The sequence below is a fragment of the Puma concolor genome, chromosome B1 (assembly GCF_028749965.1).
Source record: "Puma concolor isolate L17-30 chromosome B1, mPumCon1.1.hap2, whole genome shotgun sequence".
NCBI classification, from domain to species: Eukaryota; Metazoa; Chordata; class Mammalia; order Carnivora; family Felidae; genus Puma; species Puma concolor.
In genome coordinates, this window is record NC_141670.1 from 139,415,299 (window position 1) to 139,533,898 (window position 118,600).

The window sequence follows — 118,600 nt, forward strand, 5'->3', positions numbered from 1 at the left end:
TTGTTTCCATTATACACTGCTGTGTAACAAACTATCTCAAAACATAGGGGCTTAAACAAGAACCATTTCTTAGGTCAAGATTAGGCTGGGACACTTTGCCTTTGCTCCATGTAGCATCTTCTAGGACAGCGTGGCTGACTGAGGATCTATTTTCAAGCTGGCCCACTCCCAGAGCTGGCAGGTTGGGGCTGGCTGTCAGCTGAGAACTCAGCTGGGCCTAGAAGCCAGGGGCCTTGATTCTTTTCCACATGAACCTGTGGCTCCAAGTGGCTGTTTAGGAACCCTCACAGCATGGAGGCTGGGATCCAAGAGGGACAAATGAAGCTGACAGTCTTGGGGCACTTGGCTGGCTCAGTCAGTGGAGTGTGTGACTCCTGATCTTGGGGTTGTGAGTTCGAACCCCACATTGGGTGTGGAGATTACTTAAAAAAACAAAAAGAAGTTAACAGTCTTATTAAAGGCAAGTGTCTGAATGGGACAGCATCACTTTTGTTGTATTCTGTTGATCAAAGCAGTCACAGGCCCAGCCCATATGCAGAGGGGTGAAGAAATAGGTCCCGCCTCTCAGTGATGAAAGTGACAAAGACCTTGCCGCCATCTTTAATACACTTTATGAGCCCTGGAAAAGGTCAGCCCTAACATGTCAGAACAAATGGCTATCAAAGGAGAACTTGCAGGTTGTCAGTGAGAAAGTGTCTGGTCCTACAAGGAGGAAGGAAAAAGAAACTTGGAAAGTTTAATATTTTTGGTGATTTGCTGAGGAGGAAGAAGAGACAAAGGCGATTTTTATTATCATTGCTATTGTAATTCACACTCCTGGTCTTGTTCCTAAATTTGTGCAGCCAGGGAAAGAATGCATACATATCTATACCCCAAAGCTTCAGAATTTAAGGTTAACATATGACTTAAACTATTTAATTCAAAAATCTTAAGTTAATATTTACTAACTTGAATGCTTACTTAAAATATTTACTATGTCCAAGAGAGTGTAATGCATGTTATATTAACTATCAAGTTTTACAAAACAAGATTTCTGTTCTCAAGGAGCTTTCAGTTGACTTAGCAAGCTTTGGTCAAGTATGTGCCAGATACCGTGGGAGGCGCTACCAGCTTGCAGATACAAAAATAGAAAACACCACTGCGGGGCGCCTGGGTGGCTCAGTGGGTTAAGCGTCCGACTTCGGCTCAGGTCACCATCTCATGGTCTGTGAGTTCAATCCCCGCGTCGGGCTCTGTGCTGACAGCTCAGGGCCTGGAGCCTGCTTCGGATTCTGTGTCTCCCTCTCTCTCTCTGCTCCTCCCGCGTTCATGCTCTGTCTCTCTCTGTCTCAAAAATAAAAATAAACATTAAAAAAAAAAAAGAAAACACCACTGCATCTGCCTTCACACAGTTCAGAGTACAGTAGGGGAAAGAGATATGAACGTAATATTATCATGTCACATAATAAACCTGGCTTACGCTCTGTAAAAGATAAATAATATATGTGTATAATATAAAAAATGAAAATATACAATCCAAAGTGTTAATTATAGGATTATGAGGGGACCTTTCTTCTTTATACTTTGTTTTAAAAATTAACATTACTTAAACAATTTTTTTAATTTATTATTTATTTTGAGAGAGAAAGAGAGCACTTGAGCAGGGGAGGGCAGAGAGAGAGAGAGAGAGAGAGAGAAAGAGAGAGAGAGAATCCCAAGCAGGCTCCATGCTGTCAAGGCAGAGCCCAATGTGGGGCTCAATCTCACGAACTGTGAGATTATGACCTGAGCTGAAATCAAGAGTTGGACCCTTAATTGACTGAGCCACCCAGGCGCCTCAGCATTATTTTTAAGACAGAAAAATGATTTTTTTTATCAGTTCTCAGAACTGAGATGAAGTCTCTAGTTCCTCTTGGAAAGAGTAAAGAGAAGTTCACATCAACCTCTTGGAGGAGGTGACATCAAAGTCATGGCTTGAAGGGTGAATAGAAGTTGTGGCTATTATTTGTATTTTGGGGAGTGTAAACTTGCCTAACCTTCTTACCTGGGGGAAGTTCTTTATTGTGTGTGGTCCTGTTGGGTCCATAGAACTGTGTCCCCTCAAGGGAAGTCAGAGAGGTAAGAGGCTCCATTTATGCTTCTTTTCTTCTGGAAGTCAGAGCATGAGTGCAAAACCTGGGTTTAGTCAGACTCCTTCCCAGGATATTGAATTTAGAGCTGGAGGAGTGAAGACAGGATGGGAAGAATTCATTTGTAGGAGATTTGGAATGGTGCAATGGTGGTGACAGTGGTGGCTAATGGCAGCAATGGCAACCGTGGTGGCAGAATCCTGTTAGATAAACAGCTGTATTTCTTGCTCTTGGTCCTCCTCGGTTCCTTCTTTCTGTCTGTATTCTAGTCTTGGTTCCCTAGCCTCCCATTATTTTGTGAGTCCCAAAAACCCTTCCAGAAAATCCCTAAAAAAGAGCCAAACTTGGGTTGTGTTGTTTGAAGTGACTGAAGGACACAGGAGTTAGCTAGGCAGGGGAGGAGGGTAGTGAGAGAATCACAGTGTATGCAAGACAGAGAAGGCTGAAAGAGTACGGGTAGCACCTTCTAGAAGGAGCAGCCAGACGCACGCAAATATATATATGGTAGGAAAAAAGTACATGCTAATAAATACTTTGGGGGTGCAGAGGAAGGCATAATCACCTCCTGCTGGGTGTATTAGCAAAGATGTGGTGAAAGTTAGCTCGATCATGGGAGAAGAGGAGAGAAAAGAGTGGTTATTCCAGGCAGAAGAAAAGCATATACTCATTGAAAATATCCATACATGGGGCACCTGGGTGGCTCTGTCGGTTGGGCATCCGACTTCAGCTCAGGTCATGATCTCAAGGCTCATGAGTTCAAGCCCTGTGTCAGGCTCTGTGCTGACAGCTTAGAGCCTGGAGCTTGCTTCAGATTCTGTGTCTCCCACTCTCTGCACCTCCCCTGTTCATGCTCTCTCTCTCTCTCTCTCAAAAATAAATAAACATTAAAAAAAGTTAAAGAAATATCCATGCATATTTAGGAATCCAGTAGTAACGTAGTTAAATTTAGCGGCAGCATGGAGGAGAAGCAAAGCAGCCCATAAAGTTGGTGTGTACTAAACTCTACTAACATTTCGTGCTGGGACATAGACTTTGGACTTTACTCAGTAGGTAACAGAGAGACAAGGAAGGTTTGTGAGCAGGGAGTGCCGTCATGCAAGTGGCACTTTAAGATGCTAAATCTGGCGGCCGTGGATGGAATGGACAGTTAGGAAGCTGCCGCAATAACTTGGGATAAGTTGCGAATGTCCTGAATCAGGCTGAAGGCAACGGGAATGGAAAGGACAATGTACAAAACATAAATAAGGATTTGTAAGCTGACGGCTTCTCTGCTTAAAAAAATTCTAAAAAGCTAGCTTTAAACACGCATATGCACACAATCACTGTGTTTATAAATGGGCTATATTTACATATATAGAGTATAACACACCACATATGCTGGCTGTAATTCTCTCTAACTAATAGAGCAGTGAATTTGTTCCATACATTATGCAAAACAAATAAAATAAATATAGCCAGGCAAAAATGCTCTGTATCATTCCATGGAAATGGGTGCATGGGGTGCATATATGTGTGTGCATGTGTGTGTGCATAAGTGTGTGTGTGCGTGTGTGTGTGCGTGGACTCAGAATGCAGTATGCAGCAAAAAGCTTAGACTATACATGGAATTCTCAAATTCTTCTGGGGAATCACAGTTTTCTGTAACTCTGTTCTTATTGCAGTCTGGGTTAGTGATAAACACAAAGGACCATAGCCAGAGTAGGTGAGACTTCATTGGGTCTGAATATAGAAGAAACCCCTGATAGTTCCAAGGACAGTGAAGTCCAAAAGGTTTCTTAACAAATACAGTGAGCTAAGGCAATTATATGATAGGCTGAGATTCAATTTGCAACCCTCCTCCTGCTATCCAATCAAGTTTATTGATTCTACCGCCTAATTATATTTGAAATCTGCACCCTACCTCACTGTCACCCCCAAGGTCAACTCAAAAGCACCTTCCTGACTGTGGAGTCCTAGTCAGAGTTAGGTCTTCCGCTTTCTCACAAAGGAGAGATGTCGGCCAACTTGTCTGCTTTCATGATATCCCCTTGCCAGGAAGTCTGTCCCCAGGGCCCTTTCTGAGTAAGTGGACAATAGGCCTCATGACTCTGCCCTCAGCTACATTCTGACCTGACTCAGGACTCACCTAATATATTCTCTTTCTCAGGGATTTGAAATTAGGACCCAGTGACTCAAATTAACTGTAAGTGTTGGATCTGAAGGTCACATAGAGTCTGGAACTTCTGGAGCTTGGTATCATCTGAGGGAAGCCATGGTGAACCATGTGAAAACAGAGCAATGGGATTAGTCTATTGGGAGAGGGAGAGAGAGAGGAATAGATGTGCCAAGGGAAGTGGAGATGACAGTCCCCATTAGCCTAGAAAGGATAAGAAACGTATATATGAGAGAGAGACAGAGAGAGGGAGGGAGATGGTGAGACTATTAGCTACTGTAGTTCCTGAGGTGTTTTTTTTAAAGATTTTATTTTTAAGCAATCTCAATGTGGAGCTCGAACTCACAACCCTGAGATCAAGAGTGTGGCATGCTCCACTAACTGAGCCAGCCAGGCACCCCTAGTTCCAAAGGAATTTTATGTCTAGGAATTGCAGTTCTTACATCTTGAGGGGCCAAGATGTGCTTCCTCCTTGGGTTCTATGATATTTCCCCGTATCCTTATAATGAGCCCTTCTTGATCTCAGCCAGTTTGAAGTCATTCCTATTCTGTGCCCCCAAACATGCCCTAATTAACCATCCTACAGCATTTATTCTGTGCTCCATCTTGGCATTTACCATATTATACTGTAGCTGGTTATTTGCTGTTTCCCTTCCCTGTTGGGCTTTGAATTCTTTTGAAGGCAAGAACAGTGTCCTGTTCATCTTTTGGATCCCCAGCACTTGGGAGAGTGACTAACATATAGCAGATATTCAGTAAACGTTTAAAAAGTATTTTTTAGAGTTAGGGGTCAACTCTTTCACAACTTGTGTTGACTCCACCTTATTGTAACTATTTTTCCACTGGGTTCTGACCACATCGACATTACACACAGGCAATTGCTTTTGAGCTGTTCTGCGAGTCTCAGAGTGTGGTCCTAGGAGCTGGGAAATACCAGACTCCAGGCCACAAGGGACCTTGAGAGGCTGTCATTCTATGAAAACCTGAGATACTTCCACAGTGGAAGATCGGCCACACTTTTTTATTAAAAAACAGCTTAACTTCACAGGCCTACACACAATATTGTAGAAATATTAATAAAAAGCCAAAATTTTAAAAATTTACCCATAAGAGCATCACTGCAGTAAAGTAACCTGTTTTCATATGTTCACACCCCCTTCTAGCCCTTGTTGGCATGTCTTTATATAACTTTTACAGGGTCATGGTGATTATCTAGATAAAATTATTTTTCTTTTTCACTTAATTCCTCATAACTATTTTCCATGGCCCTCAAAGAATTGTCTTTCTGGTGATGGAGAGAGCCCTATTCAACAGAAAAAATGGGCATGTACCATGGTGAAATAATATATCATAGAGAAGAACGAACTGCTATGGAAGCCCTGACTGACTTTGTCTAGGGGTGTTTTACTCGCCGTATCTCTTTCTAAAGAATGCATATGCTCCCTGCCTCCAGCAGTGCGCGTGAGTATGCCTTGCAACCTCCCAGCCTCAGGTCATTACGAAAGATATTCAAAGAAGAAGATTTGCAGCTCCACTAATAGGAATAAGTATCATTCACTGAATTCCTATCATGTTCCAGTGGTTTATGTATCTAATAAAATGTATGGCTCTAATAACATTCCCTTCACAACAGTATGAGGTCGTTGTTACTTCCCATTAGCCAGAATATGAACTGCCCCAGATTAGGTACGGAACCAAACTCTCCTGTGGATAGGATAGCACTACAGCTAGGAGAATCCTTGTCAAACTGAAATCCTCTTGTCTCTGGGGATGCAACACAGGTAGTCTCTATTCCCTGTAAATGCCATGGCTGCTTTCCAGCAAGGGGCTTACAGGAAAGTCTTATATTGTTCTTGAAGCCTTTAGAACCCAGTTTTAAGCTTTTTCAAAGTATTCTTCCTCTCTTCTTCAACCCACACTATCAGACTCTCTTCCCAACACTCATGGCCACCTTTATGGGTTTAAAGCACTGTTGTTTCAGCAGGTGGTATTTGGATCATCATCTAGAAGCCCACTCTACTACAGCTCTGCCCGCCCCTGGAGTATTTGCATGGACACTGTGGTAGATGAGACCACATTCCTTGGCTTCTTATCACAGGTCAGGGTGATCTTTATAGATGGTAATCCTGGTCCTTTCTTCTTTGACATCTGTATTTCCAGTGACTGCAGTAATTGAACTCACATTTCAGTACGTAAGACTTTATCCGTGTACAAACACACAAACATTCTCATAAATGCTTCCTAGGTAAGGAATTATTAGCAATGAAACTGCATCTAAATAGGAAAAAGAAGCTGTCTTTGACTAGGCTCCCAAGAAGCAGTCCCTGAGACAGGGGTTCATGAGCAAGGGACTTATGAAGCCAATACTCTCATGAGAAGCCAGTGAAGGAAGCAGGACAGGGAAGTGAAAAACGCTGAGCGAGAGTGTGATCTCAGGTGCCTGTTCTGCTTCTGCCTGATATCCAGGGGGGCTCTGGAGGGTTAACTACACCTCAGAGTTTGTCTCCATCCAAACAAAGGACTTTGACTTTGGTACTCCTGAGCAGTGAATCACTGACTTTGTGCCACTTATGGAGATGTAAAACTATGTGCACTTTCGGCTCTGTGGGCTGGGGCAAAGCTGACCCACTAGCCCTGAGGAGTCCTCTGAAGAAGGTCACAGGTGCCAGATACTAGGAGAGAAGCAGGCAGAAGTAGGGGGATAGGTGCATGGAACCTGTAAAAGGCATTCCGCTTAGTAGAGAGTCCGCTCCAGAAGTCCATTGGGTAAGAGGCAATCTCTGGAAATAGATCTGGATTTGCATTCCAACTGCACTAATGGTAGATGTGCAGCCTGTCTCTCCTTGGTTATCTCCTTTGTAAAATGAGAATAACATCTTCTGGAGGAGGTGTAAAGATTCAAGATGTTTTATTTGGAAGATTATTTTGTTGACTGTCGTAAGCAGGTCAATAAATGGTAGCTATTAGTTCTGATTTGATATAAAGATAACTTTTAAAATGTAGTCAGCTCTGGGGAACCATATACCCAAAAAAATCTTTTCTCCTATTGTGAAATGTGCATAAATTGTATAGAGACATCGTATATATTTTTTCCATCACTTCACCTGTGTAGATAATTCCTTCTTTTTGGGAGGGCCATCAGTCTGGAAATCAGAAATAAGCGTCTTTTAAGCATGCAAATGGAAGAAACTTCATTCTTGCTCACCAGTGCTTTTTATTTTTAACTTTTTATGACAAAAATCTTTGAACATTTACAGAAAGAGATAAGAAAGCATAACGAAAGCTTGGAGAGTTATAATGAATCCAGTTTCAACAATTATAAGCTCATGGTCAATCTTGTTTCATCTATGCCCCACCATTTCCCTCCTTCCCATATTATTTTGGAGCAAACACTAGATTTTGTATCATTTCACCCATGAATATTTCAACATGTATCTCTAAAAGGCAAGGACTCTTTTTTAACTTTAATCTTTAAATTTACATACAGTAAAACTTCCCTTTTGTAGAATGGATAGTTCTAAAAATGTTAACACATGGATAGATTCATGTAACCGTCATTATAAGATACAGAATAGTCCCGTCACCCCTAGAGGATTCTTTTTTTTTTATCTGTAACCACAATACCACTATCACAGTGGCATCTGGCTGGCTCACTTGGTAGAGCATGTGACTCTTGATTTTGGGATCATGAGTTCAAGCCCCGCAGTAGGCATAGAGCTTCTTAAAAAAACTTGACAATAATATATACACTTTTAAGGATAAATATTGTCCTATTTCTCTACAATCTTGAGATAACACACACTGATTCACAGCATCCCTTTTGCAAAAGAAATGTATAGGCATTCATATGTATCATACATAGAACATGTTCTAAGCATCCTTCACCCTTGTCGCTGACAAGAGGTTCAAACAAACATGACCCTTTGTAACAATTCATTCATTGTCTTTTGCAACAACAACCTTCCTGCCTAGTACAGATCACTTTCTTTGATAACATTGCATAATATCTTCAGTTCTCCCATTTACTAGAATTATCTACCTTAACATGACTGTTTAGATGTATAGAAGAGTGGAATTGTCTTCACCGGTTTAGGTGAATGAAACAGAGTCTTTTTTTTCCTGAAATAACTCAAATACCACCTTTATTTTTTTAAGAAAATAGTTTAGAATCTGAGATCTCGAAGGGAGCTCAAAAGCCATTCACTTGGATTTTCCCATTTCATGATCGAGAAAAATCAGCTCAGAGAAGCTTAAAAATGTATTGAAGGTACACAGCTGATTAGGAAAAGAGCTGGCACCAGAACATGGTCTCCTGGTCTTGAGGGCTCTTTCCCTTATGCCATATTGTTGGCCATCCTGTTTCCTTCATTATACTGTCACCTGAGTGTGGGCTCCATCACCAGCTGCATAGCCATATGCTCTGAATGGCAATGAGGAATATTTTCAGCTAAAACAAACAAACAAATAGGTGTTTATGAAATGCCCAGAAAAGGCAAATATATAGAGACAGAAAGCAAATTAGTGGCTGCTACAGTTGTAAGAATGGGGATCACCTGCACACCAGTGCAAGGAATCTTTGTGGGGTGATGGAAATGTTCTAACACTGGTTTGTAGTGGTGATGGCACAACTCTGCAAATCTACTAAAACTGTATACGTGGGTGTACTTTATGGTGCCTAAATTAAATTGTACCGCAACAAACCTGTTTTAAAAAACATTTACATACAGATACTTAATTATCTCTTATAATAAGAGGTCAGAAAGAAGGTGATTCCCAGCTTGGTTCAGCAGCAACACAATGTCATCAGACTCATGTTTTTATTGCGTTTTTAGTTTACCATCCTGAGCATGTCGGCATTTTGTCCTCATGTTCATCCTCTCATGGTCCCAACATGGCCTTTGTAACTCCACGTACACAACAAGAAGAAAAATGGCGTCAGTGAGTTCTTAGCTGCTGCCAGTCTCATTTTAAGAGGGGATCCCTCAGGGCACCTGGGTGGCTCAGTCGGTTAAGCGTCCGACTTTGGCTCAGGTCATGATCTCACGGTTTGTGAGTTCGAGCCCCGCATCGGGCTCTGTGCTGACAGCTCGGAGCCTGAACCCTGCTTCAGATTCTGTGTCTCCCTCTCTCCCCGTCCCTCCCCGACTCGTGCTCTGTCTCCCTCTCTCTCTCTCAAAAATAAACATTAAAAAAAAAATTGGGGGGTTTCTGAGTGGCTCAGTCGGTTGAGTGACCGACTTCAGCTCAGGTCATGGTCTCACAGTTTGTGAGTTCGAGCCCCGCGTCGGGCTCTGTGCTGACATCTCAGAGCCTGGAGCCTGCTTCAGATTCAGTGTCTCCCTCTCTCTCTGCCCCTCCCCCACTCATGCTCTGTCTCTCTCTGTCTCAGAAATAAATAAACATTAAAAAATTAAAAAAAAAATTTTTAAGAGGAGATCCCCCCAATTGACTTCTTCTGGTCTCTCATTGGGCAGAAGCAGGTCACATGCTCCCTATATGCAAAAAAGGTTGAGGATGTGTAAATACTAAATGGACATGAAGTTATCAAGATTGGCTTAGTGCTAGGGTTGGCCATGTTGCCTTTCTGAACCATAAAGAAGTTGGCCAGAAAAAGGCGGGGAGGGTTGAGATAGATATCGAGTGAGGTGCCAAGAGTGTCTGCCACGCCAGGAGACTCCAAATGTGCTAAATACGGTATTATTTGTTCAGAGTTTTTATAGCATAATGGTTAAGAGCACAGACTCTGGAGAGACTGCTGGGATTCAGTTCCAGCCCCACCCAGCTCACTGTGTGACCTTAGGTGAGTTAATTATCCACTCTGTGCCCCTGTTGACTTCACTGTAAACTGGGGATACTAACACCTACTTGGGGCACCTGGGTGGCTCAGTAGATTAAGCGTCCAACTTCTACTCAGGTCATGATCTCACCGTTCAGGGGCTCGAGTCCCGCATCAGGCTCTGTGCTAACAGCTCAGAGCCTGAAGCCTGCTTTGGATTCTGTGTCTCCCTTTCTCTCTGCTCCTCCCCTGCTCACGCTCTGTCTCTCTCTCTCTTTAAAAAAATAAATAAACATTTAAAAATAATAATAATAACACCTACGTCATACAGTTATATGAGATCTAAATGAGTTGATCCATGTAAAGTGCTTAGCACAATGCCTGACATGTAGTAAGCACTGATGAGTGATTTTTTTATGTATGTGTGTGGTTACATGAAAATGTGTTATCGTGGCATGCTTCTTATTCCACAAATATTTATTGAATATTTAATATGTACCGGGTAGCAAGCTAGACACTTAGATAAAACTATGAACAAGATAGACTGCTTCATGACCTTGCTGAGAGTAGATTCTTATGGGAGAAACCAATAATAAATAAGTTAATAAATAAACAAGATCATTATAGATTATAATAAGTGTTGTGAAGGAAATAAACAAGGTGGTGAGACAGAGCAGAGAAAGAGCAACTGTCTTAAATGGGGCAAATAAGGAAGAATTCCATAAGATAAAGGGGAGATTGCATTAATTAACATTTTCTTTCAAGTATTACGCAGACACATGCCTGTGTATACAACAGAAATATGAGTAGAGCTGCTCTTACAGAATAAGAAATTGGTTCCATTGCTCTAGTCTGCAAACTTTGGGAATGAGGAGGGGGCAGGAGTCTTCTTAAACTCCCATGAGGCTGGTTTAGGGGTAGCTCCATGGGATGGCAATAGCAATGGTTGGGGAGAAGGCCACCGTGGCCCCACCAATTGCAGCTAAACCAAGGCCAGAACCCTCCCCCACCACTGCCACCAAGGACAGTTGATGGTTGTTTGGTGACAGTGATTCCCTCCCCTTTTAGTGTTAGAAGATTTAATTAACCGTCCAAGACTGCTCTTGATTTTTAATCAGGTTTGTCTGTGTAAATCTATTAATAGAAAAGGACAGGGGATATCACAGTGACTTGCATCAGCTCCAGACTGCATGTGTGATGCGTGACCCTATATCTAAAATCACAGTCTGTGAGAGTCAGATCATCTAAGGTCCAAAACTTTAATTTACAGCGGAGACCCGGAGAATTTGGCTAGCCCAAGGTGACACAACCAGCTGATGGCATAAGAACCGACTTGTACTGTTCCCTGAGTTGTATGTTCCCTGACAGGAGGTTGCTGGGTGGAGTTTAATTGAATTGACTCCACTCCCGCAGGGGCCTCCTTCTCACCCAGCACTTGGGGGCCTGTCATGCCTATTTATGATGCAAGATGGCCTCTTGCCAAGTTGTGCTTGTGAATCCTGAACTTAAACCTAGTCTCACGAACCCACAAGTAGGGGGAGAGCAGACTGAGCCAGCAAAACGTTGAAGACAGCTTTAAAACAAGGATTGTTTTGTTACTTTCAAATACTGATCTAGAGTGACAGAGACTGTTAGCAAAGGGCAGCCGAGGAGAGGCCCAGCCAGCACCCCCAGGGGAAAGATCTGGTCAGCCTGCCTCTTGGAAGCTCAGAACTCTGTGGGTTTGGAAGCACTGTATGAAGGGAGACTGGGCAGCTGGCATTGTGGAGATGGGATCTGCAGAGACCAGGGACTGAGATTGTCAGGCGGTAGTGTTGGACGCCTACCTTTCAATAAGTGCATTTGAAGGAGCAAAAGGTGAGGAAGCTAATAAAGTGTGTATATCAATGCTGGGCAGCAGGTAAAGATTGGGCAGACTCACGCATTGGGGGCTGTGGTCTGAGACTGCAAGGCCTGGTTCTCAGGAAACTGTTCAGAAATGAACAGTCTGAGATTTGTTACTAATTTTGTCCTAGGAGACAGGCAGGCCCCAGGAGAGTTTGGAATTCCAGGGTGGATCAGATCTTGTACTGACAGGCCCCGCTCACCTTCTTTCACAGGTCACTGTGGTTTGAACGAAGGTGGACGCAGCCTTTAAAGAGGAAAGGTTGGAAAGAGATGTGGGAGAAGGTAACAAAGAGCCTGGAGATAAGAGAGGACTTTGTTAGCAAGGGGCCAGTCCCAGCTTTTTAAGGGGGCCGGGGGGGTGGGGGAGATGGGAGTGTTTTACAATTCAGTGAGCAGTAATTGAGCACTTGCTCTGTGTGTCAAGATGTGTGCAAGGATACTGGGGTATCTAAAGTTTGTTTATTATTTATTTTGAGAGAGAGAGAGAGAGAGTAAGCAGGGTAGGGGCAGAGAAAGAAGAGAGAGAGAGAATCCCAAGCAGTTTCTGCACTGTCAGCGCCGAGCCCTAAGTGGGGCTCGAACTTACAAAATCAAGAGTCAGACGCTTAATGGACTGAGCCACCCAGGCGCCCCTCTACTGGGGTATCTAAGGTGACTGAGGTACTAAGGTGAACAAAGCAGAAGCCCTCTTTTCACTGGCCCCAGCTCTAGTCTGAGTGTATGTGTCTGGAACTCACTTCTTTCTTCGGATCAATTGGTTCTATTCATCTCACTTCATCTTCAGAAGCACGGGGCCTGCCACAGCCCCAAGGTGTGTGTGTGTGTGTGTGTGTGTGTGTGTGTGTGTGTGTGTGTGTATAGAAAGGGGGGGTTGTACTGGCAATTCATGGAATGTTATAAAGTTGTTTAAAAAATAACTTAGCTCAACTCACCTTTTCTGAGGCCAGTATTACCCTGATGCCAAAACCAGACAAAGACTTCACAAGAGTTATAGATGACTATACTTTGTTAAAAGTTCTTATTCATTTCATGTGTTTACTTTATTTTTCTGCACGATAGTTTTGTTCCTTCAAATGCACTAATGTATCTTTGTGGATATGCTTGTGTTAACACGGCCTTAAATCCAATTCTGTTTCACAAATGCTGATTCACCATTACATATACAAGACATTGTGTAGCTGACTATGAGAGCATTCACCACACCACGTTGAAGCCCTCTGGTTATGAGTCTGATTGCCCCACCACACAGTAAGTCCTTGAAGGCAGCATTTTTCTGTAACTCATGCTGTGTCCCCAGCACTTTGCATAGGCCATTTCCATAGGAGTAAGCATTCGCTACACGTTTGGAGAATTGTATGTCAAAATCTATACACAACTTTATTTTTTTTAACTTTTTAATGTTTATTTATTTTGAAGGAGAGAGAGACAGAAACAGGGCATGAGCCGGGGAGGGGCAGAGAGAGAGAAAGAGAGAGAGAGAGAGACAGAATCTGGGCTCCAGGCTCCAGAATCCTGGAGCAGGCTCCAGGCTCCGAGCTGTCAGCACGGAGCCCTATGCGGGCTCGAACTTACCAGCCACGAGATCGTGACCTGAGCGGAGGTAGGATGCTTAACCGACTCAGCCACCCAGGCACCCCACAACTTTATTTTTTTATGTTTATTTATTTTTGAGAGCGAGAGAGAGTGGGGGAGGAGCAGAGAAAGAAAGGGGCACAGAGGGTCTGAAGTGGGCTCTGTACTGACAGCAGTGAGCCCCATGTGGGGCTTGAACTCACCAACCTGAAGACAGACACTTAACCAACTGAGTCACCCAGGTGCCCCCGTACACAACTTTAATAGAAGGCTGAACATGCGAGAATGCCTGTAGGGGAACGGGGATGGGGAGATGCATTTGAGGTGGATTTAGGTGATCGGTTGGGGGGAGGGACAATGTAATGGGAAATTAGGCTGGGAAGTGGATAGAATCAGACTGCAGCAAACCCTAAAAGCCATGCTAGAGGGCTATAATCTAGTTTTGTACCCAGTGGAAAGATGGAAGTGGGACAGTGGAAGATCATTTTCATGTTAGATTTTAGAAAGAAAAATTTTTGAAAAGCCCATATGTGTATCAGTTAGGGGGTTTTCCATTGGGAGTAACAGAAAACCTGATTCCAATGAACTTACAAAAGGGACTTTGGTGGTTGTGTTGGCATCATGTTCAGACTGGCCTGTCTCATGGTTGCAAGATTGTTGCCACCAGAGCTATTTGCTATTTCTCTCAGCCTTTAATGAAAAATGCAAAGTTTCATTCTGATTAGACTAATTTAGGTCTCACTCTCCCATGCACACATTCTTGAGCCAGAGCCAGAGAAATAGGATTAAACTGATCGGCTTAGGCCAATCGAGGCCACCTCTATGGCTAAGAGTGGATCCATCCACCCAATTATGGCTACTACCCAGTAGGAAAGGGTATTTGGAAAGCTGAGAAGGCAACCAATAACGTTCACTGTACTATAACAAAATAAATGTCTAAGAGTAGGGAAGAAATTTGTGAAAAGGAATGACATGGGACAATTTGCCTGACTTTATTAAAATTATCAAAGTGCAACAGTATTGGCACAAAGAACCCAGAAATAAATCCAAGTTAACATTAAAATTAGTCCATGACAGGGGTGCCTGGGTAGCTCAGTTGGTTAAGCCTCTGACTTCAGCTCAGGTCGTGATCTCACGGTTCATGGGTTCAAGCCCCAAGTCAGGCTCTGTGCGAACAGCTTGGAGCCTGGACCCTGCTTTGGATTCTGTGTCTCCCTCTCTCTCTGCCCCTCTCCTGCTCACGCTCTGTCTCTCTCTCTCTTTCTCTCAAAAATAAATAAAAATTAAAAAACATTTTTTAAATAAAAAAAAATTAGTCCATGACAAAGGTGGTAATTTGATGATGGTTTATTTGATTAAAAGTACTGTCATAATTATCAATTAAACTGGAAGGAGACCAAATTCAACCCTTACCTTGCAACATAAATAAAAAATTTCAAATGTATCAGAGATTTAAAAGCAAAAAAATAAAACAATACAAACATTAACAGAAAGTTGGGAAAATGTGTAAACTTGGATTGGAAGAGACCTTCCCAAGTGAAACTGGAAACTTATAAACTATAAAAACCTATAAGAAAAAGAGGGGTGCCTGGGTAGTTCAGTTGGTTAAACGTTCAGACTTTGGCTCAGGTCATGATCTCACAGTTAGTGAGTTTGAGCCCTGCGTCAGGCTCTGTGCTAACAGCTCAGAGCCTGGAGCCTGCTTCAGATTTTTTTTTTATTTTTTTATTTTTTAAATTTACATCCAAATTAGTTAGCGTATAGTGCAACAATGATTTCAGGAGTAGACTCCTTAAAGCCCCTTACCTATTTAGCCCATTCCCCCCTCCTACACCCCCTCCAGTAACCCTCTGTTTGTTCTCCATATTTATGAGTCTCTTATGCTTTGTCCCCCTCCCTGTTTTTATATTATTTTTGTTTCCCTTCTCTTATGTTCATCTGTTTTGTCTCTTAAAGTCCACATATGAGTGAAGTCATATGATATTTGTCTTTCTCTGACTAATTTCATTTAGCATAATACCCTCCAGTTCCACCCATGTAGTTGCAAATGGCAAGATTTCATTCTTTTTGATTGCTGTGTAATACTCCATTGTATATCTATACCACGTCTTCTTTATCCATTCATCCATCGATGAACATTTGGGCTCTTTCCATACTTTGGCTATTGTTGATAGTGCTGATATAAACATTGGGGTGCATATGTCCCTTCAAAACAGCACACCTGTATCCCTTGGATAAATACCTAGTAGGACAAGTGCTGGGTCGTAGGGTAGTTCTATTTTTAGTTTTTTGAGGAACCTCCATACTATTTTCCAGAGTGGCTGCACCAGCTTGTATTCCTACCAACAATGCAAAGGAGACCCTCTTTCTCCGCATCCTTGCCAACATCTGTTGTTGCCTGAGTTGTTAATGTTAAGGTGGTATCTCATGGTGGTTTTGATTTGTATTTCCCTGATGATGAGTGATGTTGAACATTTTTTCATGTGTCAGTTGGCCATCTGGATGTTTTCTCTGGAGAAGTGTCTATTCATGTCTTTGGCCCATTTCTCCACTGGATTATTTGCTTTTTGGGTGTTGAGTTTGATAAGTTCTTTATAGATTTTGGATACTGACCCATGATCGGATGTGTCATTTGCAAATATCTTCTCCCATTCTGTCGGTTGCCTTTTAGTTTTGCTGATTGTTTCCTTTGCTGTGCAGAAGCTTTTTATTTTGATGAGGTCCCAGTAGTTCATTTTTGCTTTTGTTTCCCTTGCCTCTGGAGACGTGTTGAGTAAGAAGTTGCTGTGGCCAAGATCAAAGAGGTTTTTTTCCTTTCTCCTTGAGAATTTTGATGGCTTCCTGCCTTATATTTAGGTCTTTCATCCATTTTGAGTTTATTTTTGTGTATGGTGCAAGAAAGTGGTCCAGGATCATTCTTCTGCATGTCGCTGTCCAGTTTTACCAGAACCATTTGCTGAAGAGACTGTCTTTACTCCATTGGATATTCTTTCCTGCCTTGTCAAAGATTAGTTGGCCATACATTTGTGGGTCCGTTTCTGGGTTCTCTATTCTGTTCCATTGATCTGAGTGTCTGTTCTTGTGCCAGTACCATACTGTCTTGAAGATTACAGCTTTGTAATACATCTTAAAGTCCAGGATTGTGATGCCTCCTGCTTTGCTTTTATTTTTCAAGACTGCTTTGGCTATTCAGGGTCTTATCTGGTTCCATACAAATTTTAGGATTATTTGTTCTAGCTCTGTGAAGAATGCTGGTGTTATTTTGATAGGGATTGCATTGAATATGTAGATTGCTTTGGGCAGTATCAACATTTTAACAATACTTGTTCTTTCTACCCAGGAGCATGGAATCTTTTTCCATTTTTTTGTGTGTCTTCTTCAATTTATTTCATAAGCTTTCTATAGTTTTCAGTGTATAGATTTTTCACCTCTTTGGTTAGATTTATTCCTAGGTATTTTATGGTTTTGGGTAGCCTGCTTCAGATTCTGTGTCTTCCTTCTCTCTCTGCCCTTCCCCTGCTCATGCTCTGTCTTTCTCTCTCAAAAATAAATATAAAAAAATTTTTAAAGAAAAAGAAAGAAGGAAGGAAGGAATTTTTTTAAGGTCAACTATTTCTCTTTGACCTTAGGAAGAAAGAAGAGGAATATTTGAACTTAAAAAAATTAAAAATATTTTAATGTTAAAAACATCAAAACCAAAGTCAAAAGAAAAGTGATAAACAGGAGGAAAATGTTAGATATGTAAGAGAAAAGGCATTATTATCCCTAATGTATGAAGACTTCTTAAAAATTACATAACAGAAAAATATCAATGAGGAAAATGAAAAGAAAGCATAAAATTGGCAACTTTAAAATATTTTGAAACAGTGATAACATTCAGTATTTGGTGGAATGTAGAGAAGCTGATATTTTCATACATTGATGGCGGGTCCATATCATTACAACCTTTTTGGAAATATATCTGGAAATATCTATAAATTAATGTATATATATATATATATATATATATATATATATATATTTAAGTTTATTTGTTTTGAGAGAGAGAGAGAGTGGTGGAGGGGCAGAGAGAGAGAGGGAGAGAGAGAATGCCAAGCAGACTCCTCACTGTCAGCACGAAGCTCAGTGAGGGCCTTAAACTCATGAAGTGTGAAATCATGACCTGAGCCAAAGTTGTACACTTAACCAACAGAGCCACCCAGGCGCCCTATTTAGGGTAAGTGTACATACATTTTGAATCAGAAATTTCACATTTAGGATTTTCTTTCAGGAATGAAAGCATAAGTACATAAGCATATATATCCAACACATTATTTTCTACGTTTATTTATTTAAGTAATCTCTATGCCAACATGTGGCTTGAATTTACAACCCCAAGATCAAGAGTCACATGCTCTTCTGACTGAGCCAGCCAGGTTCCCCAAAACATTGTTAATGGAGGCAAAAATAAAATTGAAACAAACTAAATATTTATAAATAAGGCTTTGGTTAAGTAAATTGTGATACACCCAAATCATGAAATACTTACAAATATTTTATAAACTGTTAGAAAAAATAACTTAGCTCCACTCAGTTTTTGAGGCCAATATTGGTCCTTGATACCAAAACCAGACAAAGACATCACAAGAAAAGATAACTGCTGACCAGGATCTCTTCTTATGAATATATGCAAAAATCTTCAACAATATTCTAGCAAAATGAATCCAGCAATATATTCAAAGAACTGTCTACCATGACCAAGTGAGATTTGTGCCAGCAAGCAAGGTACCCCCAAACTCAATTAATATAATATGTCATATTAATAGAATAAAGGACAAAAATTATATGAGTATCTCAATAGACAGAGAAGAAAGATTGAACAAAATCCAACATCCCTTCAAGACAAAAGCACTTAACAAACTAGGAATAGAAGGCAACATTCTCAACCTGATAGCGGCCAGCTACAAAACTCACAGCAACGTCATGTTCAATGGTGGAGTACTAAATGCTTTCCCCTTAAGATTAGGAGCAAGATAAGGATGTCTGCCCTTGCCACTTCTATTCAACTTTGTACTAGCAGTCCAATCAGAGCAATTAGACTGACTGCATGGCTATAATTTTAAAAACAATTTTTAAAATAAACACAATAACAAGCACTGGTGGGAATGTAAAGAAATGGGGACCCTCACACACCACTGGTGGTCATGTGAAATGGTATAGCCACTTTGAAAAGTGGTCTGGCAGTTCCTCAAAAGGTTAAATATAGTTACCATGACCCAAAATTTCACTCGTAGGTGTGCACCCAAGAGAAATTTAAAAATATATCTACATTTTAAAAACTTATACATGAAGGGCACTTGGCTGGTTCAGTCCACAGAGCGCTCAACTCTTGATCTTGGGGCTGTGGGTTTGATCCCCATGTTGGGTGTAGAGATTACTTAAAAACAAAATCTCTAAAAAAACTTATACATGAATGTTCATAGCAGAATTATTCATAATAGCCAAAAGGTAGAAATAATCCAAATGTCTATCAACAGATGAATGGTTAAATAAAATAAAATGTAGTACATCCATTCATTGGAATATTATTTGACTAAAAAAAATGAATTAAGTACTGATAGATGCTACGTGGGTGAACCCTGAAAACGTGCTAAGTGAAGGAATCTAGACACCAGAGACCACATATTATATGATTCCATTTGTATAAAATATCCAGAATGGACAAATCCATGGAGACAGAAAGTAGGTTAGTAATGGTAAGGGGCTGGAAGAGGTGTTGGGGAAAAGTAGGGAATGACTGATAATGGGTATGAGATTTCTTTTTGAAGTGATGAAAATGTTGTATAATTAATTATGGTAATAGGTGCATAACTCTGTGTATATACTAAAAATCATTGAATTGTTCACTTCAAACGGATGAATTATATGGTATGTGAATGACATCTCAATAAAGCTGTGATTTCTTTTTTAAGTGAGTTAGCTTTATATCTACTGACTTGGAGAGATGACCTTGATACACTTTTAAATAAGAAGAGAGTTCTAAAGTAATATATATACTATGACTCCATTTTTAGGTTAAAAATGTGAAAATATGTTTGCATGAGCATGAAAAATTTTCCAAAAGCTATATACTGAGCTGTTAACATTGGGGAGTAGGAAGAAAGAGGTTGGAGACAATGGGAGGTGATAAACTTTTTATTTATACAAATGTGGATTCTTTTCACTTTTTAATTGGGTATATAGGATCATGTATCAAAAAGAAGTGAAATAAAAGAATAAAATTAAACTATTTTAAAAGATCTTGGGAGGCAGGGAGAAAGGGAATTGGAGTAGGAGAGAGAGTGGAAGCAGAAGGAGGAAATAAGATAATTGGGCTTGCTGGAGGTGATGAGGTCTTGCCCAAAAGCAGTAGAAATGAAAAGGAAACAGATTCCTAAGATTTTGTAAAATCTTGTAGATTTCTCGTAGAGCAAGAAATAGAACTTAGTTACTAGGTGAAGATGAGATCACTCAAAGAGAAAACGAGTTGTTGCTAATTGAAGATTCCAGGCTGGTCTACAAATAAGGAGATGTTTGTTCCTAGACTGGCTTTGAGTTGGAAATATTGACTGGCTCATCAGATAGAGACCCATGATAGATGAGTGCTTTGGGGGAGTCATCTGGAAAGAGGTAAAATTACACAGTGCAAGAAGAGAGAAGACCAAGGGCAGGATATTGAAGACCACATTTCCATATGGGCATTTCTGTGGAAGAATGAATATGTGAGGAAGTAGTCAGAGAGGAAGAAGGAAATCCAGGGGATTGTGAGGACATGCCAGGAAGGGAAGGACCAGCTAGTTTCAAAAAGGACAGGGAGATGAAGCAGGGGTTTGTACAGCAGTCAGTGGCTCTTGGTGCCTGGAAGGTCATTCTTTGTGCATCTACAAGGGAGCATTTTCAACAGAGGGTGTGGATTCCAGATTTCTGGGGGCTAAGAGTTCATCAAAGACCAGACTAACGTGGAAATAGCAAGTGAACACAATGTTTTTGAGAAATTTCTCATTAAAGGGAAAGGAAGTAATGAAATAGGAATTTGACTGAGAAAACAGGATCTATGGAAGGTGTTGTTGCTGTTGTTGTTGTTGTCTTGAGATAGAGAGAGAGGGAGGGGGGAGGAGCGAGAGAGAGAGAGAGAGAGAGAGAGAGAGAGAGAGAGAGAGAGAGAAAGAGAGAGAATCCCAAGCAGGCTCCATGCTGTCAGCACAGAGCCCAACGCAGGGCTTGATCCCACAACCCTGGGATCACGATCAGAGCTGAAATCAAGAGTCCAACACTCAACTGACTGAGCCACCCAGGCGCCCCTATGGAAGGCGTTTTTAGGATGGAGGAAATATGCCCATGTTTAATAGGCACTTGAGAAGGGAGGATTAGATACCTTTAAGAGAGAGTCTTGGGAAAGGACAGAAATAAGAATAACAACTGGTAGAGTTAAGCTTGGAAACAGAATGCAAACTTTCATATTCTAAGAGTGGGGAGAGAGCAAGAAAGAATTATAGAAGATAAAAAGATACATTTTTTTTTTTTTTTTTTTTTTGGTGAAGGGAAATTGAGCCTGTATCCAGGGGTGATATTTAAAATAGTTCACAAGCACTGAAGCAGCATCCAGCAGGCCACCTACTCTGTGCCATGTTAACTCTAGTTACTGATCATGACAAGGTCTGAGGGTAGAGGGTGGGGCAGCTAAGGGGCAGGCAGCAGAGTGGAGCAAGACAACTCTAGAGCTGAAGCCACGTTTCTTGGGTAGAACTTAGAAGACTGACTAAGAATCATCTAAATTCCTCAAAACAGTCATTTGCAACAAAAGAATATCATGCTATAAAATGATTAATCTGTAGCCCTCTGATTTAGAAAGTATTTTTTTATCATATAAATAATGAATAGCTTCTATACACTTAATGCATGTTGGCAAAAGGTCTAAAAGAGAAGGGATTGAGCGAAATCAAAACCGTTCACACTGTCTGGCTTATTCTCTTGCTACAAAGCACAGTGTCTTAGTTCACAGAGGGAAAACGGGGTCGCAGTGAATTTCAGAACACAGAATCTGGTGTTTATTGGAGGCTTTCCCTCTGAGCACCAGTCACAGACCTCTTGGCAACTCTGCTCTCCCACTGGAGGACGGGAATGAGATGATGCTGCCTAGCACTCAAGAGAATACAGAGAAGTGCTTGGGGATTCCCACGGTTGCCAAGTACATCATATGGAAACCGTCACCAAGGTGATCATATCAAGCAGCCACATGTCAGCCCCCAAAGGAAGGCACCCCTGTATGTGTTAGTCTATGTGTTGGAAATCTTTCTCCTTTATCACTCCAGGGCACTACAGATACGCTGGTTTGAGGCCGCTGGCCTGGTGGAGCAAACTCTGAAAAATTAATATGTCCTTGATCTAGGACGTGCTGCACGTGGCTGTAGCCTTTCAAAACATCGACTTTTCTGACTGAGAGATGCCTTTTATCTAATTCTAGCCATTTAGATAGAGGTGAGGGATGTGTGGCAGACAACTATTTAATAGAAAGTCAAAGCAACATTTAGATCCATTTGGATGGGGGGGTTATTAAAAATGTTTAAAATTTATTTATTTATTTTCAGAGAGACAGAGACAGTGTGAGTGGGGGAGGGGGGGCAGAGAGAGAAGGAGACAGAGAATCCTAAGCAGGCTCTGCACTGTCAGCACAGAGCCAGATGTGGGGCTTGAACTCACGAAACCATGAGATCATGACCCAAGCCGAAACCAAGTGTCTTAACTGACTGAGCCACCCAGGCGGCCCCCATTTGGATGTTTTAATTTAGTATCTTCACTTCTAACTTTCTTGTTGGAAAGCTTAAGTTATAATGTATATACATGTGAAGGAATTTCTTGACACATGTCACTTGTTTGTAGTTTAGGTAAGATGCCAACATAAGACATCCTCAGAAGTTTTTTTTTTTTAATTTTTTTAATGTTTATTTATTAATTTTTTTTTGAGAGAGACAGAGACAGAATGCGAGTGGGTTAGGCGCAGAGAGAGAGGGAGACACAGAAGCAGAAGCAGGCTCCAGGCTCTGAGCTGTCAGCACAGAGCCCGATGCGGGGCTCCAACTCACAAATCATGAGATCATGACCTGAGCCGAAGTCGGACGCTCAACCGACTGAACCACCCAGGCGCCCCGGAAGCTTTAAGGTATAAGGTGTGAGGTGGAATGCAATATATCTGAATGTACCACTGATATGTTGACCCAGCAGGACTCATGGTATAATCAGAAAACAGCCTTAGTCTCCTCCATCATGCTGTTCAAACCTGCTCTGTGGGGCTGCATGTTTCTCCTGCCCTTGGATGAATTAATGTGTAAGCCTTATGACTTTTGGGGTCACGCTCAAATAATAAAAAGCGTTTCTGATTTATTTTAGTCAAAAATACAGTCTTATATCAGTAATTAACATGTCTGGTACAGTGTCATAATAAAAAAACTCCACACTTCAGTGGCAAAGCGGAGTAATAGTAGGTTTCTTCTGTGTTTCTCCCATCCTGGTCTTCTCCCTTCCTTTTCTCTCATGAAGCTGCCTAATCCTCCAGGGTTAAAGCAGGGAAGAGAGAGCTAAGGAGGCAGAAAGGCCTTGGGGGGGGCTTTAACTGGCATAGCTTCTCCAGCAATGGCAGATGTTTCCAACTGATACTTTCTTTCGTGGGCAGTTTTATAGGTTTGTCAGAACCACTCTCACCATCACCATCCTGCAGAGGCATCTCTCAACACCCATTTCCTTGACACAAGCAAGTTCATTTTGCCTGTGACTGGTTGCCTCAGATTCTTCCTCTGGGCCCTGGCCATCTGGAGACAAACCTCTGGGTTCTTTCAGATCTCTGCCTTTCTAGGCAATCCTCATGGGTAGGATCAAAGTCCCGCCCACACTGTCTGCCTCACTCTCTTAGACTTGTCTTCCTTGGGAGTAATGACTTCCCCTACCGTGGCCTCTACCCCGTGTTCAGATCCCTCTTGCCAACTCTGGCCCTTTAAGATTTCTCAAGCATTAGGCAGACACCAGCCCATGGCAGTTCCCCAAACTGCAGGGAACGCGTCCTAAGCTCTCCAAGAGGTCTGCCTGAAGTACCTCTCACCAGACTTAAGGTGAGAGAAGAGCTCCCTCCAACATGCCCCTGGGGGTACATAGGAGGGATCTCTTAGAATAACTTCAATTCCTCTACGGAAACCCTTCCCTGATCCAAGCACTCTCACCAGCATCCACCTCAACCTTTTCACATTTTCCAGGTAAGTGAGACATTAAGGAAATACCCCTTTGCAAGCCTACATAGCGGTCCTGCACCTGCTTGGAATGTGAGAGGGGTTGACAGATATTATCTGGGTCCTCTGTCAAAATGGAAATTAAATAATAGCTCCAATGTTAAATACATCCTGTTACCAAATGTATTCTCATTCTCTTTCTAATTACCCCTATAAAGTTTCTTTACTAGGTAGACGTTGGAAAAGATCAAATGCCGTTTCAACAAACTTTGCATGATTCTATTGTTTATCAGAGATTACTTGAATTATCGCTGGTTGGAGAAGAGTTGGCAATAACTTTGTTATACAGAGATTTTTATTATAACACGATATATTGCAATTCAACCAGCAGCAAGGATCCCACCACCCTGGCAGCGTTATTTATAAATTGTGCTTCCAGTCCCTTTTTCCAACTGAATGAGGGAAGTGATTTGAATCATAAACAACAACAAATTGGCTTCCTAAGAGAGAGGAAATGAGCACAATATAGAATTTCTTCATAATCCTAAATGTTTTGTTGTGGTTTCAGCCAGATAACAAGTTCTCTTCTATCAGAAAAACCATCACCCCTACTCAGATAGATGGACACCTGTGCTGTTCACCTGTTTGGTCAGCAGATTTGCTGGAGCAGCATGGTGTCAAAATCATGGTGCTGTGGAGCGATTATGTCTCTGTGTATTGATCTTCATCCTACCCCCATGGAGTTTATAGTTGGCGTCTATCACCAGACCTTAAGCCCTGTTTGTTCTGTACTTAAGCCCTTTCCTCAAAGCCTGAAGCATTTTGGAACACTGTCAACAAATCATTTAAGAATACAGGATGAATCTTTCTATACATTTTTTAAAAAGACAACCAGTTCTAGGAAAGTATTTCGATCTTACACCCATACATGATTTAAAACATCGAAGGTCATATTGAGTACACAGAGAACAAATTTTAATGGGTAGGATTCCAAAAGCAATAAAAGAAAAATAAAAGCATAGGTAAACTTATGTTTTGTTTGTCATCCGTTCCCTCGAAGCTTCACTAAAACTCTCATGACGTTAACAGATCTTCTTATAGCACCCAGCTCTCCTTCACGGCCAGTATTTTAACATAATATTTCAGCTGTCAATATCACTGTCAGGAATACAATTTATTTCATGCTTTGGGTTTATCTGGATGGACATTGTGGAGATGAAGGTGGCAGTGATTTAGTGCTGTTGACAAATGGCACTGAGCCTGCTATCCTCACAAATTCCAGTTAGTTTCTTAAGCAAAAGTGGGCCTGGCTCGAAGTGAAAATGAAAATGTTCAAATAAATTAAACATAGTGCAAGATTTCTCAATCTTTCCATGGAGGAAAGGAAAAGTGAGGATATTTTATAAATTGGGGACCCTTTTTCCAGGAAAGGCAGTGACTTTAGTCATGGGCAGGTCAGAATCACCCATGGCTCTTTGTAAAAATACCCATGCCTCTCCCCCCCCCAGCCCTCCCTGCCTCCCCAGGTTCTGACGTGTGTATCTGAGGTGGAATCAAGCACTTGTCTTTTTTATTTATTTATTTTTTTTTTAATTTTTTTTTTCAACGTTTATTTATTTTTGGGACAGAGAGAGACAGAGCATGAACGGGGGAGGGGCAGAGAGAGAGGGAGCCACAGAATCGGAAACAGGCTCCAGGCTCCGAGCCATCAGCCCAGAGCCTGACGCGGGGCTCGAACTCACGGACCGCGAGATTGTGACCTGGCTGAAGTCGGACGCTTAACCGACTGCGCCACCCAGGCGCCCCGCACTTGTCTTTTTTAAAGCCCTCACTGGTGATTCTGATGTGCAGACACTGTTGAGAGGGACCACCAATTGTTTGGATGGATCCAGAAGTTTTTTAAAAATGGACTGGAAGAAGGTCTGGCTAGAGGGTTCTTCCAGGTACTGTAGACAGAAATGTGTGGCATAGAGGGGATGGAGTGGGGAGGTTCTCACATCAGAGCTGGGGTTCATTCATGGATGGGACTCAGGCAATTCTTTTTTTAAATAATTATTTATTTGGGAGGGGGAGAGTGCAAGTGAGGGAGGGGTAGAGAGAGGGGGGCAGAGGATCCAAAGCGGGCTCTGCGCTAAGAGGCTGACAGCAGTGAGCCCGATGTGGGGCTGGAACTCACCAACCGGGAGATCATGACTTGAGCTGAAGCCTGCCACTCAACCAACCGAGCCACCCAGGTGCCCCAGGACTCAGGCAACTCTTAACTATGAGGACTCACAGATCACTTTGAGAGTCTGATGAAAGATATAGTTACTCTCCTCAGAAAAATACACACAGGCTAACCCCAGAAAAAATGTAGCACATACTCTCAAGGGCTTCTAGATGAGACTTCAGGTTTTGTTTTTGCTGTTTTAACAAGATGGAGAGATAACACTCTCATTAGTTAAGGTAAGGTCCCTGACCTCAAGAAGCTCACAGTCCAACAGCCAAGAGAAAACAGTAACAATAAATCAATGTACACATAGGTAAGCAAGGATTGCAAGAGTTGCAAGGAATGTTGGAGAATTTGAACCGTGTGCTTTGAGAGGCAACAACAGATGAAAAGACGGGCGTGGTAAGGGGGGGTGTCCCCCCAAAAGAATGGCAGTCATCCTAAGGCAGGTTGATAAAGGAGGTCCTATTGTGGGAGCTCCGCAAAGCTGCGTTTGGAATAGAAATTAACGGTGAGCGTGCGATAACAATGGCATTGATCCACGCTTCTTCAGGAGGTCACTGACAGGGTACCACTGGTAGGTTGAAGTCTGAGGTGGGGAAACTATTAAAATGCCGATGAATACAGTTTTATAACAGACGCAGACGAGACACCGGGAAGAAGAGAGCAAGCTGGCGCTGGGAGGGAGGCCTTGGAGTCCACTGTTCCTTGCAAGGGTCAGAAGTTGGCCCGGTGTTTGTTCTTTACGCTGAAAGAAAACCGCGGGAGAGCGCAGAGTGGCGGAGAACTACATTCAGCCAGTGGATATGAAAATGAATTTCAGCTGCTTTGTGCAAAAACCCTAGGTGTGTAGACAGAAGGGAGCCAGCCAGAAGGTTACAAGAGGTCAAGAATAAATAACCACCAGGCGGAGGATCCCAGATTCTACCCTTCCTTTTGTTGGGTGAGGAGCGCCAGGCAAACGCGTCCACAAAGGCTTTGGAAAGAAGCGGTCCGGCCGTCCACACGCAGCTCCAGTCCCGGGTAACTATTAGGGGAGCCGAAGGGCGGCGGCAGCCAGAGGCGCGGGGGCGGGGGTGTGGGGGACTCCGCTCTCAGTGGGAAGCCTCGCGGCGGGGACCCCAGAATAAGTCGGGGGCGGGCCGCGGCGCAGCGGGCGGGCGGGGGCGGGCGGCCGAGCAGATCCCACCCCTTCCTGAAGGAAGCGCCCTCCTCGCCGCCGCTGCCGCCGCCGCCGCTGCCTCCGCCGCAGGTCACGGCCCCGCGAGGCGACCGCGGCCCCGCCGCACCGGAGCAGGTAGGCGCGGCGCCCGCGGCGCCCCCTCCTCCGCCCGGGCCGCCGGGCAGCCAGTGGGGGCGTCGGGCCCGGCTCCGCGCTCAGCCCGGAGGCGGAGCCCGGGAGCGGCGGGCGCTGCAGCGGGGCTCGGGCGGCGGGGTCCTCCCGGCCGCGGGGGCCCTGCTCGGCTCGGGCCCCCTCCGGGAGCGCCCCGGGCGCGGAGCCGCCCGCCCGAGCCCCCGCGGGCGAGACGCGAGTGTCCGGCGGCGCCGCGTGGTCCCCGCCGGCTCTCCCCCGCGCGCGAGCGCGGAGCCGACGCGCCTCGGTCCCTGCCGCCGCCGCCGCCGCCGCCGCCGCAGTGCTGTCCGCCGAGCCCCTGCGCCGCCCGCCGGCTGCGGTTCCGTCCCGTCCTTTGACAGGTGTCCCCACCCGCCGCCCCCTTCGGAACCCCAGGCCTTTTGTTGTCGGGAGGACTCTGGTCAGAAGCGACCCCAAATTTGGCCCCCGGGTCTCTCTGCCATTCGCTGTTCACTTTACCGTTAGCCAAGTCAGGCTGGCTCGGGGAGCGAGGTAGCCGGGAAGAAGGCACTAACTTGCTTTGCCCTGTGCACCGCCCTCCACTCTAAATGCACAGTCTGGCTTTCCTCTCCGGGGTGCACACTTGGAAAGAAATGGGGTTTTCGGTTTCTTCGCGGAGGCAGCGGTGGGGCGGGGGGTGGTTACCGAGGCCGTTTGGTCATCCATTGCAATAAAAAAAGCTTTGGATTATGTAGAAAGACCTTATTTAGTGGTTTCCTCCTCCATAAATGAATCGAATCGAGAAGAAGAGTGTTTTTCCCATTTTAAATTACATATTCCCTTTTTCTCTACCCATCCCAGTTCTCTGTCCACTCTTCCCTCCAGAACACTTTATTATATCACAAACGCTCCACTGATCTTTTTGTCAGGTTTATTCCGGCCAGACCGTCTTTCATGGCTGAGCCAGGATTTTGACTGCAAATGGGAGAACATAGCCCAGTTGGGATGGAAGCCTCTCCTCGAGTGATCCCATTCCCTCTTACTACATGCGAGGTCTTGTCTGAGAACCAAATATAATGATATGTTAAAAAAAAAAAAAAAAAAGTATTGGATCCATTACAACATAACAAAGCCAAATGGTAATATTAGTTTCTGCTTCTTCATTTCTCTGCTCGAATCAAAGGCAAGTTTTTTATAGTGCAGGGCTGTAACTCCATTCTGGGCTGCAGTTCATCATAAAGATAGGCGAATGTGAATATATAAACTCCATGGTAGCAGTTAATAAGTTGACCTACTTAAAGTTTTCAAGGAAAAATTGTTAGGCTCATATATGTGATATTTGCAGATCAAAGAATTTTTGTCTTAGCGCTCATGCATTAAATCCGAAACTTTTTTTTCTATGTGTCCTAGAGACACCATGTTTCTAAGATTAGCCATAGCTGTCATCTCTTAACTAGAAATGTGAGTTTAATCTTCAAGGCATAAGCACAGGAATTTTAATGGTGTATCCTTTATTTATACGTTATTTAATAAATGTTTTGCAAGCTCTCCAACTTGGAAGCTCAAAAACTGGACATGGTAAATAAAAGGATAAAGAAAATTTGCTACCATTAATAACTGGTTGGTAGATGTTATGACATTGAACAAACATATTAAAGGATTTGGAAAGTGCATGTTTATTAAATCTGCCTTTAGCCATAGGCAATTTGTTTGGATTATTTAAACTGATGTTGGTGTCTTTATAGCAATTGTTTAACTCACGTATTTCTCATCAAATGCCTTTCACAGATTGCTTTGTGGAGGAGATAGTTTGCTCTGTGGAATAATTTTTTGTATGAACATAATAATGCCTAATGTTTAGTCTTTGTCATAGAACGACCACAATCATGCTTACAATGACCTTGCAGGGTTGTTGTTGTTTTTTATACTATTTTACCTGCTTTGTGATCACCAACAGGGACAGCACTTTGCTTTACACTCTTGTCTGCACCCCCGCTTTGTTTCCCCTGTGACCCAAGCACACCTCTGCAGTACAATGGCCAGATTAATAGGGCAGCCCGCAGTCATGAAAGAGGAAAAGCTAGCTGGCCCCTGCAATTTTAGCCATTTGCTTTCACTATAATCTGGCCACTAGGGATCATTTCAGTAACCAATTAAGCAAGACAGACACTGACAAGATAATGTATTACCTCTCAGTCTTCCCCTTCACCAGAAGGATCTATAGCACTCAGAATCCACACTCCAGTGGTAATTAGGTTCTGTGAGGCTCAAATAAGATATGTACTAAAGTTCTCAAAATGAGATACAAAGACCATTACCAAATCTGGGTCTAAATTCATGAGAAGTCTAGGAACAGACTCAGGTATGTAATACATATTTTCCTTATCCTAAGGGTAACAACAGAAGTGCATCCCTACTTATTGTAACTGCAGACTTTTCTTCCTGGATTGGACGGTGCTGTGTGTCTTTATGGTTTTTCATAAACTGCTCTAAGTACTTTCAAACTCGCTTATGAGTTAGTAGCACTTTAACAAGTCGTTGCTGTCACCAAACAGCATTTCCTGTCACGTTTGGATTTTAAATTTTTTTTTTTCAACGTTTTTTATTTGTTTTTGGGACAGAGAGAGGCAGAGCATGAACGGGGGAGGGGCAGAGAGAGAGGGAGACACAGAATCGGAAACAGGCTCCAGGCTCCGAGCCATCAGCCCAGAGCCTGACGCGGGGCTCGAACTCACGGACCGCGAGATCGTGACCTGGCTGAAGTCGGCCGCTTAACCGACTGCGCCACCCAGGTGCCCCCACGTTTGGATTTTAAAAGATAACTTGCAGCAATGGAAAGTCTTAATGCAAAGAGATTTTAGGCCCGTTGGAATGGTATTTTGAGATAATAACAGAATCTTTGGGCAGTAGCCTTCAAATTTAATCCCACAGTGGTTTAAGTCAAGCCACCTCTGCTGAGTAGGGCTTAGAACTCTTTTCCCAAATAAGAAATGAATAGTTTTCTTTAAGCATCTGTAAATGGTCTTTCTCTATATCAGTACTGTCCCCTAAAACTTTCTGTAGTGATGGAAATGTTCCATAATTTGTCCAAAGTGCTAGCCACGAGCTACATGTGGCTATTGAGCACTTGAAATGTGTCTAGTGCTATTGAGGAACTCAATTTTAATTTTTATTTAACTTTATTTGAATAGCCACACGGGGCTAGTGGCTATCATACTGGATAGTCCAGCTCTGAATTGTCTTTATCTGTTTCCTGTAGAGATAACATTTGATGGTGATTATTCTTTAGAAGAAAGTGGAAATAAGCAGTGATAGAACCAGGAAATAAGATTTCACTCTGTCATCCTGTTATTACAAAAAACACTAGCATCTACTCTAAAGGATGTGTTTGCTGAAGTTCCATTCCACTCTAAAAAAAAAAAAAAAGTTTCCCTTTTTAATTTATAGATATTTGGTAGCCACAAAAAAAAGCATCACCCAGAGTTGTTTAGATGCTTGGCCCCATGTGTCTGTGTTCTTGAACTTGCTTAAATTTGCTCTCTTGCACATTATAGAATCACTTATTCTTAAAGTCAGTTTCTAGGGGTGCCTGGGTGGCTCAGTCTGTTGACTTTTGATTTCTGCTCAGGTCATGATCCAGGGTCATGAAGTCCAGCCCCACATCGGGCTCTGCACTGAGTGTGGAGCCATCTCTCTCTTTCTTCCCCTCCCCCTCTCTCCCCCCTCCCCCCCCCCCCCTTCCTCCCACTCCCCTCTCCCTTTCCCTCTCCCTCTGCCTCCTCTGCTGTGCATGCACTCTGGCTCTGGCTCTCTGGCTCTCTCTAAAATAAAAAAAAAAAAGTCAGTTTCTGCACTTTTAAATTTTTCCAGGGGAGGGACATTTGGAGAGAGGTAGGAGGTAGACAGTGACGCACAACCATTCCCCCTTAAAATTCCCATAAATCTGATAAATGAGTACCCCTGCCTCAAGGAATGCCTAGAGCATCACTTAAGGATGCTTGAATACACTTAGGAAATGTTCCATATAATCCTTTGTTTTTTTGAGATTTACAATTCACAATAACATGGTGAAGCCTGTAAGTTGAGATACATATACTCATTTAACTTTTTTATTAGTGTTTCCAAAAATGTTTCATATAACACTTACAGTATTTTTCAAATCATGTGTCCTAAGTCATGAAATTGATTTAAAAGGTTAGAATCAGCATTTTTATTTTTTTATTAAAAAAAAGTTTTTTTAAATTTTTTTTTTTTCAACGTTTTTATTTATTTTTGGGACAGAGAGAGACAGAGCATGAACAGGGGAGGGGCAGAGAGAGAGGGAGACACAGAATCAGAAACAGGCTCCAGGCTCTGAGCCATCAGCCCAGAGCCCGACGCGGGGCTCGAACTCACAGACGGTGAGATCGTGACCTGGCTGAAGTCGGACGCTTAACCGACTGCGCCACCCAGGCGCCCCCAAAAAAAGTTTTTTTAATGTTTGTTTATTTTTGAGACAGAGACAGAGCATGAACGGGAGAGGGTCAGAGAGAGAGGGAGACACAGAATCCGAAGCAGGCTCCAGGCTCTGAGCTGTCAGCACAGAGCCCGACGCGGGGCTTGAACTCACGGACCGCGAGATCATAACCTGAGCCGAAGTCGGGCGCTCAACCGACTGAGCCACCCAGGCGCCCCTAGAATCAGCATTTTTAAAAAATGAAATGGAATATGTAGTAGTAGAATAGGAATTCTCACTATGCGTCCCTCTGAGTAGGAGCTGCTAGTGATTAACGAAATTTTTGGTTCTCCCACATGTGGCAAATACAAGGCCACAAGGAGCATAGTGGTTAAAAGCACTACATTAACAGGACCCTTGGGTTCAAATCCTGACTCTGCACTGCCCAATCCATATATAGTAAGGACTATATAAGCAGGCCCAGTGTTTGTAGTATTAATATATAAGTGTGTGTATCCTAGATCATGATGTAAAATACTGCCTCTGAAACTAGGCTTGGGACCCACTTTTGGAAAACACTGATCTGAGACAAATGTGATCATCAATTTTAACAAGCAACATCACTGAGTACTTACAGGGCCCCATGCTGAATGCTTTACATGTATTATTTTGTTTCTCACAACAGTCCTTTGATATTTATAAGCACTGCCACAATCCCACAGTACCTATATTCCAGGATGTCATAGAAGCAGAATCTGGACCCCGGGCAGTCTGGTAACAGAACCCATTTAGTTCAACCCCCTCATCTCCCGTATTGCAGTGTAACAGTGATACATAGACAGACATCTGCAGACCTTTGAGGTTCAAGCATTATACAGCATTGCACAAGTACAGAAATAAGTAGACCACAGGTGTTTTCTGTGGAAGACAAGTCCTAAATGGTGAGAGGTGGTCATTGCATTATGTGTAAACTAGGGGAGACCTCTCTGCTGCCAGTCCATGGCCTCTGAAAGCTAATGCCCTTGGTCAGGCAGCCTGGTGACCAAAGAAACACGAATGACCCTGAGACTGCCTACAAATTGTGCAGGCTTCCTTCCCTCCTAACCACTTGCTAACTTCTGCGTACTGGTTGTAGCAAATAGTCACAAATGGTCTAAATAGATATGTCCATCCCATAAATCCCCCACTTTTTGCTGCATTCTAAACTTTTCAGAATCACTTCTTGCCTGTAGGTGCTTCATGGTGTGTATATATATTTTATATATAATTGGCATATAACATTATATCGGTTGTGATGTGCAACATATTGATGAGATATTGGCATATATTGCACAATGACTAAGGAAGTCTAGTTAAAGTCCATCGCCACATATAGTTACAAATTTTCCTGTGGTGAGAACTTTTAAGATCCACCCTCTTGGCAACCTTCAAATACATACAAACAGTTTTATTAACTATAGTCACCATGCTATATGTTATATCCTAAGGATTTATATTTACTTATAACTAGAAGTTTGTACCTTTTGATTTAAATTTTAATATAATAAATGGAAAACAATGTTGTTTTAGGAATTTTATATAAAAGGAGATGTCTTAAAATTGGGTCTGGAAATCTTTTTTTTCTCCCCTAGTGTAATCTAGAAAGTAAAACTAATTTCATTTTGGAAGTAGATTCCGGTTTTCCCTAAAGGTCAGACCAAATATAAGCGATCACATGCCCGTAGACTTTGTCAGGTAGAATAGGAGAGGCAACGGCTTGTCATTGTGGTTACTTTTCTTCTTTAAAAAGTACCGAATGTCCTTGAGACATTCAAATTTGTTCAAGGCTGCAGAGTCGTCCATCTCTGAAGACAGTGATACAGACTCTACCTGTGGAATACAAAGGAGTTCAGTCTTTGAAAAACCACTGAAGGTCATGTAACACTTTTAGGCAAGTGTAGACAAAGCTTAAGAAGTAGTTGTGGGGGCGCCGGGGTGGCTCAGTTGGTTAAGCATCCAGCTTTGGCTCAGGTCATGATCTCACGGATCGTGGGTTAGAGTCCCATGTCGGGCTCTGTGCTGACAGCTCAGAGCCTGGAGCCTGCTTCAGATTCTGTGTCTCCCTCTCTCTCTCCCCTTTCCCTGCTTGTGCTATCTCTCTCTCTTTCCCTCAAAAATAAGTAAACATTAAAAAAATTTTTTTCAATAAAAAAAAAGAAGTAATTGTGATTAACTGTGGCAGTAGAGGAAATTAGCCTGTAGTTTAAATGGTGTTATTTAATTCTGCAATAATTATAATGAATTATAATGGTTTTCAACTGAATGTAAACATAAATGTCTCCAGAAATAACATAGCCTTACATCAAACATTTCATTTATTAACAAAGTAGACTTCTTCCTGGGATTTTTTTTTTTTACACGTATAATGGCTTAGCTGCCAAAGAAATATTTTAAGTGGTAATAATTGGAAGTTTTAAAGAATAAATTAAAACTATACATAGCCGAGGTCACCTGGCTGGTTCAGTCATTAGAGCATGCAATGCTTGATCTCGGGGTTGTGACTTCAAGCCCTATGTTGGGGGTACAGAGTACTTTAACAAAAAGACAAAAACAAAACTGTACATAGTCAAAATGGACATTATATTATTTAAACGGGGCTGGTTACTAAGACAGTCTTTCAAATTAGTTTTCATTCTATTGATTCATGAGTGGAAGGTGTTAATTAAGAAATATTGATGTCATTGTGCATCATTTCAAATAGAAATATTATTTTTTACTGAAGTGTTTTGTAAATGAGAATTCTGTAATGAAATTGTCCTGGAATTTCTAGGGGAAATATATCTCCTGGAATTTCTAAATTCTACTTTTCACTAAAACTTAAATTATATTTACATAGAAACACTAGTAACTAAAATATACCTACATGCAGTAGCAGGAACATTCACTTATGGATGACAGTTTTTCTTTCTTGTGGTATTATGTTCCCACATATCTTAGACTTATGTCATTTTGAAAATTTTACCAGTCCTGTCAATGACAGCAGTGTTCACAAGAACAATATTTATCGCCCTGTAATTTTAGCAGCTAATAGAATTGTTCCTGAATGAGCAGATTATTTTTTCTATGACATTTTGATTGGTGTTTTTCCATTTTCATTTGAGCTTATATGTGGCATAAGAATTGACTTCTATGAAAAGGGGAGGGTTGCCATTTGCATACCGAAATTTTGATGGTCTCTGTATGCGTGTGAAAATAAAGACAACAGTTTTCCATTAACTGATTTGGGGGAAGGGATACTGTTGTGATCAAATGGTGGCCACACGATCATCTTTTAAGATCAGACCACTGAACCAAGTGAGCGTACAGTTACAGGGCCATAAATTTGGCAATTCGGAAATGGTGTTCTTTATTAGCTGTTGGTCACCATTTGTGAAATCCTTAGTGTGGCCCCTGGCCCAGAGTAACTTTTTTATTTTCACTGTTACGGCCTGTGCATATTTTACACTAGTTCTTGGCATACTGTCTCTGTTAAGGCTGACTTAACAGGACTCTGATGTTGAACCTAGGCTGACTTCAGTTTCGCGTATCTCCTGGTTTCCTTGCTTGTGGCATGTGTACCTTGACTTTCCAGTTTAATCATTGTTTCTTTTGTGTAGGAATTATGTCACATAATCTTTTTGTATCCCACCCAATTGAGGATGGAGGTTGGCAAACTATTTTGTAAATAAAGTTTTATTGGAACACAGCCGTGCCTGCTGGTTGCATATTACCTGAGACTCTTTCTGTACTACCGCTACAGAGTCAAGTAGTTGAAACAGCCCATCTGGCCCATAAAGATGAAAATCTGTACTATCTGGCCCTTTATAGGAAAAACTTATCAACCCCTGTTCATATGATACTCTTCTTATGGGATCCGTGAAGAAAATGTGGAAAAAATGGCCTATCATATATAGTTAATTATACACAGTTAATTGCTTCCTGTAGGAGCAGATTTCACATGTGAATGACTAAATGAGTGACAAATACTTCTCTTTTCCTATTGCACTGCCCATTGCCTATGCAAGAAGGTGTTATCACCATAGGCTTAGGTATCATATAGACCTGGGTCGCTAGCTGTGTAACTTTGAATAAATTACCTAATCCTTTTTAAGCTATTATAGGTACTATGGCACCACTGTTGGAAGATAGTCCTCTGAGCGTCCTGTGCATTTTGATAGGTCTTTACAAAGAGAGGCACCGACTGTGCTTTTGTCCTGGGTTGTCTTTTCAAGGATGTTTGTGTAATGAACAGTCTTGGATATAGAGGTAGTGTTGCCCTCAGAAGCAAGGGGCAGGCATGCTTACATCTAGTATAATAGATTTGAGTTTCCCCAGGTCAGAGTTCCTCTCCAGGAATGCTGCTCACTGTGTGTGCAGGTATCACATGACCCTCTTTGTGGCACCTTGCAGGAATTGAGCTGGAGAACGGTACAAGAAAATGCAGGTACTCCAGCTACTGCTATTGCTGAGAGTAATAAAGTCCTTTGTCCCTGACCTGAGAGTCTTGGGTCTTATGCCAGCATCCATGAAACTGTGGCAGATAACTTGTGCAAATAGCATAAAATCCCAGACCTTTCCAATTCTCAGACACCTATTCTGTGGGGTTATTATGAGACTTGAATAAGGTAGTGAATATTAGACATTTAACACAGTGCCTGGCAGATAGTAAGTGCCCAATAAATGTTAGCTATTATTCTCTAGCTGGTTATTAACTCTGAGGTATGAAGTTGAGTCCCAGTTTTGTGTGGACAACTTATATCGTAAGATAGTGGTTTTTCAAAATGTAGGTCGACAGAGCTGTGAAAACAGTGAAGTAGATTAATTTTTGTAATGAAACAGAAAATACAATACAATGGAATATATTAAAATATGCAAGTGCAAAATATGTAGTAAGGATAAATATTGATTTGTAAAACCTTTAGTTTCAGTTATATACGTGTGTGTGTGTGTGTGTGTGTGTGTGTGTGTGTGTGTGTATTTTGGGCTGTGATATAAAATATTTTTGTTTACTGTCAGTCGTGGTCAAAGAAGTTGGAAAGCCACTGCTGCCCTAATACATATATGGAACTATACAGAAAACTTTTGTTCATGAGAGCATAGAATTCCTGTCTTAGTTCTCATTCTGGAAAAGGGGCATAAAAGGCTACTCTCCCTCATCTAGGTGTGACTGCTGAGAAGGAATGACCTGAAATTCAGTTTGTTTACCGTCTGCAAACCATGTGGTTCATTTTGCCCATGATAGCAGAAAATGAATATAGCCACAGGTTATTTTCAGAAGGAAGGGTGTTTTTGTGGTTATGTTAGCATTATCCAATAGAACTTTCTATGTTAATGAAAATGTTCTGTTTCTGCACTGTGCAGTACAGTAGCCACTATCTGTTGAGCACTGAAATGTGCAACTAAGGAACTGAATTTTTAACTAAAAATTTAAAAAAATTTTTTAAGTGTAAAAAAATTTTATTTTTGAGAGAGTGAGAACAAGACCATGAATGGGGGAGGGGCAGAGAGAGAAGGAGGCAGAGAGAACCCCAAGCAGGCCCCATGCTGTCAGCACAGAGCCTGATGCGGGGCTCGAACTCATGAACCGTGAGATCATGACCTGAGCTGAAATCAAGAGTCAGATGCTTAACCAACTGAGCCACCCAGGCACCCCAACTAAAAATTTTAATTAGGATTAATTTAACTTTAAATAGCCATGTGAGGCTGTTGGACAACACAGTTTTATTTAGACAACACAAGGTTGTCGTTTCCTCCAGTACAATTAACAATGTGGTTTGGCTTCTGATACTGTCCTAGGGTACAGCACCCTTCCACTGGGTTGTTCAAACAACCATTGACCCTTGCCCATGGCTGGCTTGGGCAATCATTTGGGTGAAGAAGTGCTTGAGGAGTTGCTACCTTGGACAGCGCCACACACCAGGAGAAAATGTCAAGGAGCTGTAGGTAGAGATTCTCAACCCTGGCTGTGCAGTAGAATCATCTGAAGAGCTGTAAAAATTCAGGCTGCATTTCAGACCAAATCAGACATTTTTTAAAAGTTCCCTGGGTGCTCTTTCATTCCGTCTGCTGGGCAGCCTGTGCACTTCAGTGCTCCATCACGCTATCACAGGCTTGCCTGTGGTCATATGGGCAGGGAAATGGGCACATGAAAGACAGTGGACCCCTCCCTTATCTTAAACAGAAAGACTCCAACTTATCTTTGGTGTTGATTGCTGAGCTATTTCCCACCCGGTTGCCCTTGCAACAGAGGTCCCCTTGCTCAGTGGGGCCAAAGTGCAGATTTGTGCATAACAGAATTGAGCTTCAAAGAAAGAAAAATATAGGCTCTTATTGACCAATTCACATGTGCAATTCTTTCCATTTATATATCCAGCAAACATTTATAGAGGCCCTACTGTATGTTTGAGGTAAAGTGTGCTTGCTCAGTCTCATGGGGGACACCGACATGTAAACAGTTATCCTACAGCAGGGTAAGCATAATATGGAGAGAAGAATCACTATGTGCCTTGAGAGCACCCAGGAGCACCCAGGGTGACAGAGATAGTGACACCCAAACTGAGTCTTACAGATAAAACAAAGTAGTCACATGAAGAAGGGGGAAAATGAACAATAGAGCAGATACAGCCTGGGAGGAAGCCCTGGCTTAAATTTTCTGTTCCTCTAAAGGATGCCTGTTGGTTAAGTGTCCAACTTCAGCTCAGGTCATGATCTCACAGTCAGTGGGTTCAAGCCCCGTGTCAGGCTCTGTACTGACAGCATGGAGCCTGGAGCCTGCTTCAGATTCTGTGTCTCCCTCTCTCTGCCCCTCCCCCACTCATGCTCTGTCTCTCTCTCAAAAATAAATAAATGTTTTTTTAAGTAAAAAAAAAAAATCTAAGACTGAACCCCATAAGACACCCTCCTCATAGAGAAGACCCTCCCTGCAGTTTTGCAAACCTCACGGGATATCCTTATCCTAACTGGGCCTTATCATTTATTCATTCACTCACTCATTTATTCATTCATTCAACAAGTATGGCGTATTGAGGTGTTACTGTGTGCAGACATCATCTAGGTGCTGGTGATAGAACAGTGAACAAAACAGCATCTCTGCCCTCAGGGAGCTTTATTGTCTATTGGAGAAGACCAACCAGAAATAGATAAATAAGGAAATAGTATAGTGTGTGACAAATGTGTTATGGAGAAAAAGAGTTTGGAAATACCCAAGAAAGTGCTCTGAGAACTAGAAGTCTTGTAGCATGCTCTCTCTCTACAAACTTACTAGCATTTCTTACCTCTTTTTTGAAACTAGACCTGGATCCTGCAATCGTTTTCTTTTATTCAAGCCTGGCCATCCACCTGTGTCCATAACCCCCTGACCTCCTACCTCTTCCACCACCTAACTGTGTCAACAAGACCTTTCACACCCACCTCCCCTACATATCACATCTTGTGTTTTCACTCCCTTTTAATGTTTTCTCGTCCTCTGTTGGTTCCTCCCATTCTTTTCCTCTGCCCCAAGAGAATCCATGTCTAATAATGACCTTGACCTTTTGGCTGACTGCTCTCTCACTCTTCCATATGGGCCACTGCATGAAAAGGTGTGTCATGCAAACATGGTAGAGCACCTTCCACCCCTTCTCAGCACTCCTATCCATCCAGTTCCTAGTCACTTCATTCATTCCTTGAGGAACTGAGGACCAGGTTCCACGTCTCCTCTGCCTCCCTGGCTCCCCAACTCTTGTCATAACCCTTGACAATGATACCATCTTGGAATATCTGACCATAAATCTGGCTTCAAAATCCCCAGGACCATTTTAATAAGTTCATCTCCAGCTAAACCATAGCTGCTCACTCCCAACCCTCCACACAAATTCTTGTTCAAAGTACTTTTCACATCAGAAATCTTTTTTTTTAATGTTTATTTAATTACAGAGAGAGCACGAGTGGAGGAGGGGTAGAGAGAGAGGAAGGAGAAAATCTCAAGCAGGCTCCATGCTGTCAGTGCAGAGCCTGACGTGGGGCTTGAACCCATGAACGCTGAGATCATGACCTGAGCCGAAATCAAGAGTTGGAGGCTTAACTGATTGAGCCACCCAGGCGCCCCCTCAGAAATCTCAACCTCAGTGTCCCATTCTCTCTGAACATCACTATACATCCTTCTAGCTGTTCCATACCCTACTCCCTCCACCTCTTTAACATCACTGAGGCATCCAGTCTCTTGACTTCCTTCAGCTGCCCTAATTCTTCCTTATAAATGCAAATAGAGTCATATCTGTCTTCATGTCCTTTCCTCAGAGGATGTGCTATCCTGTTTTCTGCATGTTTAAGGCCACCACATTACCTGAATCCTGAGTACCATCTCCTCATGCTTCCTTCAAGACCTTTGCTCTGTATTCCTCTTTTCTGTGGTCTTTTATCTCTTCCCTTTACCGTCTCCTCCTGTTAGCGAAGCGTTCGCAGGTTACTTCCATAAAAATAATTCTCTTATGTTTAGTACATTAAGATCTCTACAAGAACGTCTCTACAAGAACACTATACAGTCTTGTGAAATATTGTTGGAGGTATATAAATGTATTTCTCACACGGAAAAATGATCACAAAAATAAGTTTAAAAAGTATTAAGACGGGGCGCCTGGGTGGCTCAGTCGGTTGAGCGTCTGACTTCGGCTTGGGTCATGATCTCACCGTTCGTGAGTTTGAGCCCTGCGTCGGGCTCTGTGCGGACAGCTCAGAGCCTGGAGCCTGCTTCGGATTCTGTGTCGCCCTCTCTGTGCCCCTCCCCAGCTTGCGCTCTGTCTCTCTCTCTCTCTCTCTCTCTTGAAAATAAATAAAACATTTTTAAAAAAGTATTAAGACAGATTTATTGATTTTGTTTTCATTTTTTTTTATTTTTGTAGTAAAATACTCAATATAAAATTACAGGGGCATCTGGGTGGCTCAGTTGGTTGAGCACCCAACTATTGATTTCAGCTTAGGTCATTATCTCACGGTTTGAGACTGAGCCCTGTGTCGCATTCTGTGCTGACAGCCCGGAACCTGCTTGAGATTCTCTCTCTCCCTCTCCTCTACTGTCTCTCTTTCTCTCTCAAAATATAATATAGTATAATATAATATAATATAATATAATATAATATAATATAATATGTATAATATAACATATAAATAAAATTACTATTTTAACCAATTTTAAGTATACAGTCAGTGGTGTTAACTGTATTCACATTGTTTCACACTCAATCTCCGAAGTTCTTTTTTTTTTTTTTTTTTTTTTTAGACCAGGAAGGTGGTATATATTTAAATCATGAACAAGATGCATTAGCTATGGATTCTAAAAACAACCTAATGAAGTGGGAACTCTTAATCCCATTTAACAGATGACTACACAGAGTTTTAGCAAATGTAAGAAATTTTCCAAAATTTGCAGAGCTAGTAAACGATAGTGCCAAGATTCAACCCTATTTTCTTTTTTGTTTGTTTTGTTTTTTGTTTTTTTTAATATATGAAATTTATTGTCAAATTGGTTTCCATACAACACCCAGTGCTCATCCCAAAAGATGCCCTCTTCAATACCCATCATCTCCCCTCCCCTCCCCTCCCTCCCACTCCCCATCAACCCTCAGTTTGTTCTCAGTTTTTAAGAGTCTCTTATGCTTTGGCTCTCTTCCACTCTAACCTCTTTTTTTTTTTTTTCTTCCCCTCCCCCATGGGTTTCTGTTAAGTTTCTCAGGATCCACATAAGAGTGAAAACATATGGTATCTGTCTTTCTCTGTATGGCTTATTTCACTTATTAGCATCACACTCTCCAGTTCCATCCACGTTGCTACAAAGGGCCATATTTCATTCTTTCTCATTGCCACATAGTACTCCATTGTGTATATAAACCACAATTTCTTTATCCATTCATCAGTTGATGGACATTTAGGCTCTTTCCACAATTTGGCTATTGTTGAGAGTGCTGCTATAAACATTGGGGTACAAGTGCCCCTATGCATCAGTACTCCTGTATCTCGGGTAAATTCCTAGCAGTGCTACTGCTGGGTCATAGGGTAGGTCTATTTTTAATTTTCTGAGGAACCTCCACACTGTTTTCCAGAGTGGCTGCACCAATTTGCATTCCCACTAACAGTGCAAGAGGGTTCCCGTTTCTCCACATCCTCTCCAGCATCTATAGTCTCCTGATTTGTTCATTTTGGCCACTCTGACTGGCGTGCGGTGATATCTGAGTGTGGTTTTGATTTGTATTTCCCTGATGAGGAGCGACGTTGAGCATCTTTTCATGTGCCTGTTAGCCATCTGGATGTCTTCTTTAGAGAAGCGTCTATTCATGTTTTCTGCCCATTTCTTCACTGGATTATTTGTTTTTCAGGTGTGGAGTTTGGTGAGCTCTTTATAGATTTTGGATACTAGCCCTCCAAAGTTCTTTTTATCTTGCAAAATTGAAATTCTGTACCCATCAAACAACTTCCTCCTTCCTCTTCCTTCCTCACTCCCTGGCATCCACCATTATGCTTTCTCTGCGAATTTGTCTAGTCTAGGTACCTCATATAAGTAGAATCATGCAGTATTTATCTTTTTATGAGTGACTTATTTCATGTAGCATGATGTCCTGAAGGTTTCTCCATGTTGGGTGTATTAGAATTCCCTTTTTAAGGTTCAATAGTATTACATTGTATGTATATGCCACACTTTTAAATGATTCCATTTTTGAAATTAGTAGTAGTATAAACACACATATATAAAACATTATATATCATATATATATATATATATATATATAGCGCCTGGGTGGCTCAGTCAGTTGAGTGTCTGACTTCGGCTCAGGTCATGATCTCGCGGTCTGTGGGTTTGGGCCCCGCGTCGGGCTCTGTGCTGACAACTCAGAGCCTAAAGCCTGCTCCAGATTCTGTGTCTCCCTCTCTCTCTGCTTCTCCCCTGCTCACGCTCTGTCTCTCTCTCAAAATAATAAACATTAAATATCAATATAATAAATCAATATTATATCAATAAATATTTATAATATCAATAAATATCAATATAATAAACATTATATATCAAAGTTTTTTGGTGCAGAAAGATGACTTTATTAAAGAATGGGGACAGGACCCAAGGGCAGAAAGAGCTGCACTGGGGTTGGGAAGAGTGACTGTATCAAAATGTTAATAGTGGTTAACTCTAAATCCTGGAAGTTTGAAAACTTTTCATCTTTTTCTTGATCTGTACCTTCTAAAGTATTTATAGTGAGCCAAGGAGACAGACCTTCATCGTCTACAGTGGAGTCACCCCCATGATGGGTACCTGCCCTGCTCCCCTGCCCCAGCTCATCTTCCACCACTCCAATCTGAGCACCACAAACCCCTGCTTCCTGCATACACAGTGGTCGGATGCCTGGGAGCCCCTGCCCATGCCACTCACTGCAGCTGCATAGGAGACTTCCACATCTCTGAAGACTCAGCCCAGGATCATTTCCTCCTTGCTTGCCTACCCCCTGCCCTCAGTGCTGGGTCACTTTCCCCCTTTGGAGCTCCCTAATTCCCCATACCAATCTCTGGTGCTGTGGTTCTTTCCTGATTAACTATGAGCTGCTTAGGGGCCGGGACTCTGCATTTATCTGTGTATGCTCAGCAGTGAGCCTGGCAAACAAGCTGAGCAGCTTAGGGGGCTACTGGTCATTCAGAGGGGCTGGATCACGGGATGCTCAGAAATGAGGTTGGAAAAGTAGATGGCCCTTTCTCCAGTACATACTGCTGCCCCTTGGATAAACAATGTAAAGATTTAAAAATACTTTACATTTTCCTAAAAATAAATTTGATTTTAATATCATTGTAAAAGACTACATTTTTATCTTAATGATACTGGTGAACTCTGGCCCCTGTCCTTGGTCACATCTACCATGCCCGATCTCCTATAGTGTTGGGCTTATAAACGTGTGTTTGGTAAATACCTGTTAACCTCCTTGATAACCCTCCTAGCTCCCTATGATCAAACCTCTGTTCCTTAAATTCAGCTACTTTGACGGGCTGGAACAGGAGTTATTTGGGGGCATGGGAGGCCTTTATCCTCATCCCCCACATTATATAATAGTGACTCGCTGCCTACACTACATGTGTGACTGATCCCGATCAGGACCCTTAGGAGACATGAAGAAGTAAAAAGATGTACACCTGGCATGGCTTTGAGCACCCTGGTGAGTAGAGACAGCGAATGAATGCTTGCTACCCTTGATCTTGCCAGCTACACTGGACTGGCAGCTAACATCGTATTGTAAGCAGCAGCTGTTCACACTAAGAAACCTTAATGGGCCACACAAATTTGGTAAAACACATTTCACAGGCTGGTAAAGTTAAGTAGTTTTGGATAGCTCTCTTACATATAAAAGGGGGATTGTAGGCCTCTGTTAGGGGGCATGAAAGGGGCAGAAGGAAAGTGAACAATAGTTATAATTACTGGGGAACTTAATCAGTTGGGGCCACCTTCAGCTTCTCAACCCACAAGGATTTATATTGGGTTTTCTTAAGGAAAATGGCCCAATGTGAGTGATTCACCCAAAGCATCTGAAATAATTTTAGCAAAAATTATTAATGATAGGACATTTAGTGTTTGAAACGATACATGTTTCTGCTGTTGAACCAATATGTGGTTCACTGGCCTGTGCTGTTTGCATCAGAATCACAATAGGGTCCTTTCGTGTTTCCATCTCATCCAAATCAGGCTCTTTTAGAGAAGCTTGGCCAGACTAGATAGCCCTGGTTATGATATTGTTGTATTGTTTTCTTTTCTTTTTGCCCAGTAGACAACTAAAGGAAGTAACATGACTCAGATGAAGCATTAGACTTGGAGATGTTAATGGCAGCCTTTAAGTCCAAGCCTAACTGCCCTCTATACCAGCTGCATGCTTGAATAGGTTATTTAATGTATGGAAACTTAGAGTTTCTGTTGTTCATCAGTAAAATGTGGATTTATTTGTCTGCCTTGCCGAATAGACTGTAAGCTTCTTCACAGTAGGGGTTGTGGCTCATACATCCTTAGCAAATCAGTACAGGTACTTACCTGCTAAGGTAAGAATTCTGCAAATATTTGTCGAGCAAGTCAGATTCATCTTACTTACTTCATAGGTTGTTTTGAAGAGCAGGTGGGATGAACAGCAATTTAGTGTAGTGTTGACAGCACAGGCTCTGGAGCTAGTCCCCTGTGTCCCCATCCTGGCTCCAGCATTCCCAGGAACATGACGTTGGGCAGGTTACTGTCCTCTGTACATCTGTGATGGTACCTGCCTCCTAGAGTTGTGGCTGGTAAGCACTGAGCAAATGCTCCATACATACCAGCTATTGATATGACATGTGAAAGGCTTTTCAAATTGCTGTTCATATAAAGGTGATATTTGTTAAATGAGGTCTTGCCACGTATTGGACGCTCTGAAATACTTTCAGTAGTGTGTCTTTCCCTATCTTATCTAGTGGTGATTCCATTACGTTCACACTTTCTTTTTTTTTTTTTTTTAACATTTATTTATTTTTGAGAGAGAGAGAGAGAGAAAGCACGCGAGAAGGGTAGGGGCAGAGAGAGAGGGAGACACAGAATCCGAAGCAGTCTCCAGGCTCTGAGCTATCAGCACAGAGCCCAACGTGGAGCTTGAACTCACGAACCACGAGATCATGACCTGAGCCGAAATAGGACGCTCAACCGACTGAGCCACCCAGACACCCCTATTTCACATTTTCTATATCCCAAGTAGGGTGTCTTTCAATGTGGACCCTTCTTTTTAAAATTCATTTATTTATTTGGAGAGAAAGAGTGTGCACGAGTGGGGGAGAGGGGCAGTGGGAGAGAGAATCTTAGGCCGGCTCCATGCTCAGTGCAAAGCCCGACATGGGAGCTCAAACGTAGGAACCATGAGATCATGACCTGAGTCAAAACCATGAGTCGGAAGCTTAACCGACTGAGCCACCCAGGCAACCCTCACGTGGACCCTTTTAATGACACCCATGATCACCCTGATATAAAATATAAGGTTCAAAGAAAGGCTGCCTTGACCTAGAACTGCTGTTTGCTCTCTTTTTCCATTGTCTGTTATACAGAAATAACTGTGGCCAAATCCCAGGCACTACACATTTTTAAAATTATGTTAAATAACAATGATTTCATATGTGAAAACACTGCAGTACTTTCCACACTGGTTTCCCTGCTTCCTTGAGTCTCTTGTGCACAGTGCTGTCTGCTCATCTTCCCAGCATTTCATTTTCATAATGGTCTCACCCACCCAGGAACCTTCCTGAGAAAGTATCTTATTTATATGACCAAACCCAAGTACTCGTGTTGACATTCAAGGCCATGCATAATCAGAACTCATGCTATCTATCCATTGTTTTATCTGTTGTTTTTCTTCCCATTCCTCTCTACTATAGATTTTTTCTGCCCACTTTCCTGAACACAGTCTTGACTTCTTACTTTCATTTTCCTGGTTCTCACTGCAAAATGCCCTACCTGACCCGTTCTGTTAAGGCCTACCTGCTTTTTCAATCCTACCTCTTGCTTTTTATTTATTTATTTATTTTTATTTTGAGAAAGAGTTAGCATAAGCAGGGGAGGGGTAGAGAGAGGGAGAGAGAGAATCCCAAGCAGGCTCCATGCTGTCAGTGCAGAACCCAACACGGAGCCTGGATCTCAAGAACCATGAAATCATGACCTGAGCCGAAGTCAAGAGTCAGGCACTTAACTGACTGAGCCACCCAGGTGCCCCAATCCTACCTCTTCTTGAACATTGATCGGCTTCTTCCTATATTTTTGCATTTGCTTATATTTAATTTAGAGCTTTATTAGGTGCTGTTTAAAAATTCTCATTGATGACTCAGATTATTAACTTAATAATATTATAAGGTTACCAGTTAAGCATTGAGGAAAATTGTACTTGTTTTATATGCATAAGTAAAAAAAAATAATAATAAATTAACATTTTCCTTTTGGCAGCTATAACTCCACCCCATTGCACATAAATAAAGCCCTGGAGCCCAGACCATATGCAGTAAAACAAAATAATATTGTAGAGCAAGCAGGGCTACTATTGCTATTATGGGACTCATAAGTCACTACTTCCTGACTTTTATAATACATGAGACTATGGCTGCTTCAGTATATCAACATTTCTTCTCTATTAAGCCATGGATAGAGTATAGAATTAAGAGCCAGAACCCTGAAATCATTTAAGTACATAGTGGGAATCCAGTAAATGTTGTGAACATGTTAGTCTGTGGTTTATTTTTGGGTCCTCACTGATGGAGTCTGATTTATATGTGTCCATTCACTTCTCTGTACTAATATAGTACATCTTCCACAATACCGATATTTTATTAAACTTAAGATACAATGAAATAAAATTGTATTGCTAGAGGAGCGCCTGGGTGACTCAGCCAGTTAAGCATCTCACTCTTGATTTCGGCTCAAGTCATGATCTCACGGTTTGTGACTTTGAGCCGCTAAGTAGGGCTCTGCCATGACAGTGCAGAGGCTGCTTGGAATTCTCTCTCTGCCCCCCACTGCGCGTGCACATGCTCTCTCTCTCCCCCTCTCAAAATAAATAAACATCAAAAAAATTGTATTGCTAGAGTACATACATATTCCGTGAATCATGAAAAATCAACATCTTCTTCCTCTCCTTTCTACCCCCTCCCCCCCACCACACACACACACACACACACACACACACACACACACACACACACCGCGGTCTATTCTTTTTCTTCCTCTCTTTCTCATCAATGGGCATCTGAAATGCAGAGTTGTGGGCTAGGAGCTGTGTGGATGTGTGGAGGAGTAAAATAGTGCCTTCTCGCTCTAAGAAATCACAGCCTAGCACAGGAGACACACATGTGAACAACTGTGTTCTAACCGGAATATGAGGTTGAATTAAATAAAGTAAATAGTTACATACACAAACCAGGGAAAACAGAGAGAAAGGGAAGCCTGGAAAGTATATAATTTACAACAAATCATACTTACTAAGTTTCTGGTATGTGCCAACCTCTGTGCTAGTTAATAATTTGTGGCTGTATCCTCACAGCAAATATTGGAGGTAAGTATATTAATCTACTTTTCAAAAATAAGCTGGAACGGACTGCAAAAGAGGCACAGCTGGGATTGAATTCTAGTAAATTGAAAGCTTTCAAGGGGTACTTTTAAGTAGCCACAAAGCCTTGCAGGGGCTTACATTGCCCTAGGGGAAATTAGGATTAAAAAGGAATAAAATGCAAAGAAATAACAGGCAGAAAAAAACAACTTTTTAAAGAAAATATCCTTCAGTTTTGAAGCCTCCAAAGTAATGAATGCTAATCTCTTCTTTATTAATTTAATAGCTGAAAGAGCAGGCAGAGACACTGAATGACTTGTTTTGTAAATCTCCAAATAAAACGAGTTTCTTCAGGATTATTAAGTAGATTTTAAAGAGGGCCATAGACACAAATTTCTATTTCAACAATAGCTGTGTTCTATTCACAACAATAGCTGTGTTTCAACAGCTATTCCAGATGAACTTTAGAAACACTGTCAAATTCCAAATTAATCCCCTTGAGTTTTCTTTTTTAATTGAATTCTGGATATCTCTAAATTAATGTGGCGAGAATGACTTTCTTCACAGTTTTCTAATTAACCCTCCAGGAACATTTATTTAAGTTTTTGTGTGTCTCAGAGTTTTGTGGGGTTTTCCATGTACATCTCTTATTATAGTCTTAGATATTTTATGGTTTTTTAATGCTATTATAAATCTTTTGTTTCCATTTTCCTGTATAATTAAAAGCTGTTTGAATTTTCATCTTTTATCCAACCCTTTATATGAACACTCATTAATTCCAATAATATTTTAATTAATTCTCTGATCCTGTACTAATTTTATTACAGAAAATAACTCTATTTCTATATTTCTTATAACTAGACCCCTTATTTCTTTCTTCTCTTACTGAATTGGTAAGAACTGCCAAAATATTGTTAATAATCATGGTAACTATTCATTCATGCTAGTTTTGCTTAATAGGAAGGCTTTCTTTTAACACCCAAGAACGATATTGGCTGATGGTTTGTAAGAGATACTCATTATAGAATCCTTCTATTCCTAATTTTCCTAGATATTTTGTAAGGGATGGGCACCAGATTTTATCAGGCGTCTTTTCAGGATCCTCTTAGGATTTTTCTTAGTTGATTTATTAACATTTGTATTACATCAATAATACCAATATATCCTGGGATAGACTCTCCTAAGTTATGGTTTATTTTTCTTTTAGTACATTGTGGGTTTTATGTGGTGTTTTCCATTTGGGACTTTTTGCTCACATTATCCATCAGGATTATTCATACACCTAAGAATGCATATTATAACACATGTGTATTTGGGGGTCACATTGTATATATATTTTTGTATTCTGAATTGTCTGTTTATGTACTGTAACCATTTTCCTGTCACGTTAGAAATTTTTCAAAATGGGTGCCTGGGTGGCTCCACCGGTTGAGTGTCTGACTCTTGATTTTGGCTCAACTCATGGGGTCATGGGACCAAGTCTCGTGTCAGGCTCTAGGCTGAGCATGGAGCCTCCTTGGAATTCTCTCTTTCCCTCTGCCCCTCTCGCCTGCTCATGTGTGCTTGCTTGCTCTCTCTCTCTCTCAAAAATAAAATAAAATGCTGTAGTCTTAAAAAAAATCAATTCTTCAAAACATTTTAATGCCTGGACAATATATTATAGATATAGCTTATTTAACCCTTTCTTTGTTTTTTATTGCTTTAAGTTTTTCCTAATTTTTGCTATTGTAAATACTGCAGAGATGAAGATCTTTATATATAAGCCTTCATTCATATTAATGATTGTTTCCATCGTATATTTGTTTCCAAGTGCCACCACAATCTTAGTGGCTTAGGAGAGCAGAAATGTACTCTCACATAGTCCCGGAGGCCAAAAATCCAAAACCAAGGTGTCAGCAAGGTCATGCTCCCTTTGAAGCCCCAAGCGAGAGAATCTCTCCTTGCCTCTTGCAGCTTCTGGTGGCTCCTGGCATTCCTTGGTCTGTGGTAGCATCACTCCATTCTCTGCCTTTGTCTTCATGTGGACTTCTTTCCTGTGTGTGTCTCCCTGTGTTCCCTCCTTTTCTTATAAGGACACCAGTCATTGGACTTAGGACCCACCCTAAATCCATGATGATTTCTTCTTAAGGTACTTGATTACATCTGCAAAGTCCCTATTTCCAGATAAGGCGACGGGTTAGGACTTGGACATGTCTTTTTTGAGGAAGACACATTTCAACTCCATATACAATCTGTGAGTAGAAATACAAAGTGAAAGGATAGGAACCTTCTGAAGCCTCTTAATACTTACGACCAAATTGTTTTCCAGAATGTGTAAGAGGGCTTTGTTCATTTATCATCAGTGGTGTAGGGAGTACCCATTTATCTACATCTACGTCTGCATTAAGTATTAACATTTTTTAAAATAAAATTGCCTCTTGGATAGAGTAAAAATGGAAACTCACTGTTTTTAAGTTTTATTACATTAATTGTTGGGGAAGTTGACAAAATTTTTATGTACTTAATATGGATATTTGTAATTATTCTCCTATAAAATCTTTCTTCAAGCCTTTTGCCCATTTTCCTTCTGACACATTGGTTGCTTTCTTATTGATACTGTCATCATATATGAAGAGTATTAGCCCTTTGTCATATTGCTTGTAAATATTTTCCCAGTTTGTCACTTACCTTTTAATTTTACAAAAGTTTAGCCTTATGTAGGGTCATGGATATCAGTATTTCTCTTGTGATTTCTTCTTTTGTTTCTAAACTTCAGAAAATGCTGGGGCACCTGGGTAGCTCAGTCAGTTGAGCGACTGACTTCAGCTCAGGTCATGATCTCACCACTTGGGTTTGTGCCCTGCGTCAGGCTCTGTGCTGACAGCTCAGAGCCTGGAGCCTGGAGCCTGCTTCAGATTCTGTGTCTCCTTCTCTCTGTGCTTTCCCCCCCCCCCCCCCCCCCCACGATCTGTCTCCCTCAAAAATGAATACACATTAAAAAAAACTAAAAAAAAAAGAGAAAAGAAAATGCTTCCCTATCCAGGCATTGGCTAAATATTAACCTAAATTTCCTAACTATGCTGTAGTTTCAAGTTTTATATTTTACTCTTTATTTCACCTGGAATTGATTTATTCCACCTGGATCTAGATAAATTTTATCTTTTATCTAGATAGATTTTATCTTTAATTTTTTTTTAATGTTTGTTTTTGAGAGAGATTGAGAGCATGAGCGGGGGAGGTCCAGAGAGAGAGGGAGACAGAGGATCTGAAGCAGGCTCTGAACTCATGAAGTGTGAGAGCATGACCTGAGCCAAAGTTGGATGCTTAACTGATTGAGCCACCCAGGTGCCCCTCTTTGCCCCATTTTAAAATTGATTTTTCCCAGCACATTTATTAAATAATTCCCGTATTCCTCACTAATTCCTTTAAAGCAGTGCTTCTCAAGCAGAAGTGATCTTTGCCTCTCAGGGACATTTGACAATGTGAAGAGACCTTTCTGGTTGTCATAACAGGGATAGGAATGCTCTGAGCATCTAATAGCTAGAGGCAGGGATGATGCTGAACATCTTACAGATGCATCCATCTGCCCCCCACGGCAAAGAATTATCCAGCTCAAAATGTCAATATGCTTATTTTTATTTATTTTTGAGAGAAAGAGAGGGGGGGGGAGGGGCGGAGACAGTGGAGACACAGCATGTGAAGTAGGCTCTGAACTGTCAGCCCAGAGCCTGCAAGCAGGGTTCCAACTCACAAACTGCAAGATCGTGACCTGAGCCCAAATCCTACGCTTAACCGACTGAGCCACCCAGGTGCCCCAAGAAACCCCTATTTTAAAGCTTATCTTAGACAAGCAGGCTGTCACCATATTAGATATTAGATGTTGGGGTGCCTGGGTAGCTCAGTCGATTGAGCATCTGACTTTTGATTTCAGCTCAGGTCATCTCACTGTTCATGGGGCTCTGGGATGACAGTGTGGAGCCTGCTTAGGATTCTCTTTCTCCCTCTCGCTCTGCCCATCCCCTGCTGGAGCTGTCTCTCTCTCTCTCTCTCTCTCTCTCTCTCTCTCTCTCTCAAATAAACAAAAATAATAAACAACTCAGTCCCCGATCAGTGCTTACATTTCCTCCCGCCTTTCTTTCTTTTTTCCAAATTGGATCCCCTTTTTGATGTTTCATTACATCTTTTTACATATACAACTCATCTCCTGCCTGGAAATTTCATGGCCTGTCTCTGCATTCTGGTTTTAATGTGTACCATATTGTGAATGTTTTCATCTTCCTATTTTCCTGGTGCCCAGCATTCCCACAGACAGGCAGTAGGAACCCTGCTGAGGCGACTGGCTTAGTGGCTTAGTGCTGTGGGCTGAGTCCCTGCCACACGTTCTTTTCTCAGGACCTCCCCTGACTGTGACCTAGCGCAACCAGACGCTCAGCGAAGTTCCCTCCCGCCTTTTGCTTGTGCCCTTCCGTCTAACCCTTAATAGCGGCACCAGCCCGCAGGTCCTCGCTCCCTCTGCACCCCTGGGGTGGTGGAGCCGCTCCCTGGGCTCCCTTCCCACGCGGACACCCGCAGGTCCTGCCGCCTCCCTCTTCTAGGATTTGCGCATGTTATCAATCTCTTTCACTTTCATACGCCTCTTCGTGGTGTTATTCCACGTCCGCACCAGGCTGATTGTCCCCCGACCCGGGGCGGGGGGGGGGGGGGGGTTGGGAAGATTTCAGTAACAATAATAATTCCTTACAACACAGTTGGCGAGGAGGATGGGCCGTTCTGAGTAAGGACGGAAAACCCCACGGAGATGCCCTTGGATGCTCGCGGCTGAAGACGTGGCTGTGGCGTCTGGGCCCCACCTTTTTGGAAGACTGTGGGTGTTTTTGAGCTCCCGTGCGCTGCCTGGTGTCGCCCGGGGCAGTGCTGCCCGCTGCCCCCGTCCTCCTAAGGTGCGGATTCTGCCCCAGCCCCAGAGGAACGTCCCAGGATCCCGCTTTCCAGCCTGAGCCCCGGCAAGGCGAGGGAAGGGAGGCGGGGGAGGGGGGGGGTGGAGTCATCTTGCGGCTCCGGGACTCAAAGCCACAGAACAGATCGCTTGCAGTTCCCGAGCTTGGACTTGTTAGCGAAAAGCCCCTGCACGTGTCTTGGTTAGGCCCCTGAGGAGTGGCGGGAGTGCGGAGTGTTGGTGTGTCTAGAGTGCGAGCTGGTGACCGCGTCCACGCCGTCTAGTGTGTCTTTGAGTGACACTCCTGAAGGGAGAGTGCTGCTCCCTTTCCTTTGGGTGTCAGACGACCCCCCCTGGGAGAGTCCACGCCTCTGGGCTTGGCAACCCCTTCTCGGCTGCGTCCCACGCAGCTGTCCTTTCCGGCCTCAGCCACGGGGTATCAGGGATCCCATCCAGGCAAGCTGGTGGTTCAATGTAAAAAAAGAAAGGAGGTGGAGGAGGGGAAGGAGCACTTTGATCCTGTGCCCCAAAAACACCGGAGGAGGAGGTGTCTCAGCCCACGTGAAATTACAAATCTCAGTGCCTGGGCACTTTCAAGTGCTGCTACCTGTTGACCTGCTGAAAGTGTCCTTAGAATGATCACAACACAAAGCATTTAAAAGACCAAGTTGAGGCCATGACTACTCTACTTGTGGATCCTAGCCCCTCCGAAGTTGATTGGGACCCCCTGCGGGAGATCCTGACAGCAGGGTTCACTGGGGACCACCTGGAACTTGTCAGGTAAACGACCAAAAATAGCATAAAAAGTTTGAGCTACCTAGAGATAGGGAGATTTTGTTTAACAAAACAGAAGGGGGTGGCATGCAAAGGTTGATTATCCTGTGGTTGGAGTGCGCTGTCCTAGAGAGAGGGTACTGCCTGGAGACACCACTTCCCTCTCTCTGTCTTTCCTCTTATTCTTATCAACCAGAGATAGAAACTAAAGACCTAGGCTTTCAGGTGACTAAAAGCCTAAAATGGGGGAGGGGGAGAAGGGGGCAAGCAGAGGTGGGGGGAGAGGGGAAGAAACTGCACCCTTAAGGTAGCTACAAGCCCAAGGGAGAAAAAGAAAAGAAAAACAGGAACTTTAAACCTTTTGTACTGAGCAAATGCCAGATCTAGCAAACAGTGCTAGTCCTGGATTACTTATTTAAAAAACAAACGAGAACAAAAAAACCCTAAATACAGGGAAAAAAATAAATTTAAAGTATTATAATAAATAATGTGTGTCTGTGTGTATAACTAACTTAAAACAAGTTTCTATAATTTGATGCAATTGGAAATCCAAAATTTGTATATAGTTTCTATATACAGAAAATTCTCTGTAACAGAAAGATAAAAAGGGTGCTGATTGGCTTTCATGTATCTATAACCTACGTTTTTCATTAACTTTAACATTTACTAAAATGCACCAGTTGACAAACTTCTTGGGCTTAATACTGGGGCTCAAGTTAGAGTTATACCTGGGCATCCTGCTGAATTTAAATATATTCCCTGATAATTTTTAAAAGGTAATAAATAAAATAGGTAACTAAAGATAAAAGAGGAAAAAATAAGGATGCAACACTTTAACTGTAGCCTTGACTAAATTTCCCATACTCATAGTACTCAATGCCCTAAAATATTCCATGTTAGACACAGATGCTCTAATATAATGAATAATAAAATTAACATAAGTTTTTGTCCCTTTACAAATTGGCTTGATATGGGAATGCAAGCTGATGCAGCCACTCTGGAAAACAGTATGGAGCTTCCTCAAAAAACTAAAAATAGAACTACCCTACAACCCAGCAATTGCACTACTAGGCATTTATCCACAGGATACATGTGTGCTGTTTCAAAGGGATACATGCACCCCCATGTTTATAGCAGCACTATCAACAATAGCCAAAGTATGGAAAGAGCCCAATGTCCATCAATGGATGAATGGATAAAGAAGATGCGGTATATATATACAATGGAGTATTACTCGGCAATCAAAAAGAATGAAATCTTGCCATTCGCAACTATGTGGATGGAACTGGAGGGTATTATGTTAAGTGAATTAGTCAGAGAAAAACAAAAATCATACGACTTCAGTCATATGAGGACTTTAAGAGACAAAACAGATGAACATAAGGGAAGGAAAACAAAAATAATATAAAAACAGGGAGGGGGACAAAACAGAAGAGACTCATAAATATGAAGAACAAACTGAGGGTTACTGGAGGGGTTGTGGAAGGGGGGATGGGCTAAATGGGTAAGGGGCACTAAGGAATCTACTCTTGAAATCATTGCACTGTATGCTAACTAATTTGGATGTAAATTTTAAAAAATAAAATTTAAAAAAATTGGCTTGATAAATGGAACTCCATGGATCACCGTTAGGAGAGTTAATATAGCCCAAAATAAATTAAAATAGGACCTTCAAAGATGAAAACTTATTATATAAATCTTAATAAATAAAGAAGTGATTATCCCCACTGCTTCTCCATTTGACAATCTAATTTTGCCTGTTCTTAAATCTGAAAAATAACTAATGGTGCCTTCTGATGGATTACTGTAACCTTAGTGCTGTGGTCCCATCCACCAAAGCCAATATTACCCAATATTATTGAAATTACTGATTCTAGAGACACTTGGGTGGCTCAGTGGGTTGAGCATCCAACTCTTGATTTCAGCTCAGGTCATGATCCCAGGGTCATGGGATTGAGCTCTGTGTGGAGCCTGCTTGAGATTCTCTCTCTCTCTCTCTCTCTCTCTCTCTCTCTCTCTCTCTCTCTCTCTCAAATAAAAGAAAAACATTACTGATTCTATTTAATCAACAATTAGTAAATATTTTGCTCTTACAGATGGGCTAACGTGTTTTATTCAGTGCCTATTCAACAGTCTCCCAGTGGCAGTTTGTGTCCACCTCAGAAGGGACACAATATACCTTTTCTGGGTTGCCTGTGGGGTAATTTAACAGCTTTGCTATCACACAGTCTTTGCAGACCTTAACTACATCCACCTTTCTCCAGGACATTAAATCAATAACATCCTTTTTCTTTTTTTCTTTTATTTATTTATTTTTTAAAACGTTTATTTATTTTTGAGACAGAGAGAGACAGAGCATGAGTGGGGGAGGGGCAGAGAGAGGGGGAGACACAGAATCCGAAGCAGGCTCCAGTCTCTGAGCTGTCAGCACAGAGCTCTACTCAGGGCTCGAAGTCACAGACCATGAGATCATGACCTGAGCCAAAGTCAGTCGTTTAACCAGCTGAGCCACCCAGGTGCTCCAGATAACATCCTTTTTCAAGAAGATTCATTCATTTGATACAAATATTAACGACACTTAGGTCTAATATCATTTAGTACTTTTGGGGTTCTGGTAACAACGTATTCCCTTAATTAAAATCAACAGGGGGATGCCCGCCTGGCTCAGTTGGAAAAGCATGTGACTCTTGTTCTGGGGGACATGAGTGTGAGCCCCATGTTGGGTGTAGAGATTATTTAAATAAATAAACTTTAAAAGCTTAAAAAAAAAAATCAGCAGGCACTTCTGTTAGTGCCTTCAAAAACTCCTTCACTGTAGAGGCTCCAGGAGGCTCTTTTCACACCTCCTGGAGTTTCCAGACCATTTATGATGGCCGCTGCTTGACCCAGGGTTTCTGATGAAAGAAACTGCTCCTCTCAGTCTCGTGTTGTACACAAATGACTGGCTACCTACTGGGCTGTCCTGGAAATAGAGACTGCCACAGACCCTGAGCCTGTGCCCCACCATACTCAGCGGCATCTTATGCTTTGGATTAAAACAACACTCCACAAGCTTGCCTTGTCTACTGAGGCCTCCTTAAGACAAGATGGAGCCAAACCTGGACCCTCTAGCATATTCCACCTGCGGGAGGGGGTGGCCCCTGACCTCAGTTTCTTGCCAGATGCCAGGGTGCTAGAGGAGGGCACCATTCCCCAAACCCCTTGGCTACCTGGAGAGCCTCTTGGGATTAACTGAGTGAACAGCAGTGAGAGTTCCTGTCCTATGCAAATGGAACTGCCAGCCATCACACATGCTGGATGTCAGTGGAATGTTGATGCTTTCTATCCCTTAGTCAGAATGTCCCTGATGAAGAATGGGACCCAAGGAACAACATACTAAGCCAAACTTCAGGCAGTCATCTTAGCGCCGAATGCCCTGACCAATTATGGCCCCATTTCCACATTTATTATGAGCTGTTGGACCTTTGCCTAAAAATTATCTCCTTCAAGGAAAATATTTTAGAAATCTCTTGCCTCACAGATAGCCAAAATATAAACCTAAAAACTCGTGTCTCTGCATGTATTAAGGCCACAGTACACAGCTTTGCCAGGACACTCCTTGTTCCCTTCAGAGTTACAGATGTTACTGGTAGTAACTAAGACACATATTTTCACTTTTCAAAATACATAATGCTGAACTCTTGAAAGAGGGCAGTCAATAGAATTTTCATGATAGGTGCCAGATAATTGGTTTAATTGAGAGGCATATGGTCTTCTCAACTCCTTCTCAAATACAAGTACAACAAACTCTAAAGTTCTCTATCTTGCCCCAGACCTTAATTTAATTTTATGAATGTTCAATCTCACCTCCATCTTATAGGGTTGGAGGCCAGATACTCTCCTGGGACTCATTAACCATAGATTGTCCCACTGGCCAGACAGCTGGCTCCTCTGATGGGGGACCATTTCAATCTGAACTTCGACCAAAAACTAAAACAAAATCCCTGCCAGGTGCAGCTGTACCCCCATTCTGTTGACTCTTGGTCTGATTACTGCTGGTCTGGGTGCTTTCAGTGGTTTACAGACTGGAGACTCACAGTGATTCCAGTGGATACTCCCTTGGAAAAGAGAGCCCAATCCCACATGCCAGACATCATTGCCCTGGCCCAGAATCTCACAGCTAGAGACGACATGGCCCCAGGTGACATTGCTCCAATCCAAGACCTCACCATTGGAAGTGATTTCACTTCTCACACTAAAATCTCCACCCCGGGAACACCTACGGCCCACCTCTCCTATGGCACAACGTGGACACAGGATATTTTTTGCTTTTCTTCCTGAGTTTGCTGTCTCCGTTGGCCCATGATTCTAGTTTACCCCTTGCTCTCTCCTAAAATGTACACCCTGCATTTCCATGCCTAAAGGAAAATTTGGCAGAGGTTACTAAAATTGATGGAGATCCTGCTTCCCTCAGAGGCACCTGCCAGATATCAGTCACTCCCCCCTTGACTCCCTGGGGAGAGGACCACCCACTCCCTGATGCCTTTTCCTTTTCTATCCACCCCTGCCCTAGCTTTCCACCACAATCTCTTGCCTTGTGTCTCCAGCCGTGACCACCATAAGCACTCTTTCCCCTGGGTTAAGCACAACACCTCTTGTCCACAGGTACATTATGCTCTAAATAATGACACCTTTCGGTACTATTGAGGTCCAGACTCATAGGCATAGCACCTTATGTATTTTTCCTTGTTGACTCCCCTGCTTGTTTTCTCTAATTAAACCGTACCCCAGGGTGCAGTGGTTTCACTGGGTATTCCCATAGTTCTTTAACTACCAGGTACTTCCCCATTTCCATCAACCCAAGAATGCCAGGCAAAACAGATGATGTTTATTCCCATCGTATTAGGACTTGTCATAACCACAGGAGCAGCCAACATTAGCACCAGTATAGCAGCCTTTCTCAAACAAAATCAGATTATAACTGCCAACCAACACCTTTCACCAGTCTTTTCAAATCCTTTAAAGGCTACACAACACTTTGTCCCTTATGCAACAATTCCATGAGTCTCTAACCCAAATGGTAATAGACTGGCCCTAGACTATTTACTAGCTAGGGAAGGAAGAGTTTGTCCATTCGGGGTACCTCTTGCTATAGGACATTATTAACTCTGGGCAGTACAGGCCAAATTACGAGAAATGGGCCAAGAGGTTAAGATCCCTCATAATGTAACCAACATCTTCCAAGAGATTCTCTTAAAATCAGAGATGACTGTTCTCTTGGCTATTGCCCATAGAGTGGGGTGGCACATATTCTCATCATATGCCTCATAGGACTTTTCCTAGCTGTCACCTTTATCAAAGTGTGTCTTCCAGTGGCTAAGTCAAGCTGTCCCACTCACTTAACATCTCCACAACCCAGATGCAAGTGTTATCCATCCCAGCTACTATTGTTAATGATGTTAAGGCATCATAAGATCAATTGCATTATAACTTTTAAAAACTTCATATTTTCCTGATGCCTCAACATCCCTACCAACAGGCTATGAGTACCGTGCCCAGGCAGCCAGGTACACATGTGTGATAAAGCTAGTCCCTTCTCACACTGTGACCTAGTGACATTCAAATGCACCAGTGAAATTCCCTCACTCCTTTTGCTTTTGATCACCCCTCTGACTCCCAGTTAAGGCACTTGCCTATGGGTTCTCCCTCTCCCCGCTTCTTCTCCCTGCTCCCCACCTGCTTGGTTGAGCCAACTCCCTGGGCATCCTCCCATGTGGCCTCCTGTTGGAGTGCCATACCTCGGTTTTCTGGGACCTGTGAGTATAATCAGTTTCTTTCATTTCCATTCTTCTCTCCATGGTATTATTCTGGGTCCGCACTTGACTGATTAAACAAAACAAAACAAAAACCATTTAAGTGATATATTTACTCCTTACACACATGTACCTGTGGTCTCCCCAGCCAAGTTGTTTTTATTTCACGTAGCATCAGATTATTCCAAACATATCCTCCATATTGTATTTAAAAAGACGCAGCCATGGGGCGGCTGGGTGGCGCAGTCGGTTAAGCGTCCGACTTCAGCCAGGTCACGATCTCGCGGTCCGTGAGTTCGAGCCCTGCGTCGGGCTCTGGGCTGGTGGCTCGGAGCCTGGAGCCTGTTTCTGATTCTGTGTCTCCCTCTCTCTCTGCCCCTCCCCCGTTCATGCTCTGTCTCTCTCTGTCCCAAAAATAAATAAAAACGTTGAAAAAAAAAAATTTAAAAAAAAAAATAAAAAGACGCAGCCATTTTCTGGAGATGCAGTAATTGACACATGGAAACAATTTGACTTCTGTAACTTAATGCAGAAATCTGTTTTGGGACTCCTCTGTTAAGTTTGTTTGTTTTTTACAAAAACCACATTATTTTTATTACTGAGGTTTATGATGTACCTTATATATGTACTTTAAGTTTATGATCTACTTGACATATGTTAGGGCAGCCCCCTTATTGGCTTTCATTCTAGATGAAGTTTGAATCTTATTGAAATTTTATGACATCTACATAAAGCTGTGGTTGCTAAGCTTTAATGTGTACTAGAATCACTTGGGGAGCTTGGTAAGAAGACAGTTTTCTTGAAAACCTACCCTTCCTCCTCTTGTGATTCTCTTAAGTCTGGGTTCAGCCCAAGAATCTGCATTTTAATAAGCATCAAGGGATTTTAAAACAGTCATCCCTACAACCCCATTTAGAGACAAACTGCTGCGAGTAATTTGCACAGAATTGACAACTTTTTACCGTCTCTTCATGTATTTGGGTCTTCCTTTTACCTTTTAGCAAAGTTTTTCCTTCAAATGTTAACATCTTGCACACTGTGAATGTGGGGTTTTTTTCTATTATATCTTGTAATTGTTATTGCTAGTACACAGGAAAGCTATTGATTTTTAGATATTTGTTTTTTTATCCAGCCATTTTGTTCACTTCTCTTGTTAAATCTAATAGTTTTTCAGTTGTACCTTATGCGTGGGTGAGGTGAGGGTGAGAATGGTAAACCAGCCCAGCATCAGGGAACACTTGATTTTGCCTCCTCCTTTATAACATTATACCTATTATATCTAGTTTATGTGTCACTGCATTGTCCAGAGCTTCCAGAACATTGCTAAATAAACACTCAGAGTCCACCCTTAGTTTGTTCCTGATTTTTAAGGCAATGCCTTATTATGGTTCCATGGTTAAGAATGGCTCTGGCTATTGATTTTAGAAAGATCTTTTAAAATTTATGTTAAGGAAATAGCTTACTATTCCTGATCTTAATGCTGCTACTGCTTCTCCTCTGTCTTCTTTTCCTTCTCCTTTTCCTTCTCCTTTTCCCCTCTTGGGTTCTTTTCCTGGGGCCCTATAAATTGGGATGACAAAAGGTTGATGAACAAAAGAAAACAAACCAGTTTATTAGCATGTGAATCCCACTTACCCTTGGGAGGTCGCAGAGATGAGTAACTTGAAAGGGTGGTGAGAGCTTGACGTCTAATATAACATTGTATGTCATGTATACCTCAGTAAGAAAAACAAATTCAGGGTCTATATATCTAACCTCCTAGAAGAGGGGAAGAAGGGGCATTTCCAGAAAAGCAAACAACTTTTTGGGAAGACCAGGGGGCCCTGGGGAGAATAGACAGGAGTCCTGCTAATGTGTGACAGTGTCTGGGTGTAGAGTCACTCCTGGTAGGGGATTTATATGACAATTGAGTTCTTTGGGGAGGCTCTTCTTGTAGGCAGATAGGATTTCAGGAAGTCCAATGCCTTCACCTTGAAACAATTCTTATGTAAAACAGTCATGGTTTGAGGTGGCATATCCTGATCCCCTTCAAGTCTTACTACTTAGTGCCTTTCAGTGTCTAAGGAATAATACTGTTTTTCTTTTTTTTTTGTTAAGGATATTAATAAAATTCTTAACCCATCTTCACCCTTCTGAAATAACTCACACTTAGTTGTGGCTCATTCTTTTCATTTATTCTGAATTTTATTCCCTACAGCTGCAGTCTCTAACTGTGAGATATTTTCATTCTAAAAAGTAGCTTGCCTGCCAAACTACAGTTGTCAAAACCAAGGTTTTAAAGATTAATTAGAGTAAGGCACTGGCTTCAGTTTTGAATATGAACTAAATTCAGTAAAGGGAAAGTTCCAGGTGGCAAGCTCTTCCCAAACAAACCAAATTTGGTGATATTAAAACCTGTGCTGATAGAATGGCTAAAATTAGGCAACAACAGATGTTGGCGAGGATGCGGAGAAAGAGGATCTCTTTTGCATTGCTGGTGGGAATGCAAACTGGTGCAGCCACTCTGGAAAACAGTATGGAGGTTCCTCAAAAAATTAAAAATAGAACTACCCTATGACCCAGCAATTGCACTACTAGGCATTTATCCAAGAGATGCAGGTATGCTGTTTCAAAGGGACACATGCACCCCAGTGTTTATAGCAGTGCTGTCAACAAGAGCCAAAGTATGGAAAGAGCCCAAATGGCCATTGATGGATGAATGGATAAAGAAGATGTGGTATATATACAATGGAGTATTACTCAGCAATCAAAAAGAATGAAATCTTGCCATTTGCAACTGCATGGGTGGAACTGGAGGGTATCATGTTAAGTGAAATTAGTCACAGAAAGACAAAAATCATATGACTTCACTCATGTGGAATTTAAGATACAAAACAGATGAACGTAAGGGAAGGGAAGCAAAAGTAATATAAAAACGAGGAGGACAAAACGTAAGAGACTCTTAAATACAGAGAACAAACTGAGGGTTACTAGAGGGGTTGTGGGTGGGGGATGGGCTAAATGGGTAAGGGGCATTAAGGAAGACACTTGTTGGGATGAGCACTGGGTGTTATTCATAGGGGATGAATCACTGGAACCTACTCCTGAAATCATTGCACTATATGCTAACTAACTGGGATGTAAATAAATAAATAAATAAATAAATAAATACAATTTTAAAAATAAAATTAGTTAATAAAAATTAAAAATAAATAAATAAAACCTGTGCTGATAGGTAACTTTCTTCCTGATTCATGTTCTCTAATTGTTCAGAAAACATTTTTGTGATTTCATAATTCACCGAGAAACTGCACATGCTTTGAAATCTCCCTTGTTTGTTTTTACAAGTTTGGCTAAATATTGCTTAAACTATGGCCATTTAAGAAAATTAGTGAAAAACTTACTGGCATATTTTGCAGAGACTGCCTGATGAATGATCCATGTATAGAGAAGATGGAGTGAAGAGATCTTTCTGATCCACTCAATAGACGTACCTATAAGATCAAAAAACAACAGTTGTTGTTGTCTAGTTTTTGTTTGTTTATTTGCTTAAGGGCGTAAACTGTGGATATGTTAAAAAATAAAAAAATTTGTCATTTTTAGCAAAGAATTATAAAACTTTATGAATTTTTATATCAAAAATACTTATTCAAATACTTATTCAAAAATGTGAGAGTTGGTATCTTCTTATTCAGAAATAAAATTAGTCTATAGTTTTTTTTTTTTTTTTTTTTGGAGATGTACTCACAGTTTTTGGTATCAGAAGTATTCTATTTTCAAAAAAATCTGGGCAGCTTCTCATATTTTTCCATGTTCTAGTATAATATATTTAGCCTTAAAATTGGCTTTTTCCTTAAAAGTTTGAAGCTGTTAAAGGATAATATTTAGAATTTAGTAAATTCATGACTCTCTTAAAGATACAAAAAGGAACATGTGTTACAGACTTTATTGCAGTCATTAATCAGTAATGGAACCAGGCAGGTGTTATAACCAGCTCAAAGAGAATTTTTAAAAATTTATATAGACCAACAATGTTGAATTATAGATAAGCAATATTGAAATGAATGAGTAAATGTGCACATGGACACAAAAGTGGTTTTGTCACAAGGGAATCAATTGAACTTCTACCAGACAGAACAGAATCTGCATGTCTATAGATAAGAATTATTTTGCCTTGCTCTCAGTTACTTAGAATTTACAGTTGTAAGATAGCTCCCGTAGAATCAGATAACAAGGGGAGCTCTTCTCTAGATGATGCATAGTTTTCCACTGAACACAATTTGTTTTCCTACAAAAATAACACATCAGCACAGCTAAAGAAATCATTCATTCAACAAAAATTTGCATGTGTACCTAGTGCCAAGTAGCTTTTCAGTTTCTTCCTGAATTTAGTCCATTTGATTCTGATGCCTGCTAAAATTTGAGAATCCTGGAACTAGTGAGTTTCTTATTCATTCTTCATGGCCCAGCGTCAGTGTTACCTCATGTGCAGAACCCTCCCTGATCCTCTCAGACAAAATTAATGACTTCCTCTTCTGTTTGCCCATAGTACTTTATTCATGCCAATTATATAGCACTTATTTCTTTATAGTTAGCTAAGAGTCTCTCCTCCTCCACAGGTTATAAATTCTAGGGTTATTATTGATCTTTTTATTTTCTTGCAGCAAGCACAGTGCCTGGCATGAAGTTGACATATGTTACAGTATCACCAATAACTTTTATTTTTTCTGCTTCCATGACCCCTTTTCACTCTCTCTTACCTGTTCTTTCTCTTCCTTGATCTTGGCTTCTGGGTATGAATAAATCATCAGTATGAGATCTTTCCATCCAGAAGCAAAGTTTTCATTGGATTCAAGGTTTCAACCCCTTCATGTCTGTCAGGCAGGGTTCGAAGAGAGAAGCAAAACCAGAAATGGAGATGTATGGGTACAGAGATATATTAAAATTGATTAACAGGGATTTATACAGAGATATATTAAGATCGATTACAAGGATTTAAACTTGCACAACTGTAGAACTGGTTGAACTGTCTGTGCAAAGCTATTTTCTTCACTTCCATGCTGGAGCGTGACGTCCACTGGGTAGACACTGTGAAGGGAAAGATTCATGAAGAGGGGGTGTTGGGGAAGTCAAAGGAAAACTTGATCCCAGAGGTGCACCGTGGAACTCATGAGGACGGACTGGGGACTGGGTCACTTCTCCTGACTCCAACCTTGATGAAGTGGCTGTCCCACCAGAGAAGCCGGTGACTCCATCATGGGAGTAACACACTACTGACCCAGCAGTTGGAAGAGTTGAAGGGGGATCTGGGCAAACAGGAGTAGCTGCAGGCCCAGCGGCTGTCCTGCAGCAAGAAGGGAGCCACAGATGAACAACCATGTGTGGGAGCTACAAACGCACCTGTCCCAACCTTCCAACATAAAAACAGAAAGGCTCTGTGCATCTAAAATTATCCCAGAATAAAGTTTGGTTGTTTTTTTTTATTTTCTGATAACTACTGCTTCACTTGCACCTCTAAATCTCGTGAAAATATCTCTTGTGGCCCACTCTTACCCAGAAACCTGCAGGGAAGGGAATTCTGGAAAACCTAAAGCCACCACAATATCCACGTCTCTGATTCTGAAATACCTGAGCTTTACTCCCTGAACTGAAAAACCTGAAATATGGGCAATATTTTTCCCCAAAACCCACTGTGAGCTGGTGGTGAGGGAAAACCTTTTGCCGATTGGCTGGTTCCAGAAAGATGGGTTAAGAATTACATGGGGGAAGGCTAAGACATCCCAGAGGAGACAAATCATGATTCTCAACAGAAGACCCTCAGTCACCAGTAAAAGGCATTATTTTGCTGAGTATATTGTCTTTTCTGAGATAAGATAGATTTTTGAAAGATTATCAGTAAGATTTAAAAGCAAAGCCATCAAAATTAATTAATCAGAACATCATCCACACATGATAGTTCACGGAGTGTTTTCGGTAAGTGGTGAGTGAGTTTAGTAGGATGTGGTGGGCAAGTCCTGGAACTCAACTACTTACTGGCTGTGTGACCCTGAACAAGATACTAAACCTTTGCAAGCCTTTGTATTCTCATTTGTCAATTGGCAATAGTAATGGTCTCTACCTCGTAGAGTTCTTATGAGGACTTGTGAATTCATATAAAAGGCTTAGCAGAATATTAGGTGCATATATATTAACTGCTGCCAATATCTTACCATCATTGTTGTTGCTATTGTTATTTTATTATTTACTAAGGAAATACTTCCCAGGCAGGTTGATTCCAAAATCTCACTGATACCTTTGATCACTCAAAAGTGGCAGGCCAAATTAGCAGATAGGACCGTTAGAAGAAATTTGCTGTAGTTATTTTTATGGTTCCTTTAGATTCAAATATAGTCGCCCTTGTCTCCTCAGCCCCAGCCCCAAAATGCATTCCTCCACTTGCCTGTGAAAGTTCCCTTTCCCTTGTCTAAGAAACGGGCTTTGCAGCTTTTCTGTACCACCTGCTTTTACCAGACGTTGAGCAAGGATGGTTTCAGGACCCAGAGTGTGAGGGCTGGAGCCACAGCCACCCTGCCAGTTCACGACGTGGGCAGCTATGTGCGCGGTCGCTGCAGTCACCTGACCCACTGTCAGGTCCCAGCTGGAAGGAATGAGATGAGGTTAAAGTGATGGTCGATGGCCACCCTGTAGCAGAGTTTGGGGACTTGTGAGGCCACAGAAAAACAGACTGGTGTCCACCCACAGCCCTGGGTGTCATTTTATCACAGTAAACAGGAGCTGTTAAGCACTTCTCTGCCTGAGAGAGAGAACTGGATAGCTCTTTATCTTTGTTGAACAATAAAAAACAAAGAATGGAATGTTATCCTTTAATTAAAGAGCTATTCTAACCCCTTTCCTTATCCTATCACTGAGTCTTCATAAATCTTTATCTCCTATGAATGAATCTACAGTCTCATTTTCTTCTCCCACCCCCATCTTAATTAGGTTTTCTGCTTTGTGACCATTTTCATTGTAGAGAAATCACTGAAGTATAATTTGGAAATGATAGTCCCTTCTGGTTTTATCACTCAGTTTCAATAGTGATTGGATCCCCAGAACATACTTTGATTTACATACCTCTGTTTTAGAACAAAATCTATGGATCCCATCAATGTGACAACTTTTTCTCCTTTACCAAGCCCAAGCTGACTTTACTCCAAATGCAAAAATCCCCTCAGTGGAAATAAATTAACAGGTTTCTGTTCATCTTACCTCGGATATGTGTTTATGAATGAAACACATCAAGCATTCTTTCTGCTTTTGCCTCTAGACCCACCCTTCCCCCCAAAGTATTTCTGAAATCCTGAAGTATAACTGAAATCCTCCTCACTGGCAAAATAGGTTCATAACTGAATTGTGTTTCCATGGCTTTGTTCAAGCTCTCCCTCTGCCCAGAATGCCCTTTCAGCTTTGTCTGCTTGGTGAATTCCTCGAAGACCATCTTAAATGTCACCTCCTCCTCTAATGTCTTCCCAGCTTCTTCAGTTGGGAGTATGCAGCCTTACTTTGCGCCTGGTAGCTTGTTTGGATTACAGACATGGTTACATTTGCATTTGTAATTATTTAATTGTGTCTGTCTTCTCTCGATGCCTTGGGCAGAATCCTTGCCTTCATAATTGTACCTTCTCCAGTCACTACCCAGGGCCTTCTCTGACGCAGGGAGGCACTCGGTAAATAATTGTTGGGTGGATGTAAATACAATCTCCTTTTTTTAGGTAGGTATGTAAATAAGAAGGAAAGACATAATAAAGAAGACAATGACTTAGATATTTTTCTGAAGGAACTAGAGAAAGCTGCAAGTAATTCGTTTGCAATTTAAAAGAAATGAGCTATTCGTTCACAGCTAGAGGATGAAATTCAGGGCTCCCAAGACACGCTTCTCTCTTTGCAAATATATACTGCCTACCTAAATGTATAATGAATGTCTTGGAGAAAGTAAAAAAAAAAAATAATAAATAAAATAAAATAAATTTTTTTTTTGCTGTCCCCAAAAAAGAAAATCAACGAATAAAATGGTACTTCAGAGAAAATCTTAGCTTCTGCAACCTAATTTTAAGTTACCGCCATGGTTTAGTTATTGTGTTTTAATAAAATAGGTCATTTTGACCCAACACACTCTTTGCCCTCATTCTTTTTTTTTCCTTTCTTTTTTTTAGTTTATTTTTAAGAGAGAGAGAGAGAGAGACAGAGAGAGAGCGTGAGTGGGGGAGGGGCAGAGAGAATCCCAAGCAGATTCTTCGCTTGCCACCAGCAGGAGTCCCACACATTGTTTCCCCTCATTTTTTTTTAAGTTTTTTTTTTTTTTTTTTTTTTTTTTTTTTTTTTTTAGAGAGGGAGAGAGCATAAGCAGGGGGGGAGCAGAGAGAGAGAGAGAGAGAGAGAATTCCAAGCAAGATTCACACTGTAAACACGGAACCTGGGACGTGGGGCTTCAATTCACTAACCATGAAATGGTGACCTAAGCCGAAATCAAGAGTGGGTCGCTTAACTGACTGAGCCACCCAGGTTCCCCTTTCCCCTCATTCTTTTAACATCATGTAGAATGCTTCAGGACCAGGTAGTTGGGGATCCAATGGCCTCTCAAGACAGTACACATATTGATTCTATGCATTAAGATGCCAAAATTTCTTTGTACCCCAACTCAATGTAAACCATCTCTTTATCTTTGTAAATCTTCTGTTTAATACTCATCAGGAAAGAAAAATGTGCATGTTAGGGACCCCTAACTGATTTCCAGAACATATTTGGTATTTTATTTGATTCCAGAACATGTGGTGTTTTATTGGAGCTTACTCCCATCATGTCAACCATTCCAAGAATCTTCAGTGTTGTGGTCTCTCTACCTTGTCTCACCTTTGGTCAGTTGTGGATTTTGGTGAGGTAACAAGGACCAGGCACACCATGGCTAGCTCACCATTCCCAAGCAGAGAACTCCCAAAGAGAAGTGTCTTACACACAGGCATGGGAATCCTTCCTGTGGCCTCCTCACCTCTTTCTCTACCTGCCATGTCTTTATGTTTCTGGAGAATACTGTGAACATACAGTGAAGTTAATGCTCCTGAAACACTGTTTTCACCTTCTTGCTCAATAAAGTGATGCCCATCCCCTCCCACGCCCACCTTACCTGAGAATGTGTTCCCCACAACCCCCTTCCTAAGGTGCCGGGCTCCACACAGCTTGACTACAGATGCCTCCCCCCCCCCCCCACCCCAGCCCTGCCTCCCACCTCACATCTCCTCAATCAGATGCTCCTCACATCAGTCCTGCTGCCCCACAGACTCTTCTTCACAAATATTTTCTGTTCCCTTTCAGGCAGTTTCTCTGTTAAGAGCTTTTCATTCCCTCTCAGTATGTTGCAATTCTGTTTGTCCAAGACCCAGTTCAGATGCCACTCTCTCCACAGACCCTGTCCAAATCCCCATAGTCAGAATTAATCACTCTTACTGTAGTGTAGACATAGATCTTTGTTTTCAGTGTATGCATAGCAATGATCAGGTTGCTCCTTATCCTGTAGTTATTTGTGTCCATGTTTATGTTCCCTTGAGCCAAGATTGCTGCTTTTGTGTTTGCTCTTTTAATTCTGATATTTCCCATTTCCAAGCATAGCGCCTCTCATTCATTCACCAGATATTCATCGAGCACCCTACTACGAGCCAGGCCTCTCTCTAGACACTGGGGATAAAACAGGAAACAGAAGATAAAATTTCTACTCTCACAGAGCTTACATTTAGTGAAAGAAGAAGGTTTGTTAATAAAATAAATAGATAAACCATAGTACCAGGCGCCGTAGAGAATAAGGTAGATAACAGGCCAGTGAAGGAAATTCATGACCTGGTTGAGGCTCAAGTCATGAGCTCATGGTTTGTGAGTTCAAGCCCTTCATCAGGCTCTGCACAGGCATCGCGGAGCCTGCTTGGGATTTTGCTCCCCCTCTCTCTGCCTTTCCCCCACTTGCTCTCTACTTCTCTCTCAAAATAAATTTAAAAAATAAACTTTAAAAAAATAAAATAAATGGGTTTTCAGGGAGGCCCTCCCCAAAAAGGTACCACCTTGATGACGATTTGTGGGGGTAAGAGATCAGCCATATGCATTTGTGGGAGGTAGTGTAGGGAGGTGCCAGAGATATCCAAGGTCCTCATGGAGGCCAGAGTAGCCGAGCCAGGGGCAAGTAGTGGATGAAGCCAGAAGGGAGTGCACTCTGAGGTTGGGGCCTGGGTGTTTACCCTTAACAGGGAGTTGAGCTAAAGAATGTCATGATCTACCTGATCTGTGTTTTAAAAGGATCTCCTTGGCCACTGTGGTGAGAAGTAGCCAAGTTCAGGATCATTTTTAGATCAGGATTTCCTGGCACACTAAATGTGGGTGTTCGAGAAATTGAAGTGTCTAAGGTGACCCTGCGGCTTTTGGTCTGAGAAGTAGGAAGGATGGAGCCACCATTAATGGAGAAGTAGAGACTGCAAGTTTGGGGGAACAAGATCAAAAGGACATCTGTGTCTACTGACTCTTAAAGGTGCCCACAGTTGGCTAAGTACAAGATTTCACACGTACAGGTATGGGGCAACAAGCCTGACAGGATGTACATTTAACTGTTAACAATTAACTGTTTCAGGCATGGCATTGCTGGGGACTTACACTTCCCATTTTCTGACTCTTAATTCCACATGCATGCAATCCCCAAGTCCAGGTGATTTGAGGGGAGCAAGATGCGTAAGACTGGCCTGGGCCTCGGTGTGTGTAGGAAGAGGGCAGAGAGCAGAGCAGGTGAGGGTGAAGTAGGGTGACCGCACCCCATTAGTCTGCCCCCGTCCCGGGCCTCGGCTCTGAGCCTTGCACGTTTCTTCTTCATTCACCAGAAAGCTCAAACCCTGGAAGCCAACTGACAAGAACCACCAGAATAGAAATGTATTCACTGTGGATTAAAGTAACATTATTTGCTTAGGAAAATCCTGTCTTGGCAGTAACTCCATCCAGAAACCCATATTGTAGGCCCATAGATGACTTGGTAAATTTGGATTGGTAAGTGAGGATATTTCTGTCAAGCAAGACTAGTTTGGCGAATTGCTATTCTTTACTGTCAGGTTGTTTATCATCCTCAGAATCAGAGCAGCTTTGCCCCTGTCAGGCAGTGTTCAGACACGCTGAGAACTCTAATGGTTCAACCTTCTCAGTGAAAGTTCACTGAGTTCATTCACACAAGCAAGGAACAATTCACGATGTTAGGGGGAGTGTGGCCGATGTGAGAATCTGAATAACATGCTATAAATTCCTTCTGTATGGAAAGAGAACAGGCTATTTCCTGATGAGCTGTTTCTGAAAGAAAACTGTTTCCTCAGGCCGTCCTTTGCAAGGGGACCGAGGACTGTGGAGCCGGTGAAGGTGAACTACAGGTTCCAGAGCTGGAAGAGAGAAGTAGCACAGGCAGGGGGCAAGTCCCGAAAGGTAGAACCGTGTTCTTCAGTGCTCGTTGTCCTGCACCCGGGCAGCCAGGCCATGGTGGGGGAGAGGTTGTTGGTCCAGGTGCAGTGAAGGGACAGAGGGAGGAACTTGGGGGAGACTGCATGTGTGTCTCCCCACTTCCTGTCCCGGGAGAGGAGGGGGGCTTCATCCGTGACCGATCTTCACGGGAAGGGAGAGACGCGCCACAGAAGGGAGCTGGCATGTGAGTGGCCAAAGCGACCGTGGGAGAGCAGCGTCCTGCATGGCTAACGCAGGACCAAAGCCACGGTATCGTCGGTCTGGTGACGGGACTCTGGATGGCCACCAAGGAGCCCCCCAGCCGCTGCTTTGGACAGTTGAGAAACATGCCGGCCTTCTCAGTGGCACACTGGCAAGCCTTTGGCTGGCTTGTGTTACGGCTCTGTGTGCCTCATTTCGTTGCTTAACTGAAGAGCCACCTTTATCGGTCGATTTGTCGTTTTGCTCTGAATCCGGCAGGCGCATCCTCACTTATACCCTGTAGCCTTACAGTTAACGTCAAGGGACCTCCTCTGTGGGCACGAGGGGTCAAGGAAGACGGAGAAGGCTGATAATTTATGAGGTCTGGTCCAGGTAGATTTTTGGACAGGGAACTGTACGAAGCGAGAAACTGCTTTAGGTCACCTTGTACAAGGTGCGTGGATGGCAGCCTGGCTGCGGAAGAACAGGCATCAGGCGGTTAACTACATTTTACGAGTCCCTGGTTTCACTGGTTTTCATTCTGGTGAAGTTTCGGGGAGTCTGGGCTCTTGAGTTGTTGATTCATACTTCCGGCTGTGGGAGGGCTGCGGGACGACGTACGAACTTCTTCAGCACCAGTCCAGACCCCGCAAAGTAACCTCTGGCCCCTTATCTTTCGTGTGGTTGTTTTCTTTCTAAAGAAGTATCAGCATAATTTCTGAGGGACCGTTGGGAGGATTTTTGTACAAGGACGTACCCTGCGTCACCGACAGAACATAAAAAGCCTCTCCTACATTCTCTTTCAAGTTCCTCACTGAATTCCTAGTCACCGTGAAGCTGGAATAAATCTATAGTTCTACTTGTTTCTCTTGGATCACAAATGGGTTGGACATCAGTGATATTAAAACAGCTATTTATAATAATAGACTTCCAATTATTGAGCGCTTGCCATAGGCTTATAAAAGAAACGTATATGTATGGATTAATGCCCTTAATCCTCATGGCAGACAACCCTAGGAAATAGGTACTATTATGATCCCATCCTATAGAGGAGAAAATCGAGGCTTAGGGAGGGTAAGCAATTGGCGAAACATCCCCCCACAACTAAGTGGCAGAGCCTGGATTTGAAACCGGAGAATCTGGATCCAGGACATGGGTTCACGGTTCTGGCTGTGTTCTGCATTCCCACTCCGTTGGAGAGTGGCTGAGTTATCATTAGGGCCATCACCTTTGGTGTAAAGCATCCACTGAGCAGCTGCCAATCTGCTGGACGAGGACATCCAAGTTCAGGGTTTGGGATTTGAGGGTCACGTGCAGTAGCCTAGCGTTTCTCCGCGTTAGCATTGTACCACTAGCCATATAGGATTCTGCCTGAATTTCCTTCTCAGGCCCCCATCTCTTGAACTTTGTGGACCTATCTGTCCTTTAGGGCTTTCTTGTTTGCTCTGGTTTGTTTAGTGTTTAGTTGCATCTCTTCACTGAACCAGCCTGAGGCGCTAGTGTCAGAGAGTAGCAAGAGAGAGTCAGCATCGTGAGGAGTCATAGGTTTTTTTGGCACTTGGAACTGGGACTGTGGGCCAGGAAAGTTTGCTGTGATGCTCTTTCAAAGCTGTAGGCTGGGGACTTTTAGGCACAAAGATTTCATTTTCAATTAGATGTAGTCGGACGCTTTAGAGAGTTTTTGTGTGTTTGTATTTTGCCTGAGGGATGGGAAGGCACATGAAGTAATTGCATATGGTGGAGGATCTAGAAAAGAGTCTTTAGAGCTGCTGCATTAGGCATGTTGAGAGTAAACACCTCATTGCCATCTGTGAAGTAAAATTAATGATGTTACCCAGCCTTTTTTATTCATTTGATTCCAGATCTATAAAATGCAACTAGACCTAGCTCTTTAGGGGGAAGGTATGTGTGTATTTATAAAACTTTTGTGATAATTATATATGAAAGATAGGTCACTGCTAAGTAAGGAAGCCATTCCCTTCCTTAATCCTTCCACAGACTTAGAGGAACCACCTCTTTGCTTGGAACATCTGATTCACCAGGGAAGAATTCTAGTAAATTACTCTTGCCTCAGAATCCATGTATCTCTCGAGTCGCTCATGGACAGAGTGACTTTGTCATTTTTATATGGAATAATGTGGAGTATTGGATAAGGTATTTGGCCTGTAAACAGAGCATCTGTAAATGTATTCAGAGTATCTGAATGTCAGCTGGAATAAAAGATTCAGCTGTTGTAACAAGCTGAACAAGAATAATGTGGCTTAAAAATGAAGTTTGTTTTCTTTGTGTGAGAGGGTCTCCTCTCACTGGAGGAGGAGAGGTTCATGACCTCCAGGCTATGCTCAACATAGCTTTTTTCTTGCAGTCATCACCATCTCAACCCGAGGGAAATGAGTGTTTGGGAGGTGTGTGTGCTGGGCTGGGAAGTGACACACATCTCTTCTGCTCCCTTCCCATTGGCACGAATTTAGTCACATGGTTGCCTCACAGGGCAGAGGGCTTGGGGCAGCCAAAGGCCTTGTTCTTCTTCGAACACTGGGGAAGAAGGGGAGAATAGATTTTCCTAGACAGCTGACAGTCTGGGCACAGTCAGTCCCTCCGGCCACCAAATATCAGTGAATATCCTATTTCCCAATATAGAACACACTCACTTCATCCCCAGGGAGACAAACAAAATCCATCCATTAATGCACCACCTGAAAGTCCATGATCTCTGGGTAATGCACTGTCCTTTCCATCAGGTTTGGGTGTGGTTCCTAATGATCTGGCAACCTGTGAACTGAAAGGCAAATTATCTCCCCTCTGCACTCACACTCACAGTCCGTGTCCGATGGTGGAACAGGGGGTAGAAAACCACGATTAAAATTGCCATTCAGGGAGAAGATATTTGCAAACGACATACCAGATAAAGGGTTAGTATCCAAAATCTATAAAGAACTTACAAACTCAACACCCAAAAAGCAAATAATCCAGTGAAGAAATGGGCCAAAGACATGAATAGACACTTCTCCAAAGAAGACATCCAGATGATCAACCGACACATGAAAAAATGCTCAAACATCACTCATCATCAGGGAAATACAAATCAAAACCATCAGAACCACAATGAGATACCACCTCACACCGGTCAAAATGGCTAACATTAACAACTCAGGCAACAACAGATGTTGGTGAGGATGCAGAGAAAGAGGATCTCTTTTGCACTGCTGGTGGGAATGCAAACTGGTGCAGCCGCTCTGGAAAGCAGTATGGAGGTTCCTCAAAAAATTAAAAATAGAACTACCCTCTGACCCAGCAATTGCACTACTAGGTATTTACCCAAGGGATACAAGTGTGCTGTTTTGAAAGGGCACATGCACCCCCATGTTTATAACAGTACTATCCACAATAGCCAAAGTATGGAAAGAGCCCAAATGGCCATCAATGGATGAAGGATAAAGAAGATGTGGTATATATACAATGGAGTATTACTAGGCAATCAAAAAGAATGAAATCTTGCCACTTGCAACTACATGGATGGAATTGAAGGGTATTATGCTAAGAGAAATTAGAGAAAGAGAAATGACTCCTATGACTTCAGTCATGTGAGGACTTTAAGAGACAAAACAGATGAACATAAGGGAAAGGAAGCAAAAATAGTATAAAAACAGGGAGGGGGACAAAAACATAAGAGACTCATAAATATGGAAAACAAACAGAGGGTTACTGGATGGGTTGGGGGAGGGGGGATGGGCTAAATGGGTAAGGGGCACTAAGGAATCTACTCCTGAAATCATTGTTGCACTATATGCTAACTAACTTGGATGTAAATTAAAAAAAAATAAATTCAAGGGGCTCCTGGGTGGCTCAGTTGGTTAAGCACCCAACTTCGGCTCAGGTCATGATCTTGTGGTTTGTGAATTCAAGCCCCGCTTCAGGCTCTGTGCTGACAGCGTGGAGCCTGGAGCCTGCTTTGGATTCTGTGTCTCCCTCTCTCTCTGCCCCTCCCCCACTTGTGCTCTGTCTCTCTCTATCAAAAATAAATAAATGTAAATTAAAAAAATTTTTTTAAATAAATCCAATTAAATGATTTTTAAAAATTGCCATTCAAAAGAGGGGAAAGGAATGCACACAGCAGCCCCCAGCCCATAGCAGTGCTGGAATCCTGGAACAGGTGATGGGAAGGCTCCCCACCCTGGCAGAGGAGATGGTTCCTGATGGTACCCCAGATATGCCCTTCAGGGGGACCCCCTTCATCATGGCTCTGTGTGCCCCTTGGCCTTGCCCTTGGGGAGCATCTGCCTATCCTCTTTAGCCAAATCTAAAGTGGGTGTTGGGATATGCCCCATCTTTGGTGACTATACAGCTTTTGCAATGCTTTAATTGCCTGCTGGTGCGAATTTGGAGGTCTGAGAGTGTAGCTCTCACACGGTTTTATTGGCTTGGCTGTAGCACCTTCACAAATACCACAATTCCCTCAGAAACTCTGCTGGCTTCTGATCTGTTAATTTTCAGGCAGTTCACATACCAGCAATCTCTCCCAAAGTTCTTTCCAAGTCATGGGTCTCAAGCTTGCTTTATTTCTTTGCTTCCATGCTTCCTTCCTTCAATTTAATGGCAGCTGTACTGGGGTCTCTGAGACAAAAGACTTTGGAAAGACGGCAACATGCTTTTTCTCATCTCTAATCTCATGCCATTTGAGGTGTAGAAGCCACTGGCTTTTCCAGCCTTTCAAAGCTCCAAATTTCTAAACTCCTTCCTTCTTTTGCATCTGTCTCTCTGCAAAGCAGTCTCTTCTGTCCTAGGCTAGTCTCTTTCTTATAATTCATACTAAGAACAAGAACAGATAATTCACATTAATATGCAGGCTCTTTTCAGCCATTTCTCACAAAGTTATAAGCAAAATAAGAAGATGATCTGCTTTCCAAGTCAGACATACCAGGTGACAGTTTTGTTTTCTTTTCCTCCCTGCCTCTTTCTTTCTTTCTTTCTTTCTTTCTTTCTTTCTTTCTTTCTTTCTTTCTTTCTTTCTTTCTTTTTCTTTCTCTTTTCCTTCCTTTCTTCCTTCCTTCCTTTCTTTCTTTCTTTCTTTCTTTCTCTCTTTCTTTCTTTTTTCTTTTTAAAGAATCAAGAAACTTTGTTTTCTCAGATCAGGGTTTTTTTTAATGTTTGTTTGTTTATTTTTGAAAGAGAGACAAAGTGTGAGCAGGGAAGGGGCAGAGAAAGAGGAAGGAGAGAATCCCAAGCAGGCTCCATGCCATCAGCACAGAGCCTGACACAGGGCTTTATCTCACAAACCATGAGATCATGCATGACCTGAGCCAAAATCAAGAATCAGATGCTTCACGGACTGAACCACCCAGGCGCCCCCAAGACCAGATTTTTGCAAGACGTTTTCCTTGTGTCTATTTTTTTTAATTGTGGTAAAATATCATAACATAAAATCTACCAATTTAACCATTTTAAGTGCGTAGCTCAGTGGCATTAAGTACATTCACACTGTTGTGCAACCATCACCACCACCCGTCTCCAGAACTCTTTTCGTCTTACAAAACTAGAAACTCTGTACCCATTAAACGTGAACTCCGCATTCCCCCTTTCTCCCCAGCCCTTGGCAACCCATTCTGTCTCTATGAATGTGACCACCCTGGAAGTAGCCTAGAAGTGCAGTCATACATTCTTTGCCCTCCTGTGACTGGCTTATTTCATTTAATATAATGTCCTCAAGGGTCAGCCATGTTGTAGCATGTGGCATAATTTCCTTCCTCTCCAAGGCTGAGTAACATTATATTGTATGCATAGACCACATTTTGTTTATCCATTTGCCCATCGGTGGGCATTTAGATTGCTTCCATCTTCTGGCTCTTGCGAAAAACGCTGCTGTGAATATGGATGTGGAGCTATCTCTTCAAGTCTCTGCCTTCAATCCTTATGGTATATAGCCAGAAATGAAATTACTGGATCATATGTGAATACTATGTTTAATTTTTTGAGGAAGTTCCACGAGGAACTTCCACGCTGTTTTTCACAGCAGCTGTCCCATTTTATTTTCCCAGCAACAGTGCACAAGAGTTTCTTTGCCACCACTTGTTATTTTCTGGGTTTTTTTTTTTTTGGTGGGTTTTTTTGATAATAGATATCCTAATGTGTGTCTTTTTTTGATGTGCTATTTTTTATACTTATTTTTATTATGGTAAAATATATATAACGTAAATTCTGCCATTTTAACCATTTTTAAGAACACAACTCAGTGGCATTAATTACACTCATAAAGTTGTGCAACCATCACCACTCAATTTCAGAAGTTTTTCATCACCCAGTTGGTGAAGTTTTCCAAAGTAAATTTTAGACATTGTTACAGTCAATCCCTAAGGGCTTCGGTATGCGTCTCTAGAAAAGAGAGACCTTTTCCTATATAACACAATGCTATAATCGTATGATGCTACACTATTATCATATGAATACTGTTCACTCATATCCATTGGAGAGAACCTACAAATAGCACCCCCCCCCCTTACTTGAGAGGGAGGCTGCTCGTTAGAGTGTAGCTGAGCAGTCACTTGCCTGGTTATAATGGAAGAAGGGAGAATGGATTCTGGTGCTTTCCAACCTGCAATAATAATGTAATAAAGGCTTAATTGATTCACATTACAAGAATTTTGGTGTCTGGTGATATCGAGAGCTTGGGGCAATGTCTCGATGTTGTTATCAAGGAGTCAGTTCTTTTCATCTTCTCTTCTGCCATCCTCAGTGTGTCGTCTTTGGATCTTCGTGTTTGTTGTCTTATGGCTAACGGCTATATGGTATATTTTAACACCAGCCTCCCAAGTAGGAAAAGAGAAGAGTGGAAGAAAAGAAGCTTTTCATTGTCAGGGATGCAGACCCTTCCCATTTGCTATTCAGTAAGTAGACTGCCCCTTGACTCTTATTGGCCAGGTTCAAGGGGTCTGGGAAGATACTCATCAAAGGAGTGAGATAGCTATGGTTGGCTTACACCAGTTATGACTTTCACCAGTCAGGGATGAACACATTGCAGTCCTGAATAAAAGAAGACTCTGTTAGCTAAGAAAAAGAGGATAAATGACTGGTGGGTTGGCAATAAATCTGTCACGTGGGCGATATTTTGAAATACTGTTAAAGACATAAGTGAACTCCGGGGAGAATCTTGGCATAGAAATTCTGAGAAGATATCAAACTGAAATACTGGTAGGAGGGGATTCTTTCTGGGATTACTCTATAAATGGTGTGGGGACAGTGTCAACCATCTATTTCTGAGAGAAAGAGTTCTTTGGGCCACTAGCATGAGAGGATCCCTGTAGTGATCTGTCAGTTGAATGATGGTGATTGCTTTTAGAAATCAAGAGAGCACTGGGGAAAAACCAGTCACCATGGTTTTACTTACAAATCATCATATTCTTGGGCACCTGGGTGGCTCAGCTCTGGTGAGCATATGATTTTGTCTCAGGTCATGAACTCGCGGTTCGTGGGTTCAAGCCCCGTGTCAGGCTCTGTGCTGACAGCTCAGAGCCTGGAGCCTGCTTCAGATTCTGTACTCCCTCTCTTTCTGCCTCTGCCCTGCTCATGCTCTGTCTCTCTTTCTCTCAAAATAAAAGAAACATGAAAAAAATAAAAAAGAAATCATCGTGTTCTTTTGGAGATGGTAATATTTTGTAGAAATCTTTTACTAATTAATATATCGTCTCTTGCCAGTGCTCATGAAAATTATTTTGGGACAAAATTGACCTCATAGATTGAAAAATATTGTGTACATCCCATTAAAGAAAGTCATATATCTTAGGGTGACACCAGGTCACTCAAACTACGCTTTCCCAAACTTAGGACTTAGTGAAAGCAGAATTTACTGTCAGCATAAGAGCTGGTTGCCCATGCTGATTTCTATCTGAGAGCCTGTAAACATTTGAGCAAAACAAAACAAGTAGTTCTTGTCATTACCCCTCATAATTGTAAATGAATTACAAAATAACACAAGCCTTTCACATTTCTCCATGATACGACTGGAAAATAAGAGTCCCAGAAGGTTAAAAAAAAAAAAAAAAGGCAAGGATGCTCATGGTTCACAGGCACTGTGATAATCCCAGTTTTTAGTGGGTGACTCGTTAATCTTTCCTGTTCCATTCCAGCTGGCCCTGAGAAGAGAAAGAAAAATTGCTTTGGCAGGGAGCTCATTTCCTGATAAATTGCAAAGTGAAAAAAAGATCCCAAACATCACTTGTAGCAGAATATAGTTAACATTTATTGAAAAGCCATCAAATGCTAGGTAGTTATCAGTGCTTTAAGTATATCTCCAACCCTCATAAAAACCCATGAGTAAGTACCATTATTATTCCCACTTGACTGATGAAGAAACCGAGGCAAAGAGAGGGCTTACCAACCAAGCCCGCACAACCAGTAGGTGGCACCAGGGCTGGAATTCAAAGATGTGGTGAATCTGGCTCCAGAGTCCTCGAGCTATAGCTACCTCCTCACTTACCCTAGGTTGTGCAAAATCCTTCTGAATCATAACAGACAAATCCTTTCCAGCCCCAGAAAATATTATCTCAACTTTAGGGTCATTTTATTGTAAGTGGTTTCACACCAGTAAGGTTTCAAAATGTATAAATGAAGATGATCCAATTGGGCTTTACTTTTCCGTTTGTGGATTGGAGGGGTTTTACCATCGCCTGAAAGAATAGGAAATTTGTCTTCAAGGTGTATCACTGGGAACAGAGTGGTATATTCTTTGACTTCAGTAGCTTCGTGAGGTTCTACTGTAAGAACCATCTGTTTGGAATTTGATGATAAAAGTACATCGTAATTATATGACCTCAACTTTATCAAGACCCCTTTTTCGAATCAGTTAAAGTAGTCGGAGTCTTAGGCGTCCCAGTTAAAGTGTGCTTAAAGTAACACTTTGTTTGCTTCCGCGAGATTGTAAATTTTCAAATGGCCAGGTATTCTCTTGAGAGTTTACAGCTAGAAGACTTACAGAAGAACAGAAGTGTCAGCAGTGGGAGCCACCACAAATGTTTGATACAGTTCAGGTTCTGAGGAAGAATGAAAGCTTCAGGGGGCAGATGGGGATTTGCAGCTTCTGACTCTGTGTTGAAGAGTCTCACTCTTGCCACAGAGTGGGTGAAAGAGAGTGAAGATCACTCAAACTTTGGGAATATTTATTGGGAGAAAAGAACACACAATAGAAGTGTACAGAGAGTACAGAGAGCTAGTATTGGCTCTCTAGGAGGATTTGACCATCTGGATAACAGCTTTGCAAATCATTTGGATAAATGATACCATTTGGAGGAGAGCCTCCCAAACCAAATCTAAATGCCAGAACCCTTTCAAGAAGGTTTGTGCAATTTTGGCTCTTTTCCTCCTTTTATTAGAAACTAATTAGGTGCCATTGTTCCAGATATACTTTACCATTTTGGATGCGGGAACAATCCTAAATTTTTTACTATGAAGTATTATTGGAATATAACATCATTGGAGTAAATAGTACACAGAAATAAAAAAGAAGTATAATTCAGAATGCAAAGATAAAACTCTCTTGGGAGTATGGAGTATTCCTTCCACACTCCCCCCTTTCCTTAAAAAGTCAAGGTAAAATGTACTCTCTTAGCTGGTAGGTACTGTGTTGCTACAGCTCAGGGAAAGAGTGGAATGTGTCCTTGCTAGGAAACATAAGTAAAGTTTAGTGACATTTTCTAATGGGACTGGAAGCAATGGACCAGTTTATTTTAATGGTGTCTGGACAGAGAGAGAAAGAGACTCATCTCAGTTTTAACTTTTAATTCTCAGATAAGATTGAGGCAGTGAAGAGAGTTAATTTAATCGATCTACTCATTTATTCTTAGCAGAGGAACTTCCAGTCAAATATCGAAACTTTTCGATCCAGAACAGCTCACAACGTATTAGGAAACCTAACCAAAGCAAATGTTATTTCCTGGCATCTCCAGAATCCTCCTCCAGCACTGAGAGTAGAGAATGTGTTGGTGTTGTTTCTGTACTGCAGATTCTTTGGTCACATTATAAGCTGTGTATGGGCTAAGGAAGGACAAACAAATTATTTTGGACAAGAAAGGAAAAATATATGTAACAGAGTCCTCTTCTTCGGTTAATACAGCCCTACCAGGGAGGGAGAAAGAAGTAACGGGACCAAGATATGTCAGATGGGGCACTGATAGGTTAACAATACCAGAAACTGGTCCGGAAAGCTTTTTACTCTCATCTTCTGGTCTCCATGATAACACAAAGATGGATAGGAAGGAGATATAGGGAAGAGAACTTTCCCCACCTTCACATACACACTTCATTGTTCTGTTCTTAAGCTCATATTTGTCAGTTGCCAAAAGAACCTGGCATAGTAGAGTGTATATGACTAAAGTATATGTTCTTCATTACAAGAATCTTCCTTTACTTATTTCAGAAAACTGACTTGGATCATCACATATTTCCTAATCCTTGTCAAAATCATTTGTAAACTGCCTAGGGTCTAACCCACTTCAGTAAGACAATAGAGATCTATAGTTTAAAAAGACACAGCTAATGGTACCTGGCTGGCTCAGGCAATAGACCATGTGGCTCTTGATCTCAGGGTCATGAGTTCAAGCCCCATGTTGGGCATAGAGCTTACTTAAAAAAAAAAATGTATGGGGGCGCCTGGGTGGCGCAGTCGGTTAAGCGTCCGACTTCAGCCAGGTCACGATCTTGCGGTCCGTGAGTTCGAGCCCCGCGTCGGGCTCTGGGCTGATGGCTCAGAGCCTGGAGCCTGTTTCCGATTCTGTGTCTCCCTCTCTCTCTGCCCCTCGCCCGTTCATGCTCTGTCTCTCTCTGTCCCAAAAATAAATAAACGTTGAAAAAAAAATTAAAAAAAAATGTATGGGAATGCAAGCTGGTGCAGCCGCTCTGGAAAACAGTATGGAGGTTCCTCAAAAAACTAAAAATAAAACTACCCTATGACCCAGCAATTGCACTACTAGGCATTTATCCACAGGATACAGGTGTGCTGTTTCGAAGGGACACATGCACCCCCATGTTTATAGCAGAACAATCAACAATAGCCAAAGAATGGAAAGAGCCCAAATGGCCATCGATGGATGAATGGATAAAGAAGATGTGGTATATATATATACAATGGAGTATTACTCGGCAATCAAAAAGAATGAAATCTTGCCATTTGCAACTACATGGATGGAACTGAAGGGTATTGTGCTAAGCGAAATTAGAGAAAGACAAATATGACTTCAGTCATATGAGGACTTTCAGAGACAAAACAGATGAACATAAGGGAAGGAAAACAAAAATAATATAAAAACAGGGAGGGGGACAAAACAGAAGAGACTCATAAATATGGAGAACAAACAGAGGGTTACTGGAGGGGGTGTGGGAGGGGGGAATGGGCTAAATGGGTAAGGGGCACTAAGGAATCTACTCCTGAAATCATTGTTGCACTATATGCTAACTAATTTGGATGTAAATTTTAAAAAATGAAATTTAAAAAAAATGTAAACTTTTGCTCTGCAAAAGACCCTGTTAAGTGCTAAGACCATTCAATGGGGGAAATGAGTCTTTTAAACAAATGGCTCTGGAAATGCAAATGAATGAAGTTACTTGCACCATATGCAAAAAATTAACTCAAAATGGATCAAATACCTAAATAGGAAGAGCTAAAACTATAAAACACTTACAATAAAACATAGGGGGAAGTTATGTTGTATTTGACAATAATTTCTTGGGTAGAATACCAAAAGTACAGACAACAAAAGAAAAAATAGATACAGTGGACTTCATCAAAATTTAAAACTTTGGTGCATCAAGGGACACTATCAACAGACTGAAAGGCAACTCACATAATGGGAGAAGAATTTGTAAATCATATATCTGATAAGGGATTAATATCCAGGAATTAATGAATATATATTAATATATAAAGATCTCCCACCACTCAACAACAGCAAAACCAAACAACCCAATTTAAAAATGTGCAGGGGCGCCTGGCGGGGGGCTCAGTTGGTTAAGTGTCTGACTTCACCTCAGGTCATGATCTCATGGCTTGTGAGTTTGAGCCCCCCGCATCAGGCTCTGTGCTGACAACTCAGAGCCTGGAGCCTGCTTCCAATTCTGTGTCTCCCTCTCTCTCTGCCCCTCTCCAGCTTGCTCTCTCTCTCTCTCTCTCACACACACAAACATGAAAAAAAATTTTAATACAAATGTGCAAAAGGTATGAGTCGACATTTTTCCAAAGAAGAAATATAAATGGCCAATAAGCACATGAAAATATAATCAGCATCACTAATCATTAAGGAAATGGAAATCAAATTCACAATGAGATACCCCTTCATACCCATTGGGGCGGCTACTGCTAAATAAACAGAAAATAAATATTGCTGAGGGTGTGGAGAAATTGGAGTCCATATGCATTGTAAAATGATGCAACAATTCTGGAAAAAGTTTGACAGATTCTTTAAAACTAAACATGCAGTTATACAACCCAGTACTTGGCAATCGTGGGCATTTAGTCCAGAGAAATAAAAACTTACATTGGCACAAACACCCATACACTAATGTTCTATAGCTTCTGTATTTGCAATAACCCAAAACTTGAGGGGTGCCTGAGTGCCTCAGTCAGTTGAACGTCTGACTCTTGATTTCAGCTCAGGTCATAATACCAGAGTCATGGGATCCAGCCCCATGTTGGGCTTCGTGCTGAGCATGGAGTCTGCTTGAGATTCTCTTTCCTTCTGCCCATCTGCCCCACTCATGCGTGCTCTCTCCCTCTTTCTCTAAAATAACATGGGGCGCCTGGGTGGCTCAGTCGGTTAGGCATCCGACTTCGGCTCAGGTCATGATCTCGCGGTCCGTGAGTTCAAGCCCCACGTCGGGCTCTGTGCTGACAGCCTGGAGCCTGTTTCAGATTCTGTGTCTCCCTCTCTCTCTGACCCTCCCCCATTCATGCTTTGTCTCTCTCTGTCTCAAAAATGAAAAAACGTTAAAAAATTTTTTTAATAACAAATAAACAAACAAAACTTGAAACAATCCAGATGTCCTGTAATGGATGAATAAACAAATTTGTAGATCCATACCATAGAATAGTACCCAATGATAAAAGGTACCAAACTACTAATGAACACAAACCTTTGATGAATCTCCAGGGAATTATGTTGAGTGACAAAAGCCAGTCCCAAAGGTTGCATATTATATGATTCCATTTGTATAACATTTTGAAATGATAAAATTATATAAACGGAGAAAAGATTAGTGGTTGCCAGAGATTAGAAAGAAGGGTGTGGGAGAGGAAAGTGTGTGTGGTTATAAAAGGGCAACAAAAGCAATTTTTGAGGTGATGTAACTCATGTCATATTGGCTCCCCTTTTAGGAACAACTGTATGTTTTATAAGTTGACTGTGGTGGTGATCGTACATATCTACTCATGAAAAATTGCATAACACTAAATACACACACAGAAAGGAGTACATATAAAACTGGTGAAATATGGATGAAGTCAAGGATTGTATCAATGTCAATACCTTGGTTGTTGTACTGTAGTTATACTGGATGTTACCATTGGAGAGATAAAGTGAAGGATATACGGGATCTCTGCATGTTATTTCTTACAACAGCATGTGAGTTTGCCATTACCACCACCTGCCCCCCAAAAAGGCATAACTAATGTGAAAATTCTGAAGAAGCTCTTAAGTAGTTCCACTGGAAGGTAATAATACAATTATCCATCGACTTACTCTTTTCACCTCCAACGCATCCCTTTAAGTTAAGAAAGGGCAATTTCATCTATCATTAGGCAAGCAATACAGTATGGTTTTCCTGGAGTTTGGATGCAAGTTTGCTGTATGAGAATTAAACTAGTAAAGATAAAATAATTTAGGAGGGTAGCCACTAGCCACCTTGGATGCTTTCACGATAAAATAAGAAGAGCAATGCATATTGAAAGATATCAGGTCTAGTTGGCCGGGCCGCCCCTTACAGAGCATGTATTATGTGTGAGGTGCTCTACCTGTGTCGTCATTAATCTTCAGCACAACCCTACCAAATAGAAGTCATCGCCACAATTACAAAGGCTTAAGAGATGACATAACTTGCCAGAGATCACACAAGTACTGAGCGACAGAGGTGGATTTCAGTCCAATGCACTGCCATACCGAGTGCATAAAACTATTGGAGCTTGATGCCACGGTCTTAGAATTATCTTGATAACTCTCTTCATTCTACTTTTCTGCTTCCAAGTTTTGATTTCCCATATAGCTGTTCCTATAAGGGAAACCAGTGTGAGTATCTGTCCATTTGGCAGTTGTATTTTTCACTGTAATTAACCAGTTGGCTTTGGTTTATTTACCAGTCTGTTGTAAAAATGGTTAAGAGGGGTGAGTTCCTCATGGGCTGATGATTCTGGGTACATTGGAGCATTCTGTTACTGCAAAAATATTGGGCTTGGGTTACCTCCAGAGTACTACCACCCTGTGAGGCCTCAGTCTTTGATGCCTCTTTTAAAATTCGGTCTTCATGCAGCAAGATGGGGAGATGGTATTACAGATTTCAGTAACTAGCCAAGGCCCATAGAGTTGATTATGGGCAAAGCTAACGTTGAAAACTAGGTCTCTTGACTCTTATTCCAGTGTAACCATTTCATCTGTACTCATCCTGTCAGAGCATCCTATTAGGGGCAGATCTAGAATAGTTGGTTTACATGCTCAGTCAACATTCCCATTTTCTGTACTCACTCTACTTCTTGGCTAATGATTAAATTATTTTTTGTTAGCAAAATTGATAGCTTTGTTATAAACCCACGATTTTCTGGACATAAATAAATGAATAGATACTGACTTGACTAGCCATAGTGGGTATACTTAAAGTGTTCATCATCCTTCTACATTATATAAACTGGGTAGCCATGCATCATCACTTCATACAATAGCTTTTATATATTGTATAGACTGTTGTGTATAGTTATATTCATTAGACTTTACCTCAGTCATGTCCACCACCTGGTGTCGTACCTGGCACAAGCAGAATGTCAATACTCGTGAATTGGATTGGATTGGATTAGACTGGATTAAATTGATTGAAAGTGGCTCTAATGTCTTTCAACTCCTAGATTCTGTCATTTATTTAACATCCCTACCCAGATAGCTGTTTAGGCTACAGCGTGACTGTTCAAAGGCATATTATTAGGGTCAGGTGTCTGTCCCCTCACCTGAAAGATCTGCCTTATCAGGTAGGTCAGTTCTGATAACCAAGACCTTTCTGACACCTCATGGCCATCCTCAAGGGAGGGCCATGTTTTTTTCTCTGACCTCAGTATTTGGAAGGTCCAGGGAGTGTCAGCATGCAAAAGCAAATATCAGGGAGGCGCTCAGATATGTGGCAGTGCTGGTTCAAACTTGTAACGATATGTTACAAGTTGTAGTTCCCTATAATAATCACCCAAAATGATGAGCAGTGATACCTCTTTAGAGAAACCTATTAATTACATTATTCTTCTGTGTGTCGGGTCTGTGTGCCAGGTCGCTTTCTCATAGACACTCTTACAGCTTAGCTTCTCTTACTTCATTTTTGTGGGGAATTTTTTTATTCATTTATTTTTGCTTTCAAATATAACATCCAGAATGCCTGGCATCTGCTCTTTTTCCCCACTGTGTTCGTTGGAGTTCATTTAAAATTATACACAATGCACTGTTTTCCAGAACATTCATCTTTAGAGTCTTCTGAGATAGTTGCTCAATAACATATCATGAGAAAAGTTCAGATTTGCAAAGCATTTGTCATTTCCTCCTGAACTGCTGATTTATTTAGTAACCATTTGTTTCCAGGACTCTTGTCTGCCAAGCTGTAGGCATATGTACATGCCAGATCCATAGAACCATAAATCCATGAATGTTAATAATAGCACTAAAAGTAGATTGGAATAAGCCTTTGGTACCTAGCCCTTCTGAAAGTCCTAACCCAAGCCCTTTTGTCCTTTTTAAAAAACATTGATGCTTGTATAAGGATAAATGTGTTTGTGAGAAATTTCCCCTTTGTTTCTCAACTAAGGCTCTGGAATATTTAAGCCAATTCTAGATAACAATCATCCACATTAACTGCTCAAGGGATTTCCACATGAGTAAGTGGCAGTAATTGATTTGGATCATGATTTCATAAAGTACTTTCAGTTTTTATTCATAAATTCTTTTCAGTTAGAGTGAACTTCCTTTCAGTCCTGAACGATTGAGATAAATTTTTGCCTTGGTTATTAATACCTGTTGATTTCATTTCAGTGGTACAGGCATGGATGGGAAGAAATGCAGCGTATGGATGTTTTTACCTCTTGTATTTACTTTGTTTACTTCAGCTGGATTATGGATAGTGTGAGTATTCTCTTCATTCATTATTTAAGGACTTGGGTTGCAATGTAGATAGGAAGGTAGTTTTGATGTAGAAACGTGTTTAGAAATACTTTAAAATAATGTTTACTAATTCAACCTTGCTGAAGTCTCCATTTCTCTTCCCTCCTTCTGTTACTCAAAGTAAATAGCTTGAGTGAGTAATAAATAATGCAAAGCAGGTAGTGAAGACTGCTGGTCTTATTTTGTGTTCCCGTGTTCTTTCAGTAACGAACATTCTATAAACTGATGATACGGATTCATTATTTGCAAGATTTGCTCATTATACTAACATGCCAAAGATTCCACTCACAGTCCAGTTCATAGTCCAGTTATTGTGTGTGACTGGGCTTGGTATGTTTATAAAATGGGTATCATTACATTATAAGTCTTGGCTTATCACAGAACACTCCTACACTTGCTTATTATTTCAAGTACTATTTCCCTGCCGGCAAATTATTTTGGTTCCTTGAAGTTCACTAATAGAGGTGAACACATACTCCTGAGAAATTAGAAAATTTGAATTCTAATTGTACTTCAGTTTGCCCAAGGTAATAAGGTCTCATTTCTTTGTTTTCCAGTTTCCAGATTATAATGATTACCATTAATTTGGGGAGTGTTTTAAAAATTAAAGAAATAGTGTTAGTAATCACATTTGAACTTTAAAGAGCTAAGTGATCTATAGGTAAACATAGTAAAAGGTGAAAGAGTCATGCGATCTGAAGAGAAACCAGAGTATAGGTAAACATAGTAAAAGAGATTTTTCCCAGTTAAAAAAAAAAAACAATGAATATGATTTAATGTGGTTAGTCTAGTCATTCTGGGAAACAAGTCTTTTTTAAAAAAATGTCTTTGTTTTATAAACTTAGGTTGTTTTTTCTTCACAGATACTTTATAGCTGTGGAAGATGACAAAATTTTCCCATTAAATTCAGCTGAAAGGTAAAGTTGATCTCTGGGTAATTGATTATTTATTAATAGACTTAACAAAAATTTTGCCGCTGGTGAGGTTAGACTGTGCACTGACTGTACTTTAACTTGTGTTTTTTGTTTTCCAGGAAACCTGGTGTGAAGCACGCACCATATATAAGGTAACTGGATAGCTTTCCTCCGATCTGTTGGATCTTACAGGTTGAGAGAGTGTCTTAGTTTGGGCTACTGTAACAAAGTAGCATAGACTGGGAGGCTTGTCCACAAAAAGTTATGTCTCCCAGCTGTAGACACTGGAGGTCCATCAGGGTACCAGCAGTCAAGTGTCGATGAGGGCCCTCTTCTGGGTTGCAGATGGCCATCTTCTCATCATGTCCTCATGCAGCAGAAGGAGGATGAGACAGTCCTCTGGATTCTCTTTAAAAAAAATTTTTTTTAACATTTATTTATTTTTGAGAGACTGAGGCACAGAGCGACAGAGCATGAGAAGGAGAGGGGCAGAGAGAGAGGTAGACACAGAATCTGAAGCAGGCTCCAGGCTCTGAACTGTCAGCACAGAGCCTGATGTGGGGCTCGAACTCATGAGCTGTGAGATCATGACCTGAGCTGAAATCGGACACTTAACCGACTGAGCCACCCAGGTGCCCCTGGAATCTATTTTACAAGGGCACTAATCCCGCTGGGAACGGCTTCTACCCTCATGACCTAAGTAACTCCCAAAGTCCCCACCTCCTAATAGTATCACATTGGGAGTTAGGATTTCAACATATGAATTTTGAAGGGACACACAGACATTCAGTATATTGTAGGTGACAGATTTTAATACAGTAATAATAAAACATGTCATAATTTTTAAGTATTGCAGGTGATGAACCTCCTGCAAGCTGTGTGTTTAGTCAAGTTATGAACATGGCAGCATTCCTAGGTAAGAAGAAAGTAAAGAATGCTTTATATGCTTTGGTACATTTCTTCTTTATTTCTCCCAAACCTATATCAAAAGCATGGTTAGCTTAGTTGATAATTGGGTATCATGTCAACATGCTGAAGCTGGCTTTTTGTTTTACCTTACATTTTCACCATCTTCATCGTTTCAGTGTATTCTCGACTTTATTTCTTTTGCCGCATGAAATAATATATTTCACGTGCCATAAAATCCAGCATGAGAAGAATATAATATTGTATAATACATTTGCATTAAAAAGAATGCCACACTTATTTCTTCACTGGCAAGGATGACAAATGCATAGGCTTTGTGATAAATCTTGATGTGTGTAGATATGGTCTTTAAATCTAAAGGTCAGCATTAACATGGGTGACTCAGTCTCCCGTACACAAATGCATACCAAGATGGCAAATGGAGATGTAGGTTTAAAAAAAAAGGAAGAAACCTTTAGTACTTATGTCTGGTCCCAGTTCCACACCTTTTCTTCAGGGCCCAAGACCGTCATTTCATATCCTGGCCCCTTTGTTCTGTGAGTGCTTCCCTGAGGGTCGAGGGAACCAGCCATGCTCTCTGTCCTTGTCCATGTTGACCTTGTATACCATCTCCCCAAGGCCAGTCTCCTCAGTGTCTTTCAAAGCGTCAGCTAACTATCACCATTGGCATACTGTGGGTGATGGGCCAGTGAAATTTTCAACAAAAGTTTTCTGGAAATGGTTCTTTTGGATGGGGAAAGTTTCACTCCAAGTAAGAAAGAAAGATGATGTTATTCCTGAGGGAATCATCGGCGTTTGTGGCATCTCTCCCCTAAAAGGTGACCCGTTATTTAATTTATGTAGAACTCCACCCACAAAGAGTTCCACTCATTCTTAAGATGCTATTTTTATTTTTTAATTTTTTTAATGTTTATTCATTTTTGAGAGAGAGAGAGAGAGAGACAGAGCATGAGCAAGGGAGGGGGAGAGAGAGAGGGAGACACAGAATCCGAAGCAGGCTCCAGACTCTGAGCTGTCAGCACAGAGCCCTGCGCAGAGCTCGAACTCATGAACTGTGAGATCATGACCTGAGCTGAAGTTGGATGCTTAACCAACTGAGCCACCCAAGTGCCCCTTAAGATGCTATTTTTAAATGTTTGCTTTGGGAAACGAAAGTCCTATAAAACCCCCTGGAAAATCAAGGGAGACAGTTGGTCCAACATGCAACACAGGCACAATCTTAGTTTAGAAGGCTCAAGACACGAGACACATGGAGAATGTTCCCAGTGAGGCCCAAGAGGCCTCTCTGGAACCTGCAGAGTTCGACGAGAAGCACACTGCAGAGCTTTCCTGCAGTTAATAAGATTCCTCCCTGGACCTAACTCTATTTGGGTCAAAGCCTTTCACCACCCAGGCTTCCCCAAAACATATAGCCCATTTGTCTAAGCAGGAAGTGTCTATCAGGCATGGGCTGCTATGCCACCACTAAGGAGAAGGTTAGATATAACCCTAATGCTGACATTGCTGAGTCTTTGAAGAAGCTCTTCTCTTCATGCCCTCAATAGGCAGCATTAACAGGATTTTAGCTTTAATAGGATTTTCATGTCCCAGCTATTCCCCAACTCTTCAAAGGGCAGTTCTTACCGCAGCTGGTGCCCATGTGGGCACCAGTGCCTGCCCCAGTCAGGCGAGTTTGGTCTTCACTGCCTTCAGCTTCAGCTACCATGAGCTTTAACACTCACTCTTTTTTTTCTACCCTTGACACCACTTTTCTGAAAAGACCTAATCATACCAAAGCATAAGTGACTGCTGAGGAGATCTCTGCATTTAACAGAACGCAAAGCCCTGAGAGAGGATCTTGAATTGCAGGGTCAGGGACCTTTCCCAGCCAGTCTGCAGTCACACCACACAGACCTGCAGGTTGGTACCTAGTCATATGGTCTTCCCCATGGGGTGCAATAATACCAGTAATTAATAGCAGTCATTTATATTCCAGGCACAGTGCTAAGTGCTTTGCAAATACTACCTCATCTAATCACGATACACAGGAGACTGTCCTTATTAAAAAGCTGTCACAAGCTGTTTGTCCTCCATTTGGGCTTTAAAGAAACCAATGAACATGTTGGAAGCTACATATTGCTTCCCTCATATTCTTAAGACAAATTGATACTTCCCAGTTGTCTTTAGTGTGTAATCTTAAAAATGTCAATTTGCACAGCTCGCACATTTATCCAGTTATAAAGCTTATGATTAACTAATTGTAAAAGCATTTCCAAAAACAGAGTAATGAAAACAAGTTCCCCTCTTCCAGATGACATTCGTCATCATCTTATTCCCTGGTCCTCCCCTGTTCCAGCAAGAAGCACTTAATAAGCCTTTACTAGCTCTTGCTCTGAGGTATTGCAGTATCCAGGGTTTATTCTTTATTATCTTCCATCATTTGTAGTGCCATCTGGTAGACACAAAACTGATGAAGATTAGTGTGCAGTGGGAGGAAACCAACAATCATTTATTTATCAACTCTGGGAGTGAGGAGGAATCCATTTACGAATGATTCTTGCTCGAAATGGCGGAGGCCTTCCATCTCCCCAGGCCTGTCCCTGCCAGACCTCGGACTATTACTTTAGACGGCATAACTGACTTTAAGAAACAACCTGGACTGCCTATAAATCATTGCTTTTTTGGCAGCCGTATGGATTATAATTTACAGTCTACAAATGAGCCAGTGTAGCATTTATTAAAATCAGTTAGCAAAGATCTTCTGTCTTTTTGATGTACTAATCAAAGATCAAACTCAATTGTTTTCTCTACGCAATTAGTTTTGCACTTTGTCCTGAATCCACGCTTTCGATCTCTCCTGGGGAGAAAAGAGACCTGAGACAAATTTCTTGAAAGGAATATTCTTTTCTGCCCGGGAGAGGTTGTGAGGATAAAGCTACGAGCTGAATGATTTCGGTCACCCAACAGCAGCTGTTCCCCCTCCTTCAGCCGAAGCACATTGATTCCCGTGTTCTATTGCGGTCATAAATAGGAATTATTGATGCATAAACAATAAAACTAAACAAATCAGAAAAGAATTTGGCCAGGCACCAGTTTAGAACTGCAATGAAGAGCTGCTATTTTGAGTTTGAACTTTAAAAGCCCAACAAAGGGCGCCTGGCTGGCTCAGTTGGTGAATCATGCAATTCTCGATCTCAGGGTTGTGAGTTCAAGCCCCACATTGGGTGTGGAGCCAAATAAATAAATAAATAAATAAATAAATAAATAAAACCCAGTTAGCCTCAAAAGAAAAAGATTAGTAAAGAAAATAAGCAATTATTCTAATATCTGTGTTTTTTTAAAATAGATAAACAGGGGACACATACAGCAAAGGACTGTTCTAAATACCATAAACAACAGAAAGGTGGGTTTTAAAAATCTTTTCTGGGGCACCTAGGTGGCTCATTCAATTGAGCGTCAGACTTGATTTCGGCTCAGGTCATGATCTCACGGTTTGTGAGTTCAGGCCCCACGTCTGGCTCTGCACCAATGGTGTAGAGCCTGCTTGGGATTCCCTGCCTCTCTGCCCCTCCCCTGCTAGTGTTCTGTCTCTCTCAAAGTAAAAAAATAAAAACTAAAAAACTTTAAAAATTTAAAAAAATCTTTTCTAAAACTATTCATGAAATCTAAAATGTTTAATGAAACTAAAAGATGTATCTTCTGATTAGAACATCAATGTAGTTATAAAAAAAAAAAAAGTCATTATATATAAAGACGGCTTTGAAATCACCCCACTGCCAATAAGTCTTTTTCAAGGGTGTATAAATCACTACTTGGTTGAAAAAAAGACTTTGTAACCAATAATCTGAATCTGCCTCCATTAAACCTGTTAATAAAACTGTTAAAGGACCAGAATCTTACTAATTCCAGCACCTTAAACCTTCACCTAGAATCTTTTTTTTTTGTTTTTTTTTTTTAATGTAACCCTCTATGCCCTTCATGGAGTTGGAACTCACAATCCTGAGGTCAAGAGTCATATGCTGTCCTGACGGAGCCACCCAGGCACCCACAGAATCTATTTTTAAAGGAAATTTTGCCTAGTCCAAGGTGATTAATAATGGGGTTAATAGGTAAAGAGGGCAGAGTGTGGTGTTGGGACTGTTGTTCTGGAAGTTAAGAGTGTTGACTCAAATTCATGTCTCCAAGTAGGTTTCTGTTTCCTGCTTAATTTCATCATCTGTTCATGATAAAATGATTTATCATCATATTACAAATGGGAAGGCTACCAGTGCTGGGACCAAAAGATGATACATGTCCTGTGTTTCCTGGGCAGAAATGACTAACAGAGAATGGCCTGACCCTCATCATCTGGGCACAGTGGACCAAATTGACTGGATGGGTCAACATGAAGAGCCTTCTGTGTCTGCTTCAGCCATGTTTTAGGGCTTAAGCCAAATTCTAGTACAATCCTATCCCCCCAAACTGAATGACATCAAGATGGTTGCCAGAGCAAAACTTTTCACTAGTCATTTTTAAAAGAAATGAAATGTGCTGCCTTGGTATTTTGTCATTAGGCCCTAATATCCATACACAATTAATACCAAGTGTCTCCCATGGTGCCCTGTGTTGAGGCTTCTGGTCTTAATCTAGTGACCTCTTTATCTGATGATCACTTTGTGTCAGAGGGCTTACATGGAATTTCTCCTCTCCTTACTTCCTCCTCTGATTCCCATCCTCAAAAGTAGCAAGACGTTGTGCTGATTTTTTTCATCCTCTAGGATACTTGTCACTATCAATAGACTTCAGATATAACTTCTAACTAGGTCACTCAAACCATTAGGGTTGGACTATTGTCAACTCAAGTGTATCATTTACTAATTCTATGACCACTAGTGGGAATTAGATAAAATGTGAATATACTAAAAGCTAAATCAGAGCTGAACAATTTGACATTTAATAAATTATGGTTTATTGTTATTTTGTTTCTAAAGTCCAAGTATTTTTTAGAATGTTTATTTATTTATTTTGAGAGAGAAAGAGTGAGCAGGACAGGGGCAGAGAGAGAGGGAGAGAAAATCCCAAGCAGGTACCATGCTGTCAGCACAGAGCCTGATGCAGGGCTCTGTCTCATGAACCAGGAGATCATGACCTGAGCTGAAATTAAGAGTCGGATGCTTAACTAACTGAGCCACCCAGGCGCCCCTCTAAAATCCAAATATTAACCAAGTTGCATACCACTCTTTGATCGAGGTACCTGGAACTGAAAATCAACTTGCTGAGCTTAACTTTGTAGCTTGAAACTATGAAATTCAGTAGATTTAGGAAATGCAAATTTATGGATGGGTTTTCTTTATTAATGACTATTAATAAGGGCCTATAATGAAGATAAAACATTTAGCAAATACTTACTTAATTGCTGTATCAATAGGGTAATTCTTGGATTTCTAATTGTCTTCCCTGCTAAACTTTAATGTCAAAATAAATTGCCTTAGGAAGTAGTAAGTTCATTTCCTTATATGTAGATATAATTTATATTAACTGCAAGTATTTTTTGTCTTGTTTGTAGACTAACCTCTCCCAGCACTTTGTACAAACATGAAAGTATCTCTGCACTAAGCAATTAATGAAAGGGGATTCTTACATGAGTGGCTTGAGTATGGGCTGCCCTCAGGGTTACTATTAGAAGTCAGGCTTGAAATTTAGGTAACTTCCTTCATTCTCTCTCAGATTCCCTCATAACAATATGCTTCAAAAGATGGGGTGGTCTTTTTAAATGAGTAATTACCATCATAGAAGAATTGAGCTTTATTAGTATAATCAGTGTGATTTTTAGTACATACCAAACTCCCAAATCGGCCATGTTAAAATTCACATTTCGTAATTTGGTTACTGTAACTGCTCTAATTTAGGTCAACTATCTTTGTCCTTTGACAATGGATACCTCCGGTAGAATTAGAGGGAAGAAGGGGTAAAGCAGTAATGAAGGGAGCTGTACACTTGCCTTGTCTTCCTTCCTGTCCCCGAGAATGATTTCTGGTGCAGGGACCAGCAGGTTTGTCTAGAGGTGGAACCGTGTCTTCTTTCCTCTGCTTTCCTGCCATGTCTGTTCTGACACGGTTAAACTTAAGGGTGGTTGAATTAGTGAATTCTCGTGCCAGCTGTCTTTATCCCTGTCTTATTTGTTGTGTCAGGCCTCTGCGATGTTCTCCTAAGCCAGTGTGTCCTGTACTGACCTGGTGTTGAAAACCCCGAGGACAACGCTAATAGCAGCTTGTCACCCTTGCACCGCCCGATAACATACAGCCCCAGCGGCTTCAGCCCCTCTCTCCTTCCCTCTTGTTAGGCATGATAAAACATCCAAATAATCATAAGCATTGCATGAAAAATTTCTTTTAACAATTGCCTGTCGGGGCACCTGGGTGGCTCAGTCGGTTGAGCGTCTGACTTCGGCTCAGGTCATGATCTCACGGTTCGTGGGTTCGAGCCCCGCGTCGGGCTCTGTGCGGACAGCTCAGAGCCTGGAGCCTGCTTCGGATTCTGGGTCTCCCTCTCTCTCTAGCCCTTCCCCGCTCATGCTGTGTCTCTCTCTGTCTCTCAAAAATGAATAAAGTTTTAAAAATTTTGTTTTTAATTGTCTGTCACTTCAGAGACTTAAAAAAGTACCTTAACGAGGGGCGCCCGGGTGACTCAAGTTGGTTAAGCATCCGACTCTTGGTTTTGGTTCAGGTCATGATCTCACAGTTGGTGGGATCGAGCTCCATGTCAGGCTCTGTAAAGAGTGTGGAGCCTGCTGGGGATTCTCTGCCGTCTCTCTGCCCCTCCCCTGCTCGTGCTTTTTCTCTCTCTCAAACTAAATAAACATCTTAAAAAATAAATACAAAATAAAAATGCACCATGACAAAAACTTTAATCTTGCACATTGTGGCTTTAGAAGAACTCTACCTCACAGTCTGGCTGTGTGACAGATTTTTAAACTTTAACATTTTGTTTTGTCCCCAGCACTTGTGGTAGCTGTTCTGCGCTTCATACAACTGAAACCAAAGGTTTTAAATCCATGGCTGAATATTAGTGGATTGGTGGCGCTGTGTCTGGCTTCCTTTGGAATGACCTTACTTGGTAATTTTCAGGTACTTCCTTTGGCCTTCTTCACCTCTTTCTTACCCTTCACCTATATGGGTATCATAGCCGCGGATTCTGCACAGATCTTTTCATTTTTTTTTTATTATTATTATTTATTTTTTTTTATTTTTGGGACAGAGGGAGACAGAGCATGAACGGGTGAGGGGCAGAGAGAGAGGGAGACACAGAATCGGAAGCAGGCTCCAGGCTCCGAGCCGTCAGCCCAGAGCCCAACGCGGGGCTCGAACTCACGGACCGCGAGATAGTGACCTGGCTGAAGTCGGACGCTTAACCGACTGCGCCACCCAGGCGCCCCTGCACAGATCTTTTCAAAAGTGCTAACGGTGGTTCCTGATAAGCACAGGTTCTCCAGCAGTCAGCCCTTCTGGTGTTCAGCCTGGCCTGCCTGCATTCGAACTGCGTATGTGAGGGTGCTTGCCGCAGGGCTACGGGAAAAGGAGCTACTAAGATAGCTGTGCAGGGGCACCTGGGTGGCTCAGTTGGTTGGGCTTCCGACTTCGGCTCAGGTCGTGATCTTGGGGTTTGTGGGTTCAAGCCCCCCACCTCGGGTTCTGTGCTGACAGCTCGGAGCCTGGAGCCTGCTTTGCATTTTGTGTCTCCCTCTCTCTCTGCCCCTCCCCCACTCGCACTCTGTCTCTCTGTCTCTCTCTCAAAAATAAACACTTAAAAAATTTTTTTAAATAGCTGTGTATTTTATACAAAGGATTTCAAAGTGCTTTATGCTTTTTTTCATAACAAATTGTCTCCTAATGTAACTTTCTAGAAAACTAATAGGATCATTGCCTTTCTAAAATTAAACACTGAACATCTTTTTTGGATGCAAGCTTGCATTTCATATTAGCAAGCTCGTGTGGGAATCAAGTTTGAAAACCCAGAATTTTGGGGTGTCTGGGTGGCTCAATCGGTTGAGCTTCTGACTTCAGCTCAGGTCATGATCTTGCGGTTCGTGGCTTTGAGCCCCACGTCAGGCTCTGTGTTGACAGCCCAGAGCCTGGAGCCTGCTTTGGATTCTGTGTCTCCCTTTCTCTCTGCCCCTCCCCTGCTTGTGCTCTCTCTGCCTCTCTCTCTCTCTCTCTCTCTCTCTCTCTCTCTGTTTCAAAATACATAAACTTTAAAAAAATTAAAAAAAAAAGAAAGCCTAGAATTTCTCTAGAACATCTATGACTTGTGTGAAGACACACTAAGTCTTCTTCCCAGAAATTTAGAAGCCCAAGGTCACTACATTTAAGAATAATTTCCCTTGCCAATACCATTATCCAACTCTTGACTCGAATGACTCCACTTGTGAGATAGACAACCAACTGGAAGAGTACTTGTCTGGTTTCCCTGCCTGCATTCTCTTCCCAAAGTCCTCCAGCCTGTGCCTTGTACTGTGTTTAGAAACCTCTTCCCTGCAGTCTAACATGAATCCTGACACTTCTCTCCCTGTCTGTGGAGTGAAATCCAGCTGGCACAGGCATTCAAGAAAATATGCTAGTGGATTTTCTAAGACTGTCTCTTGTTCGAACCCTCAGTCCTGATAATTGATTAAACCAGGAAAGCTCATTCCCCAGCACTTCTCCAGGCACACAGTAGCAACTGAATGAGTATTTTTGAATTGATGGCTTCTTTGACAGGCCATCCCACTCGTTCTGTTCTAGATCTCATCCCATATCAAGCCAGACTGACTGAGCTATTGCTCTGCTCTGTGCTGCCGGTTCTGGATGTTGTAAAGTGCTCACTATCCATTCTCTCAACCAGGGCTTGGATGGAAGTTACTGAGTAGACATTTTGTTCTTTCCTAAAGCTCAGAAACTTGAAGTGTTTTGGTGAACCACAGATGCTCAACACCACTTATGAAGAACACTTTCTAGAATATCTACAGAGAATACATAGGAAACCACAAGTTAGTTGCTTGTGAAGAAGCCAGGTGGTTAGTCTATGGTGTAGACAGACTTTTCCATCCATACTCTTTTTATAATTTTTTAAAGTTTGAACCAGGTAATTATATTATCTATTTTTATTTTTATTTATTAAAAAAAATTTTTTTTTTTTTTTTTTTAAATTTTTTTTTTTTCAACGTTTATTTATTCTTGGGACAGAGAGAGACAGAGCATGAACGGGGGAGGGGCAGAGAGAGAGGGAGACACAGAATCGGAAACAGGCTCCAGGCTCCGAGCCATCAGCCCAGAGCCCGACGCGGGGCTCGAACTCACGGACCGCGAGATAGTGACCTGGCTGAAGTCGGACGCCTAACCGACTGCGCCACCCAGGCGCCCCAAAAAATTTTTTTTTAACATTTATTTATTTTTGACACAGAGAGAGATAGAGCATGAATGGGGGAGGGGCAGAGAGAGAGGGAGACACAGAATCGGAAAGCAGGCTCCAGGCTCTGAGCCATCAGCCCAGAGCCTGACGCGGGGCTCGAACTCATGGACCGCAAGATCGTGACCTGAGCTGAAGTCGGATGCTCAACCAACTGAGCCACCCAGGCACCCCATATATTATCTATTTTTAAAATCAAGTTTAAACTAATAAGTGAATAGACTGTGTATAGTGTGGACAACCAATTTCCTAAAAGTAAAATTTAATTTGAGGAATCGTTATTTAAAATGAGTTTTGAAAATATGCCTTCCGAATAAGAAAGAAAAAAGTGGCTTCTTCCAAAGAAGAGGAAAAAATACTACAGCCAAAAACAATAGAAAAAGTTGTCAAAGGAAAGCAATATTGACTTGAGGCAACCATTATTCCCAGAAATGTCAAACAATAAAACATCTGAAGGCAATGGCAATTCAAAACAATATTTTACCATGTTGTAAGAACCATCTCTTCAGCTATAGATTTTATTTTCCCACGTGTAATTAAAAAAATATATATAAAACAAGGTGCCTGAGTGGCTCAGTCAGTTAAGTGTTTGTCTCTTAAACTCAGCACAGGTCATGATCTCAAGGTCATGAGTTCAAGCCCAGCATTGAAAAAAACATATAGATGATAGATTATATAGATATAGATCATTGCTAAAAGTGTTTTAAGTGACCAGTATATTTTTTAGTGTTTATTTATTTTTGAGAGAGAGAGAGAGAGAGAGAGCAAATGGAGAGAGGGAGACAGAGGAGCTGAAGCAGGCTCCAGCCTGAGCTGTCAGCACAGAGCCCGATGCAGGGCTCAAACCCAAGAACTGTGAGATCATGACCTGAGCTGAAGTCAGGTCTTAATCAACTGAGCCACCCAGGCACCCCAGTGACCAACATATTTTTTTAAATCAGTAGGTAATGGAGAGTTTACATTTTTAACCTTCAAATGAAATAACCCGAATGGGTCTCCTTTAACCTATTAATTCTATAAAAGCCTTGGCCAGGAATCGTCAAACACTAATGTCGTTTAATGGGTCTACAAATACGGCAAAAGCTATTAGGTGGCAATTTTCTTATAAGAGGAAAATAAAACAAAATCCCATTAACAATGAATTGATCACATTACGTAGGAATAAATGTTATTAGCTGTCTATGACAGTAAAATCTTGACCTTCTTAGAATTGGTCCTCTTCAATCATTAAATACACAGCCAGATCCCAAGTCTCATTTCTCAGTCTGGAAAACAAAGTTTGCAGTGTATGTTTGTAGAAACTGACATTTCTCTTTTTTGTGTAACTCTCCTGCTTTTTTCTTTGACTTCTCCATGCTTTTCTGGAAATTAAATTCAAGGAATAGATTACCACTGCCTGAGTGGTTATTCTAAACAAATGTTTTGAGGTTTGGAAGTGCTGTTTATCTCCCTTTCCCCCTCAGAGTTCAAACCATTTGAGAACAAACACAAAGAGCCAGCACAGATGAATGATTCTACTCTTTCCAAAACCTACCATCCCGTTATGGAGATATCACTTCACCTATTTTTTCTCCCATCATGTCTTTTCTAAATAGGCCTCCTTGTCATTATCTGTTCATCCCTTAGCTCACGAATGATGAAGAAATCCATAATGTTGGAACTTCCTTGACCTTTGGATTTGGCACATTGACCTGCTGGATCCAGGCTGCATTGACACTCAAAGTCAACATCAAGAATGAAGGGCGGAAAGTTGGGATTCCACGAGTTATTCTCTCAGCATCTATCACTCTGTGTGTGGTCCTCTGTATCCTTTGAATGTGAAAAGATTCTTTGGTAGGGAGATTAAAACACACATATGTAGATGAGAAAACTGCCATTTCCGATTAGTAAGCATGTACTGTCAGATTATCTCAAAATCTTAGACAAAATAGGTAAATGGATATAAAAACAAAAACTCTCAGACCTGAAGAGATAGAGAACTAAAATTAAAACAAGCTCTGCCTTCTCAAAATTTGTTTCTATCTGTAGGAATGGTGTCATGCATTCTCCTTGTCATTAGTGATGGAAAAGATTCCCTGTCTGAAAAACACAGAATGCGTAATGGGAATTGTGATTTTTTTTTCCCCTTCCGTCTTAAAAAAAGTTAATTTATGACTTTATTAATGGCCCTTTTATTTCATTTAATTTAATTTGTGAAGGAGAAAGTGTCAGGCCTCTGATCTCACACTCTGGAATTCAACTTACCCATTAAGTAACAAGGAAAGAAACCAAAAACAGGCAGAGGAGAGCGCTTCTGCTTAACCCCAAACAGATCCCAGAGAGACTAGTCCTGGAGGGAGCTCAGTGACCCCACCTACTGGTAACATGGCCCAATAGAAGCTGGCCAGTTCCGGGGCGCCTGGGTGGCTCAGTCGGTTAAGCGTCCAACTTCAGCTCAGGTCACGATCTCACGGTCCATGGGTTCGAGCACCGCGTCGGGCTCTGGGCTGATGGCCCAGAGCCTGGAGCCTGCTTTCCGATTCTGTGTCTCCCTCTCTCTCTGCCCCTCCCCCGTTCATGCTCTGTCTCTCTCTGTCTCAAAAATAAATAAACGTTAAAAAAAAAATTAAAAAAAAAAAAAAAGAAGAAGAAGCTGGCCAATTCCAGTGCAACCAGTCAGATCAGCCGATCATTCCACTGGGAGGCATGATCTCAAGTGTTCACTCCAATAGGGTCTCCTCAGGAAACCAGAGAGGAAGGGAATAAGGTTCCTAGGTGGTAGAATGTGTAGCTAACCCAATTACACATCTTCGGTCAAGTAATAGCTAACATTATTGGGCACTTATAATGTGCTAGGCATTGTTCTAAGCACATTAATACATTAAATTATCAACCCTTTTAATCCTCATTTAACAAGTATGATAGTAAGAACAGAGATTAATTTATCCAAGATCACACTCTGTATGCAGTGATCTCGACTTAAACTCAGGCACAGTTCTTGAACTCAACCCCAAACCCTCTTGCCTTAGGGAAAGTGGCTTTAAAATATGAAAATATTTATTGTTCAGAGACATCCTGTAGTTACTGGAGTATTGGGGATCTTTATTTCTTCTTCCCTCACTAACTGCCAAACATTTAATTGTTTGTTTGTTTTCAAGTTCTTCAGCACATTAGAGAACATTTAAGGGCTGGAAAATCAAGCCAAAAATTTTGCTGACTGCTAGGCACGTGATGAAATATTTTATGAGTAAAAAGGTCAGAATTCTGCCAGGGTGAGATTTGAAGATCTATCCTTTCCTCATTAAGTAATAATATTGCTTTGCCAGTACTTTGAGCCCTCAGTGGGAAGAGAATGTACAGACTTTAAATTATTTTGAGTTTTCAGCTTATACCAAACAATTCTGATCCATGTTGTTTCTGAACATTTGGAACCCTGTCTAGGTTCCCAGGTGAATGGATCCAGGCCTCGTCAGGAGAGCAAAGTTTGGCTGAAGTAGTTTCACCATATTCTTTTGCTCTCTGAAAATTTCCCAAGATTTTAAGTCTGGAGATAGCACTAATTCTAAGGGAGCATTTCTGATTTTTCTTTAAAAATGTATTTAGTCTTTGGCCTCTTGGCTTTTCACTGAAACATGCTTTGAAACATTTTCCTTCCTAGCTCCAACCTCATGTATGCTGTGTGTGTGTGTGTGTGTGTGTGTGTGTGTGTGTGTACACTCGATATATATTCAGGCATAGGAGTCTCCTTTGTTTGTTTTAATAGTGAAAACGAGACAGAATAGGAAAAGGAGCCACTTACACATTAGTAGCACTGCAGAGGTAAAGCTTATATGTAGGTAATTGGTGATTTGATATGTTCAAAATTATTTCTGCAGATAAAATGATGACTATAAAGCCATAGTCATTTGCAGTGATTTTTTTTAAAACGAGAAATTTATTCTTCTGGCCAACTAATTTCTTTGGAATTTTAATCCTCTTGCTAATCTCACAGTTGAGAAGGTAGCTATAGAGTTGAATGCCTGGCCTGGCAGCCAGAGTCCTTGTATTCAAATCCCAGCTGTCCCAGTGAACATCTTTGTGACCTCAGGCAAGTTACTTAACCATTTGGCCTCAGTTTCCCTATTTTTAAAAAAATTTTTTAATGTTTTTGAGACAGAGAGAGACAGAGCATGAGGGGGGAGGGGCAGAAAAAGAGGGAGACACAGAATCTGAAACAGGCTCCAGGCTCCGAGCTGTCAGCACAGAGCCCGACGTGTGGCTCGACTCACGGACCATGAGATCATGACCTGAGCCGAAGTCGGACACCTAACCGACTGAGCCACCCAGGCGCCCCAATTCCCCTATTTTTAAATGAACTGATAACAATAGGATTGTTGTGAGGATTTAGATTTTCTGTGAAAGCACCTAGAAGCACGTCTGGCACAAACGAAGAGCTCAGCAATGTTATTTTGTATTATTCATGCAAGTGTTGCGTTCAGGAAGCTGTCAAGCTAAGTTTTGCTGATGAGGGGGCGGAGAGTAAGACTTTTCTTGTAACCTGTCCTTGTCCAGAAAAGAGCCCGGTTTGAAGGTGGCTTATGGGGGTACTTTCCTTGACTGCTCCTCCCCAGATTTCATCCTCATGGCCCAAGGCATCCACATGTATGCAGCCAGGGTCCAGTGGGGTCTGGTCATGTGCTTCCTGTCTTATTTTGGCACCTTTGCTGTAGAGTTCCGGCATTACCGCTATGAGATTGTTTGTTCCGAATACCAGGAGAATTTCCTGAGCTTCTCAGAAAGCCTGTCCGAAGCCTCTGAATATCAAACCGACCAGGTGTAACCCACCAGTTTTTCCTTGCCAGCGAGGTGGGTGTGGTGGAGGGAGGGGCCAGCAAGATACACCCGCAGGACTTGGTACAGAGCCTCATAACACATTTTACACACACACACACACACACACACACACACACACGTTCTTGGCCACATTTGCCAAATGAGCTTTTCAGGGCAAGTTGTTTCTTTAACGAAAAAGCACAAGCCCTTATGTGTCGAAATACACGCTGTTACACTGAAAATATATGCACGACAGAGCAAGAAGCTTGTGCATGATCACTTCTCTTTTCCCTCTCTCTCCCAGTTCTCCCTGCTCTTCTCATTCTCTTCACACATTTCAGGCATTGTGTTCCCCCTACCACAGGGTAGGGCAGGCCAAATGTAACATGGGAATAATGCCAACTCCCAAAGTTGCCTTCAGATCCAAAGGGCTTGGAACCAGCTCATGAGGAAGTTCTGCATCTGGCGCTTGAATAGATTGAGTATCATCTAATTGGATGGAAACTGTACAGAGACGTGACCCCGTGTAACCTGTTGAATGGCATGGGGTCAAGAACTTCCCCACGAAAACTCCCTTCATCATCGTTCGGTGGTTGGCTGTGCAGAGTCAATGAAAGGGATAGGCTGCAAGCCCACTACCACGATTTGGACTTTATTGTGACTGAGAAATATTTCCAAATGTGAATATTTGTAGGGACATGATCTGCCAGGCACGGAACAAGATGGGGGCAGCGAGGGCATGGTTTTGTTTTTGCTTCCATAGTATGCTAGGCACAGCTTTTGTTTTATATTTCATGGTTTGTCTTCTTTTTTTCTTTAAGTAACTACCATGGGTCTCTCAAGGCCTCGTGGACAGAGACGATGTAGGCCAAATGCAAGAGCTGAATTTGTTTCAGGTTAACCATGATGAAAGGAAAAAAAAAAAGGTCACCTGCAGGCTTACTTCGCTGCTTTTATGTTTGAAGCTAAGAAAATGTTCACAGAAAAGCACAAAGAAATATTTGTGGAGGTAATAAAAAGAGCTCCTGCTGGACATTATAAAAAGAGTCTTAGAACACTTGTTACAAGTCAAGATCAAGGAAGAGCTTAATATGTATCTATAGCTACGATTTAGTGTTTTGGTGGGGGGGTGGGGGAGTTAAGGGCTTTTTCATACTTGGAATTTGTAGAAACCAATTAAAAGATTACCCTTCCCCCCCCCCCCCCCAAACAGACTGGCATAGCTGATGCTCTACTGCCCAGCACACCTGCTTTCTACCTGCTAAGAGTTTAGAATGCAGACCATAGGCCTGGGCTTCATAAAGAGCAGAATTCTTAGTTCAAAATGTCTTGGAATGGGCCAAGTTGGCGGACCCTGTGTGAGTGCGCTTTGTTTCAAGAAATCCCCACATTTACTTCACCGGGGGCTGGAATCTCGTGGAATATAATGTGAAAAAAAAACAACACAAAACAAAACTGTTTTTTAATTCAACCCGAACTCAGATTCTTGAGGAAGGGGTCCATGACTTTGCATCTCTGTAATGTCTCTCTGCCTCCTAGCCCTGTGCCTAGCACATATAGGTGCTCAGCAAACGTCTGTTCGGTAGAATTACTGGTCATTCAAGCGTGGGAAAAAGGAGTATCCGAGAAAGATTCAAAGATGAAAGAACAGATGGCTGCTTCAAGCGAGACAGGAGTGGAAGAAATCCTCGAGAAGGGGCAGGCGGGGGTGAGAATACCTACAAGAGACGGGTAACACGTGAGGAAAAGAATCAAGCAGAGAGCATCCTCCTGGGAAAAAGGCATCTTACTGTAAATAGTCCAAGGTGACATTTATTATTTTGGAATACTGCTTTTGGGTTTGTTTTTTTCATTTTTGTATCTCAAAGATTTTACCAGAAAACAAAGATTTCTGAAGTTTTCTTTCACTCTACACAATCCAAATTAAACAGCTTTTGGTGATGCACTGTACATTTTCTTAAGAGTATATCTAATAGTACATTTTAGCAGAATCAAGCAGTGACTGGCATTATTCATCGGGATCTGACCACTAAATAAAATTCTTTTATGCAGAAGTATGATTTGTCTCGTACACCAGCATTTCTTCTGTAATGTCGAAGCATGTGTAAACTCCATCAGACAGTCTGTTGAAAATATACTTCAGTGTTACGTTGGTAGCCTATTTCTAAGGTGTTTTCCAACACCAAAAATCAATTCTCTGATTCTTTAGACATCAACTGGATGTCCTACAGTTCAGTTCAATTCTGACACAACCCAGGGTTTTTGTTAGACCCTTCAGGTTTAAGGGCTCCGTTCCACAAGACTGCCCTCACTCACTTCAGATGCCAGTCACAAGTATTAGGTCCCAGGCTACCCACACTTCTGTCCAACTTAACTGTAAAATTAGGGGGGTTCCCGCTACTCCCTTCTCTTTTAAGTTGGATAATTTGCTAGAATGGCTCCCAGAACTCCAGAAAACGCTACATCTATCTGCCTGCTTATTGTAGAGGCTATAACCCAAGAACAACCAAATGAAAGAGACAAATAGGGCAAGTAAGGGGAGGGATGCGGGGCCTGCCATCTTCCCAGCATTAGGATGTGTTCACTGACCCGGAAGCCCTCTAAATCTCCCTGTTCAAGAGTTTATAGAGCTCGGGTGCCTAGGTGGCTCGGTTGAGCGTCCGACTTCAGCTGAGATAATGATTTTGTGGTTCCTGGGTTGGAGCCCTGCGTTGGGCTCTGTGTGGACAGCTGGGAGCCTGGAGCCTGCTTTGGATTCTGTGTCTCCCCCTCTCTCTCTGCCCCTCCCCTGTTCACGCTCTCTTTCTCAAAAATAAACATTTTTAAAAATTTGAAAAAGAGTTTATAGAGCTCAGTTTCCAACACCCTCCTTCCATCTGCTTCTAGAGGCCGGTCAGGAGGTCTAATCACTTGGTCTTTCTGGTGACCAGCTCAACCCTTATTGTAGAGCTGTTTGGGGGCCCCACGATAAGTGACCTCATTGGCATAAACTCAGGCTCCTTATGAAACAAAAGTCACTGCTATCAGGAGATTTCAAGTTTTAGCAGCTCTAGGGCAGGAACCTAGGACAAACACCAAATATATTTTTGTGTTATACCACACATATAAATACAGATCAAGATTACAGAACCTTCTAGGAATTAAGAACCACAGGACTCCTCTTGGAGGCCAAGACCAGGGAATCTGCATTTGGAATGAGCACCCCTGGAGTATCTAACACAGATGGCCTGGAGAACAAACTTTGAAATACACTGAACTTCGTTTTGGTAGTCTGACTAGGTCTCTTGAAGAAAAGTTCTCTCCTAAATTTTTTTTTTATTGATTTGAGAGAGAGAGAGAGCATGAGCAGGGAAGGGGTAGAGAGAGTGGGAGAGAGAGAATCCCAAGCAAGCTCCATGCTGTCAGCCCAGAGCCCAACTCAGGGCTCGATCTCATGAATCATGAGATCATGACCTGAGCCGAAACCAAGAGTCCAATGCTTAACTGACTGAGCCACCCAGGCGCCCCAGGAGAGAAATATTTTTGAAACAATGTTAACGTTTTAAAGGTTCAGTTGTTTTTTATTTAATGGAGAACTGACAGCGAGATGAAGTTTTACCACCTGTGTTATTTCCTGGGTTTTCTTTGCTGCTGGGATGGGAAAGTAAAACTTTCATATCCTGGATTTTGTAGTCTGTTGGTTGTAATGGAAGAGTGGAACACCAACGTTTATTTTTGCTTAGACGTTGTGTCAGTCCGGATAGGTTGGGTTTTGCTGTCCCAAAATAAAACGAATAAAACTAAGGTTCATTTCTCCTACTAGATGTGTTTCCGGGGTTAGCAAGGGAGCCCATGGCTAGGACTCAGACCCTGGCTGATAGGGGCTGTATCTCAACATGTGCTTCCACAATTGCCAACAACCAAGAAAATGTGGCAGACTGCTCACTGGTTCTTGAGATTCTGCTACCAAGTGACATCACTTAGCTTACATTTCATTGGTTAGGGCAAATTGCACAGTCGTATCTGAGAGTCGCTCTCCCATGTGTCCAGATGGGAGGAATTTCTGTGAACAGCCCAGTGACTGCCACAGGGTTCACCTTACGTTTTTAAGACTTCTTTGGTCATTGTCATTCCCTTGAAGCAGGAGTAACAAAGAATCAGTAAAGAACCATCATCATACAGAAATAGGGGAAAGGCCCTATCTATGGAGTTGACATAGAGCACCAAATTACAAATATGAAGAACCATCCAAATAATAAATGAGAGAAAAGCAATTCCACTGAACCTAAGGACAGTCTTGACCCCATCTACGTTGTGTTTCTTCCGAACAATGGGAATCAAGAGTTGGGGGGAGAGAAGAATTCTGCATATGAAATAAGTTGGATTTCACAATCCTCAGCTTCATATCAGTTCAGATTCCAATTATACTCTTCCAAGAAATAGCAAATATCCAAATATGAAGTCCAAAGAAGGGAGTGTGGGTGAGAAGGCTAGGTCTCTCACTGGAAAAGCAAAGATCTTTTCATCAGCATAAAATATGCTTTTATTTCTCCTATCTTTAAAGATAAAAAAAATCCCCAGGGCGCCTGGCTGGCTCGGTCGGTGGAGCGTGCTACTCTTAATTTCGGGGTCATAAGTTTAAGCCCCACGTTGGGTGTAGAGATTACTTAAATAATAAAACTTAAAAAAAAAAAAAAAAAAAAGTCCCTGGGAGCCTGGCTGGCTCAGTCGGTAGACCATGCAACTCTTGATCTCAGGGTCATGAGTTTGAGCCCCACTTTGGGCATAGAGATTACTTAAAAAAAAAAAAAAAAAAAAAAGTCCCTATTTGTTGTCTCTAGGCCCTCTGTCCCAATTCTCTCTTGAACCCACTCCAATCATTGGAGCTTGCTTCTATCACTTCACGGAACTGCTTTACTAAAGTTCTCCAGAGATCTTGTGATGTTACATACGATGATTAGTTCTTTTACTACCTTATCTAGACCCATAAGCAATACTTTACAATTTGATCAATCCCTACCTCCCTTCTCTGCTTAAAACATGTTCTTCACTTGGCTTCCAGAAATCGTTGCCTCTTAATTTGCCTCCCGCTTCACTGTCCACACCACCACCTCCTTTGCCGGGCCTTCTCCCTGACACCCTCATACTGTAGTGTCCCATGCCCCAGTCCTTGGAACTCTTCCCTTCCTTTCTAGTTCATTGTGCTGGTGACTTCATCCAGTCTTCTTGTTTTAAATATCACCAGATGCTGACCTCTCCCAACTTCGCCAGCCCAGACTTCTCTCCTGTATATTCACTTACCTGTGTGACATCTCCACTTGTCATCTAGAGTTTAATAAGCCCTGATCTTATCCCCTTAACCTCATTCCTCCCAGGATCTTCCCATCTAAGTTAAGGACAGCACATCTTTTAGTTGTCAGAGTGAAACCTTAAATAGGTAATCTTAAAGTAGCTCTTCATTCTCTCAGACCCCACGTCTGTCAGCAAATCCAGTCTGCTCAATCTTCACATTATTCTAGAATCCATGCACTGCTACCCTGTGGTCCAGGAACCTCCCATCTCTCATGGGATCTTATAATAGCCCACAAAAACTGGTCTGTCTGCTTCCATCATTTGTCCCCTTCAGACTGTCCTCAACACCACAAAATGGTCTTTTTAAAAGCTAAGTGAGATCATCACTCCCTTGCTTACAACCTTCCAATGGCTTCTCTTGTGCTTAGATTAAAAACCCCAATCATTAAAATGCCCTGCAAGGGCCAGTAAGACCCACCTTTCCACCTTTCATTCCCTCTGTTCCAGTCCCTCAACCTTCTTATGTTTCTCCAATAGCCAGGCATGCTCTGACCTCAGGACTTTTGCACTTGATGAAATCTCTCACCCTCTTCACCTCCTCCAATGTTATCCTCTCACTGAGGCCTACCTGACCTCTAAAACTCAAGCCCAAACCAGCACTACTAGTCTTTCCAGCTTTATTTTGCTTGCTAGCATTTTCTAAACATGGTCCTGGGTTATTTAAAATTCTAACATGCATAACACTGTTTAACACATTTTACTTATTTTATTATGTCATTTTCTCTACCCCTAAAATGTAAGCTCCGTGAGGGCAGGGGTTGTGTTTGTTTGTTTTGAGGGCACAGATTTTTACCTGTCATGTACCTGAGGTAGAGCAGGGCCTGGACTCAGATCCCCTCAACCCTAACCACCAAAATCCAGCATTCCTGCATAGCGATGCCCATTGAGTAGTACATCCTCTAGGATAGCTAAAACTCTATGCCCCTTGATCAGTAATATCTTGCAGGAATGCTCACTATGGAGACTCGTCAAGACTGGACCAAACTAGGGGTGTCCGGGTGGCTCAGTCTGTTGAACATCTGACTTCAGCTCAGGTCATGATCTCACAGTTCGTGGGTTCAAGCCCTGCATCAGGCTCTGTGCTGATGGCTCAGAGCCTGGAGCCTGCTTCCAATTCTGTGTCTGTGGCTCTTTCTGCCCCTCCCCCACTCAAGCTCTCTCTCGCGTGCGCTCTCTCTCAAAAATAAGTAAATTAAAAAAAAAAATTGGGCAAAAAAACACAAAAAACAAAAAAACAAACCCAGACCGGACCAAACCAGTCTGTGCCAAGATGGACCCCAGTACTGAACTTTTACCTACTTTCTCCCTCATTGTAATACTAAATATCATGCCCAGATCTAACATGCTAATGAGACATAAGCCGCATGTAGAAACGTTCTGTCCACTGTGCCTGCCCACCCAACCTCCTATACCTCCCCACCCCAACATGTTTTGATGTTACCCCTTTCCCACCTCAGTCCCTTGGAAAACTTTCCCCGGCCTTTGTTCTGAGAGTCAGCCTGAAGGACACTTTCCCTTTGTGCCATTTCCCTCATGCATGAGCCCTAATACAAGCTTTGCCTGGAATTCCCTTTTGGCCTCTTGTCAATTTCTGCTGCTTTAGAGAGCCCCGGGACCCGAGTCTGTCACACACCTAGTAACTAAAAGAGTGCCTGGCACAGAGTTAAGTGCTTAATAAATACTTGCAAAATAAATGAATGACAGTAGCTGCCCTCCTCTTTTCCTTTCCTCGCTCTCTTTTTTAAAGATTTAATCTCTTAAATATGGGCTGCTCAACAAGGCATTTAGGAGACAATAGTAATGTGGTCAGATTTCAGAGGATGCAATTATCCTCTGGCTTCTTATAGGAAACAGCTTTCTGTGTCGTAAGGAGGAAGTTCTAGATTATAAAAAGGGTTATTTCTTATAATGTCTGTAGTAACTAGCACATGTTAAATACCTACGTTCTTAAGAGGGCCTGAAATAATCCTTACACAACTCTGTGTGAGTACTGGACTTCCTCTCGTGCAGCTTCACAAAAAAACAGTGGGGCTAGCTTGGTTCGTGCCTGATGAAAACTGCATGTATTTCATGTTTTTAAGACAAGACACTGAGCTGACCCTGTAGGCTCTACCCAGATTTTTGAATTGAACTCATCAAAAACTCTCCCTCCAAATGCTGTTTGAGTCAGGACAAAGAAAAAGCTGTGAGTTGTTGAATGAGTATTTCCATAGAAAGCAGAACAGAGGGATTTATTTAACAGTCACAATCAGAATACTATCTAACACCACTCAATTTCTGTAAGCCAAATTTAGATTTGCAGCCAGGGAGACTTAAGAGGAGCCGGAGGAAAAGGGCTTGGACTGAACACAGGGACAGTCGATTGATGGGCTAGCAATATTTCAGAGAGAGAGACCAGGCAATTCATGTATTGCATTGCCCTGGGAGGAGACAGTGGTCTCTAAATACAGGGGACTTTTGTATCCTGTCTATAATTCTGTTAGGAACGGGATGGAAGGAACACATTTGTGAGGCACTAGCAAAAAGACAATGGGCATCACTTGTTGCCTTTGTCAGAAGGGGGAAGGGAAAGGAAAAATCAGACCCTCTGCAGTTCCAGTTCCGGATGATTGGGAAGATGGCGACACTTGTAAAATCTAGAACAAGAGATGGCACTGTGTGGAGGGAGGGAAGGGTGACTAATGAGATCATCTCGATGCTCCTAACCGCAACTTGAGCACAGCCTTTTCACAGCCCAGCTACACTGAAAGGGATGAAAAAGGCTGTCCGCTGCCTGGTACCATTTAATTCACTTGGCGACTGTTCCAGTTACTGTTGATTGCTGAACAAATTACCAGAAAATGCAACAGCATAAAATAACTATTTATTATGCTCACAGATGCTGTGGGTCAGAAATTCAGACAGCGCACAGCGGGGACAGCTCATTTCTGCTCCATGATGTCTGGGTCTCAGCTGGAAGACTTGAGGGCTGGAGGCTGGAAGTGTCTGAAGGCTAATTTATTCCTGTCTAAAGACTGAGTCTGGCCGTCAGCTTGGGTCCCTGGTTCCTGTTGACCTGGTCTCTCCAGGTGAGTGAACTTGGGCTCCCTCACAGCGTGGTACCTGGCTTCCCCAGAGCAAGTGTTCCAACCCTGGCTCCTCAGAAAGGCATATGGGAGCTGTAGCCTTTTTATAACCCCGCCTGGAAAGTCACAAAGCATCACCTCAGTTGTCCTCTTTTGGTTGGAGCAGTCCTAAGCCCCCACCCAGACTCAAGGCGGCAGGAGACAAACCCCCACCTCTTGGTGGGAGGAGTGTCAAAGTCAACGTGAAAAGAACATGTGGGAGGACAGCAGTGAAAATAGAGGATTAAGGAACACCAAAGTCCTGCCCTCCAAAACACCAATATATACACTGGCAAAAACCACCAAAATCAACGCTTTCAGAATTCTGCAAACTAAGTAAAAGCTCGCAGGAACCAGGAGCATGCTTAATCAAGAAAAGCTAGCTGGGGGCACCTGGGTGGCTCAGTTGGTTGAGCATCCAACTTTGGCTCAGGTAATGATCTTGTGGTTTGGGAGTTTGAGCCCCACATTGGGCTCTGAGCCAGTGGTACAGAGCCTGCTTGAGATTCTCTCTCCCCCTCTCTCTGCTCCTTCCCCACTTGTGTGTGCTCTCTCACTCTCTCAAAATACATTTAAAAAAAAAAAAAAAAAGCTAGCTGAATCTCAGTAAAAATAGCTTTGTGGTGTTTTAACTTACCCTGGTCCCATTCCAGGCCCCCAGCTCAGTGGTGGCCTCAAAAGTAACAGTCTGTATTTCTAACACAGAAAAGAGTGCCAGGAGGGGCTACTGGGTGGCTCAGTCAGTTAAACATCCCATTTCAGCTCAGGTCATGATCTCATAGTTTGTGACTTCAAGCTCCGCTTTGGGCTCTGTGCTGACAACTCGGAGCCTGGAGCCTGCTTCAGATTCTGTGTCTCCCTCTCTCTCTGCCCCCAACCCATTCTCACTCTGTCTCTGTCTCTCTCAAAAATAAATAAACATTAAAAAAAAAAAATTAGAAAAGAGTACCAGGAGAGAAATGGACCATATTCACTAGGAATTGTGGTTTTGAACTGTGTGTGTTAGGTTGAGCTGCTATAACAAAAAACCACAAACAGGGTGTTTTAAACAACAGAAATGTGTTATCTCACACTTCTGCAGGCTGAGAAGTCCAGGATCAAAGTTCTGGCTGATTTGATTTTTGGTGAGAGCTCCCTCGTATCTCTTCTTCCTCTTTTAAAGACATCAGTCCCATTCGATTTGGGCCCCACCCTTATAACTTCGCTTAACTTAAATTACCACCTAAAAGCCCTATCTCCAAATAGTCACATTGGAGGTTAGGGCTTCCCAACACACAAATTTGAGAAGGGTGGAGGTGGGGGGGCATGAGAAACCCAGTTCAGTCCATAGCGGCCTGTTCGGTGGCACCTTGGAGGACAGGCTCAAAGGGTTTACCTTCTATCTTAGGTGACTAAAAATTCTCCCAGTGCTGAGGCAGCTACCCTCAGACATTTGTCAAAAACATTTAAAGGCAGATGTGCTAGTCACAGCTACCCAGAACAATGGATAGCAGTTGGGGCAAACAACGGACTAATCAAAAAGCATGAGAGGAAAGAGCAGAAGATGAGATGCTTTGGCAAGTAATGGCTTTGGAAAGCTCTGACATATCTCTGGTGTTACGGGTTGAATTGTGTCACCCCAAAAAGACAAGCTGAGGTCCTAATCCCCAAAACTTCTGAATGTGTCCTTATTTGGAAACAGAATCATCGCAGATGTTAATTAGTTAAGATGAGGTCATGCTGGAAGGTTAGGGTGAGCCACTAATCCAATACTACCCGAGTGCTTACAGGACAGCCATGCAAAGATGCAGAGAAACGGGGAGAATGCCTCATGATGATGGAGGTGGAGACAGGAGCAATGCCTCTCCGAGCCAAGTAATGCTAAGGATTCTAGCTGTCACCAGAAGCTCGGAGGCATGGCACAGATTCTCCTTTATTGCTTCCAGAAGGAACCGACCCTGCCAACACCTTTATTTTAGACTTTTGGGATCCAGAACTGTGAGAGAATACATTTCTGCCTCTTTAAACCACCCTATTAGTAGTACTTCGAAGCTCCAAGAAACTAATAGGTCAATATTAAAAGAAAGTATAAATGTATTTGTTGCTTGTAACTCCTTTTTTTCTTCAGATTTAAGACACTACCCAGACCAGTAATTATAAATCTGGCGATGGGCACACAATGTACAAAGATGTTGCGAGGCACCCGGGTGGCTCAGTCGGATAAGCGTCCACCTCTTGATTTTGGTTCACGTCATGATCTCATGGTTCGTGAGTTCGAGCCCTGTGTCACTGGCAGCATGGAGCCTGCGAGGGATTCTCTCTCTCCCTCTACCCCTCCCCTGCTCATGTTCTCTCTCTCTCTCAAAATAAATAAAGCTTAAAAAATTTCAAAGATGTCACCTGGAACACCACATAAGCAGGGGGTGAGTAAAGTTGGATGGGAGCAAACTTCTGTATCTTGTTACCAGACAATACTGAAGGGAGAAATATGTCAACAATAAGAGATGGAGAATCCAGTATTCCACACTCAATGCTGGACAAAAAAACTCCATAGAAGATCAGTAAGGAAACAGAAGACTGAAGCTCCACTATAAACCAACCAGTTCTGACAAACACCAGAGAACACTCTACCCAACAGCGGCACAACACACATTTTTCTTCAGTGCAGAAAGAACATTCTCCAGTACAGACCATATGTTAGGCCACAAAACAAATCTCAATACATTTTAAACGATCAAAATCACACAAAGTACGTTCACTAAGTGGCATGAAATGAGAAATCAATAACAGAAGGAAATTTAGAAAATTCAGAAATACGTGGAACTTAGACAACACACTCTTCAATAACTAATGGGTCATAGATGAAATCACAAGGGAAATTAGAAAACACTTTGAGGGGGGCACCTGGGTGGCTCAGTCACTTGAGCATCTGACTTGGGCTCAGGTGATGATCTCACAGTTGGTGAGTTCGAGCCCCGACTTGGGCTCTGTGCTGACAGCTCGGAGCCTGGAGCCTGCTTTGGATTCTGTGTCTCCCTCTCTCTGTGCCCCTCCCTCTCTCTAACTTTAAATATATATATTCATTTTTTAAAAAAGAAAGAAAACACTTTGAGGGGTGCCTGGGTGGCTCAGTTGGGTATGTGTCCAACTTTTGATCTCGACTCAGGTCAGGATCTCATGGTTTGTGAGACAGCCCCACGTCTGGCTCTGCACTGACAGAGAGGAGCCTGCCTGGGATTCTCTCCCTCTCTGCTCCTCCCTTATACACACTGTGTATGCACGCACTCTCTTGCTCTCTCTCTCAAAATAAATAAATAAACCTAAAGAAAAAAACTAGAAAACACTTTGAGACAATGAAAACCAAAACACAACATACCAAACCTATGGGAGGCGGGTGAAAGCAGTGCTGGGAGACAAATATAAAGCTAGGACTACCTTGAAAAAGAAGAAAGATCTCAAAGCAATAACCTAATCTCCCACCTGAAGGAAACGGCCAAGAGCAAACTAAATGCTAAACAAGCAGAAGGAAAGAAAGATTAGAGTGGAGATAAATAAAATAGAGACTCAATAAAACCGAAAGTTGGTTCTTTGAAAACAGAACTGATAAAACAAAATGGATAAACCTTTGGCCTCACATTCCCTTCTCAACTTAATTTTTGTTCCCACCACTCGAGACTGCACCTGTCTCATCCAAGGACCACTGCTGTTCACAACTTACTTGAACTCTTACCAGCATTTGAGCACCTGAGCACTGCCTTCTTCGTTGGACTGTCCTGCCACTCTCTTGGTTTCCGTTCCTTGATGCCCAATGCCTTTCTCCTTTGCTGGCTTCTCTCCTTAACCTGTTCCCTAATACTGGAAACCAAGAGCTCTGCCTAGGCTCTCTATCAACAGACTCTTCTTATGTGGCCACATCTCGTGGCTTTGTTTTTGTTCACTGTTTATAGACTGCCTCCCCCAAGGACGGATGTACCTGCAGAGTAGGACAGGACTTTGACCCCTGACAGCAGCTCCAGGGCACAATATAGATGCCCTTAAATCGAACAAATGTTAACAGTTCATGCATTTCTCCCCCAGGATTTCTTTTATGCATGCATTCACCACCACCCCAACACACACACATATTTATATATTTTTTAACACATACCTATCAATATCTGAATGAATAACTTGGCCTAAATCTAAGTAACTTGGGCAAGGAAGGTGAATTCTACTTCTCTTGGTTACTCTGATGTGTTAGCAAAAACTGCAAATTATTCTTCCCCATCTGGGGCTCAAGTGGTGGGATAATAAATTGGGCACATATTATATTCAACTTGGTACTCTGATAGGAATTTTAAAAACCTGAAAACAAGTTCTTTTTAACACTACCACTGGAAAAACTAGCTATCCAAAAATGACCATTTTGGGCTTTTGTTTTTTTATGTGACTTGCGGAATAAAAGGAGAAGAGGAATGTTAGTGGGTGGATTTCATTCAGGATTATTGCCATTTTTTCCAAACTATTCTGACTCTTGCAACATCATGCTACAGGCTTTTAAAGATAATGAACTATACTCGTTATTCTCTCTAAATGCCACCTCTTAGCTCCATCTGCTGTATCTATCTGGTGGCCTCACACTTGACAGGGTCTCTGGGTCAACAGCACCATCTGCTGGGCAAAGGCTGCTGTGCATTTTTCTCTGCATTATGCCAGTGGCTCTCAATCTTTGTGCAATTCTAAACTGGACATCAGTTAGAGTTAGCAACTAAGGCTAGTCTTCCAGGAAGCCAAGCCAAGAAGCCCTGATACTCCAGAAATGCTGATAAGATTAGAGAAGCCCCTTTGAGGATTCCCTTCTAAGAAATCAATTTAGGTTTTTGGGATGCCTGGTTGGCTTAGTCAGTAGAGCTTGCGACTCCATCTCCGGGTTGAGTTCAAGCCCTACGCTGGCTGCGGAGTACTTTAAAATGTTTAGGGGCACCTGGGAGGCTCAGTCAGTTAAGCGTCAGACTCTTGATTTCGGCTCAGGTCATATCTCATAGTTGGAGCCCCATCAGGCTCTGCAATGGCAGTGCAGAGCCTGCTTGGGATTCTCTCTCTCTCTCTCTCTCTCTCTCTCTCTCTCTCTCTGCCCCTCCCCCACTTGCACTCTCTCGCTCTCTCACTCCCTCTCAAAATAAACTTTGAAAAGAAAATCTTAAAAAAAAAAAAAAAAAAAAACAACAACTTTAGGAAATCAACTTGAGTTTTGATCCAAGACTGGAAATCAGTGCCATTGTGAGAAAGAGCACGACTGAGGTAGATGTGGATTAACAGGAATAAAAAGGGCCACAGTTTTAAGAGGTCTTTGTTCCCTACATTCTCCACAAACAAAATGTTGACAAAATTTAGTGCATTTGTTCTCTTCTTGGATATTCCAGAGGTGATATTTTTCCTCCTTCCCTTACTAAGGACCATGAATTTTTACGGATGCACCATCTACCTGACTATCTTCTTCCTAGGCAGTTTCCTCCCTCACGACCTATCTACTTTATACCTCAAGTTCTTCCTAAGATCTTTTTTCCATCACATTTAACTGTGAATGAGTTTCTTAGGGTCTAAGAAATATTCCACTCGTCTTTTTCCCTTCCTTTCACTTGCTCCTTTGACAAACTCAATCTAATATTGGAACTTTCTCTTTATTCCTGAATCTATTTCCACCCTCAATTACTCAAAATGAATTATAGTTTTTCTGATACCCTTTTCATCATGGACAAGAAATGCTTCTTGCTGTAGACTGAATATGTGTCCCCTTCAAAATCTGTATGTTGAAATCTAACCTCCAAATTGATGGTATTTGGAGGTGGGGCCTTTGGTGGAGCCCAAGGATAGAATTTGCACCCTTATGTATGTATATATCTTAAAGCAATCTCTATGCCCAACGTGGGGCTCCCACACACCACCCTGAGATCGAGTCTCATGCTCTACCAACTGAGCCAGCGTGGCAGCCCAGATTAGCGCCCTTTTAAAAGTACCCCAAGGTACCTGGGTGGCTCAGTCGGTTAAGCGTCCAAGTCTTGATTCCAGTTCAAGTCATGATCTCATGGTTTGTGGGATCGAGCCTCACGTCGGGCTTTGTGCTGACAGCTTGAAGCCTATTAGGGATTCTCTCTCTCCCTCTCTCTCTCTGCCCCTTCTCTGCTCACACTCTCTCTCTCAAAATAAGTAAGTAAACAGTTAAAAAAAAAAAAAAAAAGTAGCCCAAGAATGCCCCTTTGCCCTTCCACCACATGAGGTTACAGGAAAACGACCTTGGTCTGTGAGGAAATGGGCTCTCACCAGACAAGGAATTTGCCAGCACTGGGATCTTAGACTTCTCAGCCTCCAGAACTGTGAGAAATAAAATTTTGTTTATAAGCCACCCAAGTCCTGGGATTTTGTTAGAGCAGTCCAAACAGACTAATCTCTCCACCCCAACTCTCTGTCAGCTACATAGTGAACACCCTTTTCCTTTAATTCCTTTGTCATCTAGACTCTGGTGCATAATTTTCTCTCATTTCTTCCTTACGTTTCCAATTATTCCTTTACTGGCATTAAGAGACATCTTACCTGTCATCTTCTCATGAGCTTTTTCAAAAACTGTAGGAAAGTTCATCCTTTTATTGTCATTTGTAGCTTTATCATTTACAAATTACTACCATTTCTAAAATTTACTTAAACTCATTTCCCTTTTATTACCCTTCTATATTTTCATAGTCCTTAGACTTCTTTAATTAGTTACTGTAAGATAAAAAATATCAACATAAAATCTTTTATATTCCCTGTCCTCTCATATTTGTAATCTTTTTCTTATTCAAAGCATTTCCAAAATTATTCCTCCAGGATTCATTACAGCTTTTCTTAATTAAGAGAATACTTGCCTCCTTCTAATA

General features: G+C 42.0%; 1 protein-coding gene across 2 annotated transcripts; it reads left to right on the forward strand.

The window, feature by feature from the left end:
• The first annotated feature begins 26,866 nt into the window (after positions 1-26,866).
• Positions 26,867-105,350, forward strand: TMEM150C (transmembrane protein 150C). Of its 2 annotated transcripts, none has more exons than XM_086704741.1 (8): positions 26,867-26,962; positions 87,131-87,220; positions 88,123-88,176; positions 88,293-88,325; positions 89,022-89,089; positions 96,058-96,185; positions 100,129-100,306; positions 103,092-105,350. In XM_086704741.1, exons 2-8 carry the CDS (start codon positions 87,141-87,143, stop codon positions 103,298-103,300), a joined length of 750 nt encoding a protein of 249 aa, XP_086560867.1. In that variant the 5' UTR covers positions 26,867-26,962; positions 87,131-87,140; the 3' UTR covers positions 103,301-105,350. The 2 variants fall into 2 exon arrangements, with proteins under 2 accessions (XP_086560867.1, XP_086560866.1); XM_086704740.1 differs by lacking the exon at positions 26,867-26,962 and adding an exon at positions 27,088-27,236.
• The last annotated feature ends 13,250 nt before the right edge of the window (positions 105,351-118,600 follow it).

What these genes read in the sequence shown, in the direction of transcription:
- TMEM150C (XM_086704741.1), top strand. Translation starts at nt 87,141, where the DNA reads ATGGATGGGAAGAAATGCAGCGTATGGATGTTTTTACCTCTTGTATTT. An exon ending in CCATTAAATTCAGCTGAAAG is followed by an intron (nt 88,177 to 88,292) that starts GTAAAGTTGATC and finishes TTTGTTTTCCAG; the next exon opens with GAAACCTGGTGTGAAGCACG. An exon ending in CCTTACTTGGTAATTTTCAG is followed by an intron (nt 96,186 to 100,128) that starts GTACTTCCTTTG and finishes TTCATCCCTTAG; the next exon opens with CTCACGAATGATGAAGAAAT.